This window comes from Styela clava, chromosome 8 (assembly GCF_964204865.1).
Source record: "Styela clava chromosome 8, kaStyClav1.hap1.2, whole genome shotgun sequence".
Taxonomy (NCBI): domain Eukaryota; kingdom Metazoa; phylum Chordata; class Ascidiacea; order Stolidobranchia; family Styelidae; genus Styela; species Styela clava.
In genome coordinates, this window is record NC_135257.1 from 8,957,946 (window position 1) to 9,101,598 (window position 143,653).

General features: G+C 35.7%; 13 protein-coding genes across 16 annotated transcripts in view; 10 read left to right on the top strand and 3 right to left on the bottom strand.

Moving 5' to 3' along the window:
* Positions 1–7,091: 7,091 nt before the first annotated feature.
* LOC120345799 (uncharacterized) lies at positions 7,092–12,261 on the top strand. The gene is made up of 2 exons (XM_039415349.2): positions 7,092–10,078; positions 10,403–12,261. The coding sequence occupies exons 1-2, from the start codon at positions 9,759–9,761 to the stop codon at positions 11,736–11,738; spliced, it is 1,656 nt and encodes a 551-aa protein (XP_039271283.2). The 5' UTR covers positions 7,092–9,758; the 3' UTR covers positions 11,739–12,261.
* LOC120345802 (L-dopachrome tautomerase-like) lies at positions 12,162–14,911 on the bottom strand. Its single transcript, XM_039415351.2, has 8 exons — positions 14,564–14,911; positions 14,220–14,432; positions 13,823–14,085; positions 13,429–13,568; positions 13,159–13,336; positions 12,876–13,044; positions 12,534–12,688; positions 12,162–12,392 (listed from the first exon to the last, which is right to left on the bottom strand). The coding sequence occupies exons 1-8, from the start codon at positions 14,866–14,868 to the stop codon at positions 12,208–12,210; spliced, it is 1,608 nt and encodes a 535-aa protein (XP_039271285.2). The 5' UTR covers positions 14,869–14,911; the 3' UTR covers positions 12,162–12,207.
* Positions 14,912–16,955: 2,044 nt separating this feature from the next.
* Positions 16,956–20,460, top strand: LOC120345801 (L-dopachrome tautomerase-like). The gene is made up of 9 exons (XM_039415350.2): positions 16,956–17,295; positions 17,434–17,723; positions 17,892–18,104; positions 18,365–18,627; positions 18,798–18,937; positions 19,025–19,202; positions 19,404–19,572; positions 19,655–19,809; positions 20,166–20,460. The coding sequence occupies exons 1-9, from the start codon at positions 17,272–17,274 to the stop codon at positions 20,342–20,344; spliced, it is 1,611 nt and encodes a 536-aa protein (XP_039271284.2). The 5' UTR covers positions 16,956–17,271; the 3' UTR covers positions 20,345–20,460.
* Positions 20,461–39,384: 18,924 nt separating this feature from the next.
* Positions 39,385–55,394, top strand: LOC120346398 (serine/threonine-protein kinase Sgk3-like). Its single transcript, XM_039416125.2, has 15 exons — positions 39,385–39,583; positions 40,272–40,355; positions 41,246–41,394; positions 42,139–42,226; positions 43,146–43,198; positions 44,048–44,105; positions 44,241–44,324; positions 46,387–46,562; positions 46,951–47,056; positions 48,227–48,409; positions 48,701–48,808; positions 49,525–49,575; positions 49,997–50,086; positions 50,976–51,062; positions 51,310–55,394. The coding sequence occupies exons 1-15, from the start codon at positions 39,470–39,472 to the stop codon at positions 51,388–51,390; spliced, it is 1,512 nt and encodes a 503-aa protein (XP_039272059.2). The 5' UTR covers positions 39,385–39,469; the 3' UTR covers positions 51,391–55,394.
* A 36-nt stretch (positions 55,395–55,430) lies between these two features.
* LOC120346397 (uncharacterized) lies at positions 55,431–59,841 on the top strand. The gene is made up of 2 exons (XM_039416124.2): positions 55,431–58,460; positions 59,322–59,841. The coding sequence occupies exons 1-2, from the start codon at positions 55,434–55,436 to the stop codon at positions 59,523–59,525; spliced, it is 3,231 nt and encodes a 1,076-aa protein (XP_039272058.2). The 5' UTR covers positions 55,431–55,433; the 3' UTR covers positions 59,526–59,841.
* A 2,150-nt stretch (positions 59,842–61,991) lies between these two features.
* LOC120345321 (glycylpeptide N-tetradecanoyltransferase 2-like) lies at positions 61,992–69,254 on the top strand. The gene is made up of 2 exons (XM_039414724.2): positions 61,992–62,162; positions 65,646–69,254. The coding sequence occupies exon 2, from the start codon at positions 65,782–65,784 to the stop codon at positions 67,195–67,197; it is 1,416 nt and encodes a 471-aa protein (XP_039270658.2). The 5' UTR covers positions 61,992–62,162; positions 65,646–65,781; the 3' UTR covers positions 67,198–69,254.
* On the bottom strand, positions 62,368–65,310 carry LOC144425646 (uncharacterized). Of its 2 annotated transcripts, XM_078115084.1 has the most exons (3): positions 64,752–65,310; positions 63,376–63,598; positions 62,368–63,034 (listed from the first exon to the last, which is right to left on the bottom strand). In XM_078115084.1, exons 2-3 carry the CDS (start codon positions 63,473–63,475, stop codon positions 62,790–62,792), a joined length of 345 nt encoding a protein of 114 aa, XP_077971210.1. In that variant the 5' UTR covers positions 63,476–63,598; positions 64,752–65,310; the 3' UTR covers positions 62,368–62,789. The 2 variants fall into 2 exon arrangements, with proteins under 2 accessions (XP_077971210.1, XP_077971211.1); XM_078115085.1 differs by lacking the exon at positions 64,752–65,310 and having other exon boundaries at positions 63,376–64,105.
* Positions 69,249–83,135, top strand: LOC120345320 (ribonucleases P/MRP protein subunit POP1-like). The gene is made up of 22 exons (XM_078115081.1): positions 69,249–69,388; positions 69,727–69,797; positions 70,136–70,264; positions 70,797–70,865; positions 71,639–71,736; positions 72,978–73,079; positions 73,202–73,292; positions 73,722–73,888; positions 74,167–74,380; positions 74,883–74,991; positions 75,362–75,477; positions 75,816–75,896; positions 76,635–76,793; positions 77,344–77,486; positions 77,797–77,938; positions 78,556–78,761; positions 78,926–79,026; positions 79,429–79,549; positions 79,790–79,975; positions 80,343–80,430; positions 80,817–81,036; positions 81,809–83,135. The coding sequence occupies exons 2-22, from the start codon at positions 69,752–69,754 to the stop codon at positions 82,230–82,232; spliced, it is 3,012 nt and encodes a 1,003-aa protein (XP_077971207.1). The 5' UTR covers positions 69,249–69,388; positions 69,727–69,751; the 3' UTR covers positions 82,233–83,135.
* Positions 83,136–84,083: 948 nt separating this feature from the next.
* LOC120345504 (uncharacterized) lies at positions 84,084–98,232 on the top strand. 2 transcript variants are annotated; one of them, XM_078115080.1, is made up of 28 exons: positions 84,084–84,327; positions 84,520–84,918; positions 85,167–85,237; positions 85,725–85,841; positions 86,055–86,207; positions 86,523–86,647; positions 86,884–87,061; positions 87,418–87,552; positions 87,933–88,037; positions 88,209–88,499; positions 88,726–88,816; positions 89,136–89,317; positions 90,873–91,018; positions 91,678–91,765; positions 92,022–92,124; positions 92,495–92,649; positions 92,781–92,955; positions 93,034–93,130; positions 93,524–93,740; positions 93,814–94,091; positions 94,181–94,347; positions 94,812–94,953; positions 95,089–95,187; positions 95,752–96,370; positions 96,482–96,582; positions 96,837–96,927; positions 97,117–97,290; positions 97,436–98,232. In XM_078115080.1, the coding sequence occupies exons 2-28, from the start codon at positions 84,610–84,612 to the stop codon at positions 97,761–97,763; spliced, it is 4,737 nt and encodes a 1,578-aa protein (XP_077971206.1). In that variant the 5' UTR covers positions 84,084–84,327; positions 84,520–84,609; the 3' UTR covers positions 97,764–98,232. The 2 variants fall into 2 exon arrangements, with proteins under 2 accessions (XP_077971206.1, XP_039270908.2); XM_039414974.2 differs by lacking the exon at positions 84,084–84,327 and having other exon boundaries at positions 84,354–84,918.
* Positions 98,233–99,733: 1,501 nt separating this feature from the next.
* Positions 99,734–104,142, top strand: LOC120345507 (eukaryotic translation initiation factor 3 subunit H-like). Its single transcript, XM_039414979.2, has 8 exons — positions 99,734–99,910; positions 101,088–101,241; positions 101,636–101,803; positions 101,931–102,030; positions 102,679–102,828; positions 102,898–103,012; positions 103,444–103,582; positions 103,897–104,142. The coding sequence occupies exons 1-8, from the start codon at positions 99,860–99,862 to the stop codon at positions 103,995–103,997; spliced, it is 978 nt and encodes a 325-aa protein (XP_039270913.2). The 5' UTR covers positions 99,734–99,859; the 3' UTR covers positions 103,998–104,142.
* Positions 103,835–110,986, bottom strand: LOC120345505 (uncharacterized). Its single transcript, XM_039414975.2, has 12 exons — positions 110,656–110,986; positions 109,951–110,292; positions 109,729–109,880; positions 109,390–109,502; positions 107,944–108,047; positions 107,499–107,601; positions 107,266–107,411; positions 106,932–107,051; positions 106,390–106,593; positions 105,971–106,138; positions 105,653–105,779; positions 103,835–104,993 (listed from the first exon to the last, which is right to left on the bottom strand). The coding sequence occupies exons 1-12, from the start codon at positions 110,699–110,701 to the stop codon at positions 104,804–104,806; spliced, it is 1,815 nt and encodes a 604-aa protein (XP_039270909.2). The 5' UTR covers positions 110,702–110,986; the 3' UTR covers positions 103,835–104,803.
* An 8,391-nt stretch (positions 110,987–119,377) lies between these two features.
* On the top strand, positions 119,378–122,142 carry LOC120346145 (uncharacterized). 2 transcript variants are annotated; one of them, XM_039415809.2, is made up of 4 exons: positions 119,378–119,521; positions 120,074–120,273; positions 120,977–121,114; positions 121,202–122,142. In XM_039415809.2, exons 1-4 carry the CDS (start codon positions 119,464–119,466, stop codon positions 121,241–121,243), a joined length of 438 nt encoding a protein of 145 aa, XP_039271743.2. In that variant the 5' UTR covers positions 119,378–119,463; the 3' UTR covers positions 121,244–122,142. The 2 variants fall into 2 exon arrangements, with proteins under 2 accessions (XP_039271743.2, XP_039271744.2); XM_039415810.2 differs by lacking the exon at positions 119,378–119,521 and adding an exon at positions 119,542–119,831.
* Positions 122,143–139,591: 17,449 nt separating this feature from the next.
* The window catches only part of LOC120345884 (solute carrier family 23 member 2-like), a 4,663-nt gene continuing 601 nt past the window's right edge, over positions 139,592–143,653 (top strand). Inside the window, exons 1-7 of the mRNA XM_078115083.1 lie at positions 139,592–139,777; positions 140,284–140,450; positions 140,627–140,831; positions 141,661–141,842; positions 141,916–142,036; positions 142,499–142,642; positions 143,323–143,653. The exon at positions 143,323–143,653 is cut by the window's right edge and continues 601 nt beyond it. Of these exons, the coding sequence (XP_077971209.1) occupies positions 139,619–139,777; positions 140,284–140,450; positions 140,627–140,831; positions 141,661–141,842; positions 141,916–142,036; positions 142,499–142,633 (969 nt within the window). The 5' untranslated portion in view covers positions 139,592–139,618 and the 3' untranslated portion in view covers positions 142,634–142,642; positions 143,323–143,653. The remainder of the gene's footprint in view (positions 139,778–140,283; positions 140,451–140,626; positions 140,832–141,660; positions 141,843–141,915; positions 142,037–142,498; positions 142,643–143,322) is intronic.

Sequence of the window (143,653 nt, forward strand, 5' to 3'; positions counted from 1 at the left end):
CGCTAGCCTAGGGCCCATGGTTACTCAACTATTTTTACCGAAGGTCCGCATACAAAACTTCAAAAATATTTGGGTCCGGACTTTCCAGAAATTATATTTCGGCATCTTTAAACACGCAATTCCTAGACCGACTAATGATTATTAGCTAATCAAAATTGTTTGTAATGGCGTTATAGTTCTTTTCATATATATTTTAAAATCTATAAAAAAAAATTTAAAAGTGGGGCCAATGATTCAAAATGAAGAATTATGCGCGGTCCGAATCGAATACCCGAAGTGTCCGCTTTCGGAACGCGGTCCGTCAGTTGAGTAGCCCTGGCCTAGACTATGCTAATTGTAAGGTTCCATTACATTTGAACCCACGTACATTTGAACCCATGACAATTGCACCTGTATGCTATTGTGCCTATGAATTTTTTTTTGTTTTACGGATAGTTGAACCCATACTAACCCTAACCCATGGGTTTTAGCACCCGCATAGATTGAACCCGTGGATATACACATGGGTTCAAATGTACGTGGGTTCAAATGTACGGTCACCTAATTGTAAGAGTCCTCTAATGCAAAGACGCTACAACTAATCTTTTATGACGCCATAATAAGGATTTCGAGTTTATGTATTGACATTTTTCTCATAAAATAAAGGCATTATTACGGTTAATTAATCCTGTTCGGTTAATTTATGCTTTGCATACTTTGTTCTTAAGGTTAAAGTGATAGAGTCTTCAAAGTTATACAAACTGAAATCACATTTCAATTTTCGCAAAGTAGTTTTGTCGTAGGGTCGCTCACGTAATAACTTATCGGTTACGTCTTACTGCGCCAACCACGTTTGTGGTCGCACTGAACTACAGCTTGAGAAGGTGTGTATGAGCCGTTATCGATATTTGCGGCGTTTCGAAGGATTCATTGCAAATAAGAAGCGCTTGGCAAGTTTTACATCCATTTTCTTTCAACCTCTTTAATACCAAAAAATTTAAATAGTACATTCATTTTGAACAAAACAGGCAAAAAAAACTTGATTTTAAACAATTGTTTTAAAACAATTCTCTTTGAACAAATCCCTATCCTCCACCATCAGGTCCATGGTACCGAAGACAAATAACTAACTAATCCCATACCCGACATGGAATGGTAACCGGACGAGAGGCCGTGGTTCTCCATATGATTTAAGCTTATTTTAAAATACAATGTAAATAATGACATAGTCAACATCTCGCAAGGATTCAGTGGATCGAAGTGTACACACCAACCCCATATCCATCGGAAAACTACCTTTATGACATTAGGAATACTTTGATTGATTTGAACGTGACATCGACTCTAAATAATTGTCAATGCTCAGATGTTATGAGTGCTTACGACTTCTCGGCTAAGTTTTCAAGAAATGAGGGATTTTTGAGGAACACTGAGGAAAGTGTGCGAAATGAACTAGAAAGTGTCTTACTATAAGTAAACAGCAAAGTTCTAGGTTAAATATCGGGTCCTGTAAGACATAGTTTCTCAAAGTGCTCCATACGGAGCCCCAGGGCTCCGTGAGACGAACCTAGGGGCTCCGCAAGCTACTCTATTACTTGTCAAAATACGGATTCGACTATTCTGTAACTGTTCAAAGAAGGGAATACACCATTAATAAAATTTGACACCAGCAGCGTCGTAATATGGCAACGAGGCGGTGATTTAAGTATGACATGATCTATAAGCAGAAGCGAGGTCATGATTTTTAAAAGGAAGAGGGGAGAGTACAAAATCGGAATTGGAAATTACCAGGCACTATTATTCGCGATTAGGTCACTCGTTAAAAAAAACTTTGTCAGTTGATAACGAGTTTCCATCCATGGCCGATGCGAGCATTTAAACTGTCTTGTCATAATAATTTAATTGTGTTTATCGTTACTTGTCTTTGAGTCGAGATTACGAATAATGAAATGAGGAATACTATTACTATTCTAAAATAACATAAATAAGTGCCAAACTGCCAACTATAAATAGATTGGAATCATATTTTTGCGATCTGGAGATTCATCAAATTTGAGTTGTTATCTCAGCGTTGTTTAAATATCAATGAGTACAATTTACAATTGCGCAATCCTTGACCGATGCCTGCATGTTCAAATGCCTTGTTTATTGGCTTCATTGTGTTCAATGGAACCTGCGGATGCGTTGACTTACGACAATATAATATCATTACAAACCAGAATTACCACGCCAATCCGCGGACATCAAATGAGAAACAACAAATGTATTTTGTTCGCAATAACAAATTGTTTAATAAACTTATATTGCATCGCACTATAAAAACAGTTAATTTATAAAAAAAAATTGTAAAATAATAACAAATCAGTAGAAATAAGCTCGGGTATTCAAACATGCGATGATTGAAGTGAGAAAAAATTTGAAGTCACGTTTAGGATATTACATTAAACAACAATGGAAAAGGTACATTAGAATCAGTCAAGCTTCAAATGCTAATGGCATTGATGAAAAGAATATGCAAAATGAAGACTGAAGTTTCCATCTGAGACATTGGAAGACGCTAAAACCTTTTAGACTTGATAGTGTGGAAAGCCTTCTCACAATGCAGTAATCATTGGAAATATATTTATAATATCATTATACAGGCTTTAAGTTGAACTATATGTTTAATTAAAATATCTATCTTTGCTAATAAATGCTGAAAATCATTTATTTCAATCTGCTGAGTGATTAGGGCCAGAAATTTGCTGTAGGGCTGGATTTACCAATAGGCTAGGCAGGCTGAAACCCAGAGCCTCGAAATTCGGTTTCAAAGTTTGTAATTCTTTTGAAAACTTGACAAGTTTAAACCCTACATGCTTTCATATTTTTAAATTTTAAGCAATTAAATGTGGTGTTGTTTAGAGAGAAATTCTGAGCTTTTTGGGATAGGTACCGTACATGGTAGGTTACCGTCAACATATGAACTGAGTTAGGCCATTGGATTTTGAAAGGTGTACCAGAAATGTACATGAAATTCATGAAATATATAACATCCAATTAAAACCAATATAGGTCTTTCGTTGAACGCCAGTTGTGGTCCCGGTATTCCAGTATTCTGTTGTCACAAGCAGTCGGAGCGCATATCCAGGGTTGCCAGACCCCAGCGATCAATAAAAGCCAAATCAGGACATAAAAAAAGCCAGAAAAAGCCAAAATTTTACTAAGTACAAAAGCCCCATGATTTGTCAGATTTTAAGCCCTTGGCAATGTACTGATGACAATGTAGAGCCATCAGTTCATTCAGTGAGGCACACAAATAGAAAGTAAAGTTCCTATAGAACTGTAGAAAGTAAAATAAATATCAAGCGGGCAGCATTATTTTACCATTCAATATATACAATACAGGGTGCCGCTTCAGTCTGTCAGTATGTAATATACCTCCAATATGTTTCTACTTAAACTTGTGCTACACCTTAAAAATTTCTCCCTGTATCGTACTTTACTATTGAACAATTTTTCTATTTTTAAAATTTATAAACCATCAATTTTAATAAAAAATTATCTAACCCCGTGCCGCTCACAGGTGGATCACTGATATCTAATTCAGTAATTTTAGCGTAGTTAATCACATCGTTACTGCAATTGCAATTGCAGAATTAAACTGAAGCTGAAAGCTCACATAAACCATATCGGGCATAATGAAAATTGAGTTATAGGCCTACAACTATTTTTTGGAAACAGAACGTAAACTGACAAATAACACGCAAAACTATAAAAACGAGGCAATGTTTCCAACCCTGCTTGAACATCTGTCTGAGAAGCTGCAGAAACTGCACTTATTTCTTATTGGGTATGGTTAAGAGGTAATGTAACAAACAAGAAAATCGATGCTCCAGGAAATCCTAATGTTAAGAAGCTAAGTAGGCTACAGGTAATAGGCTATTGTTAAGTTGTTACACACTAAATATTGTATTTCATATGATTTTATTAATAGACACTAGAATAGACTTGAAAAAAGCCAAAAAAACGCCAAAAAGCCAAACGGAAATTCTGACGCCAAACGCGTTTGAAAAAAGCTAAAAATGGCAAATTTGGCGTTAAAAAAGCCAATATGGCAACCCTGCGCATATCCCACAGAGCACGGCGCGTTGGCAGAATCTCATGGTCTAGTGCAGGGGTTCTCAAACTTTTGGTGTTGCGGAGCCCTTGGAAAGGTTGACTATTATTCACGGAGCCCCAAAATAAATGTTAAAGTTGTTACTTTCAGATTAATATTCCTGAGCAAGTTAAAAGTACTTTACTTTATTTAAATGCTGAACCTTAGGGTTAATACAAGTCATACATAAATCTAAATTTCAAACATAAATTATATATACACTAAAGCTGTAAATTTGACACTTGACAAACATATTAATAAATAAGGGGTCGAATCTTTTCCCTTTTGACATTTTTGGAAGACTTAAAAGGCCGCTAATAACGTGCGCAATTGCATTTTGTTACAATCGCCGATTTTTTTCGTCAGCATGGCGTGTCTTTGAACCTTTTAACATCTTTACGCCGGTGTTTATTCTCCCTAAATCAAAAATTTCCCTCGGCATATATATACATGTATAGTTACACAATGACGACGTTATTCGCTTTTTTGTTCTCGTGGGGAATTATGAGTTCAATGTGAAAAACATGTTACCATATTATAGTCATCGTTACGAAATGCTAAAAATAATAATTAATAAAGAGATAAATCCGCAACTCAAATTTCTTGATTGAAAAGCGGCATTCTAAAATAATAAAACTAAAACTTAAAATGGAAGATCACAGGTTTGGTTTCAGCAGACTCACCTCAGATTGAAAACGTATTTATAGACATTGTAAATCACAAAAATTGGTGTTATGTTAGGTTTTCATCGTAGTAACTGCGAAATAGAAACAGATTCAATTGTGCGCGCGATGTACCTTTTCCCCCATTATGAAACTACCGACGGAGCCGCACGCAATCAATTGTGCGCGCTCCGCGATGTACTTTTTTTTCATTCTGAAACTACCGACGGAGCCGAATGCAATAAAATAAATTTCAATTGTTCGTTAAATGCTCGCATCGGTCATGGATTAAATATTTTACGCAATAGAAATCTCGTTATCCGTTTTTTTTTTAATCGCGAAGAATGTTGCGCGGAAATTTCCGATTCCAATTTTGAACCACCACCCTCTTAAGAATCCTGGCTGCGCTCCTGCTTATAAATAATGTCATTTTTTAATTCCGCCTCTTTGCCATATTTCGAGGCTATTTTGTTGTCAGATTTTATCAAAGCTGTTATTGCTTCTTATTATAACAGTTACAAAACTAGTCAGTATTTTGAAAAGTAATCCAATAGCTCGCGGAGCCCCTGGGTTTCTCTCGCGGAGCCCTGGGGCTCCGTACGGAGCACTTTGAGAACCTATGGTCTAGTGAGAATGACGTCATCGGAAACACCGCGCTCATTAAAATTTCAATGAACGATTATTAAAAATCTTGACCATGTTTATCATAATAAAAATATCAAAAAGGATGTAAAAAATATTCTATCCTCAAAACTGCTCACGTATACAATGAAAGATATCTAGAAAATTACATAAAATGCAAATTTCTGCTCTGGTGATCACATTCCCCATAAGAGCTAATATTAAAAAAAAAATCACTTTTTACATCACTTTTCTCTTTGCGCGTAGGATGGGTTTTTAATGAATAAGGTCTATTGGAATTTATCCCACCGTTCTGACCCGTCTTTTGCTCAGACATATGTTCAAGCATGGTTGTAAACATTGCCTCCTTTTGGTAGTTTTGCGTGTTATTTGTCAGCTCTTTTAGTTGTGCTAATGATTTGGTTTCGGCAAGACTAACTACTTATCTTTCTTCTATGGTTTTGTGCCGGTGGAGTTGTGTTTCCAAAAAAAAATAGTTGTACAGTGTAGCGAATGTACATTGTGTAACTATGGATTCGCTACAACAGTATATATATCAAATAACTCAACTGTCATTATGTCTTCCGAGGACCTTCAATTTAGTTACAATAATCAAAAATTGATACCGCAAACGCTGCGATAGACTAGCCTAAATTATATTATTATTATCTATCTACCTATAAGCGGCACGTGATTTATTTTTTTGAATAAAAATGAGAGTTTTGAACATGTGAGCCAGTATGTAAGCGTCAACTGTGCAAAACACTCTCAAGATTAGCGCATCTCTCGGCAAGTCCGAAAAACGCCATTTTTCACGTTATTCTCCCCGCTTGACATTCTTGTTGGACGCGATGTGGACCTATGGATTGTTTTGTTATTATTGTTCTTGTTGGTATTATTCTTGTTGTTGTTACAGTATGAAAAAAATCGTCTTTCTCATTAACTACTGGATCGATTGCTCAGAGATTTTCTGTGGCCAAAGATTGTATTTATTCATTCCAAAACTATCTGTCGACTCTATGTGATTCACTTTTCACTTCGCAATTTTGAGTGATGACCTCTTTGAAAATAATACAAAATATTTGTAGCGATTTTTCGACCTCTATCGTGTCACTCTTTTAGTATGCGGAAGCCGCGAGTTGTTGACTGTATCGGTACTGTATAGGGTAGACGAAAGATCGAAATAAAATTGTATTGTATAGACCAGTGGTTCTACCCCTGGGGCTTTTTCGCTAATTTGCGCACTTTGTGGCGGTTTCGCGAACGCATATCAGCGGATCTCGTGCTCAGCAAACGTTGACGGATCTCGTGCTTAGCGATAGTGGGAAATTACCGGTCGGAAGTCGGAAATTCCCGTTACCGGTGCCCGGTGTAGTCGAGTTGTCCGGCTCCTGATACGGCTGGTAAGCTATCGCATATGATTTTCGAAAAAGAGATGATAAAATATTTAGTCCGATACTGCTACTGGTAAGTTACCGCAGAAGATTTTCGGCAAATTGATTATAAAATATTTAGTTTCGCTCTCCGTGTCTACACATTTAAGCATTGTTTTATTGTTGTTTAATTACGATAATACTCCTGTAACATTGTAAATGTACATTTTAATGCAGTGGCAATGTCGACTAAAACACATATATATACACAGGGCGTTTCGCTAACAGACAAAGACGTCAAAATTGGGTGTTATATTTGCCTTATAGCGTTATTGGTTCTTTTGCTTTCAGTGCATATGATATTTCGAATTTAATATTTTGATCGATATTGAATGAGCACAATGAGAGCCAATATCGCGTATGTTTGAACAACTTTTAGCGGGCTGTTTTGTAAAATTCATCAAAGCAGGTCTCTAATAAAGCAACGCTTCTAAGATTTCCGAACGGATAGCCTATATTGATCTGAATAATATTCAGTTATGTAGAATTGTCATTTAGTAAGTTTTGTCAGAAAAAAGAGACCGAATCTCGGACCCACTAGCAAAGATATTGTTCACTTTTTATTTTACGGTCGCTATAAGGACGATCAAAGCCGACATGAAAGATAATAATAAGATTGAAATTACTTAGGACAGCGTGGTCCAAGGTTGCTAGATTGAAGGGCCGCAAAAACTTTTGAGGAGGGCTTGCGGGCCGCTGTCGGGGAAAACCCCTAAAGTGATCAAAATACATCGAGTTTGGTTATTTCAAATATATTAAAGAATGAAAGTTCACCGTTCCAATCAGCTTATTGTTATGTTGCATGGATGGCGTTTTTTCCCTTCAAGATGTTACCCTTTAGTTCTTCAAAATTGCTTCCCAAGAAGTACCGTAGTATTTCTCAGTTAGCATTAAATTATACTCTTTTGTAACAAATATCACTTGAAAGCACACCAGACACTGTGGTTTACCATTGTTGTGGGCAAAAAAATACTTTCCCTCTCAGTTAGCATTGAACTTTTTGTTTTCCTCTGTCATCTTTCTTTTGACACTCATTTTATGATTAATTGGCATCTTGACAAGTTCCGGGAACTGCCTCTCGCCACGTCTCGCCTGATCCCCAGTTGGAATAGCTAAAAAATAACTTAAAAATGTTCTGCCAATAAATACAAATATCTGCCAATGGTTTTGTGCAGTGGTCGGCAACTTTTTTTATATGACGGACCGATGAAGCCTGACCAAAATTTTGGCGGACCACCTTATGTAATACGTTATACGTGTTAGTAAATATGTTGACAATATACTCAAAAAACGAAGGTGGTGATATTTGTATTTGTTTGTTGGCCATCAAACGTTCCTAATTTGGAGATATGGTAGACAGTGATACACTTAACGTGTTTCTTACATCCAGCCAACTTCGATATTTTGTTTCTGCATTTGTTAATATTGAAAAACCCGGCCTCACATTGATAGATTTACGATCGCGAAGGGGAACAATAAAGCTTCTGTTGCCATGTCTGGGTATTATATGATGTTTGTTTAGCAATACCTAATTTTATTACCCGATGTAATAACTTTATGATTATCATAAAGTAGAGATTTAGCACTGACTAAGTACAACACACTGAAATAGACAAATAGTTCATATCACTGCTTTGTTTACATTGGGTCAAGTTTAGTTTATTTAATTTCGTAAAATATCGCTCGGGCCACATGTGGACAGAGGGCGATGGGTGTGACGACCCTGTTATAGATGAAAAATCCAGACTTCTACGGTTAGATATACTAATAATAACAGGATATTGCTATAGGATGTATTACAGATCGTGTGATCGCTTGTCCTCAACTTGTGCTGCACGAAAATTGTGATTACACTAAGTAATAATAGGTATAATACTGAGGAACGAGTAGTACGGTAGCGTGCTAGTTTTTCCTCAAGGAGCGTACGCTGATTGTCCAACAACAATAGCTGAGTGGAATCGACTAATAAGAAACTTCTCGAAAAACAAAAACGTGATTCTGAGCTCTCATTGCCTTTGGTGGATAGTTTAAAAAGAGGAAATTGAAATCAGGGTTGTATACTATCACGTTTTGTGGCGTTCACTTATCTGTGGAATCGGTATAATTCAGTCAGACAGAATGCTTGGCGAGGGAAATGAATATTATAGATAGTGCTATATTACCTGCATTCTATAGTATTTAAGTTTAGTTTCCAACGATGTACTTCGGCTTTATAATTCTTAAACAGAATCTAACATCAGGGATAGCGGACATTCTTTACTGAATAGGCCGTGCATTATATTTTTATAATGAAACAGAAGAATATAGGTCATAGATTTAATAAATGAGATACTGGTATCAGAACTGGTATTCGACTTTAACCAATTAATTCACATTGTAGTTGAAAACCGCAAAGCCTTAACATCGGCTTAATTATATTTTATTTCAATGTGCCATATACGGAGGGGGACTTTCGAATGGCGGTTGGCACAATACACCGATATCCTTTTCCTATGTAATAAACGTTGAGACAGTGTTGTTGCTAGTAGCTTGATAACACCGGTATACCGCAACAACTACTATTATAGTATATATATATATATATAACTTAATTTTAGATTGAATTGAAGTCAGCCGTATCACAATTTTTCACTCAACGAAATGTTATCGCCTTTTTCGCAACAATTCGTGCGTAACTTGAAGGTTCGCCGAAAATATATAACCCCTCTGTCCAGGGATTTGCCTACTTTTGTGTTACATGTGCAATAATCCGCGGTTGAGAACCACCAGCATTTTAGTGTATTTTTTCTACGAGACTGCTTTTTATGATAATTGTTGAATTTGACCCGAGGCGGTTCTTAGTTACGCTTACAATTTGCCGCGTTCGGCAGTTGACAAGAACAGTCGTATTTGAACGAGTATTTGTCTATCATAGATGTGCATACAAAAATGAAAAGTAGCAAAATTTGCAACAACATTGTAGCATTGATTTGTTTAGTACTCGTTCTGTCGCGCTCAGAGAGTATGTTAGCTGGAAAGTCAGATCATGTTGAAAATTCGAAAGCACCATTCAGGTGTTTGAGAAAATGTTTATGCTCGGGGGATATGGAAACAATACTTTGTGAGTATTCCCCACCTGATATTATCAAGCATTTTCAAGCAAAATTGGGAGCTGCTAAAAGGTTATCAATCCGGAACTCCAAAATCGATCAGCTTTACAATGACACTTTCAACAATATGCTGCTGATGGCTGAGCTCACGATAACCAGGTATTCTCTGCTGCAATACGTGTTTTATGTTTGCTGTCCTTTTTTTAGTATATATATATAATAAATCATAATACCTTTTTATCCGTAGCACTCGAACGTGTCGCCACTAGTCTTAAAATTTGTTTTACGACAATTCATGGCGGATAGAAAGCAAACACAAATCATGTAGGTAGACAATATTCAAGTTTATAGCGGTACAGTTAAGCAAAGAAGCAAAGCAATTCTGTAATCACGGCACCGATTAGCTATGATTTTCTGCGAATGCTTTGTTATTTTTCATAGGTAAATAATTTTTTGATTTACTCAATCTGGATATTTCTTTAGATCTTATATGTATGGCATTGCCGAAAAGAGCTTGCAACAATTCCCACGTCTTACCCACCTCGATCTGTCTTTCAACAAGATCGAAATTGTGGGTAAACCCGTATCATTTATGGATAAGCATTTCAATTGGGCAGTCGCTCATCTTCCAAACTTCATGACGTCAAAATTACTACGGTATGTCGATTTGTCCGGAAACAGTATTCGGCATATTTCACAGGAACAGCTGTATGGAATGAAATATGTACAACACTTAAATTTATCAAGTAACAACATTCTTCGTATTGACTCAGGATATACTCTCTTAATGGGACTAAAAGAACTTGATTTGAGTTATAATCGGATCACGGAGGTCGACGTTAAGTTTGGAGCATCCCAACTGTTACTAGAAGAATTATACTTGTCGCACAATTATATACGTAAAATACCAACGTTGGAATATTTCAGCTGTGCACATCTGGAACGTATGGATGTTTCGTTTAACGACTTGCATGAAATTATGTCAGTGGGAATATCACACTGCTCAAATATCAAGTATCTTAATTTGGAAAATAACAAAATATCGTTGATTAAAGATTCCGATTTTCAATTCCTTACTGAACTCGAAATACTGAATGTTGCACGGAATCAAATAAAATCTATTCAAAACGGCAGTTTCGATTTTAACTCAAAACTTCAAGAATTATATATCAGTGACAATTCAATCACGCATATTGATGATTTCACATTTTTCGGATTAAAATCAGCAACAATTATGGACTTATCAAAAAATCGTATCACTTTTGTCGCTGAAAATACTTTCAACAAAAACGTATGGCTTTGTTATTTATATCTCCATGGTAATAAAGTACATCACATTGCCCCGAAAACATTCAAAAATTTGCCCCTTTTGCGAATAGTGAACTTGAGCGATAATTTACTTACTACGCCGTACTCATCGTGGTTTTTATCTCCCAGTGGAGAGTTCTACTTTAATGTAACAGAACTCAAAGTGGAAGAAAGAATTCGCACGACAACTGCAACTTTCCTAACGTCTGGCAATAATTGGATGTGTGATTGCAGTACAAAAGATTTCCACAGGTGGGCGTTAGGACAAACCAATTCGAGTGGACAGGCTACTGCTTCGCCGAGAATAGTCTGTTATTCTCCCAGTTTCCACAGCGGAAAGAATTTACTAAAACTTGAAGCGGCCAAACTTAGCTGCGATACCATGTTTCATGCCAAATATTTTATACTTTATCACAAAAGATATTTTTTAATGTCTACTTTGATTATTTTGACATTGGTTGCGTATTTACGAAAAGCCGCGTTGGCAAAAAGAAGGTTTCATAATTTATAGCGTATAAATTCTTGAGTTGTTATGTACAATTGCATGTCAATCGAGTGACTCTTATGTTATTAAGCATTGAGTATATATTCTAATTTCGAAATTTTACTTTTTCAATAACGTGATATTATTTGTATTGTATTTTTTACCTTGTTCAATTCAGCAGTGCAATATTCTTGTTTTATTATAATTTATTCATTTCGTATTTAAATTAATATTAAAGTATATATAGTTAATATCAATGAAGGTAAAATTCTTATCCAAACTCTTACTAAAACGCGGGAAAAGCAACAGACTTGTGTGTGAATAATTCCATTATATATAAAAGCAATCCATGTACTTTTATTTATTGAATTAATTTATTTCAAACAAAACAACAAAACAAAAATGTAGAAATAGTATTATACATGTTATTGTTAACAATAATAACTGAAAGTAGTCTTAACATTGTGTTGTAATAATCATATAAAGCGACAAGCATCTATGCAGTATAATTATATCTTCCATCTGCATTCGGTTGGATAATTTTCTGGTATCCTTTCTCTTCTTTTACTCGTCGTCGGCATTGTTTGATAGAACGTACCATAATGACGATTATTCCGATTACAATGAAGATTCCGATTACGCCAACAATGGCAAGGATGAATTGAGGCATTATTTCATTTTCTAAAGAACAATAAACCGTTAATGAGTTTGTTGACTTGATCATTTTCAATAGACAATGATAAAAACTAGTTTTGACCGCTGAAAATACATCGTGGTTTAATACACAAATACTGTAATATGTTCCGTTGTAATTATATTTACCTGGAAATTCCACTTCGTAGGTGTAGCCCAACTCGCTTGCGCGAACGAACATGTCTCTGTTCCTTACTGGAGGGAAGAATGGAACCATGTTGTAGTCCAGGTTATGTCCGATTGGGGCAAAACGTTCTGGAAAGTCTGACGTCGTTGGGTTTTCTCTAAAATGAAAAGACCGCAGAAATGTAATTTGAGAACGTCTAATTTGTAGATTTGATTTAGTTTAGTTGCTTACTTGGATTTTAAGTGTCGAACATTTCTCAAAAGAATTTGAATATTTGCCAGGCATAAAATATAGATAGGAAATTTTAATTTAGATTTTGAATTGTACTATATAGTAAAATTTACCTTATCATCCACTCCTCAAATATAGCATCAGTGAAGGCATGTAAGAGAATGAAGATCGGATCATTAGCGCTCGCGTGAGTTTGTCCTCCAGTTCCATTCAGAAATAAATGGGCCAAATTATGAAGAGTTCGGGCTCCCTCAGCAAATTGACCGTCAACCTCACCATAACCTTAATATATATGAATGAAAAATACATATTTTAAAGTAATCGAAACATATACAGCATTGGCTAGTAAACGTGCCATACACTTTATCAAATTAGAAAAAAAAATCATCAACTTACCTTCCAATGTATTTCTAAAGCTCTGGTCAGAATCAGAGAAAAATGGAAAAGTATCATACTTGGTCACACCAAGGCAAGTTGCTACATCAGAAGGCTCTGGAAGTTTTTGTACCAGGGGTCGTTCAACATTTCCTCCTGGGTTGCGAAAGATTGGTCCTTCATAAGTTCCGTTGCACAACTGAAATATTAAAACAAATTGACATTTTTGTTAGTTATGACCTTCAACAATAGGTTCGAATTTCATAATAAAATATAGTTTTAAAATCTGACCTTGATATTGTCATCAAACCAGTCGAGGCTGAGGCAGACGATTTGCCAATCAGAAAATCGCGAGTTGGGGCTAAGTCGAGAAGGATCATTAGGATGTCTTGCGCCAAGAAGTTCATCGGTGCATATGTCACATTCAGAACCTTTTAAAAATGGAAATGCAGTTAAATATATAAAAAATACGTCACCTACATTTCGCATCAGACTTGCCACAAGGATGTTCGAAGGAAGTTATACTAAGCCATTTTCGGAGATAACAAATATGTGTCTCCAGATATTTCTATGCATACCAGCGTTTTTTTAGTAATAAAGTTGGGTAACAATCCACAAATATTCAAAGGTTCACAATTCAACTTTGTAGAGTGATAATTTAATATGTGTTGATTTTAAAACTTACCACCGATAGCAAAATTCCAATAAGGAATAGCAAGATCTTCAATTCCAGTCATTCGTTGCAAGTCTTCTTCTAGGTTGAGAAGATGCATTCTGTGCCAAGTCAAGAATGCTGGACCTTCGTGAGAGAAATCAATTCCGACAAATGCCTGGCCAGGCCCAAGTAAGGTGTCTCTGACACTGTAGTAATGGACCCAAACAAACAAGTCGTAGATAGAAATGTCGACATAATTTGGCTCCGATGTTCCATTTTCACCAAGAAGATTTCTGAAATATGATATGAACATTTAGATGTCTCATAACCAGGCTCTGAAAGGGTGAACAACTTCGTAAAATAATGATCGTTTAAAAAGTTTATTCAATTATTTCGTTTTCGCAGAGCTGTCGTCTGCAGTAATTACCTGTAATGGTCTCTTGCTACAACATAATCTGGGTGAGGTGTTGTCTTTGCCTTGTCTAAAGCATCTAAAAACAAGTTGGCGTCTTCCTGTGACATTGATCTGATGTCGCGTCTGACTACAGGCGGACGACGTTGATCACATCTTGCGCCTCTCCAGCCAGGTTTACATGTTGAACAATCATATCCTCCAAAGTTTCCCAGACACTGGCAGGATCTAAAATGACGATACATTTGCGATATAAATATATTTTGGGAAATTTGTTTGCATTTTGACTTATATAATATACTTTGAAGCGCAGTTAAAGAAAATTGTTGGAAAGAATTATAAATATTACTCTTGTATACCTGTTGAAAAATCTTTCTGGCCACCTTTCTCTGTCATCGATGCCAAATAGAACGTATGGTCCTCCCCATGGTTGTTCATCAACAACAATATCAGAGCAAATACCTCTACCTTCTGTTTGTCCACAAGGACTTCCAGTGCCCGACATCAGAGGGCAGCATTCTTTAGAAAGGTACGCTTCCATAGTTGCACAAGCACGTGGAAACTGTGCATTCGTTTGCACAGTTAAATAAACGACGACCAATAACGCTGGAAGCAACATTTTGTAAACGAGGTTCATCTCCGTTACACGACGTTTTGCATCCATGATTGTGTTGGTTTCGGATTCGAAATGAATTGTGATGAATGTGTCTGGAATACGATCCTTATATACTCTATAGATAGCTAGCTCATTAATATTTTTATATGATAATTTGGTCAAAGAAATTCGATAATCCAATTAATTCAACCCGTATTTCCACATCCTAGATTACTCAAAGCAGTGCTAATTATCACTGTCTTATGCTCAAGGTAGGATCAAATAATTAATACGTAATTAGCCTGGCTGCTGGCTTGATGCGACAGTAGGCTACTAGATATTGCTACCCAAAGTTTCGGACTATGAAAGTACCTCCACTTGTCCAATATGACCAAGTTTCGAATCTAGAATTTTACACAATATGGTATTTCGTATAAATTAAAAAGCACTTTTTTGCCAGGCTTATAATTATAATACCAGAAATATTAGTTCAACTATGTATGATTCATTCTTTAGGTTCGAATCGGTGCAGAAAAAACACAACCCAGAAAATTTTTCTATGAAAAATTATGCTCGTCTTTGAAGAACATTGTATACTCACTGCCAAATACGATAAACGCTATTGATTTGATAAAATTATTTCAGAATTTGAATTCCTTGCTCGGTTGGCGTTTTATTGTGGCCTTCAAAACAGATGAAAATAACCAAATTTTCCTTCAACCTCCTCACTTGTGAGTGTCTGCAATGTGTACTATAAAATTACAATTGTCATTTCAGATCATACATATCTAAACACATTGGCAAGAAGTAAGCAATAGTTACACCAACTATTTGAGAATGGAACAAGGATTAAAACAAAATAATATAGATGTTTATACATTTTCCACAAAATTAACGACGATTTTTTCTGCTTTAAATGGAGGAACATTGAATTAATTCAAGATCATTAAACAAATAATCACAGAGTGTCCAACCTGAACACGTAAGCCTGGGTTAGGATTAGGGTTTGGAGCACATTTTGGAACCGGAACCCGAATTTCTTTAGCAAACCCTTGTTTTAGTTACAATAAAAAGTCATGCTTCTTGCTGACTTCTAAATTTCCAACAAGCGTTCAAAAAATCGTGTACGGATAGTAAATTTGAAGTTATGAAGACAGAGTTTGGCATCAAATACCAATGTGCGCTGTGGAAACTGGAGGGCGCGTTCAAACAGGATGAACATGCTTTCACGTGAAAAGTGACTAATACAAATTGATTCAGCGATGTTGCTTTATGTTTATGTGTTCATTCCAAATTCGCGGAAGCATTTTAATACAATTTGAGCAGTAAAATACGGTCCAAAATGCACCTATTGAAAGTATTCATAGATTCTCGTTATGTTTTAATATATATATATAATGAGAAACTAAACGCTTTATTTCGGAAAAAAACTCACAGTAGAAAAACAAGGCAACCCGGGTTTGAGACTATACGAAAACCCGAAATCCGCGTTTCAAAATAATATACCTAAATAGGATACCCTTATGAACACCAAGGAATTTAGTATGTACAACATATTCCCCCAATACAGAATTACAGATATCTGGTAGATTACTAAGCCTGCAATTATTTTTTTCGATATATACATGACAACCGATTTTCTAGATCTAGGCAAAATATCGTATTTAATAAAATATTTATACAAATATTACCTTTATTTTAAAGGAAATACAGAACCATCAGCACAAAATATGATTTTTGATACTATTAATCGCAATTCCAATGTGTCTATATTTGAATGTTTTTCAGTTTTCATTTTTAAATGTTATTTGCACGAAAAGTGGATAGTTTAATTAGATAAAGGAAAGTAGTTACTGGAAAGGGATTGCAGTATATATGTTGTAATTGAATGGACGGCGTCTCCACGGCGTGAATCACTGCTGAAGCAGTCATACTGTGCTATGTGTCACGCTCTAACATTAATTAGGCATTTTGCATTAATCAATAAGAGCATATCGCCTCTTTAATCCGGGGTAACAATAATAATTTACCCAATCCTGTATATTAGTAGCCTTATTATATTTATTTTAAGCTGTCAACATCTTATAAATAGGTGACAGAAACTCAAAGCATCATTCACTTTTAAGCAGCACTCGGGTCAGGTTAAATACATTCAAATGAGTGTTTCTAAGCAATGACAATTAAAAAAAAATGATGGAGTTTGTTACTGCAATATTTCGTTTGAGCAGATATGGAATTTAAAGATTTCACTTGCTTTGATATATACCATTTTATCAGTAGTGTTAACTCAAGTAGTTGAAATTAAGCTAAATGAAGAAAGGGGGTATTGCTAGTACAAATTGATTATTGCTTATCCATATTCAAAATCTGTTATTTATTAGCGGATGGTTGTGCATATATGATTGCATATGAATATTTCCTTGGGCACATGTATAAGATATATTGACCGCACCATATAAACCACACTGCAAAATGTCAACCAGCCAGTACAGAGAGGTAGGTTCGAAAGCGTTGAAAAGCTCTTGTCATTTTCGCCCCAATATAAATCGTAATTTTTCTAAAGCGTTTTTTCATGTCACCTGTTTAAGACAAAAGATTGACGAAAACGGTAAATTTAACTTGCAATTTGTTTAGACGAAATACAACAACATGAGTATAACATTAAACTTCGTGATAGGAGTTCTAATTATTGCGTGTTTATCTGTGCGGACGGATGCACAATTTCCACGTGCTTGTGCAACTATGGGAGCGTATCTTTCCAAAGAATGTTGCCCGCTGATGTCTGGCACTGGAAGTCCTTGTGGACAAACAGAAAGAAGAGGTATTTGCTCCGATATTGTTGTTGACGAACAGCCGTGGGGAGGCCCATACGTTTTATTTGGAATCGATGACAGAGAAAGATGGCCAGAACGGTTTTTCAACAGGTAAAAAAAAGGAAGCATTCATTTTTTAATATGATGAACCGGATTGAACTTAGTATACTCAGCATAGTTGAACATCTGGTTAACACGAATCAGTGCTTCCAGATTTTATTCACCTTGTATTTAAAAATAAACTCACAAAATTTTTTTTTTCACACATTGTATAAACAGATCTTGTCAATGCTTGGGAAATTTCGGTGGATTCGACTGTTCAACGTGCAAGCCGGGATGGAGAGGAGTTAATTGTGATGTTCGGCGACCTCTCGCTATAAGACGAGACATAAGAGAAATGTCTCAAGAGGAAGCAACTAGATTTTTAGATGCTTTAGATCAAGCAAAAACGACACCTCATCCAGATTATGTTATTGCAAGAGATCATTACAGGTAGCCTACATGACATAACAAATAACATCGAATATAAAGGGAACAGATATTTTATGCAATTGGATAGTAGAAGAATATATATGAATAGTTATCGTATCAAATTGTGCTGGATAAACACATAAACTGATTAATTCATGAATGTGTGAAAGTATAAGCTGTTATGTTTGAAGGTGTGTTTAACACAGCCGTTCGATTGGCCGGATTTTTGGTCGTCAAATTATAACCTGCAATCCTACATATTAATCGCATTTTATTTTTAGGAATCTTCTTGGTGAAAATGGAACATCGGAACCAAACTATGTAGACATTTCTATATACGATCTCTTTGTTTGGGTTCATTACTACAGTGTCAGAGACACCTTACTTGGGCCTGGCCAGGCATTCGTAGGAATTGATTTCTCTCACGAAGGTCCAGCATTCTTGACTTGGCACAGAATGCATCTTCTCAACTTAGAAGAAGACTTGAGAAAAATGACTGGAATCGAGGAGCTTGCTATACCTTATTGGAATTTCGCCATTGGAGGTAGGTTGATAAACAAAATCAAACACCATGTGACAATCGTCATCGAATTTGTTTATGGAAGCAATGTCCCAAATTAGATTTTACAATTATGTGTGTTTTGAATGTGATGAATCATTCAATATGGAAATAGTCTATTTATAATTCGTTTTTTTTTTGACATTACTTTCAAGGTACTGAATGTGATATTTGTACTGATGAGCTTCTTGGTGCAAGACATCCAGATGATCCATCAAGATTGAGTCCCAATTCGAGATTCGCTGACTGGCAAATCGTCTGTCTCAGCCTTGATTGGTTTGATGACAATATCAAGGTACAATGTTGTATTTTCTGAGTTTATTTAAATCCGTACCGCCCATTCAGAAATTATCCAAAATATTCTTTATTATTTATATTCCAGTTATGCAACGGAACATACGAAGGAACAATTTTTCGAAATCCCGGTGGTAACACTGAACGTCCTTTGGTTCAAAAGCTTCCAGAGCCTTCTGATGTTGCCGAATGTCTCGGAGTGACTAAATATGATACTTTTCCGTTTTTCTCCGACTCTGACCAAAGTTTCAGAAACACACTCGAAGGTAATAATTACATTTAACATGAAAGTATGAGTATTGTTCGAAAGCTTCATGCTTGAGAATGGATTATGACTCAATTTCAAGCATTGTTAGTTTAGTAAACGAAGTTTGTGACGAACTGTTCATTTTTTTTTTATTTATGTATTAGAGTTTCAAGGGAGAATCTGAAGTTTGAATATTATATTCTCAATCATTGTTTTACAGGTTATGCTGAAGTAGATGGTAAATTTACGGAAGGAGCCAGAACACTTCATAATTTAGCCCACTTGTTTTTGAACGGAACTGGAGGACAAACCCATGCAAGTGCGAATGACCCAATTTTTATTCTCTTACACGCTTTCACTGATGCTATTTTTGAAGAGTGGATGAGAAGGTAAAATTGCAAACAAAGATTACTATTATATACACATGCGTTTTAGTGAGTGTATATTCAAAGACGCTTTTCATATTTTCAGAGAAAATCCAACAACGTCAGATTTCCCAGAACGTTTTGCACCCATTGGACACAATCTTGATTATAACATGGTTCCATTTTTCCCACCAGTGAGAAATAGAGATATGTTCATTCGGGCAAGCGAGTTGGGCTACACTTATGAAGTACAATTTCCAGGTAAAATAGGTGTATATATATATATATATATGATTTAGAAATACCACTTTTTCATTCCCCACAATTTAATGAAATTCAAATTATTTAGCAATAAGTAATTCAGTGCTATAGTGTTTACTGGCATATTGTGAATCTGTGGATATTATAATTGTAAATATAATTATGAATAATGAAATTTGCCACGTGTATAGTGCGCGTCTTCAAGCGCCATGTCTGAATTACTGTCGGTATGTAATTCATGTTTAGATCGGCCATAATATTGCGTTAATCTGCTAGAACTCGGATTCACTATTTCTAAAATATTATTTTACAACATTATATATACTGGAAATTTCAATAATTCATCATATCTTTAGATTCAGTTCCAATGGCAGGATTCGGCTTGCTTTTGTTCGGTCTTGTCGGGATGCTGGCCGTCGTGGGAATACTATTTCTCATTATAGTACTTATATGTCGATGCAGACGAAGGATTTTAGAAGTTAGAGGATATCAGGAGATTGTTGAATCCGGCGATGACGTTGCTTACACTTCCTAGCTGTCCATAATTATCAGATATATATGTGTTATAAATCATGATTCATCGTTTATTGTCTTTATTCTCACTTCAACTGTTGGAAAGCATTTGTGAATAATAAACATATAATTCAAATACGATGTTGCATTAACAATAATTACTCCAGAATAGTTGCTAGATTGGATAGACTGAAACTGCGAACAAAGCATTTCTTCAGATAGGTCATTGGACACAAATATTTTAGTATCGGGACAAACGAATTATACACCCGACAAAAGCGACACTGTTGAACCCAATTTTATCCCAGTCCTGGCATGTGAGCTTACTTGGACATGGATCACACAAGGAATTCATGCACTTCAGCAATACGTTCCACCGTTGATTAGAAACACTAACAACTTATTAAAATTGCCGCTTGGCGCATCGTTTTGCCATTTTACTGCTGTTTATCGACGAGATTAATTTTGATAAGTACTAGTCGTTTTAGAATTCCTTGCCGCCAACTATTTATCTCGGGGGACTGGACGACCGTGGTTCACTGTATAATTATTTTGTCCTGTTTAACAAAATCTTTAGGCATCTTGATCACAATGCGTACCCATCACACTCTTAACTGTATGTAAGTGGCTGTTTTTAAATTGTACATCGAGTGTGATCTCTATTCAAATCTTCGCTACGAGAAGAGAAAGTTACTTGAAATCAAAAAGTCAAGATACACACGAGTGGATTCAAAGAACGGCTATCATTTGGATTCAAGCTTTTGATACCCCCTACACATGGCCGTAGTCTATTTCTTTTGTGAAGACTTCTTTAGCTAAAATATCAAAATTTGGTTTCAGTTTGGTTGTTGTAGCATCAGGCGGGCCATATTAAATTACCCAACGGGCCGGATTTGGCCTGCGTGCCGTAGTTTGCCCATGCCAGGTCTGAACAGTTCCTTGCTGATCCAGCCAGTCCTTATGATTTTTTTTTCTTTTCATTCACATTCCATTTTACTTTTTTACATTAGGGCCTTGCTTATTTCTATTTTCACTCCAAGGGTCTTTATTATAGTGCTTACTTCATTTTTATTTCCTTAACTGCTTGTGGGCTGGTCGATCTAAATCTCGCTGGTTTTCTGTTTCCATTACTAACGTTGTGCTGCTGCAGCCACATGTGCATCGCTGATTTTTTTTCTGTTCTCATCTTAATTTTCTTTGTTTCGCTGATGATTTCATTTCACAACTTGCTTGAATGTCCTTCATTTTTTTCCCTTTTTTACTCTCTGATTTCTATTTAATTTCCTTTGCCTACTACCATTAGTGAAATTACATCCCAACTTTCATTAGGCCGCGCTGATTTCTATTTTCGCTCCCAGTCCTTATTTGACTGCTTGAGGATGAGTCGCTGCTTTTCTTATTTATATCTTACTTATATCATTTTTATTCAACTCTTTCTTTTTCATTTTCACTGGACAGCTTGCAGTTTGATATATTACTTGGTTTACTTAGCAAATTGCTTGAACATCTTTTTCCTTTGATTGGTTTTGATAACTTTTTGTCTCGTTGAACATTTCCCATCTTAATTTTCCTTGAGCCTACCCAATTTCCGTTTTCACATTTTCCATCCTAATTTCTTTCTTGAACTTTCCTGATCTTTATTTTTTCATGCCTTCGCTTGTTTGTTCCCCTGATCCCTGACCCCATTGGACTGATGGAGCCCCCCTCTCCCCCCTGAACTTTCCTGATCTTTATTTTTCATCCCTTCGCTTTTTTTTTCTCCTGCCCCCTGACCCCATTGGATTGATGGAGCACCCGCACACCCCCGCCTCTTCGTATTTTTTCCTTGACGGTCGTTGTTGGACACTATATCTATATATAGCGTTTTTACAGTCAGCCTCGTTGATTTTGTATTTTCTCACTCCACACTCGTCGGTCCTTTTCGCACCGTTTTTACCCGGGTTCCCTGACAGTATTTTTCACTCCTACCCGTTTGGAATATATATAGCCAGCCATCTTTATTTTTTCTTCGGAGCCTGCGCGATTGCTTTTATCCAGTCAGCCCCTCTCATTTCTGTTATTTTCACTCGTACTTTTCGCACCGTTTCACCCGATCCTCATCGCTGACCATTATTTCTACTTCTACCCGTTTTCTTCGATGCGTTTTTAGTTTTTCCTGATCGCTCGACCTCTTTGGACTTGACTGGGCCCCGAGGCGCCTCTATTTTCCCTTGAACCGTTTTACCCGGTCCTGATCGCTAACCGTATGTATATGTATTGTTACTTCCACAGCGTCGGCCGCACTTATATTTTTTCCTTGACGGTTGGAATCTTCGTCATCATCATCGCCTTGATGCCTTTCTCCTGTCAGCCTTGCTGATTTCTGTTCTTCGCTCCCCAATTGTAGTCCTCTTCGCTCCCCAATTGTAGTCCTCTTCGCTCAGTTTTTCCCCGCGGTTCTGATCACTGGATCACTCGTAACCGTTTTTTTCGCTGCGTTTGGACTAGGACCCCCTTGGACTGACTTTTCTTGAAATAGCCTGTGCTGACTCTGATCACCTTGAACTTATTTTTTGATGCCTGGTTGCTTGCTGCTCTGTATTTGTTTCCTTGTTCTATTTACTCGGCCATGCTCCTATACCGGCTTTGCGCCTGCCATTTTTTGGCGGCTTGCGGCTGCCTGGTCTCTTCCCTATCTTACCAGCTGACACACATTTTCTTGACGGCTTGCGTCTGGCTGCCGCTGGTTCCTATTTCTTTCTGGCTCCATCTTTCAGACTTTGCTTGGCTGCTGCTCTCGCTTGTTTTCTCCCTCGGCAGCCTGCACCGTCTGCTGTCCCTCCCCTACAACTTAGTCTACCCTAAGGGGTTCGAACCCACACTCATACCTGGCCTGATGTTTAACCATGCCCCTACGCTTTCCCTGCAACACCGCTATTGACGAGGATCAGAATCTTATTTAATTAACGATGTCACACTTGGCAGCCCACGACCAGGCTAATTACCCCGAAAATTTACATTGGACATACTGCGTTGATTCGAGGCAGTTGTGTGAATATTTCGTTTTGGTTTACTTTATACAGAGATAAAAATGCATTTTTAAAACAGACGCATAAGAAAGGAGTGTATTTTCAAACCAAATTTTTGACTGTCAGTGGAGGAATACTAATACTGGAGGATTCAGCAATTTGATCCTTTCTATCCATCTTTGGTAGTCCTCCCGACTTCCAACTGACCACCAGAACCGCCAGAACCATTTACGCCAAAACGCAACGATCCGCAGCGTGGGACCGCCACAAGATGCACAACACCAAAAACACGATTCTAATAAATAAACAAAATTCTAATAATAACAACATAATACTGAAACGATCTGCCGTATTTCCCCGAAAATGAGACCATACGTGTCCTATTTCAATTTTCTTCCAAAAATTAAACCAGGGCTTATTTTGGGGGATGTCTTCTATTTTAATTCATCAAAAACAAAATTATGAAGTAGAGGGTTGCACGATTTTTAATATACAAAATATGAAAACCGATATCCGTTTACTCATAAATACTGTAACACGTTTTTGTTCATAAAACTGCTAAACACAGATTATTCAAAAATGACCATATCATCGTCCCCCCGGAATGTCTTGCAAGTCACTAGATTCAAAACTTAAAATGACGCGCTATCGACTAGGTTTCATTTTAAGATGAGGGCATATATTAAAATCACTTTCAAGAATCAGGTTAGGTCTAATGAGTAAGGCTTCAGACAAGCAGCCCGAAAACAGATAACTGGCAATATCTAATCACATACCCGACTGTCCCGACATCGACTCATTCGACTGGTACGGTAACCGGCGTACAGTAGGCTATGCATCTTTCGTGTCAACAACAGCAATTCATTCTGCTTGGTGGTCAGCAAAGTGTCTATTATAGCAACTTCGGTGTTCAGCAAGTACAATTCTAGATTAAAGTTGCGAGGTGCCAGAAAATAGGATTTTCTCCAAGTATCGGGTAGTAGGGTTATACTTATTATATTCTGATATCTGAGTTGCCGTTGATTGGTTGGCAGTATATTACAGTATTATCAGATTACACAGGCTTTTTGATAACATTGGGTTATTCATGTGCTGGCTCTAGTTCACCTTCCAACGTAGTCCGGTTTAGTTATCACACACTTTGATCGTTTAAAGCGACGTCCTCAGAGATTGGGTTCTGACGTTCATCAAGTCCCTTGGGATAGGTCCTTCGCATAGCAACACGTTTGGATTAGGTGTTTTTATTATCAGGAACCCTGCCTTTCTAAGCGCAGCTGGCTTAACTGAAATTTCCACCCGTTTTCCTCGAACCTTGTATTTCGGTTTTCTGCTGAGATGAATATACTTTCGTCCTCGCGATTCCAACCCAATTTGCCATATAGAGTTTAGGTTTTCCACGCGCGTCACATGATATAGTGTTTCATTACCAGTATATTCATTGTATTGTGGCGTCGTTCCCCGCGTGTGCCCATAAGCTGCTGCTAGCCCATCCTTAGTTACAATAGCCCTTTCGCTATCTCGCATTACCTCTTGGATGTACATTACGTCGCAGTTAATGCCACTCTGTTCCTGTAGTACTTCCTGTAAATGCTGCCAAGAATGAAAACCTTCCTTTGCGACAGGACAATCTGTATGTCTGCAATGAGCTATCAAGACGCGTTGAATTTTTTCTTTTTTCTCTCGTGCAGCGAGCTTCTCCCCTTCTTTTTTCGTTATCGTTTCAGGTATGGCCCACGCGCCAGTTTCTTTGGGCGTGAATGCCATCTCAAGCCAGAACGAACGAGACAAACCATCTGACGTAAATACCTCCCTTGTAGTTCGATGTATTACTTTAGTTATTTGGAACCCAGATATATGATTCAGCCAGCGTTGTATTAGCATGCGCGGGCTGGGGTTTTTTGCATTGTCTTTCATTCGCTTTAGCAAGCCAAAAACTCCCATGTTATCTGTTATAACTGTAAAGGGCATAGTGTGTAAGATCGATAGCCACTTATCCAAAGTTTGTTTTAGGGCCTTAAGTTCCTTCGTGCAGGGATCGTATGCCCTTGCCGCAGGCGTATTCCACTTCTGGCTGTAGTATGCTATTGGGTAGACTGAGGTAAAGGGCGGTTCTTCTTCTTTGTTTGTTTGAAATATAATTGCTCCAAACCCGTTTTCGGAGGCATCTGTTTCCACAAACAACGGGAGATCAGGATTTATGTGATACAAGACCTCCGCGCTATTCAGCTGCTCTCTAGCGACTTTATAATCTTCCAATAGTTCTTTAGTCCATAACACTGGTGTAACCCTTCCGCGCGTAGCCGGAACGTTTCCCGTTAGAGCATCAAATTTTGCCAGTTTTAAGCTAAGTTTCGGGATATGATCTGCAATGTAGCGTAGGGCTCCAATCCAACCCCTTAATTCGTATACATTACGCGGCGGAGTCAATTCTTTCAAGGCCCTCAATCGTTCTGGTTGTACTTCTATTTTCTTACCGCTCAATGTCGCACCAAGTAGATTAATTCGTCTTTTTCCGATAAAACATTTGTTTATGCTGAGCGTTAATTTCATTTTAGCTAATTGTTCAAAGGTTATTTGAAGCAGTATTAGATGATCCTCCACAGTTTTGGTACTCAGAAATATATCGTCAATGTATGCTTCTATAGGTGAGGCCTTTACCTCGTCAAGCCGCTTGCAATTATTCATGTGTTTTCGATATAGAGCTGTAATAGGTTCTACGACGCAAGCTTGCATATTAGCTGAGAAGAGGGCCACGGCGGTCTTAAGTCCCATCGGGAGTTTTCGCCAGCGTAGATGTTGACCTTTGACCGCTATGCCCAAAAAGGTCCTACTGTCTTCAACTACATCACAATGAAAGTATGCCTTTTTTAAATCAAGGAGTGACAAGACCTCTCTTCCTTGCGCCATTTGCTTAATATCGGGGATTAACGCTGGGGCGATTTCAATAGATTTGATGGCAGCATTCAATGGTTGGAGATTTTGCACCACCCTCCATGATTGTTGCCAGCCAGTTTCTTGCTTTTGTCGTTCGTTCATTTTTTGCGGTACCACAAATATTGCCAATTTCCATTCCGCAAATCCAGTCTCTATTACTCCGAGATCTAGAAAGTTTTTTACGGCTTCTTCGAGAGCTTCTGATTGTTCTTTTCCTCTCAGGTTGTATGGTCCTGAGACAAAGGGTTTTGCAGTGGGATCCTTTAGTTCGATGTGACACGGATATTTCAGTTCTTGTTTAGACGATAAATGACCCCTCAGATCTTCCAACTCTTTGGCATAAGGTTGATACACTTGCCTCCATTCTTTTTCTGTTATTACTGTGTTTTCTGGTGAATTGAGTTCAGGCGGGACGTAAGTTTCCCCAGCAAGAGCTATCGCTTCGTCGCTGAGCTTCTGCAGTTCGCTTTTTACTTTGTGCGGTGTTCCCTTTTTCAACACGTATTCGTTCACTGGTCCTTTCATGACAACTCTTTCGTTTGATATAGGTATGACGGATGATTTTCTTGCACTTCGTGCTTCACCCCGGGGGTCCGAATCTGGCTTTCTACTAGCTCGTTCGGATTTTTGACCCCTGAAACTTCGTTCTCGGTCATTAGTGTTTCGCAAGCCAATACCACTGTTAGGCCTTGCGCGCTGTTTCCCCGCCTCGGTACATTCCAGAGGATCGTCACCCTCTGGTTCACCGGCTGTCATAACTAAATTGCTCATACATGACGATGGATTGTTCATCTCCGTGACCATCGTCGTTAAGGCTTGCACCGGTCCCAACCATTTGAACCCAATTATGTTTAATGGTATGCCCTGTCCCGTTGCAAATGGAACTTTGAGCTCTCCCATGTTTATAATCATCAAGGAATTAATTTGGCAAGTTCCTCCTATTCCCCTTACATTCACTGTAAAAGGTTGACGGTTTTTCCAACTATTGGGATAAGATTTTTCGGCGGTTTGCCTTGTCATTAAGTTAGGCAAACTACCCGTGTCTGCAAGGAACATAGTTCCAGTTTTGATATCCCTTAAATACATCAATTCACCTCCAAATACATCGGTAAGGCTTATACCGTCAGTTTTTTCCGGTTTTCCCAAAAAGGTGAATAGAGGTAAGGTTTCATTGTTTATGATTTTTTCATATTTACAAGGTACCACTTTATCCGGAAGTTGCCGCACCGGATCAGACAACTTCCGTACTAGTTTAAAGATGAATTTAGTCCTTGTTGCATATCATGTTCAGTCCAACCATGTTGGACATAATAGCAAGGAGCTGTTTTAGTTTGGGTAAGTGGCAAGTTCCAATGCGTCCTATTCTGCCAATGAGTTTTATCTCGGCTTTTGGGTCTAAATCCGAAGTATAGCTCACACAGATTTGCCCTTTTTTCTAATGTTGGGGACCCTTGAGATATGAGGTATTTGTTTAGGTCATCAATGTCGCGCAATGGAAGTGCTAAAGGATTATTGCCGCCTAGGAAATCGGACCATTTTTCCTTGCATTCTCGTCGCAAATTGTCTGGCAGTTTTCTTGTTCGCGGCTTGATTACCCAACTTCCCTGTTCATCCTTTCCCAGGACCTTATCCGTGACCCACAATATAGCTTTAACCAGACACGAGCTTGAAATGTGACCAGGACTTTTACACAAGTAGCAGACTGATAAAGATTGACCATTTTCAGGTGAAATGTACAGTCCTAATGGTTCAAAGATGTTGGACTGACTCAAGAAATTGTATGGCTCACCTTGTGTTTCCGCTATTCTTGCGGCTTCGCCTATGCTACTTGGAGTTGTTTCTTGTTGGGTTAACTGCTGGCGTTGAGGAGAAATTTGTTGCTCTGATGTCTCTTCGCGAGGTGGCGTGTTTCGTGGATTCGCGTAACGCTCTTTTCGCTTCCACGGCTTGGCTTTTTCTTTCGCTTTTCTTGGTAGAGTGGCTCTCTCACGTAGATTAGGTGCTTCATTGCTCCTTGTCGTTTGGCCACCCGAAACACCTGGAGGGTTCATCATTCTATTACTTAATAATTGATTACTTTGGACATCAGTGGGGAACTCTTTAGTAGACCCAACGTATGCGTGCAAAAGCCTTTTGTTACCTTCTTCATAGGGTGTTTGGCGCAATGTTTTTTCCATCGCCGGCTGGATATTATATACGTTTACCGGAGGTGGTGTATATGTTTGTTGTAGTGCTGGCATCGAAGTTACTGGATACGAAGAGGTTCTGGAATACCGATCCATCTTATTTGTTACTCTTACGGTTTGGTCATCTAATAGTTCAGAGTTCCAGAATTTTTGTAGATCTGTCGCCACATTTCTCCAGGTGAAATGTTCTCGTCCTTGTAGCAAAATTCGCAATGTTTGGGGAAGTTTTGCTCTGAGATTTCTGAACAGGCGCATGCCATCTGGATCGGCCATAATTTGTTCATCGATATCAATATCCATTTCTCGTAATACCCCATGTATAGCGAGCATGGGCCTTTCTTTCCAACTATAATTTAAGGCAAAGTCATTTATCACCTTCTCGTTGTTAGCGATGCCTTGTGGATGAGTTACCGCCAACAATTCCATGACTGTTTTCCAATTAGGGCGAGGTACGTCAAACAAATCGGCTATTTGTTCTGCATCCTCTCGGCGGTTCGCTTCAATTAGCTTCTTTTGTATCGCGTTGGCCAGTATTCTGTCCCTTATTGTGTCGCCTGGACCATGTTCGATAAATGTCATCGCGTCTTCTAGCCACTTCAATAGATTTAATCTCCCAGGATTCTTCATGATAGCCATCATTTCGTCCACGTTCATGGGTTTGGAAGAAGTAGCCAAGGGTTGGTACGGTGGTTGTGTAATTTTGACGAAATTCGGCTGCGATGGTCTTTGAGCATACCGTTCTTCTTCTTCGGACGACGATGATGATGAAGGAGTCTCGGTATTACTTGATAAGTCCAAATTCGGGTCCGCTTGCAAGGATCGCTGAAACTCTGGGTCTTGTTGCAAGAACTGTCCATTGGCAAGGGATATCACGTCAAATTTTGGGCCTCCTTGCAGGGAGAATTCTTGAGAAACTGGTCTTGTTTCTGACGATGGCGAACGAGACAATTCAGTTCTCGTTAGCACTCCATTTTTTAGCTGCGCCCTTCTTTGCCTTCCTCGAGTTAAGCGTACGGTGGGATATTTTTTTGGACTTGGTCCCAACCTTATGGAGCTTAGTTCTTTAGCTTTTGTATTATCGGGAGCCGGTATTACCATTTGAGGCGTTGTTATTTCTGCCTCTTGATAGGGACCTTTCCCGTCACCTCTGGCTGTTCTTGAATTCAATCCCAACCGTCTTCTATTTATTATTGCTGACCTTTCGTCTGCTGGAGTGGAGAAAACAGGAGGCGGTATAAGCTGCGCCCTTTGTGAGTACAGCATTTTAACTCCGTAGGGATCCTCGCCTGGTGTAGTTAATAATCGTCCTTGACGTATCCTTTTATCGCTGACCACATCTACACCTTCGATTCCAATCGGGTAAGCGGCCATTTCATGTTGCAACCTGGGGTATATAGTTTCTATTTCTTGATGGTCTAGTCCCTTTTTCACAACCAACCTTGGGCCATTTGGGGTATCTGGGTGAATTGGCCAGGAATTCATCGTGGGTGTTCTGGAAACAAGTGTGGCGGGGTATGATGGTGGTTCTGAAGACGGTGGTGCCGACGGTTCAACAGCCACTGAATATGACTTCGTGACGTCTGCTTCACTGGTAGACATTTTGTATAACTTTCCAGCATTGTATTCGTTTTTGAGTACACCTTGAAGTTCTTCCATCGTGATTTTTGCGCTGGCTTTCTTTGCTGCTTTTTCAATGGCTGCTAAATCGTTCTGGGCCATTTTTACATCTTTCGTTGCCTGTTTAAGTTCTTTTTTGGCATGGGGAAGGTCTTTTTGTATTTGAGTAAATAGTTTTTGTTTATCAAGTATATCTTGCTTAAGCTTTTTTTCAGTGGCGCTAACCTCTTTATGTCTTTCTTGGGTATGCTTTATTAATTTCATTTTGTTATTAAGTTTAGTTTGTTCACGGGACGCCTCCCCTTTTTTTCGACTAAACCAATTGGGCATTGTTAGTCCTTAATTACTTTAAATATTTAACGTTATATTATTGTTATTGTATACATGCAGTGCCAAATCTTCTTGGCGTTACTCTTCTCGGACTGGTTCTCTGGACTGGTATTCCGCTTTTTCCGTTGTTATTGAGTGAAGTGGCTGGTTAACTATTCGTTATTAATATAAAAATTACTTGCAATTTTACGATTCCCTTTTTATCTTGCCGCTTGTTGTAAGGGTCGTTTGTTGCCTCGTTCTCTTTCGATTGGAGTCTACCTCTCTGCTTTTTCTTTTTTCGTTTTGGTTGTACGCAATTCTTTTGCCAGTCCCGACAGGATTTTGTTTTTGCTTATTTGGCTCGAAACGTTCCCTTCCTTGTTGTCTTCTTCGACTTGGGTCTCAGAACGACCCAAGTTTTCCTAAGCCTAGTACGTAGCCTAAATCTTAATACAACCAAATACTCCAATATTAGTACAGTTATATAAATAAATAAAATACAATATAACTATACTAACACACATTTAACATTTTAAATACAATAAAAATTTTTACTAATTTGTTTTTGCATCATAAAAATTGTTATAAACACAATACAAATTTCTTAAAATAGCATAACACACTTAAGATAAAATTCGGAATATGATATAAGATATCTTAACATCATTATACTGTTTTTCAAAACTATAACGTTGGGTCAAAAGCAAAGCGCCTATCAGGAATTAACCATAGACCGTCAGGCTCCCCGTAACCAATGTTAGTTTCCCACTGAACACCCTTATTACGGTGCCTTGATCCCAGATTATTAAATAACATGTAAACAAAACAATATAACGTGTCAGACATCCTATATCCGATTTCTTTTTTAAAGTGATGCACACATGTAATACGGTAACCTATTTCAAATTTATACTGAAAAACACTTGATCATATTTGCGAAGTATTCAAAAAAAAATACAACATGCACATTTGTAGATAGTTTCAGTATAGTTCCTTAATATTCTCAACACGGGGCATGGGGTGTCTTGTTGCATATAAAACAACACTCGAGTTCAGTGCAGGGCTTCTATCAGGAATTTCCTTTAGACCGTCAAGGCCCCTCCCAGCATTGGCTTCCGCTATGCCCACCTAACACGGTGCGTTTCTACCCGCAAACAAACATTCCCTCCCCCGGTTAAAAAATAGAAAGACCGAGACGAAGCCCCCAGTATGTTATAGAGATTTTTGGGGTTTAATTAAACACACCCCACAGGGGGTGGGGTACACTCAATTTGCCCTTGATTACTCTTGGGTTCATTATCGTTGTCTAGGACAAAATAATTCCAAAAAAATATATGAGATAAACATCATGCATTATTAGCAACATACAAAGACATCAATGTTCAAAAATTTCTCAACTAGTATAGTCAAATCTTATTTTAAAGTTTCGATGTCTTAACAATTTCAAAAAAACATAAGTTACACGTATCCGCCATTTTGTTTTTTCTTTGTAGCCGCCATTTTGTTTTTCCTTTGTGGCCGCCATTTTGTTTTAGATGCGACGATCAATAGTATTGGTTTGTATTAAGAATTTTTAGCTGTTTCTTTTATTATTTTTTATGGGTTTTAATGTACAAATTGAAACAGCACCATTAAATAGTCACATTAAGTATGTGGTTATAACTTCCACTATATAATTAATAAAAATAACTAAGGTTTACGACTCATCATAATATAAGTACATGAGAAGGCTTCAAGTCTTTCCTTAGGAATTTCTCTGTTACGAAGGGCACCGGCTTATCGTATGAGTAAGTCAAACGTCCGGTTAGTTCATTAATTAAAGGTTCAAACTTACAATTTACATTCATATAATAATAAACAAGTTACATAAGTATATAGGGTAATATAAAATCAAATGTTGAGTATACCAACACAATAAAAATATAAACAATAATGATAATAAACTACAATTACATTTACATTATTGTCAATGGTGAGCATAAGTCAGTACAATTATTCCTTTAAGCTTATTGTGTAATTCCACAATACATTCGTGTGGTCTATTTATTTATTATTTTATTTTTACTGACCAACCAAACTTGGGCATCCCATATTTGAATGACGTAATACCATAAATGCGTATTACTTCCGTGGTCACTATAATACACTATGTCCATACATGATCTATGTTATTTCCTATATTAAGTTCCGCCTGGCAAATATGCTCTAGCATAACTTTTAATATAAGTCCCACGATCATCCTTGATCTCATGATTACATGATAATACATTAACTATTAATCAATGAAAATATACCAATAATAATAAAACACCATACGTCAGAGCCAGTTACAAAGTTAAATGGAATAAGAAAAAATAACAAACTTCAAATATACTTGGTTATACATGAGTCATTTGCAAAGAATTTTTTAATAACTGGGAGTCATGGGAATACAAGTTACGGAAGCCATTAAACCAACGCAGCTGAATCTATTTATAAATTTCCTATCTGGGAACTTCAGCAATGCATTAGTGATTATCCATGGGAAAACATGTTTTCTTGGGCTCTTAAGGGATTATCCAGCTTTTTACGAGATAATAACTTTGCAGCGTTGATGGAAAATATTTAATTCTCTGCCAATTCTCACGACGTGCAAAATCTATTTTCCCATAAATTTAATAACCATTTGATAAGGCAATATAAGGTTTGCAAAATATAGCATAGCACCATGTACTTTACGATCAGCCAACAATTTCCTGAAACTCAATGTGGGAAAATTTTGACAATACGTCAACTGTTTGTGATTTCCTATGTCCCATAACAATATTAATTTTTATTATGTAAGGCAATTGGAGGATTGTGCATTCCCAGACTCTACCTAAAATTCTCATATAATTTCGAAAATTAAAACATATCTGAATTAGATAACTTTCCTTATTTCACATAAATTGTTTAATAAATCCCTACAATTCTTTATAGGTCTCAACAGTTCTACAGTTCTAGTAAAAAATTATACAATTAACTTCAAACATAATCTACGTTTTCAAAGTTTACCAAAGTCATTCTGAGTTTGTATCTATATAATCATTCAATAACCGTTCTTTTAATCGAAAGATTCTGATTAATGAATTAAAGTTAGGATGAAAACTTAATAAATTTGTAACATCACCAGTGAGTCCATTTAGTTGAAGGTTGTTCGTATGATATTCTTTTAATGCTTGAGTCTGGATAGAAGTTGCAGTTGAGTTCTCAACATCTTTCTGATATGTAGGCTGAGTTGTATAAGTTCCATTTGTTTCGGTTGCTTGTTGAATATTTCCAAGTCTTTTGCTGGTTGTACACAGTAGTTGATATTCGTTTGCCATGGATGCCCGATGTTGACTGACTTTCTCAGGCCAATATTGGTCACCTTATAACACATCTGATGGGTGTATTTTAAACTTCAATTCTCGAGGGATCAAGCATCGCTACCTTATATGGTCGCGTTGCGCAATTTTATAAAGGTCATGACGTATTCGATTTTCATCAAGTCCAGGAAGTTTTGGGCGTCACTGGGGGTTTGCAATTTATTCCGAGAGTCTTTGACAATTTACCTAGATTAATATTTATAATATTGCTATAGCAGCCGTTTCGGCACCGTCTTTTATCATTTTCTTTATTTCGTGGTGTTTTTGCCTGTTTTCAATATTTCGCCAACCTAATGGGCTTCCTGTCTGAAAGTAAGGCGGCAGCTGTGCTTTTACAGGGGCGCAATTTGGGTGATTCTGGATACAGCAGCACATTGTTATAAGAATCACAACCACGATTGCAATCGGTATTAATGCTTTTAGGAAAGGCGAGAATACCCCACCAAAAATTCCACCGAAGAAATTTCCTACCGCCTCCCCCCCGGTTTTGAAAACATTCCCGACTTCTCCGAGTCCTTTATTTACTAGGTTCATAGCTTCATCCACTATGTTAGTGAAATTTAAATCTAATGTCATATTAATGTGTTCGACCGATATATTTTCGAAGTCCCATTCTGACGTGTTTACTAATATTAGGGAATGGTTTAAGCCACTCACCCACAATTCATTGGCTTCGTTTAGTTCTCTGTCTGCGCCTTGCATACCACGTCTCATTTCCTCTGCTTGCCTTACATTGTTATGAATCGTTTGGTTTGCCTCCTCCTCTACTGCTGTTAGAAGTCGGGCGTATTCTTTCAAATGCAGGATACCATCTTTTACCCGTATTAAATACGCCTTGGTTTTGTCAAATAATGGTTTTGCCGTTGAATTTTTCAAAACGTGTAACACTAATTGATTCACCTCTAACTCAGCTACAGACATGGCTTCGATTGTTTGGAATTCATGCAGAAACGTATCCAACTCCCGTAGTAATAATCGCTGATTCTGGTCAATTTCTCCCTGTAAGAAATTCCATTCCTGTCTTCTTAATTCGCGCTCTTTAACCATTTGAAAGATGACCTCACTTAGCCGTTGATTCTGAATAAAAGTCGATCGGGACAATTCATTTAGTCTTGACGCAACTTGTCTTAAGGCCTCTTCATTCTGGGCAAACCTCGTGTTCACCTGTCGAGTCATTTCGTCAATTCGATCGTTAATTTCGCCAATAAGGGTTCTTGTGTTTGCATAATTTATTCCTGCAAATATTAGAGCTATTGCCTCAAATATAAAGCGTTTATTTCTCCGGGCAGGAATTCCTATTCCGGGCACACTAAGCGGATCTTGCGCGTTCCGACTTGGCCATTTGCCTCCTTTTAGCATAAGAGGTGGGGCCGGGAACTGAGTTCGGTTGCGAGCAGGGTCATACTTAGTTTCGTCCCAGAACCGCATTTTTACTTCCATACTCCCGACAGGGTATTGACATTGTTCATTTCTTTCAATTCGTCGCTTACATTCACTGTCCCAGTGCAACATGGACGGATAGGTGTCATATAACACCATAGGTCCATGTTTTTGTATCACTTCCCCATCGTGAGTCCAATTAACAATATGAGTTGGCGCGATCCACCTAATTTTCTCATTCCATTCCGGGAAATCAAAATCACTTGGCCATATGTTAGTGGATACCGGCCAGAAGGTCTCATTCAGAACCCCTACGTATTTTGTAGTGTTTCGAATTGACACGCTGTTATGTTCATCATCGACTTCTTGTATTAAAAAATCGCCTTCTAGGGGTTCAAATATTAAATCGTGCCCGGTAAACTGATACCGAATTCGGTTCATGTAAGGGGACAGTCCTTGTTTGTCTACGTAGTTAGTTAAAAATGTCTGAAGTATACCTTTGTCAAAATCCATTACTTCGACGCCACCTTCTGTCCCACGATATTGAATTGCTTTTGTGACTTGAGTTGTTACATCGACTGTTGCGTAAAATTGTAGCAATCGGATCACCATAGCTTTATACGCCGTGAAGGTCGTAAGCATTAGATTGGTCATCGTTTGGACGTGTTTATTGCGCCTTTTGCTTGGTTGCGGCGCCCATTGCCATGCAAATCGGAAATGTTGGCCTATAGGTCGCCTATACGTTTGATTTTTATAAAGAAGTGAGCGTTGTAAATCAGGCTTTATCCAGGCAATTCGCCGTTTGCACAGGCACTCCCGTTCTAGCATGATAGGACTTTCCCAATATTTTCCCTGGGGATAATTACGTTGTTGATAAGTTTTCTCTTCCGCAACCACATACCCGAAATTTGAGGAATAATAGAGAGCCGGAGTTTTATATACTTTGTCGCCGTCACTTACGTTCCAGCAGTTTTTTAAATCAATTTGTTCCCATGGAGTAGATGGATCTGTCAGTTCCCAATGCGTGGCGTTTAATTGACTCGCCTTGATCAAGGTACCCTCGTTCAACGAGGCCACGCCCAAATTTAACTCTCCCATAACACAGAAGACTTTTTCCCTCGACAACAATACCATAGCACATAAACCCAATGCGACGCCAACCCAATTATTGTTAGTACGAGAATTAAAAACGTGCACCATTCTGGATTCATCGGAGGATGGGCCGGCCATATCATTTAGTTTTTTTTTTTTTAGTTTGTAACTTTTATTTAACAATAGTCTGTAAAACAAAATTCAAAAGTTCATGGTTATGTACAACACGGCATGCCTGTTTTATTATTACTTCATTTACAGTTCCAATTAGTTCGCTGAGAAATTGCCATTTCGAGACTGTAGGTAGATCTTTTCAGCCTCCATGCAATCTACTTTCAATAATTTTTGGATAGCAAATATAACACTCTCAGGTAATAACACATCCGTTTCGAGTTCATAGTTTATTAGTGACCATATGGGGCTGCTGCAGGATTGCATTGATTTAGGTCGAAGATAACTCAACGAATAAGGGTTGAACTTACGAGATGTATGCCGTCGGGTTCTCATTGGGCGAGGTGCCTCACTGCGCGAGAGTCGGGTCCCTCCCCATCGAGTGAACATTTCAGTACATTGTTTCAGGTATCTCAGCACGTTTTCTTGTTTCTGTTCGTCTTTGAAGAACATACGAACACAGGCGGCCTCCCACACTCGCTGCATGGCTTTATTGCTAAATCCTCTGTCGAATTGAGTTAGTCTATCTGACTCCCTCTTTCCACACCAGATGTCATGTAGGTGGCTTTCGCAATTTCCTGTGATGACGTAATCATAGACTCTTTCTCTCAATTGTTTCTGACGTTCTTCCCGACTGGTCAATAATGGTAGCGATATTTCTTCTCTTGTCATAGAGTTGGGACGATTAGACGGTCCAGCACACTCTCCCTTCCAAGCCTCAACCCCCTCAGTTGAAGTTATGGTTATAAGGTTTGCCATGGATATTGCCCCCTGACACCTGAAGTCTCCTTCTACAGTCATCTCGCCTACCTCTTGTATTTCGTTGTTCGGGGTCGTAGCGTCGGCCTCACTTTCATCCGGTAACGGTAGCGGCATTTCGACAAAGGGTTTTGTCTTTTCACATGCAAAATACGCTTCCGGATAGTCCATGGGCACTCCATCAATGTCGTCGAGATCACTTTCCTCCGATAGCGGAGGGGGACAGCTAGTAATCGAGTGCTTAAGGCTTGGCGGTGAGTAGGCAGGGCTTGGTGGCGAATACGCAAGGTTCGTCATTTCTCCATCACTTTCTTCCCCATAATCTGCCTCAAACTCTGGCACTGGATTAGTAGTTGAGGTTGCTATTTCGTATGTTGTTGTGGACGGCTCTGGCTCGAGGACTTGGTCTGTGGTTGTGGTGGTTATTTCATGGGTCGTGGTAGGATCGCTATCCAACACATACCCAATAGTAAACGTTCCTTTTTCTGCCTGCTTCTTTAATTGTTTCATCTTCTGTTGTAAGGTCGTCACGATTTGAGTAGTTAAGAGCATTAGTTCAGCCACCTCCGTTATGTCGGCTATATTCGTATCCGGTCCAATTAGTGACGATACATGTTTTCTTTGTTGAGTAGTTCCCCAGTTAGCTGTAGTTGTTAACAAAAATACCGATGCAGCTTTTTTATTCGTGTTTTCCATAATAAGTCTCTTATAGGATTGTATTGTTAATTCTGTTAAAGTAATATGAACATTGTAACGTAGTTTTTTTTTTTTTCTTTCCTACTTTAGTTTTCAAGCCTGTTTACATCATACTTTGGATTATTCGCTATTGCCTCTAAAATTTTGGCAAAACGTTCGTGTGGGAGGTGTCTTCTCCTCCATTGAAATTCATCTAGGTAAGACGGGATCATTTCCCTTCTTGTCCCATGCATTTTTTTAAATTTTTCTTTCACTCCAGTCCAAAGCCCTTCTACACTATTTGTGGTTACCCCCTCATCAGTGACATACATCAAGCTATGATTCACTGTTCGATGCGTGTATCCCATTCCCAACTTTTCTATGTCTCTGTAGGACCCAAAACAATCGCTCCAAATTTCTGAATGTGGTGCAACGTTTGCCTTTATCAATTCTTCCATTGTAGCTTTAGTTCTACCAGTTTCGGGCACTAATTGCAAACATATTTCTTTGGTTTCCAAACATATAGCCCCCCACAACCAAATAGGCTTGATTTTTCGGGCCCTAAAATTTGAGCATGGCTTTCGTTTGGCTATCAGCGTTTCATCGATGCAGACTGTCATTTTTTTGCCACCGATCTTTTTAAAACTCTGAATGAGTTCTGTCGAGCATATTTCTCGTATGAAATGCAACCAATCTACAACAATACGGGGACTCACATCTATTTCATATACGATTTGTCTCTGCGGTACATCCATGGCCCAACAATATAATAATATCACCAAGTTAACCAGGTCGATTTTACTTCTCTCGAAAAACGAGTTTTTTCTTATTGTCGTTGTATTACGGCAATTAGCTTTCCTACATCTAAACCTTGCCCCATCGAGCTTGTTTGCCTTATTGATTTCTTCTACCATGGCGTTTCGACATTTGGGGCAGTTCATGCCGCGGGCGAGTACGCGATGTTCCCGCAAGAATCCTATACAGTCTCGTACATTTGACAAAACCCCAAGGGCTGCCAGACTCCGGATTTTCATATCGCTGGTTGGTCCGGTACCTATCAATAAAATTCAGAATGTCAATTTCTCGTGTGGTTAAATTCATTTTATATTCTTCTTATCTACTCATCGTTAGTTCATGACGCATGAAATTCATCGTTAATAGCATTATTTATGTATTAGATATTGTCCGTATTCCCTAGACAATTGAATGTATTGTCCGTATTCCCTAGACAATTGAAAGTGTCGGTTAAGTTATTAGCTACGTTGTTTAGTGAACATGCGCCCATGTGCTTGGTATGATAAAATTCTTCTGCCATACGGTACCGGTACCGGTACCTAGTTCCCGTATTTCAGTATTTTGAAATTGTTTGGTTATTCTCATGTATCAGTGTATGGGTCTGATAGCAGCAAAATATTAAATAAAATCAATTCAGTATTATAGGCCTAGATATTGTTATTCTTAAGCAGTTGCTCAAAAGTGATTAACTGATTAATCTAACAATATTAAATTTTATTATTATCTCACCACCTCTTGATGTTTGAATTTTTCAACTATTGTAGTAGTAGTTATCAGTATATTGAATTAATCTGGATCTAGAGTAAGGCTGTATTGTAATTTTCATTCTTCAATGGATACTATGGATAAATCACCGACAAATTCGGCGTCTTCTAGTACTGCACTTATGCAGGCGGAAATAGCTTTGTCAAAAGATGAATATTCGGAAAAGAAGAAAAGGTTTACTGTAAGTAAAGTTTGTGATTTTAGGGCAAATTTGAATGTGGTATTGGTAAAATAAAAACTTATTTGAACTTATATAATTAATTTAAAAACGTGCTTTTTCAATAGAATTTCTTGTTAATCTTGAGGAAAAAGCTCGATTAACTTTGATATCTTAATTTTTTTTGTTCCTGTGAACTGAACAAACTTGCCTCAGAGTATAGTCACACATAGGGCTGGGAGCTGGTTCAAAATCACAGTAGCCCCTTTTTCAGATGAATACAGTTCTACGGAAGCAAGACTCAAAATTATTATTCGAGGGGTTTCGAATTCTGAAATTAAACTTTCAATATATAAATTCGATTGAACTTTTAAATTGAAATTTATAAAAATTTATAAGCTGAAATGGACAGGTTGTAATATTTGTATCAAGTATCAGAAAATTATAAAAGTTGAGAAAATAATTGATGGTTGTAAGCTGGAACCATTAAAATTTCTGGTAGCCCCAGTTCTGATTCCAGCTTTATCAAATATGGTAAGCTTGGCTCCGGCTCCACCAAAATGTCACGACTCTAGGCTCCAACTCTCCATCCTCTGCCACACAGTATAGACACATTAGAAAATTTATTGTTATGTAAAAAATTGGTTTGCTAGTTACCCCATGTCTTACAGTCAGTACAGTATTTTGTACTAAAATTGTGTCTATAATACAGGTTTATAAGGTCATGGTGAGCATCGGGAAAAACTCGTGGTTTATATTCCGCAGATATGCAGAGTTTGATAAATTGTATCAGACGGTAAGAGAGCTATTTTTATTGAAAATAATCATATACTAACTTCATTTTTTGAGGATGCCATAATATACACATTATTCTGAAATCTGATCGATATGTTTATGCACCCTAATTTAATTTGCCAATTAAATATGTGTGCTGAAATATTAGGGGTCTCATGTTAAGACTTATATGGAATAAAAGTTTTTAATTATGAATGGTTTTGTACTAACTTCATTTGAATTAGCTTAATATAACTTGTTAACATATATCGACACCTCAAAACCAAACAGTGCTAAGTCCACTTTTCCAAAAAATGACATTCTTCAATTGCTGATTTTCCTGGACTTAGCTCTACATTTTGGTCTATTTGCCTTATCTCTAGGTGCTCTAGATCTCAAGACAGCTATGGACATAACCCTGCTTTTTTTAGGGCATTTGAGAACTAAACAGAGCTGTGTCTACTATAGTGGACTTAGCTCTGGATAACTGCATTGTAAGTTGGGGCTAAGTCCGTTTTTTGGACATAGCTCCTCTCAAAAAATATAATACAAAGCGCTAAGTCCATACCAATCTCTATAATAACATAATAAAGGGGCCCTAAGTCCAATAAAATTGTTTTTGGTCCAGAAAATTGAGAGCCAAAAAGGGTTAAGTCCAAAAAAAAAACCCCAAAAAAAAATTGGGGCGGAGCACAAATTTTTTTATACCATCTAAATATGGCCTTCATTGTAACTCTGGTGGACCATAAAAACTAGACATCCTCGATGTAAGGTATTAGAGAAATTGAAAAAAGAAACAAAAAAAAAACGTTTTTTGCGTTTTTCTCAAAACTAGAAAAATGGACTTAGCCCAATTTGGATTTCATGCGTCGATATATTGTTATGTTATGGGGGTAAATATTTCTTTTCCAGGTGAAAAGGCAAGCGCCGCAACTGAATTGGCGTCTTCCCCCAAAACGAATATTTGGAAATAATTTTGATCCAGAATTCATAAGACAGAGAAGAGATGGGCTGAATGATTTCATTACAATGCTTGTATCTCACCTTGATGTTTTGCAACAGTAAGTTTTTTGATTATTATTCGAAGTATCAGATTCCAAATTCAGTAATGTTCAGTCAAAATTGATTTTTGAATAGTATAAGGTAGGTTTTGGATCTTAGTAAATTTGGAATATCTAATTCTAATGTGTGCAGTGGCTATTATATGTTACTTTTCATACTCAGTAAAGAGTTGAAAAATGCTTAGAGCTTGATGGCCTTTTTTATTCATTTCTTCGTTACTTGGTAGTGCTATTAGAGTTTGAAACTTAGAACTTAATATGGCTTCATTATTGGCTTGTCAAAAATTCAGTTGGAGACATGATTCATTGTAGCATACTGCATATGATTCTTATATTCCTATATTCTAAACCAGGGGTTCTCAAACATTTGGTGTTATGGAGCCAGTGAAGAGGTTGACTATTATTTAAAGGGCCCCACAGTAAATTTGTAAAAATGAAAACAAAGAAAACACATTGTTCATCACCGATTTTTGTTCCTGAATAACTTAAAATTTGTTTTATTTAATGACTCGGATGTATTTGCTGCTTTGTATTTAGAAAATATTCAGTATTTCAATATAAGTAAACGAATACCTCGCGGAGCTTCTAGGCTTCTCTCACTGGGCCTCTGTATGGAGCACTTTGAGAGCCTATGTTCTAAACTGCAAATGTTTGCAACCATCTTAGAATATTTTTTTCTCAGCATTTTATTGTAAGCTATGAGCAAACGGCTGAGTGTGTAATGTTTATTTCTGCATTTTCCAGTCCTGATGTACGAACGTTTCTTGCACTCGACAGTCCACGTAGTAGAATGTATGACAGTGATGATAGTGACTCACCTACTAGCAGTTTGGTGAGTTAATTCATATTGTTCATTGATCACACAAGTTTATGTTGTCAGTTTTCGACTTGAAACAATTTACCATAGTCTCGACTTTGCCAATGACTAGTGAATAGTGATCGTCCTGAAACATCTTGATTTTTTTTTGTGTTTTAGATAATTGAAACTTAATTTGATTTTAGAGCATTGATATTGTGATGATAGTTAGTATAAATATAAACAACAGTTTTATATTTTCTATGTTTAATAATACCTTTTAGATAGGTAATAATCCCTATTTGTTCATTAGTCTTTTAACAATGATTTACCCACTATCATAAAAGAAAGTACACCATAGCCATATATATATAAAGAACTAAAAAATTCTATTGATAATCCACTTAACTTTGGCTACACACAGCGGTAACGAAAAGAATCAGTGCTATCAGTCCTGATTGATTTTTTCAAGATATTATGCTCTAAAAACATATAGAACAGAGTTGCCACAAAAAATTTGCTAACACACAATTAAAAAACAAATACTTTTTTATGTTAATTGAAAAAGCCAATCCATATATTCTAACACTATATTACTCCAAAAAACATAATCAGCATAGATTTTATCAGCAAAGATTTTAACCCAAACAGAATTTTAAATTAATATTATTAGATTAAGATACCTTGAAAAAAATTCAGATAATCAAAAATTTTGTTTTCCCTAAATTTTCCATTTTTTGAATTCCGATTTTTTTTTTATGAGCAAAATTATTTATGTTGAATTTTTTAGATAGAAGTTTAACATTTCATGATTTTTTTACAAAAAAATTCATTCAGATTATCTAAGAACAAAATTTATCATCAGTCTGAATTGTAGAATATCAAACAATTTATAATATTGATATTGCTCTATGATGACTCGATTTTGAATTTTCAGCATATCTTTTCTATTTAGTCTGGTTCAGCAGAGGAAACAAATGTTGAGCTCGGACCTTCTAATGATCCACAGTGAGTAATGAATTGTTTATATACATAATTTTTAATATTCAGTGGTAAGAAGTACTGATTCAATTGATTCAGATATTTGAGACCAAATCAAATTATTTTTCGACTGAATTTTGAAATATTCAATCTGGTTTAGTGGTAGACTGGTAGTAATATAACAGCTATGGATAAAGGGTTTATATTCTAGAAATATGTGTCCTAAATCTTCCTTCAGAAACTCTGAAAATTACTCAACTTGAAAGTCATTATGTGTTCACTTATAATGTGCGAGATTGGTTGGAGTATTTCAAATCTCTGTTACCCAAACAAAATTTTGTATTATGCTACCTCACTTCCTTGAAGACGCTCACCAGACTGGAAAATTTGGTTTGATTCGAGAATTTTCATTTTTGAATCAACCTATATTAAACCTTAGCCAGCGTAGTTTTTGGTTCAACGTGTTGTCATTGACATTACAAAATACCATAGAACCTATTTGTAGTTTCATTTCCTCCATTTTTCTGTTGATTATGTTAATGTCACACACCTCTATTTCCATGAATTGTTGTTCATATATTCCATATGGAATGAGTTGATCACAATTAATGACGTCATGTAACGGTATTTAGTATTTATATGTTACATTGTGAGTCATTTTGACTGATGCATAAATGAATAGTTAGAAAATATAATAATTATTAAATGATCTACTGGAGTGGAAAAATTGATTCGCGTATCTATAATCTAAAGTATATCATAATATATCATAATATATTATTGATATAGTGGGTATATGTATATTTTAATATTGTTTAGAGCTATAACCTATATAGCAATGCAGTGAGTCCTAACTTTCTTGTATTTCCTTTTCAGTGCCAAACCAAGTGACTTCGATTTCCTCAAAGTCATAGGAAAAGGAAGCTTTGGAAAAGTATGGTATTGTTTTTATTATTCAAATCCTGTGTGCATTTTTATATGTCAATTGGTTTGTTTTACAGTCTGACTGAACAATGTATATTATATGTATTATATAGCTTATTTAGAAGATTGAAATGATTATTTTCAGGTATTGCTTGCAAAACACAGAAAAGATGAATACTTTTATGCTGTGAAAGTTTTACAGAAGAAAGCAATAATGAAGCGAAACGAGGTAATATTAACCATCAAAAAATTACTCTATTAGTTTATGTTAGTTCATAAAATTGAAATTCATTTGAAATCACTTCTCTACTGAATATTCATTTTGGTAGTCATTAATATGAAGCAAACATTGAATATTTCCTATTTGAATGGGTTTTGATCAAGATCCATATGAAATAGAGTTGTTGATGTACATATAGATATTTATGCAGAGCGTCAACCGGAATAATAAGTAATGCTAAAAATTGTGAAATTGAAAATTTTGCGTCAATATCAAAATTCAATTGTTTCCAACCTCATAATTACCGATATTGAGATATTATGCATTTTTATATTTTAAATGTTACGATTTGTAAAAATTTGAATTCATTGATGATACCTTATCACAGACTTTTATAATTTCATTTACAATGAAATACAGGATATAGTTTCATTGTAAAATTACCTGTAACTATTGTTGTCTTTAGTAGACAACATTTCACTATTCTATCAATGCAAGTTGAATTATCAACTGGTATAGTATGAGTCTGACTCACTTCCTCATACCGCTGTGTCATGGGATCTAAAAATAAACAAGAAATTGTGATCCAGGCTTTTTTAAATGAATACGTATGCAATCATTGAGTATTGAATACCTTATTATAAGAAATAAAAAAAATATGAGAATTGAAAATTTTCTGCACTTTTTCAATTTGTGGATTTATGAATAATAATTTTATTTTTTATTAAATTCATGGAATATGTTTGGAAGTTTCATGATAACATAGTTACCTATAGATTTGTACTGTGTTTATGATAAACATAGTGAAGGCTATAGAAATATAATACTACATTCTGGAATAAGCATTGAACAACTGAATTCCAATTTTACTGGTCTGTTTTTGCTAAAATGTAGTACGCTTATTATTACTCATTGTTCAGTGTGTGATATGATGTACATTCCAGTATATGATTCTATAACCCTTTTGGACTGGAAGCATGCATAAATTGCATAAGTGGCAAAACACTTACCGGTACTCTTATATGCAAATTGATATTTATTCTTCGATAAAAGTTATTTTATGTCACTGATAATATTTTAGTTTATATTTATACATGTTTTGTCATGATTATGCCGTTGTGTGCACAGTTCACACATGATTGTTTAAAAATGATAATAGTTTAAAATAGAGGTGTAAATACAAGTTGATCAATAGGTATCAATAAATCAATTAACATAATGTGAAATTCCATTAAATGTTTGTCTTCCAATAGCAAAATGAAATCAAAAAATATTTTGTAATCAAAATTGTTTGATGATGATTTTGATTTGATTCGAAAAGCCAATCAACCTAGATTGGACCATGGTGTAATAACATTATATATAATATTTTATATTTCTGTGAGCTATTGATAAAAAATTTATAAAAAGTATATTGAATTTATCGATTGCAACACATTTTCAAAGGTTTTGCTCTTCAAAATAGATTTAGTCAATCTATTTAGCATATATCTATTACCTTGGTTTTCCAAGTGCTGACAGATTGTATTCACTGTATTTGATTAGCAGCAAAGCTGATTACCGACTTTGCTTGAATGTATTTGTGATATATATTGAAACAAAACTGGATAGGATTCACATATTTATTCTGGGGGAGAGGAAACCGATAAGACAGCTTAACCATATGGCGAACCACGGCCCCTCGTTCGGTTACCATTCCATGCCAGGTATGGGATTAGTTATTTGTTTTTGGAAGCATGGACTTGATGGTGGAGGAAGCCGTAACCGACCAACGGTTACGTGAACCACCCTACGGCGACGAGGAGTCTAGCAATCCTGTCGCACATAACCATCCCTGCATGGGATTTGAACCTGCGAACCCACGCAGAGTAATTAGAGGTGCGGTGGCGAGCGTATTTCTAACGCTCAGCACGTTGAGCCACACGGCGTTATATGTATTGACAATGATAACATATGAACAGTGATTATGATTAATAAATGCAAACAGACAGTAGGGCAAGCAACTGATTGAGATATGCCCGAGTTCCATTTTGTGTTTTAGTTCTTTTCATTTTGTTCTTTTTACTTTCAGCAAAAACACATCATGGCGGAGAGAAATGTTCTTCTTCAAAATCTAAAACATCCATTCCTTGTTGGTTTGCACTACAGTTTCCAGACATTAGATAAATTATATTTTGTACTTGATTATGTCAATGGCGGAGAATTATTTTTTCATTTACAAAGAGAAAGAACATTTGCTGAATCGAGGTAAGAATTTGTTAAAAAAGTAATAAATCTAAGTCATAGAAAAGTATCGGTACTGTAATGATTTATAATAAAATTACTCAGGCTTTGGCATCGGCTCTCAACCCAAGGTAATTTAAATTCCAACTCTATTTCTGGACTCCGAGCAAATACCTTTGGTTTTGCTAGACATCTGTAACCCGTCTATTAAAAATGCTTCATGGTTTTTGAGCTGAGGGCATAAATTTTTAATTTGGACTTTCAATTTCGAAAGTTTACATTCCCACTTCTCACTCCCAAGAATTCAAAATTAGGATTTTGAATAAGACAGTTCGGATTGATTTCTTTCATCTGCCATACTTGTGTAGGTATTTCATCATAAGTTAACAACCAAATCTCTAACTTTCTCCAGGGCAAGGTTTTATGCAGCGGAAATCGCAAGTGCAGTTGGTTATATGCATTCATTAAAAATAATATATCGAGATTTAAAACCAGAGAATATACTTCTTGATTCAAAGGTAAATATTGTTTTTATCATCGATATCAATAAAACCAGAATGACTGAATCTGAAACTTGCTCTAAAATTATATTCTTTGGAATGCGATCATAATATGTGATACCACATTTTCATATTACTTTACAATTGCCTATTTTATATAGTTCTTTTATATGTTAGATATCATGAAATATAGCAAAGATTGAAATAAAAAAAAATTTTGTACATTTTAAGTGTATGCATAGTTAGTAGTTTGTTTGAGATAGATAAGTAGAAATTTATATGCCTTTGGGCCATTCCAAGCAAAAGTTGAATTCCATCAATTTTTTAAAAAGTGTAGTGAAAGTAATTTTTTTTTATTTTTGATATCAAAAGACATTGGAATTTTATTGGACTGCATTCATTTCATCGAACAATTTAAAATTTCACCCAGGTTTTTGATGGTTTATAAAAAATGGCCTGAAATGTAGAAATTTTGGTATAATTGACATATTTTGTGATGATTCCTGACACAAAGTGTTTGATTGTGTGGTACAGTTATTTCATATGGAATTGACGCACTGGATTTAAGTTAATAAAGTTTGAATGTTTGCAGTGCTGTAGAACATTTCTTCACCCATTTAACGATTTATTACCAGAATTTTAAGAGATGATAGAGGCCGCTATTCCGAAGTCGAAAAATGTCCTGTAGTGTCACATACAATATGCACATTATTGGCATGGATTTACATTAAGTAACTTGAGCAACACATAGAGGGGTAGTTCAGCTACTGCACCAGAAAATATTATGGGCTCCTACTGTACCATCGCAAAAATTTACATCACAACACAATGTTCTGTTAATGCATGGTGGATTTGCCGCCCCGTGGCCGTAGTGTCATGCTATATTTTTTTTATCTACTAAGTAAGGTTGGGTGTAACTTTTGTGCAATTTTTTACATATTCAATAAGGCAACTGATTGGACAATGAAACAAAACATGTAGCTGAAAATGTGAAAATATATTGAATTTAACAACATGCAAAATTTCTGGAATTGTCCTGTAGTGTCACTTGGAATAGCCCTTTATGTATTTGCCTTTAAATATTTTATCAGATGTTACTGGTTAGAAATTACTATGCTACTAAAGTTTTTCCAATTTTAGAATATTCAGTTTTCTTCTTTTTGGCCTCTAATGCTCTTTTATTACTAGGGTCATATTGTGCTCACCGATTTTGGTCTCTGTAAAGAAGGAATTGAAAGCAATCAAACAACATCAACATTTTGTGGAACACCTGAATATCTTGCACCTGAGGTTTTGAAAAAGAAACCGTACACAAGATCAGTGGATTGGTGGTGTTTAGGGGCAGTATTATATGAAATGTTATATGGCTTGGTATGTATTGTAATACTGTTTTTTTTTTACTTGTACGCTTTACTCTGAAATTTAAGCTTCGAGAAGTTGAATGTACTGATGCACTATAGCTGCAATTCAATGTTGTAATAGAAAGTAACATCAATGGCATAGGCAAAAATTTAAAAGCGTTATCATATCGAGTAAACTATTCCATTCTTAAAGAAAAATTATGCATCTGAAATTTGTTATGACACTATTTTTCGTTAATGACTAAATTTTGTATAATATGCACTTCTTTCTTTTTTTAAATTTTACTTATTTATTTTTTAGCCCCCGTTTTACAGTCGAGACACACATGAAATGTATCAAAATATTTTATACAAACCACTGAAATTGAGAACTAATGTATCTGCCTCAGCAAGAATGATACTTGAACAGGTTAGCTTGCTTTTATTATATGTATAAAATCAGTTTTTTTATGAGATGAACTCGTTATTAAGTGTCACGACTGAAAAGTATAGACACTCAAGATTGAAGTATTGTCTCTGCTTTTGTTCGTTGGAATGTCATTAAATAATTTGTTTTTCGTGCTTTTCATTTTGTTCAATGCTCAGCCGTAGTGTGTTAGGGTTAGGCTATAATTTTATTCCAATTTTCCCTATTTTAATTTTATTACGTCTGTGTTAGTCAAGTGAGTATACAGTCCCTTTACACAACTTGATGTAAAGTAAGCAAACAAAATTAATTACCTCCATATTGGTACACACACTTCTGGCGCTCCCTAGATTGAATGTGAGCTCTTATTTGATCGCTGTAAGAGTTTTGTCTTCCCAATTTTCATAAATTTTGCAATATCGTTTTGAATTAACATAACAAATCAAATATTGAATCAAGGACCTCAAGGAGTCTCTCATATCATATCAATAATCTTTTATGTAGGTGTTCTCACATCAAGCATTACTCACTGTTCAATTTTTAGTGGGCGACTGTAAGTCCTACACAAACAACTATAAAAATAGAAAATCAAAGCCTTCACTAAGGAACAATATTTTTCAGAATTTTAAGATTGATTGTGTACTTGTTCCATATGAATACAATACCAATTTATTTCAAGGCACCATTCCAATAAATTTTTTGTTTTTTTGCTTTTTTAGCTTCTTCAAAAGAATCCAGAATTTCGATTGGGATCTGGAGATCGAGATGTGGTGAGCAATTATTAATTAATTAGTGATGGGACACACGGTGTCGCTATTGAGTCCAAGAGAAGGAATCGAAACCGCAGTTTCTGTTTTGGGGGATCGCCAAACTTTCGTCGCTGCGAACGATCGATAAGTCGGCGGTCTATCTAGTTATTGATTCTTGCTAATAGTCAAGTATTTAGTGTTTATTTTTCTTCCAGCTTATTTTGCTTTCAATTTAACAGAAATTGAATCTACCCTCTTTCAAACATCACGTATAGGCAATAGACTGTGGGTATAATTTTGTCCACATTTGAGATATCCATAATTCAAGAAGGTTGAGCATTCAATTGACACTCAACTTGTTACAAATACTATGTATTAAATATTGCTAAGTATATTTTGTAAAAGTTTGTTTATAGCACTGACATAAGTCTATGATTTTCAGGTTGATATAAAAGAACATACCTTCTTTTCTCTTATAAACTGGGAAGATCTTGAAGCCAGGAAATTACAGACACCTTATAATCCTAATGTTGTGAGTTGCATATTTTGTTAACCAACACTTCCATCTAAAAGTGGGAAAATAACTTATTTAACAGTTGCGAGCCATCAGTGATTTGCTCAGGGCTACATACAACTTTGTTGCTATGCATGATGTAGGAAGCTTAGGAGCACTTAAAGAGTCAATAATATAGCACAAACAGCTAGATCCGTGGTTGCCAAAGTGGGGTCCGTGGAGCACTTTTGGAGGGGCCACGAAAAAAATCTGTTATAGGGCTCATAGCTTGATAATACAAAAATTAAGTGCCTAAATTTGCAATACATAATTGTCGCCTTTTGCTGCTTCGCAATCACTGCTGGAGACACTGGTTCTTCACTTATTGTTTCGACCATGCTGCTCTATTGGGATGTCACAGAGCTGTGGACCTGTGATATCACAGAGTTAGTTTAATTGCTGCCAAGCCAATACAAGTCAAATAACTGCAGAGATGTAGCTGACGCTGCCTTTTTGTATGTTTGTTGGTATAGGAGGGAGTTACAGTAGGCACTAGGCAGTTTATGAAGTTATGCCAGTTCGCTTTAAAGTGCATTGAACATCGTCATAGACTTTTGTTCATTTTAATGTTCATTAACGGAGCATTGATTTTTTGTTGTGATCTTTTAATGTTTTGTTCTAGTGCTCAAGGCCAGGAATAATTGAAAAAAATTGCAAAGGTTCTGTCATGGAATTATTTTTAAAAAGTATGGGAACCACTGAGCTAGTAGAATAAGGAATTTACCAATATGAATTTTCATGAACAAATTTTGTCTTCAATTATATTGGCGAGCTGGAACATCTTTTGTACTTTGTTTTATCTGATAGATTTGTTTTGCGGTTTTAAGATATTCTCAGTTTAAATTTTATGATATATTTTTCATACAAGGCTGGGCCTGAAGACTTAAAGCATGTTGATCCAGAATTTGTTCAAGAACCTGTTCCAGAATCTCTTGGGGAAAATGACGACCATACTGTAAGTTTGTGTGTATTGATGCAATTTTTTTCATTCAATGGATCAGCTTGCCACTTTGTGGCTACAAAAGACTGATATATCAATATTTGCTGTTAATTAAGTCTATCTTGTAACTGATTGTTAGTACATTTTCTGGCCTGTGGCTGTGTCTCACACAACAATGTGATTGATTTATTCCAATATCTGTATGTATATCCTTTCTCCATATTATATTAAAATAACATGCAATGTTTACATTAAATTATAGGTAAATGCAAGTGTTCAAGAAGTTGATGATGCCTTTGTTGGATTCTCATATGCACCACCTTCTATCCTTTCAAACTCATAACCTGGCATTTATGGCAATCTTGAGCTTGGACAATGCTAGTGAAACAATGCAGGATCTGAAGGCTTCTATGACACATTGGGTGGAAAAAATAACAGCATAGTTTGAATTAAACAATTTGCTTCATGATTTTTTGTCAAACTATGAACTGTGGAGTGAGTATGGGGCATTCTGGCCACAGACTTCGTATCGGGAAAACAAAACATGAAGCAGGTTGAAGAGAATTCTTATCGGTTTGATGTCTTCAAAATATCCACTAGATTTAAATTTAACTAATGTGAAATATGCTAAATTTAACCATTTGATCATGGTTTATGCCATTTTTTTTTCGCGAAATTTGAGTTATCAGACATTGGTAAGACAAATTATGATTACCGTATTTGCTCGTTTTGTAGCCCGGGCCCATATTTTTTTCAACCAACTCACTAACCGGGCCTTAATGCAAACCATCCCTTATTCAAGCACGGACGCTTGTTATTTTCGATCGTTACAATAAATAATATATTGTTATTTCCAGTTCTCAAGTATGGTTTAAACGAGAATAACGAAAATTTTGACATTTTCTACGCACCGCAGGTACAAATCCGCAAAAGAAGAAAAGATTTGCGACGCCCCATCAATATTGAAACGATGCTCTTGGGCATCGGGACGCCCAGTTTGAAAACCATGGTGTTACATAATCAATGCTATCTGTTTTGACTTGGACGCCTGAGGCGTGAGTGTTATCTACCGGCGCTCAAAATTCAACAGCGTTGTGACAAAAGCGCTTCTTATTTCCTATTGTTCTCTACCACTGAAAAAGTCAGCTTTTACATCTGGCGGGTATTCAAGCACGGGCCCTTATTTATTTTTATGTTTTGTTCACACGGGCGGCTATTCAAACAGGCCCTTAATCAAGATCGGGCGGTAAAACGAGCATATACGGTATACTGTAACAGTATTGAAATCTCTCAAACAATTTGAACTTTATTAAATAACAAATTAAGTATGTTCATTTGAAGTAAATTTTTGTTCTCCCTTCTTGAATTCCAGATATGTGATTGTAAATTGAACATTGCCTACTACCTCTTAGTAAAAAGAAAAATGATAACTGTATTTCATGGATGTGACATGGTTTAAGGTCTATACTCGCTCATTCAACACTCATTCTGTTGCCTTTTTTCATGCAAATTGAGAGCTTTTATTTTTTCTTCCAAAGCCTGAATTGGTTGTTTTTCATCATTTTGAAATCAGATTCTTACTTTTTTAAAATCTCGCTCACCTTATATTATTGCATAAAATGTTGATATCATTTTGATCAATAGTTTTTGCTACCCATCATGAAGTTAACTAATTTTGAAATTGAATTATGCCCGTTCTTATACACTTTAATATGAAATATTAAAATTCATGCAGTTTTCTATTAGACTTTCCATAACAAGTCCTATGCAATGTTATCTTAACATACTTGTATGCATATTTCCATAACATTTTCACAAAGATTGAAATTTCACTGAATTGTATTGCCAACAGATTTGTTCAAACCAAAATTGTGTTCAAACCAGTGCGTTCTTCCATTTAAACGGCCTTTATCAAAAAATAACGTTAAAATATATATATATTTTATCAGTGTTGCTATTTCATAATATTTTCTGCGTTTTCAGTGGAGCAACAGATTTGTATACATAATCTGCTAGGCTGAAATATGACATTAATTATATGGGGTAAAGTAATCTGTGTAACAATTTATCACATGAACCCAGAAAATTTTGGCTATAGTTTTGGCTTGATGGCAGAACTATAAATTTTTTAAAAAACAAGCCTATTTTACATAACATTTTATGTAAATAGCATTAAAATGTATAGGCAATTGCTTGATTTAACTGATTTTCTGCCTATCTCTGATTTTTTCTTTAATTGAGCCAACATTTCTGGCAGTGCTTTTGAATTCAAATGTTTATGACTGTTTGTCTTTTGATTCTCAATGTTAACTGTTTTTATATATAAGATGAATGTACAGTGATACCTCGGTAGTCGAACAACTCGATACTCTTAATAATTTGGTAGTAGGCTAAAAAATTCTAGTCAAAAATGCTGAGGTACTCGAACGTAAATTCGGTGCTCGAACACCTGAGCATGTGGCCGAGTGAGATGATCAGATGACGTCTCCCAATCCGCGCATCTCGTCCGCGTCTTGACCATTCAAGAGAGATGCCCAAATATATGGATGCGAAGGCCAAAACGTAGTAGGATGTGTATGTAGTCTGTCACGGTAGTCAAACACCAGTCCTGAACGAATTATGTTCGACGGCCGAGGTATCACTGTGTTTTGATTTGAAAAGCTGATATTTTCATATATTAGAGTGCATATACTATTGACATGAGATGTGATTATTTTGTTGTATTCTTGCAACTATAATGTGCTTGTAATGTTTCTTTACATTATGTTCAGCTTACTGTTTTAAAGCTTATGCTGTTATTCAACATAATAGCTCTATAGGTATGAATAAATGCCTGTCAAGATCACTTTTCAGAGCAAACACACCTTATAAAAAGGTGTACAATGTTATAAGTAATAGAATCAGTAGTTTATTTTCCCCCATAATGGAAATGCATGCTGCATATACAGAATGTAAAATTGGAATTGAAAAAAATAATACTGATTATCGTGCAGTGACACTCTTAATGAAGACCAACAATACTTAACACAATGGTAATAGAAAAAAGTTGAACATTGACATTGAAAACAAGTAATTTTGTAATGTCAATTGTAATTTACCAATGAATATTGCCATTATTTACTAATAGGAAATGCTTGTTTATTGCCATTTACTGTTAAACATGCAGTTTTGCATTTCTTGAACACCAGTTGATCATCATTGATAAATTCTAATGCTCATTTTATATGCAAAACCTGATTATATGAAGTAATATAGGTATTTATAATGTGTTCATCCTCTGGCTATATTACTTTTTATACTCCAAATATTTCTTGATTGGAATAATTTTATTCATGTCCAGTTATGTCTGTTTTACCATAAACATGATTTTTGTTGTTGTGATATAATGGTAAATTTGCCTTGAATGTGGACGAATATTGCATTTCGTAATATACCATCTTGCATACTTAATGGTAAACTAGTTAATATTGTTATAAAATGATCATTCTTAATATATTGTGCAATATTGTTGAAATCTTTCAGAAGTGAATTTTTAAACTTTTTGTTTGTATCTCCCTGAGTTGATGGAAAATACCATTTGTTCAAAAATTGACAAAGAGAAACGTTTTAAAATATCCTCCATTGTCTGTTTTTTTGTAACTTTGAGCATAGGATTTAGTTATAAGTTCAATGCTCATCAGTTTTTGCAACCTCCAGAAATATATAGAAAATTGTGGAAACTTTTTATCAGTGTCTCTTTAAAAAATCGATTATGCAATCAAGTATGCATTGTACTGGAATGTTAGGTGATCGATTGGAAACAATCTAAAGTAAAAATGTGTCAAAGATTCAAATCAAAATTGGCTATTATTTTTCAAAGTCTTTAATATTATATTATGGGTCAGGTTGAAATTTTTCACAAACCTTCCAATGAAAAGTTTCTTTGTCAGCATTCATCACAATCAATTTTGATGTTATTGCAGTAATGTTTCCGTCATCAGGATAATTGTCCCAAATACTATTATTGTGAGTGGTGTCAGAATTATTATCGACATATTGATCATTCCATATCATCTTACTTTGTATACAATAATGACTATGCCATTTTCGTTAATAAATAAAATTCATTGAATCCAGCCATTTTATTTGTGCAATTCGTGCCTTGTGTAATATAACTGTTGTCGTTCTGGAAACAAAAAGATTGACTTCATCCTATTTGTCATTTTTTTCAAATGTTTCTGTATGAGAATTATTTTTGAAAATTTTTTTTTGTGTTGTTTTCATTTTTGAAATCATGATTTTTCATTGTATACATTTGAATATTGATTATTGCTATTTAAAATATTTTACTTGTATTTCTATACCCAGGTATATTTCATAAAGTCCGTATTTAAGTAAGGTTTTGTCATGGCGGAGAAATACAGCAGAAGTGTGCTGAGAGTTGTTATAGCTCAGCTTAGTCAAGCTGTTGGATTTGATTCAATTCAATCATCTTCTCTTGACATTCTCACCAATGTGTTGGAACAATATTTACTTGTTTTATCAAAGTCTGTTCATGATTTTAGTGAACAATGTTGTCAGACAAAACCGAACCTATTGGATGTAGAATTTGCATTAAAAAGAATGCATGTTGCTATCCCTGATTTAGTCGAGTACATGCAACAAATGGAGCCGGTTGCTTTCCCACATAAGGTGCCAATGTTCCCTGCACCAAAGGATTCGAATTTACAATTTCCTTCTGGTAATAATCCTGAAGATTTTGACAGAGCGGAACATATTCCTCTTTACATGCCTTCAATGATTGTTGCACCACCAAAACCAATTGTTGAAACTGAAGAAAATGATTTACCTGAAAGCCAAAAAAGTAAGAAAGCAACATTTGTCATTGCTGGCAAAGCACAAGGCTCTTCCTCTGATGAAGATGATTATTCTGCAGGTGAGGCATCGAATGAAGAATACATGTCCGATGATTCCCTATCACATAACCCAGTGAAGTCTCGTCATTTGACAAAACCAGAAGACATTCCAACAATTGAAGGTACTGCACCAAGTAGTATGATGTCTGAATGGGATGAGCTGCGTGGTAGCATGTCACCAACAAGACGAAGTAGTTTTGAAACGGCAAGTGAATTACATGAACGACCTGTAGTAAAAGGGAAAAAGAGTTTCGATGAGCCACATAATTACACACCATCTCATAAAACGACTAAACCTTTTCAAGACTTGCCATGGTTGAGCCCTGATAAACCCACTCCAGAAAAGCGTCATGTGCCATCCACGAGCTCAAGTGTGCGTAAGGATTCTTGGGCGTCCAAAACTACAAAATCTGAAGACCCAAAATGGCTGTCTGGAAAGAAAAAAACTGCTGATGTGTATGATGCTGACTGGTTGCAAGGTGAAACTGCATCTCCTGTCCATTTATCTAAACAACACACACCAGATTTATCACTTGGAAGCTCCACGGTGGAAAAGAAACCATGGCTAAGTAAGGATAAAGATTATTCTTCTACACCTAGTAACAAGGGCACACCTAGCTCAAAAAAGCTCATGACTCCTCAAAGTGGAAAGCAAAGATTGACTTCGACTCCAAGCAGTTCTTCAAGCCACAAACATTTTTCGAAACAAGGTATTGACCGAAAATCATCTCATCACAAACCATATAAATCATTCAAACATTCATCATCTAGCAAGAAAGCTGACCTAGGGGACGAGCCTATAAAAGCTAAGATTGAGGCGGCAGAAAGACTTATCCAGGGTCCTCCTGTACCTGCTTACAAACCTCAAACTCCAAAATCAGTAAAACGTGAGCCTGGTCTGCAATCACCTCCTAAGTCTCCAGTGCGATCTAGCATTGAACGAGCTGAAAAACTACTCAAGCATCCTGTTGAGAATTTAAATTTTCCTCCTTCAAGAGAAACCTCTCCTGTAATCAAACAAGAGAAGCTTTTTCCTGGCAAAAGTCTCGAAGATAAAGATCGCTCCAACTTTGCATCTTATAAATCTATGGATGATGCAATTGATGCTGTTATCAATAGAGCTTCAGAAGAAACTGTAAAGAAAGATGAGCAGGCTAAAAAAGATGCGGAGGAAGCAGATTTGATGAGATTCTCTCATCTTGTAGAGGATTCTAGTTCATCAGATTCTGATGCGGATGTTTCTCATAAAGTGGAACAAATGTTGCAACTGGAAGAAAGAGGACTAAGAGATGCACATCCTCCTACTCCAGGATCATCTCCCATTCCTACTCCGTCATCCGCAGAAACTCCACAATCTCTTGACATAGATGATGAAGATGAAGATGTTATCGTTGATTCTGATTCAGGTGAATCAATACCATTACCGCCAAAAATTTCACCTGTCAGTGAGAAGTCAAAATCCAAACATGAAAAACATAGTAAAAAAGAGAAGCACAAAAAGAAAATGAAACGAACAGATGATGGAAGCAGCAAATCCTCACACAAATCGCATTCAAAATCGAAAAAGGATAAACACATTCATAAACCAGCATCTTTCGTTACCACAGAAACAATATCTGAAAAATCAGTTAAAATGAAAGTTAAACTAAAACATTTGAAACACCCTGAACCTAAACTTTTTGACGTCGATCAAGATTTGTTTAAAGCTGACATGAAACAAACACCAAAACCATTTAAAGAAGAGAAACATAAATTTAAAGAAGGCAAGCATCATAAGACAAAAGAACATAAAAAGCATTCGACACCGAAATTATCGGAAGTTAAACAATCTTCTGGTGAACACGATATGTCAGTGGAAAAAATAATTCTGAAGAAGTCAAAGAGCGGAGATGCAAAAGTAGTCAAACCCAAAGTGAAAGAACACGCAAGGTCACCTTCACCACCATCTCCGGTGATTAGTCGAAATTTACCATTGCCAAAACTTTCTGCTGCAGTTCCCGTCATGAATGTTACAGCAACAATCAAAGAAAAGGAAAAGAAGAAATCTAAGAAAGAGAAAAAGAAGAAGAAAGATAGAGATAAGGACAAAGATATTGATATTGGATGGTCACATGATAAAGAAATAAGAAGGGAAAGCAAAGAAAGAAGTCATCATAGAGAAAAATTTAAAGATCCTGAGAAAGACGTCGCTATATCGTTAAGACGTGATTCTTTTGATTCTGATGCTCCTTCCCCAATGGTACCAAAACTAACATTAAAAATGGGAGCAAGTGAGAAAAAATTTGTTATTAAGCAAGGTGGCAATTCTAGTGTCAAATCTAGTACCAAAAAACGGTCACATTCTTCTATTGGCGACAGCCCAATACCTGCCAAAGAACGAAAGGTGTCTGTAGAAAGTGTAAAAACTGTTTCAGAGAGTTTTGCAGCTGCTGTTGAAAGAAAAGTTATCACTCAAACGATAAGTGCTGGCCCAGCTCCGGCTCCACTCGGTGTATATGAAGACGAAGATGGGAATAAGGTTTGCATTTTTTCTGTACTTTTCCCGCTGTTTAGCATTTGATGCAACTTGCAAGTGGAACTGTTAATACGATTTTACTTCCAAATATAGAATCATTTTAGACTGCTGTGTAGGATTTAGCATGATAATCTTTCCTGATATTAGTATATTATTTTCCTTATAAATCTTGTACTGGTTTTGTTCAGAGTGATAAGTGTGGAAAAGTCGCATAGAAAAAATCACTTTAATCATAAAATTCTATTCATACGGCAGTTGAGTGGTTTCAAAAAATTCGCATTTCTTTAATTTAAAAAAAAATATATAACCTTCCTATTATATAGAATATTTTCTTGTCATTTATCGAATGCCCTAGCTTATGAGTGTATAATAAGCTGAGATTTTTAACCGATTCCACGCAATTGATGCTCCATTTACTCAAAAATACATATCCATGTCAAATTCAGCCAATACCACACCTGATCAAGTGTGTAATTTGTCTGGCATTTTATTTAGCTTGTATGTGATTGCCCATTGCGTATATGTAACTATTTTTTTGTTTTTTCACTCCATGGAAATTTAATGTTGTTTTTTGACACACCTGAAATATGTTAAACCATATCTGAAGCGCTTTTTTATTCATGTTTATTGATAATAATATTGGGTGGTAACTGTCTCCGATGACCGCATGGTTGTATCGTTGCCACCTAGTCTGAACCGAGAACTATTTTGCATTTGATTAATTATGTTTTGTTGTGTATATGTTTTCTAGGGGACAAAACAAATAAACTCTCTCTCAGTATTCTCTGTCATAATAATCTTGGCCTTATTCGATGCCAAAGAAACAAAACTACAGTGTGTATCAACTATCTTATTCTGTTGCAGGTATGGATTTGCCCAGGATGTAATAAGCCTGATGATGGTAGCCCAATGATTGGATGTGATACATGTGACGATTGGTATCATTGGCCTTGTGTTAACATCAAAAAAGAACCTCCTGATGATGTGGATTGGTATTGTCCAAGATGTATCAAACGACAACAGCTAAGTAAACTGAAAGGATCTGCTAAAAAACGTAAAAAGAAATGAAATTGAATAATATTGGGCGATGGGATCTGATTGATGTGGCACTGCAAGGCTGTTTTTGCGGATATTTGAACAAGGAATAAGTTTGGCTCCATGAGACCTGTAATATACCAACAAATCGACATGTGAATAACTTATATGACGAGTGATGACCATGCATTGTCCCGTTTTTTCCGAATTATGAAATGATTTTGAAGGTTAAGACTGGCAATAGCACCATCTGTTAGCCCCGTGCTTTGCTTAATTAAATGACTGTCATTCTATCTTTGTTATGCTTGTGAAAGATATTTTGCTAAGAAAGCTTCGATCATATATTGCATTTTTGCATGGTTATTTCATTGCCCAGATTTGAAGAAAAGTGACAGAAATGGCAGAAAAGAATTTTCGTAACTGGGTTTTATTTGTCAGCCTTTTAATAGCTTTGCCGACAAAGGCTGCGTGTGTTTTGACTGTGACTAAGAAAGGTGTTCAATCATGTCCAACGAGTAAGTTTAAATAGTAATTTATGGTTTGAATCTTTAATAATATGGATGAATATTATGGATACGAAATGCTGGCGGGTTTTATCACATTGACAAGTAAAGCGGTCAGAGGCAGTCCGAGATGTGGGGAGATTTCACACAGCCATTGAGAGAACGGATAGATATGAGTCTATATTCCTTATCCTAAGCAAAACATGGGTATAAATAAAGATAACATGATTTGAGGCTGAAACACAACAATAGTAATTTGTCCTTGGAGAAATTCAGCCAACATAATAGTAGCGTGGTGCGATCGACGAGTGTTTTTCTCCCCATAGCTGGTTCATATATGTTGACAACTGACCGTGGTTCTCCATATAATTGAGCCATGTTATTTGGATTCCTGCCAGGAGATGAATATGAAAATTATACAATATTACTAGGGCTGAGAATTTCAGGGAAAACACTTTAACCGTTAACCGGGTAAAATTAACCGGTTAACCGCCGCGTGACGTTTGACGTAATAATTATAATTTCAGCTTGTTACGTCACAATGGTTATAAGGCAATTTCGCGTGTTCTTATCCCGGTATCGCTCAAAATTATTCACGAATCGAGATAGTTTCATGATTCCTCTGCTGCAAAAGATAGGCAGCGGGGTTCGGGCATGTGGAAATATTTTAGAAATCCCGATTCCGTTGTTAAACGTCATTTATGTGACAAATTCTTAGTGTTCGATGTGCAAATTCTACTTCGAGATATATATCATACAGAAAAACGGCATCAACTGCACACTTGTTGTATGACATTGAATATCCGATTTTGCAATGAAATCGTGAACAATATATTTCGAAATCGACCGAAAACTGATTCTGAATTTATCATTGTAAATTTTCATTATCAGCAACCTTGGAACTTCCATTATTTTTCACATTTATTGATTCCTTACCCACACAGTTAGTAATATTTTTTTTAATTAAACGCCGCAAGAGATAAATTTGCGATGACGTAATCATATTTGACGATGTTGTACGGTATGAAGATGATTTGTACCTGAGATGTCAGTTAACGGTTAAAATAAATCATAACCGTTAACCATCTGAAATCGGTTAACCGGTTAACCATTCCCAGCCCTAATTATTACGCAACTAACGACCAAATAGGCTTGTGGTTAATTTGCCGCTGTCAGGTCTGATACCGATTTATCTGAAAACGAATATTTAATGCCACACCCAGCTGGTACCGTACCGGTAACCTAGTGAGAGACCGTGGTACGTCATATGACTAAGCCGTGCAATCGGCTTTCGTATCCCCCGGGATAAATATGTAGCCCACGGTAGGTTCAATCCAACGACTAACGTAGCCTACACAAAGCTTTGGGCCTGAGTATGGTTGACGTTCAATTGCGTGGTTACAATATTTCATGCACGACGAAATAAATATCTGAATCAAAATCAGACCGTGAATTTAGCGAACTTGATCAGACGTTTCGTGAATCTTTATTGCCGTCTGTTTGTGTTTTCATATGGTAAAATAGTCGATTTGTGTCCCCGTGTAATTGTTTATTATACCTTATTATACGTAATTTTATACCGTACCGTAAATAAATACATTATTTTCTCCAAGTAACCATATTTCCATCCTAATTATGTACCACATGATATTTCTCATGTTTTAAACTTTTTTAAAGGTTTTGCTCGCTCTCCAGAATCCTCCTTTTATATTTTGTGTGTATGTTACAGCAGCATTTAGCGCTGGCATTTCAAATATGTATTCTAAGATAGCATTATTGTGCGGGCTGCCTCAAGATGCCAGCATCTGTGTGTGTTCCAGCAAATGGAACATGATAAAACTTTGGTGATCGTGCACACGCTGTGGAAGAAAAGAGATGACGATGAATGAATCATAAAAAAATAAGAATCACAATGATTGAGGGCTATAGCGACACCTCACGGAGCAGAAGCCCGAGGGAACATGTACGGTCGCCCACAAGCATGTCGCGCTGTTCTGCTGTTGGTCGCAATTTGTATGCGCTGCTGGAGAATGCAATTTTATTCAGATATTTGGCTATAGACTGGAAGATATGAGAGAGATCGCTGACGTTAGTGAGTTCTTTATCGTCGGCGCAGATGTGCATCGACATGTGCAAAAATCGTTTTGCTACCGTACACCCACTAAAAGTAAGTGAGGGTTAGGAATAACATATGCAAAAATCGTGTGCTACCGGTACCGTACCGTACGCCCACTAGAAGTACTTGTGGCACTAAACTATACTAGACCCCACAAAACAATAATCAATCACTGTTAATATTGCTGAAATATTTTTTTTATTGTAATATGTTTATATTAGTGTTGATTTTGTTTTTGTGGCAATAAACCCTTGTCGCGCCGTAAAAAAAGAATAAAGCTAAAGCCATGGATTACGAAAGGAATACTCAATAGTATTCGCATAAGAAATAAGATGTTCAAGTCACATTATCTAAATGGCAATAGTTCCCAATGCTCTTATTTTAAAAAGTATCGCAACGTACTGAAACACACTATTGATAATGCTAAACAAATCTATTATCAAAACCGTATTGCTTTCTATAAAGGAAACCCGAAATCAACATGGCGAATTGTTAATGAAATTGCATCCACAAAAAATAAATCTAGGCAAAATATTGATGTAATTCATCTGGAAAATGGCATTACTGCATTACTATAAATGATAATCATTTGATCGCGCAAGAATTTAATAAGTATTTTTCTACTGTTGGTTCCGCTCTTTCTGAAAAGTTCGGTAATGACATGGATGGCTTCAAAATTTACCTTGGCAAACGAGTAAACCAATCCATATTCTTGAGTCCAGCAACGATGAACGAACTAACTATAGAATTAGCTACCCTGCGGGTCGGGAAGGCAATTGGGGCAGACGGCATTCCCAGTCGCTTTCTCAGATATGTTGCAGATATATTATCACCATGTCTGACAGAGTTCTTTAACAGCTCGCTTCGATTAGGCATTTTCCCATCTTCATTGAAAATCGCCAGAGTCATTCCGATCTTTAAATCTGGTAATACAAAACATGTATCAAATTATAGACCCATATCTATTCTATCTGCTATTAACAAGGTATTCGAACGCTTAATTAATAGGAGGCTAATGGATTTTTTCACAAAACATAGTGTACTTAATAAATCACAGTTTGGTTTTCAAGCCAAACATTCCACTTCGCATGCAATTCTAGACACTATATCCCATATATACGATAAATTAGAGAAAAAAGAATATATTAGTGCAACTTTCTTAGATCTTAAGAAAGCTTTTGACACTGTTAATCACCAAATCTTAGTCTATAAGCTGTGGCATTATGGAATTAGAGGAGTAGCGAGCCAACTCCTGGCAAATTACCTGACAAATAGAACACAATTTGTTCAAATGGGTTCATACTGTTCCCCCACCTTACATGTGACTCATGGAGTCCCACAAGGATCATGCTTGGCCCCGACATTATTCCTTATTTTCATCAACGATCTTGCACACAGCTCCTCATTATTTACAAAATTATTTGCTGATGATTCCAATCTTCTAGATAGCGACAAGTCTCCGGATGTGCTTCAGTCCAGAGTGAACACTGAAATAAGAAAAGTAGCAAATTGGATGAAACAAAACAAATTAACATTAAATGTAAATAAATCAAAAACTATGTTGTTTGCTCCAAGTAAATCCAAATCACAGACATCTGTGAAAATTGAGATTGAAGGAACTATTCTTGACAACGTTAGCTCATTCAAATATCTTGGCATCCACATTGATAACAAACTGCAATGGGACATTCAAATAACCAACACTGCTGTTAAATTAGCCAAGGCGGTAGGAATGCTTTATCGGCTTAGGCGTTATACTTCTTTGTCTACGTTACGCATGATATACTTCGCTCTGTTTCAATCTCATTTGCAATATGGTATTATAGCTTGGGGATCAGCTAATAAAACTTTGTTACACCGGATTGAAGTATTACAGAACAGGGCTATCCGTGCTTTGACCCATGCTGGACCAATGTCAAGATTAGATCCTCTTTACCATAAGAATCAAATAATCAAAATGTCAGACATTTATAAAATCGAGATACTGAAACTCATGCACCAACACCTAACCAATAAACTGCCTATGGCTTTTAAATACTATTTTGTCAAACAGATGAGTGTTCACTCTCATTCAACTCGTTCCGCTGCCAATAGTTCATACCATGTGCCTCGCTTTTCTACCAATCGTTCACAAAGCTCTATTAAATTCATCGGTGTGAAACTCTGGAATACGCTCCAAGACACACTTCGCTCTAAGACTTATAATTCATTCAAAAAAGCACTAAAATTTCTTTACTTAGATTCTTATATCTGTCAGTAGGCTGGCAGAGTTGAAATGTATCTCAGACTGTTTGAAACTCACTTTTTTCAAATTATGGGTGTTACCTTCATCTTGTCATTATTCTCATGATATGCTATCACTATCCTTGTATTATTATTATTTTATTTGCTCTTCAATACTGTGGTATACTCCAATAGTATGTGCTGCTCACAGAGCATGACTTTCTCTCACAAAGCACTTGTGTTTCTTACCTTTATTTGCTCAAGATTCTATAATAAGCTAGGTATCCTTTCACCTTATTGATTTCCATTACTGCTATTTTATTATTTAATAGCATGTGCTCCTTATGAAAGTCACTTCACAAAATAACTGTATTATGAACTCTTATAACAAAGACAAAATTCAAAAACTTTAGTTACCTCTAATAGTCATTGCTTCTTTAATATGCTTTCATCCATTGTAGTTCACTTATGTCGTTTAATATTTTCCAATATATATGTGCTCTTTGCAATCCAAAATAAATTGAATATGTCTTTTTCTTAATCATAATTCATTGGTTATATTAGTAGTTCCACTGCTGCTGCTGCAGGGAATTCCCCAAGTAGTCAACAACATTATGCTGCGTCACGCACGTCAGCAATTTCTTTGTTGTTGGCGTGCTCGGTGGAGCATGGCGTTGAGTTGTTTAAATTCGTCAATGCTTTTTTCTATTTAATCGAATCTTCTGTTCTCACGTACATTTTAGTTCCCAAATTGTTTCATTTATTTTTGCTGATTTATTTCTGTATTGTTTGACTTAATCTGCTTCTATAATGGTGTCGCTGACATGATGACTTTTGATAGTCTTTTCGCGATCCCTCGTCTATTGCAGTCCAAATATTGTACCTCTTTCTTTCAATGTATTTATTTAATTTTTACCATTTGTTTAAATGTACAATGTTTTTGCACGACGAAAAATAAATATCTGAATCTGAATCTGAATCTCTCTCTACTGCTCTAGGATGCCGTATCTCCCCTGATCCAACAAGTCCCATCAATTTTGAAATTATTTGATACCGGTACAGGTAATACAGTAGACACTGATGATAGTCTACACTGAATATTGTAATAAAAAATGACCTATGCCCGTACTGCCGTATAGGTATTAGCGTGTCTGTAAGTACTCTCGTAGTGTGTGCTTATGAAACTTTCAACCTTTTTTTAAATCCTACCATACTACTGCAATATATATACGGTACCAGTACTACTCATATATCAGTATATGTATGAAAATTTATGTTTTATTTGTGTCTCTGTGTGCATTTATATTACAGTATTATATATAGGCTATCTTCTAAATACTGAAATATATTAAAACTTGTTGAATTTTGTATACACACACGTCTGCACGTTGGGTGATAAAGCACATTTGTCTGACTGCTCGATCTTTTCAACAAGTTGAAAAAGAAGATGGCTGCAAAATATTCAGACTGTGACGAAATTACAGAAAAACTAGCTGATATTTCATTAAAGCCATCAGAAAATGCAGCAGAGGAGATTTCTCAGTCACCACCTTCCCAACCTGAACAAACAGGAACAAAAAAAAAGAAAAAGAAGAATAGGAAAAAATCTGCCAAAGTGGCAGCTGCAACAAACGATGAAGGTCAGAATAATTTGAAAGTTAAATCTGTGGATATCAAAGAAATTATTAAAGCCCAACAGGAAGAATCTGCTAGGCAGAAATGGAAATTTTGGAACACACAGCCAGTGCCAAAGCTAGATGAAAAAGTAGAAGAGGTTGGAAAGATAGAGGCTGATAAGGATAAGATCAAAGAAGATAGTTACACGCTTCCTGCAGGATTTGAATGGGACACTCTGGATCTTAAAAATAGCGCCCAGTTGAAAGAAGTCTATGAGTTATTGACAGAGAATTATGTAGAAGATGAAGACAATATGTTTCGTTTTGATTACTCTGCTGGATTTTTGCAATGGGCACTGCAACCTCCGGGACATTTCAAAGAATGGCACTGTGGAGTTCGAGTGGTAAAAAATAAGAAGCTTGTTGGTTTTATCAGTGGTGTTCCATCGAAAATTAAAGTCTACGAACAAGTGGAAAATATGGTTGAAATAAATTTTTTATGTGTCCACAAAAAACTTCGAGCGAAACGAGTTGCTCCTGTACTTATTAAAGAAATCACAAGGAGGGTCAATCTGAGAGGAGTTTTTCAGGCAGTGTATACAGCAGGAATTGTCCTTCCTAAACCTATCGCAACATGTCGGTATTATCATCGTTCTCTTAATCCTAAGAAGCTCGTCGATGTTCAGTTTTCACACATTGGAAGGAATCAAACTATGCAACGCTTGATCAAATTGATGAGATTACCTACTGATACGCAGACGAAAGGATTGAGAGAAATGAGAAAGAAAGATGTAGCACAATGTCATACCCTCTATCTGGATTTTGTTAAAAAATTTAATTTGACCCAACTTTTTACTTTGGAAGAATTTGAGCATTTTTTCTTGCCACGACCTGGTATTGTGCAGAGTTACGTTGTTGAAAATGCAGAAGGTAAACTGACTGATATGTCAAGTTTTTTTTCTCTCCCATCTTCAATTATGAGCCATCCTGATCATTCAACTTTAAATGCTGCTTACTCATTCTACACAGTTCATACAGAAACAAATATCACACAACTCATGAAAGATATGCTTATTATAGCTAAACAGCAAGGCTATGATGTGTTCAACGCTTTAGATTTGATGGATAATCGACAATTTTTGAAGGAACTCAAATTCGGTATGGGTGATGGGAATCTCAATTATTACCTTTTCAATTATAAATGCCCTGTGATAGAATCTGAAAAAGTTGGACTTGTGTTACAGTGATGAGCAATATCTGATCTTGTAGTTTTTCTGACATAATTATAATGCATGTAGATGATTTTTGTAACGTGTAGATTTTACACAAATATGTGTTTAGAAATATTGAAATGGGAATCAATATCATAGATTGAATTTGTTCGAAGTAGGCCATGAGACAAGTTCTATTTCATTATAATTAAACTAAATTTTGTTCTGGACTCTGGTGCAGAAAATATTTGAAACAGAATCAAATTTAATCTAGGCTATTCTATACGTTCACTCACACTGCAATGAGTGTTAAGGGTTATAGGCGGCCATATTATAATCGTTGTTGAATTATTGAAGGCGTGTTGATGAAGCTAGTTGAGAATATGAAGTATTCAATATTTGACTGGTGAACAATTTGTTTTGAATGCCAATTACCTATGGACATTTCCATTTCCAGATTAATTGTGTGATGTATATTGTCTTCCGCCAAGTAATATATACATTTGCCCCCTTACCTGTCTCTTGCTGCTTGAAAAAGACAATATATAGCCAATCACTTTGTCACAGGCTTTTTATCACTCTGGTGTGTGAAATACTGTAATTGGAGACTGAAGTTTATGGTTTTGAATTGGTTGTCATAAATTATTCAACCATGGTCAGTGAGAGTTGTGCAAACCAGTAATCTTAATCCTGTGAAGCTAATATACTTAATACCTATTTAACTATTAGGTATTACTTAATGTTAATATCCATTAATTTGACTAGTATGCAAAATAGTTTATAACAGGGTTGTACTTTCAAGATGCAGACGGATTGCTACATACTTTTATATATGCATTCCAAAATAACTTGTCTGGATAATAATAACATATTAAATTGCCTAATATACATATTTATGTATAGGTAATTGACGAGGTTTGACGTTACCCAATTGATATTGTTGAATTTTAATTGTTTGAGTTTGTAATGAACAAGTATCCGTAATGTTTAACTGATGTATCTCTATCAAGCAGGCACAGTAAAAACATAGACTGTTTCTTCTATATTCTTCCCATAGGTACTATCCTTCAAGCAGCTCCTATAAATTATTATTTTGTTAAAATTGAAGTACTATTTTTACTTAAATTTGGATGCCTCCTATTAACAAATAAATTTTTTGCCGAGTTTTTGAGAAATGAGTTCCATGGTGAATGTTGGAAAATTCTTAGTTGCTCCATTTCTATTTATGCTGTTTATATAACTGATATTACTTTACACTTTGTAATAAAATGTTGCTACAAACTTCAATCATTTTTGTTGCCACAGCAAAGCATGGATGATTATGAATATTGAAGTGAAATTACAATTTCCAGCTATTTGATATAATCTTGTTATTTGATTTGAAAACATTATCAAGTACCGGTAGTTATGTTTGCAATAATAAAAAAAAAAATATAATTGATCTGAAATTCAACCTGTATTATGAAGTCTATGATCATGCTCCATTTGTAAAAACTAGACTTTCAAATGTGAACACATATTCTGTACCTGGATTTCTCAAAGGGATATTTTTATGACGTGTTGTCTAGCAAGGCATGGTCTAGCCATCTCTAAGATATTTAGAACCAGCCATTCTTTAGTCAGCTATTTTTCAGTAACATATTGGCACAATAGAACCTAATTAGCTTATGGGTTGTTAATGAAACCCCATTTTTGTAATTTGCATATCTGTACAGCCAAACCTTATAAAGGACATAAGGCACTACCTAAAATCAAAACTAAATCGGGTTCAGTTTTGAAACCTAGACCAGAAGATGGTCACTGGTCCAAGATGACGGAAATTCAAAAAAAGTACACTTCTGAAAAATGACTTTGGTTTTACTATGATGGTATGATTATTAATTAGGTTATTAATGATGTAATATGAGTGAAACAGATTTAGATTGCTCGTGAACTTTTATTTCGTATCAAATTGAACAAAATGCGTAGTGAAACGGGTATCATAGATAGTTCTTAGTCCTATCATTTTGCTCGATCCTTATTTCGAATTTCACAGTAGCTAATTTTTTTGTGCTTGAATGTATTATGTATGATTCTTTCTTGTTTTTATAAAGGTTAGAGCACTATACTAAAATTGATAATTAGGTTTTCGGAAACTCCTTTTTTGATCATGTTTTACATACCGGTACTTGCTATTTTATTCAAGACTCATCGATAATTCAAAGGAAAAATTTTACATGGTGAAACGGTAAGTAATATTTTCAAATTTACATGACATTTCTGAATAATAGCTGCAAAAAACATCCAAATGTTTAAATTTACTGAAGTATGAAACACTTTTCATGTTCTAAATTGACGATTTGGTGCTGTGGCTTAGTCGTTATAAACACACCATATGTTATAAACACTTCTCTATACCCATTTCCTGACTATAAAATTTTTGATAATAGCCTCAATAATGTCTTGGATCAAGAACGGTTCTTTTTCTTCGGATCCGTAGCTACATTTCTGTATTTTGAACTTTCTTTTCTGGTAGAATATCTTTGCTTAATAATTGATATTTAAACCAGTCATCTTTTCTTTCAGTTCATTAAACTCGTAGGATTGAAAAATGGAGGCAAAACAGAGTAATAGCAAAGCTGCTAGTATATCTCAAAGTAAGAAGCTAGTTAACATGATTCTATGGTAGTGTGAGATTATCTACCTAACTACGATGTTCTTGAACTTTATAATTAGAATTAATATGAGAGGTTACATCAGGATATCATTTTCAATGAGTTATTCTAATTCTTTTAAATACCTCATCAGTCATCTGCTGCAATGGTTTAATATAAAATTTCAACCTTAATTAATATCATAAAACTCACAGCTAAAAGGTAATTCAACTCAGCTTGACTTGACGATGAGCAGCATGATCGACAAACTGCCAAACATTTTCAATTTCATTGGTTGTTTCGTACTTGCTTTTGAATATTTTGACCAAATTTTTCAACAGATGCATCTGCCAAAGTCGGTAAAGCTGGTTCTGAGCAGCAACAAGATTCTGTTACTAATCGTATCGTTCGCTGGAAGAAACGAATGAGATATCAGCCACAGAATGTGGTAGTCAACAAGAAGAAAGATTGTATGTTGTCTAGAAATTAAATATAACTTGAGATACTGATAAGTTGTTAAATTTGTTAAATCAATTTGTTTTTCGAATTCTCAATTTTTTTCTGGACAACCTTTATCAGATATCAACAAATTTGCCGGTTTTCATTATTTTTGCTAAATCCTGTAAAATTTCTCCAAACCTAGATGAGAGAAAGCACTTCATAGTTCATAGAATTTAATATGTCATATTTGGCAAAAATTATGCAGAGACTTTTGTTGATTATATGCAGTCAAAAACAACTGAACAACCAGGGTTATGGAGTCTTCTTTAGGTTACCAAAACTTTCCAGCTCCTGACTCCTGATAACAAAATTTGAAATAAAAAACTTTAGCGTATGCAATCATTTAAGTTCGATTTGAATTTTTTTTTTTTATTTCCGACCACAGTACTTGTACCAAATACTAAATCTGACTATACATGTCATGGGTATAAAATTTTGTATACTAATAAAATTACATAAATCATCAAAGCATAATTTCATTTTTTACCAATCATTTTTCAGCTTCTCGTCATGAATATTACAAAGATATGGTTGATTCGGAATCACAAAGCCAAGTTGAAATTCCTAGAGGTAATATTCAATATTCATGTACAATGTATAGAAGCAGTTCATGTCTTTTTAGGTATTTGCACAGCAGCATCTCACTAGTGTTTATGTCCACTAGGTACAAAATTTCACAAAAAAAGAAGAATTTGATCGGAACCTTGGTTCTTTGCTCCGCAAATAGTTTAGTTTCTTCAGTCATCCTCATCCATTCACACATGCAATATTCGTTTGAAAGTTTCGTTCTTCAACTTACCGAATTTATTGATTCGGCCAATTTTAGTTGGGTGATTAAATTAAAACAAAATCTAGCCATGGATGAGATTACTACTGAATTTTCTGAAATTTTGTTTTAAAATCCATTTCAATATTGGATATTTGAACCTCCATATGTAGCAGCAATGGTAATGTTTTTTTTAATTTCATTTTGTAAAATGGGAAAAAATGACATAAAAATAATTTATAATAATAATTGAGATTATATACCAATTTTAGTTATCCTCATTATTTTAAACTGAAAAATTTTGATCTTACTGTATTTGGTATCGTTTGCTTTTATGGCCATCAACTGGATTTGACTTCTGGTTGAATGACTTGACAATTCTTATGGTAGTTACTAATTTTTTTAACTGGTTCGCCACATCAAAATTTTATATTCAACATCAAATTGCAATATTGATAATCAAGAATCAAGATGATTTAGGCTTTACAATTTTCTCATGAATCCCCCTTTTTTTTTAAATACCTATCACACTTCTACAGGTGATAAGTGTCAATTCTTATTTCTTGATATATTTTAGCCATCTGTGTGGCTGACAAAGTAGAATCATCTGCCAAAGAAATGAAAGCGATGCTACAGGCGGTATCACAGCACACAAGTGATAGAGCTGTCCTACAGGTAAATAACAGGATAATCATTTCCCTTAATTGTTTATTAATACTGAATGAAATCAAAGTATAGAGCAGGGGTCGGGAACCCATGGCTCGCGAGCCATATATGGCTCTTTTGGTGACGGCATATGGCTCCCAGAAAAATCTATTATTCTAAGATTAAGCTTACTATTGTTACTAGACTTCAAACTATTTTATGGCCAAATTTGGCAAAAAATTCCCAATACGTTTGACAACGCGGGCCCAGCGCATGTCTATGTTATGTAAGAAAATTACCAGACAGACATTGTGACAAAACATGGGGATTCTGGAACATATATTGTGACATCACAAAGCGATAGAGTTTTAAAATACTACGGAGATGCCTAAACGAAAAAGGGTGATGAGTATCGTAGATTTCAACTTGGGCTGCATGTGAGCAACCGTTCAAGGCCCGCAGCGACAACATGCAGCATCAGAAGTCACATTAAATGTATATTGACATGGAATGTGTTGACTTTTGAGTAAACGTTTCAGGCCTGATTAAGTGAAGAAATGTTATATGGCTCGCACGGAAATGCAATTGGAAATATGTATATTTTAAGGCTCTCTTGACCAAAAAGGTTCCCGACCCCTGGCATAGAGGATCATTAGGATGTATCAGTGCTTCAGAGGTCTAAAAGGAATGAAAGAGGAATAAAAAATATAGAAAATTGGAGAATAGTAAAACTGTTGTTGTAATTCTGATAACTATAACTGTTGATCGAAGCAAGGATTGATGTCCAGATTCCCCACCTTATGCCTAATAAGATAATCATTTTTTTACTGCTTAATGCTTATTAAATACTTCTCGACACCTCTTTTGTTTTGCAACACTTTTTAAATGACTTCAAAAATAATTTGAAGTTAGTGAAGAAATTTAAGTCTTCTTAAAACTTCATGATAAATATAATAACGAGAATATCGGTCAGAGATTGAAGACTTATCGATCGAAAGTTAGGGGATCCCCCAAAACAGCGCTCTTACTCCATAGTGACACCTTGTGTCCCGTCACTAATTAATTAACAACTCCTTAATTATACGACATAATTCATCCAAAATCAATAGGCTTCTGATCCGAGATATGATGAATGCATATGCAATTTGGAGCGGATTCATCCTCGCTTTCGTGAGATATCGCATGTATCTAACAGACAGACAAACAGACAAATACCTATCAACATACTTACAGTTATTACATTAATTACAGTTTGTTTTACTCACTTGTAGAAAATTCCTCGTCACATGAGACGACGTGCTGCATCTCATAACAGGAAAAGACTCCCACGTCGTTTGCATCAACTAGCTGCTGAAATGTCTGCACAATCAGAGGTTTGACTGGAATATGTTCTAAATCAAATAGTTTGAAAGTAGAGTAGATGGTCAAATTGAAATGATGATGTAATAATAAATATAGAAATAAAACATCTAACCTGATCATGTGTTTCTTTTAGATTCATTCGACAGATATATCCACAAAAGTGCCAAATCGTAAAAAACGCAGAAGAAAGAGAGATCTTCAAAATGAATTTGCCAAAAGAGCAGGTGTGGTATTAATTCAACAAAAGCATTCAGAGAAATGAATAAAATAGGAATTTATTTAAAACAAAATTGAAAATAAGAAAGCTTTTTTTAAAGACATATTATTTTGCAAAAAATTTAAATATCAGTTCTACCTAACAGTGGTTCCCGACATTCCTTTCCAGATGACACAATTTTCAAAAAAATAATTTTGATATACTCAAATACTAAATGGCATGTAGGACTTTTATGATCGGCTTGGCTGCAACATTAAATGACTAACAATCATTTTCACATATTTGTTTTCCTAGAAAATACCTTTAAGTCACTTTGATAATTGATAAGTCTATGCAATTACTTGAGCTGCCCCAAGACTGGTTCAAACACAACAAACCAGTATACATATGTTAACATTTTGAAAAGACCAAAACAATATTCATTATTTTATTACAGGAAAGCATGGCTGGTTGGAAACTCACATGTGGCATGCTAAAAGATTTCATATGTCCGAATCAACTGATCCTATGTTTAAACATTGGGGGAACCGAGTTGCATTGTTTCCAAATGATAAAAGCTTTCGTGCATGTTACAGAGCTGTTGCTAAGCATTGTTTAATTCAGGTAAGAGAGAATACTATTTCTCAGTGACCCCAGGTTCGGCTGTGTGGCGCATCGTACTAAGCGTTAGAAATATGATTGCCTCAGCACTTCTGATTACCCTGCGTGGGTTCGAATCCTGTGGGGGATGTGTGAGAGGATTGCTGAAATATAGTTAGACCATCAATTTAGATTTTATTATAGTGTGATCAAATATTTTGTATACAGTATACATGTTTGTTTTAAATCTTATTCTTGGGTATTTCTGATATATATCTCAGCTTTTCATCTGTTATTTTCAGGATTTGTCGTATTTAAGATGTCTTCATTTATCTGGAACACATGATCATTTACTCAAATTGTTGACTGGTGTTACTTTACAAGATACAAAATTTGATGACATTGTGTTGCATGGTGAAAGGGAGAAAGAAATAGTGCTGTACCAAACAACAACAAGTACTGGTTCATCAGTATGCCTTGGTCCTGCATATATTTATTGGCGTCCCTCAACTGAAGGTATATCAGAACTCGGAAAGTATATTTGTAACATATCAGTCTGTCTGGCCTTATTGTTTATGATTTATGAGCATTTCAGTGTCATCTCTTTGTTATTTGACATAGGTGGAGGTTGTCACCAGTTGCATAAAATGCATTTTGGAAATATTTCAGACCTGCATCCTGTGTAATTTACATTCTTTATTATTATGCATGATTAGACTTGTGAAAATTGAAAAAAAATAGCCTTAAAACATGTTTATACATAATTATACACAGAAAAGTACACAAACAAAAGAGTAAGATGTATTTTCATTTGAGACAAATTGAAATTGAAAAGTCAACTTTTTGAATAAAAAAATAGAGAATAAAAAAAATTGGGAGTATTCAACAAAAGTTTGATTCTTTCAATACTATCATCTTACTATTACATGATGATGAAGGACCAGACAGGAAAATAAAATACTTTGCTCCATAATAGCATAACACGTTTTGATGTTTGAATGTACGATTTGTTTTGCAGCACAAAACAGCAGGGAAGCTCATTTGTGGATTCATCCTACTATTCTATCAGCCACATTGAGTTTGCTGTCTACATACTGCCAAGAAAACAGTCTCGATGTGAGAATTAGGTAAGAATAAAACTATCAGTTGTTTGTGCTACATTACAGGTTGCAAGTATATGTAGCTTCATCTCTTTTCATTGAAACTTTGAAAAGATTTATATGATGCAGTCTATCATTGGATTTATTGATCTAGTGAATTTTGTGGAGGTGATTGTTGCTGGAAACTGAATTGTCCACAAACAGTTTAGTTTAGATTTTAAATGCTGAATGTGGAATAATTAGTTACCTCGTCAGAGTAATGACATATCTTGTTTCTCTAATATTTTGCACAAAAACTAGAAAACCTCCAGAAATATTTCAATGCCACATTTTCCATCCAGGTTCAATAAGATAAAATAACATATTTATAACAGTAATTTTTTCTCAAATTTCACAGTGACATTTCTGACAATTTACAACGATTTCGATTAACGGGACCCAAGTCTTCTGTATCTCTCCTTTCAATCTTACGACCTTTGAACTATCATGCACTCTCAGACGAGAAAACTGAAAGTATGGTAACAATTATGCAATTTTTTTATTTTTGTAATTTTACAAAAAAAAAATTCATGATTGGGTAGCTCAACAGGTAGAGCACTGAGAATTATTTGTTCTCAGAGGTGTGGGTTCAAATCCCATCCCAATCTTCAACAGTTTTGCTTCTACATTTTGAAAGAACATGAGAGTAAAGTCTTTATATACAAAATCAAAATTATATGTTATATTTCAGTTCGATTGAATAATATGCTGTGAAGATTTTTACATATTTCTATCAGATTTTTAGTCATTGCAATAGGGCAACTCCAAGAGCTTTTGATGTTGTTACAATTTTAATTTCTCAATTTTCAAAGTTACATTGATGGAGAAATGGATGTCCGACAATACAGAACTTATTCGACAACTGCACAGTGATTTTATCTCGGTTATGACAGGTATATTTTCCAGGTTCTACTTCTAAGCCATTTCTACGTAAATCTCCAAATTAGACTTATCTTTAGCAATGTCTGATGATGATAAAAGCTGTATATCTTCCGTTTAATTTTTGTATTATTTCTATATTGTATAGGATAAAGCAGAAATGTTTGGGCACAAAAAAAGACTATTTTGCCAGAAAAACTTTTTCTTTTGTCTCTCGCTCTTGCCGTGTGCGGCCATGCCGAGCCTCAAATTTCAATTTAGTGCCGAATAAGATTGGGTAAACGTCCCCATAATGCAATCTTCACGTTTTTTTTTGTTCACAACTTACACATTCTTGCCATGTAATTTAGTCTATAGTTTTTCTGATGGTTTCTAATAATCTGTTGCTGCATCCCTTTACTGCACCCTATTTCGTGAAGATTGATGGCCAAATTATTACGTCACACTTGCATAGCCCGCCAGTCTAGGTGGGTAACATTTTGGCCCTTGGTTCAAGAACCTTGTTCACCCGTGTACTAGATGCTACTTATAATTTTTTTTAAACTTCCTCTCGAGTCCTATGGGATCCGATATGTCACCCAAAATTTGACGGCTCAAATTTAAGTCAAGTGAACACTTTTTATGACTCGTCATTAAGCTTGCTCACGTATCTTTTCAGCAAACTACATTCTCACCTAAGGCGATCACGTACTGGTACTAATTCCCAACTTTGTGTTCATATATTTGAGCATTACTCTTTTGTTTATTTCCAGATTGTCACAGACAAGTGTTTGCAAGACCTGATAAAAAGGTTTTATTGGAAAATAATACACCGGAATATAATGATGGTTGTATATTTCCTGTTATAACAAATGATCCAAGACTCATACTTCCCCTTGATAAAACAACTCCGACATTGACTGAAGCTAAAAGTAAGTTTTGTAGTTGAATGTTAGGAATCTTGAAATTGAAATTTCATATTATTGTGGGTGGTGTGAAGTTATGTAAATGTACATGCAATAATTTTGATATAATTCCTCGCAATCTCTCTTTGTAGATTGATTGCTCATTCCTTAACACTCAAACAGCCTACTTTTTGATGCCCCACAATAATATGAAAAACATAGTCTTCAAATGGCATGTGAGATTTGAGAATATTTTTCTCGTCATTTTTACGATAAATAGTCAGGTCAACAAATATTTTTGAGATGGGCAATATAACATGATGCTAAAGTGCTAGTTTTATAATAGTTTTCAAATAAAGGGACATGTTTGTTCGGTTTAATTGAAAAATGATCATAGCACTCACCATTAAGCGACTTAATCTTTCGAATGAATTCAATTTCAATACAAGTAATTTGTTTTTCAATAACATAACTGAGGAATATATGTGAATGTGAAGGAGTCATAATATATAAGTTTTTATCGATGGATTATTTTTATATAAAAAAGTGAAGACATGCCTATTTCCTCTGTATTTAGAGAGATTGAAAGAGTCCATGGAAGAACAATCCTGCCATGTAGATGAGGTACCCAGTGAAGAGTTTTTAACAGATGCTCATTCTCATGATTTTGAAACTACTTTGTGTAGAAGTCCATTGTGGGATCATGATATCAGAAATCAGGTGATAGTGAATACCTATTTTTTATGGATGTACTGAGTCTGTGTAACAATTCAACTGAAATCAGATGGTTGGTTTTGGGTTATTATGGCTTTTAAACATTGTTGTTTATTTTGCTGCTATTCACTCATTTATATTTATCCTAAATCTGATAGGTCAAGGTGAGACAATTGAATTACTGAATGAAGCAACAACAACAGCTCTAAAGTAGTACCGGTATATAAAAATTGAAATCTAGGGGAATAGCTGCTTTTTATTATAAATTGTGTTAATACCAAATTTCTCTTGTACGTAAAATTATTTTGCTTTACAGGTATCACAGAATAGAATTCCAGATCATATCGTAAGCACAAGAAAACGCCAACAGAAATTTGAAAGAAATGAAAAAGTAGTATCAGAAAGCACTTTAAATACGACAATACCAGTTATTATTATTCGTAAATCACCAAATGAAGGTTAGACTTTTATTTTCTTTGCTTTCTATGTCTAATGTGCATTAACCGGCCCGATGGTTTGATCATAGGTTTGGCTATAACGTCGCTGAATCTTAAATATCTTGCATTCAAACCCCATTTCCACCACCCAACTGGAAAATTCTGATCCTTTTAAAAATAGAACTCATTAGGGAAACAATAGAGCTTGCAGAGTACATTGTCACAGCGAAAATACAAAAAAATATGCTATTTGTCCGTCCTATTTAATATGTTTGCTAGTTACCAAATTATGTTTTGCAATCTTGCTATTTGTTACTCTAAAGCAGTCTCTTCCAACCTTTTTTGCTGAATTTCTCCCTTCCCCTATTTGGAACTCTTTATTCTTCCCTCACTATGCATATAACTAATTAATTTGCTCGACCTTTAATGAATCCTTGGCTAGTGTTATGCGCAAATCAACCGCCTTTGTACTGTTCAAGTAGTTAATGTGTGCATAAATAATTATTATTCAGTAATAATAAAGAACCAAAGAATACTGATAATACTACGGCAAATACAAATCAAAATTTCTCTCCAAGAATGATAAAATTCCTCCAAAGAGAGGAAAGGTTGCTCTAAAGTTTAAAACTACTTTCTAGGTAGGAACTTGACTACAATCAAAACTGGAACAAATGAAGATGCAACATGCCAGCCTAAGAACAGTGTGCATTCTGGTCCAACTGGAGATTTTGCATCAGGTTGGGATATTACTTTACCAAGTGGTTGGGGAACTGCCTTCTGGATTCCAATTATTTATCATCGTGTTAGAGCAGGTGCTTTGAGAGAAAATCAAACTATCAGCTTGGTGAGTGTATTTAATACTTTTAAATTGCTTTATTCTATATTTAAAAAGTATATAAATTTTGAAATGTTTCCGATAGTGATTGCCAGGTAGTTTTTTGGGCTAAGTCTATTTTTGGTTAACATCTCAACTTTCTTTGATCATAACTTGTGTTTTTACATCACCAGGAATGTTTGTCACCTCATTTCCCCAAAGATTTTCCTGATACAGACAGTGGAAGATATTTTTGGAATTCTGAAGCAGATAAACTAGCTAATAAATATTACAGGTAAGCTCTTTTCATTTTTTTTACACTTGTCTACTTCATGTTTTATCATAGGTGTTGTCTTGATTGAATCTATGAATTTATCATGCTTTTTTGAAGTGTTTCTTATGGACACCAAGTGTACATATGGATCATTTTGTTATTATGTTGTTATTCTTGTTAGTCATTCTTTTCGTCTTCTTGTGGGAAAATCGCTTTTCCCATTAACTACCGGACCAATTGCTTTAAAATTTTCAGGGGTTTTGGATTGTATTTGTCGCTGGAAGGCCATTTTTTATGTTTATTTTAAAAATTTTGGTGGGCTCCAATGGATTCAGTTTTGATGTGCGATGAGCCGATGATGTCATCAAAATTTGTGGATCGCTTCTTTTGTTATTTTTTTATATATTTTGTTGTCGTGTACAGAAAACCACCAGCCAAGCGACCAAACTACAGTGTTCTTGCTGTACCTAGTCCATTTCAACCAGATTGGAATGGATTGTTAAAAAAAGAGCCATTGCAAGTTACTGAAGATGCTGCTACAAAGGTTTTATTGAGATATTTACAAATTATATTGCAAAACTTGTCAATACTGCACTGATTTTGCAGTCAGTCAGCACTTTCATTGTTTCTACTATACGCTTTGTTCGAAGTTCATCAATTTTTTATCTGTTTCTAGTTGACATCAATGTAAGAAAAAGGTAATTTTACATCATTTTGTGATGTAAAGCAAACTTGCACATTTTTTGCATCGATCTGTGATTCTCATATGCTTTATCATTTATAGGGATTGAAGCGATCAGCCAGTGATGAAGACAATATTGTCTCTGAGAAAAAGTTAAAATTAGAAATTGACATTGATGATGAAAAAGAACAAACATCACTTAGTTGCGAGGAACAGAAAAGTGTTGCTCTTGATGATGGTGTGTATCAAAAGCAACAAGAAAATGCGAAGATGCAAATGGCTCCTCAAGTTAGTTTTTATTCAGCATTTACACTTTATTCCTATTGGAAGTTCATGGAAATTTAGAGATTCTGTGCATCTGTTCCAGATGCATGGACTTGATGGTGGAGGAAGCCATAACCGGCCATTAGTACGGGAGGAGTCCAGCAATTCTCTCACACATAATTATCTTTTTCAAGATTTGAACCCATGCAGGGTAAACAGAGGTGCAGTGGCAAGCATATTCCAAACACTTAACACGATCACTTTTTCTGGTTGAAAATTCAGTGATTTGTTTTATCCTATTTTTACTGCAAAATTTCTCATGATGCCATTTTTACAGTGCCATTCTTCAGTACATAATGTTTTTTTGTACATTTCCACATGTATTTTTCAGATTTATGTGATCAGAGACATGAAGGAAATTATTTCTATCAATAATTGGATTACTGAAAAAATTGAATACAAACAATCTCCATCAAACGGTAATAATTTAAATAAATAATATAATTTAAAATATGATTACCGTAAGCTGTATTATCAGCCTTTTTTCCCCCTGGATAAATATGTAAATCCTATCCTATCCTAAATATTTGAATAACTTAGTTCAGTCTTATTTTATTCTTGTTATGCTACTCTAGTAGTGCCTGAATGTGTCTTTGTTCATAAAGACACGGAAGAAGTTTTCCTGAATGACAATCAGTAATATTAGTGATAGTCTTCAATTTACTGTTATGGGCAATAATATTATGCATTGTAGGTATAATGATTTGTGAGTGAGACTTCTGTTATGTGTAGAATTTTTGTTCATCGAAGATGCTTTATAATATGAGAAATTTGAGAATACGAAAAGTACTTCATATTTTAATAGTTCAAATGGATCATCTTCAATCATTATCCAAACATCTTATATGTGTTAGTGTGAAAACACTTAACAAAGGAATTCCATTTGCTCGATCAATGTTGTGCCAGCCATCATCTGATGATATTGATAATTTATGCAATGATCTAACTGATCTATATAAATATGGATTACAATCAGTTGCAGGACCATGTGAAAAGAGTCATTGGGATCCTTATAGGAAACAAAGGTAACTTTAGACTGATTTGATGTTGAATGTTAGTCATATCTACTGTTTTTTGGAGGCTATTATTACTCCTAATTTGGTCTGGAACAGTTAATACGGTTTACACGTCGTACTAAGCATTTGAAATACGTTTGCCATCTCTGATTACCCTCCACCTGTTTAAATTTTGTGGGGTGAATATGTGCAAGAGGATTGTTGAAATCCGCGCCCTCTCAGGGTGATTTAGTTAATCGCTGGTTAGTTGCGGCTTCCCGATCAAATCCATGCATCTGAAACGAAGAACTGACTGACTATTCCCATACACGACATGGACTGGTAACCGGGTGCGAGGTCGTGGTTCGCCATATGATTAAGATGTCTTATCGGTTTTGCGCTCTCCCGGGATAATTATGAAATTTCTATCCTAAACTAAACTGTTTGATGAATAAGATCAAAATTTTCAATATGTAATGACAGCTTTACCCCTGACACAATTTAGCCACTGTAATTGAAAAAGTCAAATAATAGTAATAAGGGCTAGTCTTATATTTTGTTAAGACGTTGTGCATAAAAAATGGAACTTTTGTATCTATCATGGTCATGGGCGGGAAAAAAATATAATGAGGTGCTTGCTGATTTGGCGAATCAATCAGTCACTCTAGTTTACAGTCCATGCCAGATATGGGGATAGCTAATCAATCATTCGTTTCAGATGCGTGGAGCTGATTGGGGTGGAAGCCATGAAATTTGAGTATTGTTATGTTTTATGGAAATTTTAATATTGTGCTTTTTGTAGACAAGAAGCTGCAAAAAGAAAAAAGGACAGAAAATCTGAGAATAAGGTATTGCTTTCAAAAGACATTACTCAACCAGTGGCTGAAACATCCAGTACATCTCACACTTCAGTATCAGTATCAAAAGGACAACCTCAAACATTCCCAGTTCAACCATCGAGGGAGATAATTGGTTACGTAACTAGCGGAGATTTTCTATTTTCACATGCATGCGGTGCAGGTGTCGGCTTCATATCAGCACAAAAATTACAAACTCTTGTTCTGAGACAAATGAAACATGTAAAGCTGCAAAAGATTTTGAGTGAAGAAGATTCCAAGAAATTATTACTTAATAATGACTCGCATATTCCGTTGTTAGCTTTAATGAGAAACACTGATTCTTTACAATATAGATTTGTTAAGATTGAAATGATCAAACCGTCATAGTAATCACAGAAAGAAGACCTACATAAAGGTTTAATGTATCATGGAGACTGTGAAAAAGAGGTAAAGTTTAGTTTGACCCCATTCTTATACCATTCAAGGCTTTGGAATTACTTCCCCCTAAATCAGGAATATGACATTGACCTCGGGATAGCATCGTTTTGACTATAATAATTTTGGTGTTTTGAACCTCTTAATTTTAATATCGACCAGACTTCCAGATATCTGAAATTCCCTACAGGGAGTTTAAAATCTACAAATTTGAAAAAAGGACCGGGCTTGTTAACTCCCAGGCTTAACATCTCCATCCTCACTCAGCGATTTGAGGGGTTTAGATCAAGTCGTTGATTACGGATCCTCAAGTTTCTATTACGTGAGTCATTTCACTCAACTTGGGTCAGTCCGATGGTGCACTTTCTATTGTTTCAACTGAAGGATACTATGATCAACGGTAAGACCTTGCCACTTGCTTGATCCACAGAAAATGCTTTATGTAGGTGAACAGTACACAAATTTTTCATTCACTTGCATTAGGTTACCACATGTTTCCTACTACTGTTTTCAAGATTGTACAATTGATATTTGTTATGAGAAGTCAAGTGTATCTTTTATGCATTTTTCGTCCACTGCTTCTTGTTGGTCTTCAGTTTCTGTTACTTCAGTGCAGATCAGTCAATAGAAATACTGGTTTGATATTATGTACATATGAAGTTGTTTTTGAGGAATTGAAAAATTGTTAAGTTGGTTTTTATAGTCGTTGGTACGGAAAATGACTTACGGTATGTATTTGAGATTTGAGCACCATACTTTCTGTCCTGTTTATTTCTTCATCTACTTCGTCATCAAGTTGTTCCGCACTTGCGTTTAAATACTGTATTATTTGGATATTTTTAATATCTATTTTAATGCAGTTGATTTTGTGGGTGGCAGGGTTGTGGTATGATATAAGTATAAGTTTATTTCGACTCCATTGTCAGCATACAGGCAATAAAATGATTGATAAAAACAAATAAATGAAAACTGATAATGAAATCAGGAGAGCAAGCAAAATCTTAGACAAGGTTTAAAACGTACAGATTATATATATATATAATTCACAATAAACACACGAGTAATAATAAGAAACCGGGAGGTTTAATGCTTGTGCTCAATGCTAATATGTACTTGTTTCGAGCTTTTTAGGGGATAGAAGATATTTGGATAATTTGTCTTCTTTATCCCGAGGTAGAGGAAAGCCTATAAAACAACTTGATCCTATGGCGAACCACTATCTCTTGTCCATTTGCTAGCCCATTTCGGATATGGAATTGGTCAGCCACCATACGGAGGTGAGGAGTCCAGGAATCCCCTCTGGCACTACGCGCCATTGGGAAGCTTTAGTTCACGACACAAAAGTGAAGTCGCTATAGAGCAAATTCAGGGGTAGACTTACAGAAACATGTTGGATTAGATACACTATAGTCAAAGCTTTCATTGAATGATTCCATCTACCACATTCACATATGAACAGTTATTTATGGACTTGAACATTTTGAAAACTGGTATGACAGCTTCCGAATGTAAAACTGTTTTATCGTTCTAATATGGATTTTAAAGACCCTGTCTCCTTGAATTTTGTTTTGTTTAAAGCTTTCCGAGAAAGCTTCAAAATCCTGTCTGATTGCTACATTTGAGTACGAGTATAACAAAAGAATTTTTTTTGTTGAATGGGCCTTCAGTTTTCTATTTATTTCTCGGAAAACAGTCGGTTTGTTTGGCAAGTTTTCAATTACACAAGTCAATTTGAAGAGTCGTTAACTAGTTAGTCAAGTATCCAAAAATTCACAAGCTCATTGTTTCTAAGATCTCGACAATTGCCAACTGCTCCCACACAAGAAATAAGTTTTAGCTTTGCTTATCGGAAGTCTAATCGCGGAGTGGCAGAGTCGTTTAAAAGACTAATTCGCCAACGAGAATATTGTTAAACATGTTTCAAAAGCAGAAATTTTAAGTAAAGTTAAAATCGGAATATATGGTCGTGAGGTTATCCAAGAGTACTTGATCTAAAAACGAAAGTTTGTGTCGGCGATGGTTTGGCAAACACGTAGGCTTCAATTGAGTGAGTGTAGTTGTATTGTCTTGAAACTTCCGCCAGGAAAATATTTTGCTTGTTGCTATCACTGATACCCATGTATCTATGCATGTGTGTTTGTTCATTTTATAATATTAATATGGAAGGGCTTAAAAAAGAAGAATTATAGATACTAAACTTTTGAAAAATTGTATAGGCCTACACCATTCTTTTTTTCAGATGTCCATCCGAATTTGTAAAGCTTCTCTAATAGACAGACGAGATCTGAACTAGACGAAAGGCGTTATAGTGGTTGACCTAGTTCAAGTTATGCTACATTCTACAATGACTCGATCATTGAAGTATATTTGCGCGGCGATCACAATAACCATTCTGGTGTGGATCGTACTGCAACGAGGAAATTACTCAACCATCGACAAAAAAACAAACTTATTATTCTCAAGTCGTCAATCTCAATATCGAACTCGAAGCATTCAAGAAAATACTGATTTCTGGTTCACTTTTGAGGGAATTTTATTAAAATGGATGAATGGTTTATTACACTGGATTGAAGACAGTATAAATGAATATTTAATTGTGGACGAGGTACACAGACGAAAAAGAAGTTCAGATAGTTCGGTAAATAGGATTTTTATGGGTATATATTATTTTATATTTCTATTTGGTGCAGCATTGATCTCTTTTAGTCGAGAATTCGTAACTCAACTTCTAGTCATCTTATGCTTCGAAATAAATACTTAAATATACTTTTCGCGTCCCAATTTAACATTAAAGTTGACCTCCCTAACACTAAACTTGAAACGAAATTCGTAGACGAGCTTTTTACACCTACAAATTCTCATCCAACTGCATTATGTAATTTCTAGGGGGACGGAGAGACAATATCTTGCGCTGATTCTCCGTGTGTACATGGGAAATGCATTGATATTGATAGCGGGTGAGTTTTTTGATGTTGGTTGTCACCTAATAAAGACAGATATACTATATAGTAATAAACTATATATATATATATATATATATAATAAATATATAGTCTATCTATAGCGTAAACATTTGTTGATATGTGTCAGAAATATCGTCAAACTTTATAAATTTCCAATTTGTGGCGAGGAATGAATTTGGCATTCGATTGTATTGTATATTGCAACGTGATGTTATGCCATTTCCAAGCGCGTAATATGTGATAGAAGCCATCATGGAAATGAATCAAAACATTTAAACATCAATATCCTCACTCTATAAGTCTAACTAATTTCAAATTAAAAATTCTATACATAGGTGTGATCTTTATTCAATGATTTGGTTTTTGTCTGAGGATCATTACTATGATCTCAACATCATCCAATAGGTGACGTTGTCTTTCTAATTATGACGTAACAATATTTTTGTTGTTGACGAATCTTAATTCTCTATATATCACTTAGCTATCAATGCAACTGCAGTCCGGGATGGGTTGGAAGAAATTGTGACGAAGAAGATTTCTGCAGCAGCCAACCTTGTCTTCATAATGGCGATTGTGTATCACAGGATGGCAGACAAAGGTTAGTATACTTGCTCGCTGCAGCTAAAGAGTAACTTGTGTCGTCCATAAATGGGTTAGTTATCAAAGCAAAAAATGCCATATTGTTAAATAGAAAGCTTCAAGCTTTTTAGTGTCAATTAGTCGTTAAAGGTTCGAATTCATATCAATTGGTGAACAGTTGCGCCGTATTTGACATATATAACGTCGTACTACTTTCTCCTTGAATTTTCAGATGCGTCTGCGCCGATGGGTTTGTTGGAGATATTTGTCAATATAATAAAAATGAATGCATATCAAATCCTTGCCAGAACAATGGAATTTGCATTGATGGTGTTAACAGGTTTTATTGTGACTGCCCGGATGGCTGGACTGGTGATGTTTGCAGGTAATAATTTCATGCAATAGAAAACATCTTGTATTGATTTACTGTAAAATGCTATTAAAATTTGTATTTTCGTTCCATAGTAATTCAGTGCAGATCCTTTTCGGTAAATTCATCTTGAACAGAATATTCTAGAATGTTTTTTTATAAGTGCAAAATAGTATCAATCATTTTGCTCTGTTAATTAAAGGCGATTCGTGCAAACTACTAGAAGAGGCTTGTTTCAAGGTCAGAATACAGGAGATCATTAAAGCTTGTCGTTGGATTCATAGAATTTTGATTTCTGTAAAGTTAAAACTCTGATATTCATTTTCCCAGCGAAGATATAAACGAGTGTGAAAGTTCTCCTTGTATTCCGAACAGAGGAACATGCGAGACACCGAGAATAGGAATGTATCGATGTAGATGCGTACAAGGATTTTACGGACAACGTTGTGAAAAAGGTTACTCACCCCCACCAGTTTATTCTATCAATTTCTTTATTTTATCTATTATATTTATAATTTAATATCACAATGTCGAAAATTATACCCAAGGGAACCACCGACGTTTTCTGAGCACGTGATCCGATGGCCTTCTTCTTTTATTTCACTTGCTTTACTTTCGTTCAAAACAAAGGCTTTCAATGCAATGCAAAGTGAATGTTGGAATCTATTGATTATCTAGTATACATTTTTAGATATTGAAGAATGTATTTCATTTCCGTGCTTAAATGGAGGAAATTGCATTGATTGGAGAAATAAATATTATTGTAAATGTGCAATCGGCTTCTCTGGCACTAATTGTGAAATAGAAACAGACGAATGTGAATCACAACCTTGTCAAAACGGTGCTCTATGTCGGGATGAAGTCAATAGGTAAGATATAAGATGTAGTTACATTGCAGTATTCGTATTTTCTGTCGATTATGAAGTGATTTTGGTACTGCCGTAATGTGTGTATCAAGTTAGGGTTAGGCCATAATTTTATTCCGATTTTCCTTGTTTTCTATTGCGAGTTCGGGAACTGTCTGTGTTAGCCAAGTGAATATACCCCCTCTCCATAGGTTTCAGTCCCTTTATACAACTTGATGTAAAATGGACGAACAAAATTAGTTATCTCCATATTGGTACACACACTTATGGAGTGCCGTGATTTTCATATTACAAGCGATTCATTTTGTTCTTTTTTTTTTATATATTTTTGGTCATTTAATTTATGTAACCTTGTACAGATTTTCTTGTGAATGCACCAAAGGATTCCGTGGAATTTTATGCGAGGAAAATATAAATGAATGTAACGGCACAAATCCTTGTCAAAACGAAGGAAAATGTATCGATGAATCTCCGTTATTCAAATGCGAATGCGGGTTCGTACCCATTTTCTTCAATTTCATCTAATGTATAAGATTTAGGATCTCATACTTTTCATTTCATTCAAAATTTCGTTGTAATATTTATATATTTCATGATATTCAAACTACTGTTAATACTGGAATTATCATTTTTTTATTTGACGGAATTAAGTATTATTTATTTCGATTTCCACAATTCGTAGGAATAACAAAATTTTATTGATAAACTGACTTCAAACATATGAACCTGGGTTTAAAAATCTTGATATTATATAATTCTAATAATTATATAATTTTACAACCCCATCATTATTTTCAACATTCGATTTCCTGGTGCGTTTGGGCCATTGAGAGCAATTTAAAATATATTATTGAAAATAATACTTTGTTTTCAGTCAAGGATTTAATGGAAAGTTATGTGAAGTTGATGTGAATGAATGCATAAGCGGACCTTGCGTTAATGGAGGTTCGTGTTCTCAACCCAAACCAGGTGAATACAGGTATGTAGTGAGATTTATTATTCCGGAAATGATTCTGACATAACAGGTTTACCCTTTCATCCCCCGCGTTTAACCCGTCTCACTGTCTTTTTCTAAGTCGAAATTAAAAAATCCGTTTTTTTATTATCGGTTATTAAAGGGCATAAAAATCAGAGTTTTCCATTCTCTCAGATGTCACTGCACGAAAGGTTATACTGGTACAAACTGCGAAACGGATATAAACGAGTGTGCTAATAACCCTTGCAAGAACAAAGGGACTTGTAAAAATGAAATCGGTCGTGCAACCTGCGAGTGTCCACCGAGATTCGGTGGCGATTTCTGCCAATCCAACCTAGATGAATGTGCATCTAAGCCTTGTCAGAACGATGGAACTTGTGTTGATATGGAGGCAGAATTTACTTGTTTTTGCAAAGATGGATATTCCGGAGATTTCTGTCAGCTAGATATAAACGAATGTAACAGGTGAACTATTTTTTTTTCAATTACCTCAGGGAATAATTCGACTGGGATGTATATACAGAACAAAGATGAAGCATTCGTTTAAGTTTGGTTTAATAGAAAATCTTAAGTCTCCATACCTCTTCCACGTTGCCTCTATAGTTTTAAAGATTGTGACTCATTGTTCGGAATTGTGGAAAGCATTATTAAGTCTTTTCATCTAGTAAAATCTGGTCTATATGAATTTTAGTTATCCTTGTAAGAACGGAGGGAATTGTGTCAACAAAGTGAACGAATATTCCTGCGTTTGTCCATCGGGGTACATTGGAGATACTTGTGAAGTATGAAGTTTTTTTTATACAACCTTTGTTACGCGTAATTAAGTAGAAAGGTGAATAAAGCGTATTGCACACTACAGATCGAATGAACATAGATTCACTTTCTCGCCTGAGCTCCATTTCAAAGTCTTTTGTTCATCAAACTACCGTTAGATTGAATTTTAAGTCGTTTTTGCACCAACCTATGACAGACAATGGGAAGAACATGTATATGCAAGGGTTTTGGCAAAATAAATTTGTTTTATTTTGTTTGGACTATAAATATCACTTTTCCTAATAAGCCGGAATACATGTGTTGGAAAAGTGCTCTGATAATTTATAGGTAAACGTTAATGAATGCACGAGTCAGCCTTGCAAGAATGCAGGAACATGTGTTGACGGAATCGCTTCGTTTTCTTGTGTATGTGCTGCTGGTTTTGTAGGAAATACTTGTGAAATTGAAGTCAACGAATGCCAGAGTTCACCCTGTATGAATGATGGTACATGTCAAGATCATTCACAAAGGTAACACGAATATTTTTATATAGTGCAGCATTTATTGAAATCAACTTGTAGACTAAATTCCAACGGTGGACAAACCGCGGCTAGCTCGCTGGAGTTTTTATGCGGTTTTTCTCGCTAGCATTAATTACCATCCGAATTTAAGTTAGAGGAACTGTAGTGTACTTTTTTCCAATTTATTAAGCGGTGGAAGAAATTTCCATCAATGATTAAGACATTTTATGTTTTAGTATAAAAACCGTTGTTGCGTAGAATTTTAAATCAGTCAAGCGACAAATCTTACGTCACAATGGTCAAATGTATTTTGCTGTGTTGGCGGCATTGCAATTTGATTGCGGTTAGTCTCACTTGAGATATGTCAAGTAAGAAGCAAAAATACGAAGATGAAAACATAGGTGTCAATAAGTCTGAATGGGAAGAAGAATACGCATTCACTAGTCAAGAAAATAAACCTTCATGCTCAATCTTTCATAAGCTACACAGAATAAAGTCAGTAATGTCGAACGTCACTATGAAACAAATCACAAAAACCTATAGGAAACACAGATTAAATGACTTCAAATTATTACCAAAAAGACATCAGAAATTTATGATATCATTTGGCGAGGAATCCGATGCATCAACTGAAGCTATTTTTTTTTATATCATGGGATTTTGCTCTTGCTAAACACCCATAATCTGACTGTATTTTGTGAAAAAAACAATATTGCTGATGTTGTTGCAGTCAATAGCCTAAACGCCTATTTCGCGTCTCCCAAATTAGTATCAATGTAACAATGTGTTACATTGAACAATAGTTACAATGTGAAATGATTTACAATGAGCTCTAATATTAATAATTCCAAAAATAATGCGGCTCTCACATATTTCTGATTTCTGTCAGCTAGATATAAACGAATGTAACAGGTGAACTATTTTTCAATTAGCTCAGGGAATAATTCGACTGGGATGTATATACAAAACAAAGATAAGGCGTTCGTTTAAGTTTGGTTTAATAGAAAATCTTAAGTCTCCATACCTCTTTCACGTTGCCTCTATAGTTTTAAAGATTTTGACTCATTTTTCGGAATGGTGGAAAGCATTATCAAGTCTTTTCATCTAGTAAAATCTGGTCTATATAATTTATGTTGTGTAATTATGTTTAATTTTTTTTATTGTTTTCTCTCATATTTTAGTTATCCTTGTAAAAACGAAGAAAATTGTGTCAACAAAGTGAACGAATATTTTCACATATTACTGACTTGCTACATGCGGCTCTTATACCAAAAAATCCTGCCCACCCCTGAATTATTCCCTATAGTTTCGACACATAATATGGAGAAATATTTTTTTCCTAATGATCCATCGAGTTTGATCCTTTCAATATTATCTATGGGTATGCTATGTACAGTAGTTCAATGTTATGGAAAGAACATTATGTTGATTGAAAATACCCAGATAAATTACCCTTCACGTAAAGCCTAATTCTGTTTACACAATCATGGGAAAGTAGCTTAGTATCTGTATTATTTGAAATATTTTATGTGTTCGCGCTAATTACCTAATTCCTTCTTAATAGATATTCATGCTCATGTCTTTCTGGATATGAAGGAACAAGATGCGAACAGAATGTAAACGAATGTGGAAGTATACCTTGTCAAAATGGAGGAAGATGTGTTGATTTGATTAATAAATATATTTGTGAATGCATAGCTGGATTTCAAGGTTAAGATGCTTTTTTAGGTTATTTCTTCGAAATTTAAGTACAAGCTTTATTAACTCTTATATATGACATTGTGATATAATTGTCAAAAGAGCATTGATACCATGTCTTTGTTGATGACTACATGCTCGAAAGCTAGAAGAAATAGAATTCAAATCAAAATAAACCCAAGCGATTCTTAAATCGTTACTCCCGTAGTGTATGTAACAGGTTAGGGTTAGGCCATAACTTTATTCCGATTTTCCTCATTTTAGTTTTCTTACGAGTTCGGATACTGTCTGTGTTAGCCAAGTGAATATCCCCCCTGCCCATAGGTTTCAATCCCTTAATACAACTTGATGTAAAGTGGGCGAACAAAATTAGTTACCTCCATATCGGTACACTTCTGGAGCGCCAAATATTTCACTTATATATCATATCAAAAGTGATAATTTCATCAAAAGCTACTTTCTATTCCTAATCCAACCTAGGCATGTATAGAAAAGCTTGTCTAATTTCAAAGTACACGGTTATATCACGAACGCAAACTTCCAACTTAGTGCATGCCTCTTTTCGTACAATTTTTTTAGTCATAAAGCTACATAAAACTACAAGTTCTAAACTATTGTTTCAATGTTGAATATATTATAATGATCCGAAAATCATCTTTAATATCTTGCAGGACTCAATTGTGAAGTCGATGTGAACGAATGCGATTCTAATCCATGCTTAAATAAAGGAACATGTGAAAGTGGTGTTAATTCATATAGGTGACAAATTGCCTGATATTGAAATATTTATATTTCGAATCAAGTTATATAAAGTGTTCCAAACTCAGCTGTATTTTTATTTTTCCCACTACGTATAAAAACTGAAGCTAATATTTAATGGCTGCACAAAAGTAACAACAACAATGTGCTGTTACTGAACGTGTCGCCAGTAGCATTTTTGACGCATTTGCCGTCGGCGTAACATTTCATCTCAATTTTTATTAAATTAACCAAGCTAATGAAAATCAACGCCTAGGTGCCATTGCCCGCCATCACATACTGGAAATTTATGTCAGAATCAAGTACAACTTTGTTCAATCGATGTTTGTAAGAATGGTGGGAAATGCAGTGAAGACGGGGTATGGTGTTTCATTATTCTTCCATTTATTCGGTTCCTCTTTTATTGAAATTGTTAACAACATTCCCGTTTGAATAATGTTACGCTGTTATCTCATTCGGCATAAAGATCTCCTCTCTGCGAAAGAAATTTTAGATAAGCAGCCAGTAGACGTTAAAAATACTAAGTTCTAGGAGCCAAAGTGAAATATAAATTCAACCATTAACAAATTTTGTGGTCGTATCAAATAATTGTATCAACAGCACGTGAAGACATCGTTCACGAATTCATGAGAATGAAATGATAAAAAGTCTGATACGACACAGGTCTTGGTTATACAAAATGTTAGCAACAACACTTTGCAAATGGTAAAATATCTTTTACAAACACAGAATAAAATTGAATGTGAATGCGCTGTGGGTTTCTCTGGAGAAAGGTGTCAAATCAATATAGACGACTGCGCAGTTTCAGTTTGTGAGAACGGCGGTATTTGCATGGATGGACTTAATACTTTTACTTGTATATGTCGACAAGGCTATTTAGGAAAGTGAGTATTGTTATAGTCTTTAATTTCAAAGTAATGCCCTGTCTGTAAAAGTTTCATCTATAATGTTACAGATGATTCAAATAAGCAAAGTCTTTTGTATACAAGATCAAAAAATTGTAGTTTTCTTTCAGAACTTGTAATGACACATCCGAGGCAGAAGCAAATGCGTTGAAACAAATGCTGTTCTCCATAACTCCTGCAGCAGGAATATTAATACTGTGTATCATCGTCATTGTTATTGTGTTTTCCTGCTTGAGGAGGTCAGGTGTCAGTACGAAGGAGGCCCAAGATGTCAACAATTTGGCGGTAAGTAGGTATCGAACACAAACTGTCGAACATCATACTAAACATGCTGGTTTATTTGTGGTTGTTTGGAATCTTCAGGACATTTCGTTGGAGAACACTCAAAGAATGGATGATAAATCTACGCAAGATGATAGTATCACCAAAGAGGGTGAAAAGAAAAAGAAGAAGAGCAAAGGTGTTTTTACTTTGTTATTTGAAATTCATCAGTTGTGAATTGGTGCACACAGCGAACATGTGGTCCCGCTGTTTTTAGAATCGCCTATGGCCAAGTAATAGTAAATAGTAAGATAGGAATAGTAAATATACCGATAATATCAATTTATGCTGACGACCTCAACCAGAATATAAAAAAATTGTGTAGACCATGTGGAACAGTCGCATATTTATACATTTATTTACGTGTCTGGGTTTCTTGTCTATAGCATTGCCTGTGTTAGACACTAACTTTTTACCTATACCTTTTTCATGCTTTGATCTAATGGCGGTCTATTCGACCGAAATCACATCACTCCTACCTCTGGCCTATTATAATCGTATTATTATGATTATTATAATTTTATTGTAATAGAGAATGGAAAAGGTCAGCACACAAAATCTGACAAGACGCCAAGTAAGGCAAACAAAAAATCAAAAGCAGGAAAATTGGAAAATGGGGAAGTTGTATCCAAGGGCAAACCGAAAAAGAAGCGCAAAGATCTTCTAGCTGGTGAAGATGATTCAAAACCCAGTGACGTCGAACAAGACAATTTGATGTCGAAAGAAGATGACAAGATTGCTGAAAATAAGTAATGAAATTTTTTTACCTATGGCGTTTTTTATATTTGTAGATCAGCCAATCTAATGTATTTAATATTTCAGTGACAAAACAGACAAGAAGGAGAGAAAGCACAAAGAGAAAAAGAAAACAGAGATGGACGATGAGAAAAAGAACAAGGAAAGGAAGCACAAATCAGAGAGAGGTAAGAAAGATAACAATGAGAAAGAGAAAAGACGACCAAGAAAAGGAGAAGGAGATATTGAGAAAAAGCACAAAAGGAGAGGCAAATCAAAAGCCAATGAACCCGGAAGTAAAGAACTTCATGGAGAAAAGAAGCATCGCAAACACCGGGAGAAGGGCAAAAAATCGAAGACAACTGGTGAGTCCTACAAGTGTAATCTTTCGTGTAATGTAAATACTCAAGAGATATAAATCTTCAACCGAGTGCTATGTTAATATTTTACCTAGAACAATCGCCAAAAACCGAAATTAAGGATCCCGTTGATAGTGATGAGGAAGATAATTCAGCAAATATTCCTAATGAAATTGGTGACGATAACTTTCCGGTAAACGAACAAATGAATACCCCAGAAGCAAATCAATCATCATCAGTATTGAATAGTCCAATATTAAAGGTTACCAAGATTTTTATACTTTCGTCAAAGCGTATTTTTATTAATTCAAAAACGATTTTATAGATAGCAATGTTCAACATATCTGACTGACAAGAAGCATGTACATAAATTAAAACAATCCAATTTAGAGTCATTTCAGCATTGGTTAGTTGAAATAATCGAAATTCCTTCATTCCAATGACAATTTTTACTGTTTTGTGGAATTACGTTATAATCAGCTTTATATCTCCAAAAAGTGTTATTGAAAACACATTAAGTTTATGCCGACCTATTACAATACAATTCATATGTAATTCCTTGTTTCTAACTGAATTTACTCGTGAATATTGGTAAATCTCCAGTCCTTCAACTTTATTGTACGTACTTGAATTCAACTTCAATTGTGTTGAGATGCCACCCCATTAAATAAAACGCATAGTATGTTCACATTCAATTTAAATTAAGTAAATTTCTGGTATATACAGGACAGAACTTCTTCACCTAATTTCGATTTAAAAGAAGAAAGTTCTGGAAACGAGGAACATGCTGCTGAAAATACGAATTACCAAGAAACTCATTCTCCGCGAGAACAAATAACTGAATTATCGGAACGAAATAACATTCCAAGTAATCTATTACAGATCTTTAGTTTAGTATGACCTTTGCTAAATCTTTAACTTTGCATAAATTATATTTGAAATCACCGACGTAATTGCATTTCGATTTTAACTATTCTGTTTTCATTGTTTATTTTACCTCCAGATTATCATCAAGATCTACCCATCAAAACAATATCTCCAAGAGAAAGAATCGGACGAGAACAAAGACGTCATCATTCCCAGCAACCGCAAAAGGGACCAGGTGAAATATTTAACTAAAAAAATATTCAACTTAGACATTGTGAATTAGCTTAGAGTTACATAAAAGTAGCAAAGGCAAATAATTTCGTGTAAAATAGTTAAAAAAATTTTAATTCGTTTGTGGTAAATGTTTGATTTGAGTGAAAATAACCTTGTGTCGAAAGAAACGCAAAACGTGTTACGTCCTTTGCGCAATAATTGAATTTTCAAACAATAAATGCGACCGCCTAATAAACGACACAATAACGTTTTTACAATAAGGCAGGGCAGCATGTTATGTATTCAAAGACCTAATACGAAAAAGCAGTTTAGGTTGCTCATTTCTGTTATAAGTGCCATTCAAGGTTACAGTTTTCAATTTACCATTAGATCTTTAAATTACTTACTACAAATTCGTTTATAAAAATTCAGCTCCCTAGCCCTACCCTTCGTCACCTACCGTATGTTTTTATCCAAATTGTATCCTATTCTCAGAAACAGAATTCCGAAATGCTATGATTCAGTTTACTACCTAATTCGACATTCAACACGAACAACGGAAAACATTTTTTCACATTTATTTTAGATGATCCAAATTATCATCAGCATCACGGGAGGTTTCCTTTTAATCATGATTACGTCAAAGGCCTTCAATTCGAAGATCAGCATTTGTCTCAAGGTGGCGCCCCGGAACACATCGCAAGTAGTCAACGATTACCTGTAAATGATTCCTATCCTGCGTGTTATCCCTACTATTTTGCCGAAAATATGTATGCAGATGAATACATGGATTCAGAATGCAGCCCAAACTTGAACACTGGAAATAAAATGCCACCCTATGCGCACGAGGACGCCAAGAAACCCGACTATGGTGCAAGCCCCTCAAACAAGAAGCATACAAAACGCTCAGATGAAGTTGCAGATTTGGAACCTAAATTCCGATCACCCTGGGAACTTGTGCAGAACAAAAAGACAATGCCTGAAATGAAGTCTATCGTCGCTAAAGATATGTCACTGCATCAACCGTCTGATGAAAAGAAACCGTCACCTGCCGGAAATAAAGACTTGAAATCCCCTTGGCAACCCGTGTGGAAATACAATTTTCCACATCTTCTGATGGAAGATACGCAACTAGATCGCATCATAGAGCTACCGAAGACAAAGCATGGAGGAAAAACATTCCAAGTCATTCCAAGGCGACGAAGGTAAAAAGTCCATAGGTCATGGAAGCATTGCAAGATAAACGGAATTTCTAACTTGTTTGGATTACATAGCCAACTTCATGTTTATGCATATATTATTACGGAATTTTTCAGGTCAGAATCACCTTCGCCAGGAGGCAAGAGATCTGTCGGAAACAATCGGCTAGGAACTCCATTTGTTGACAAACCGGTAACTCGGTCTGAACCTGATGGAAGTGAGTTTATATATTGCTTCACGAGGAGATTGACGATTTAGGCAAAATTTAAATGATATTTTTGCAAAACCATGCCGATTCATAACTTCAAATTTTCATAGTTACGACAGAATGTAAGCTTTGCCTAAAAATCCTATTGCTAAATCTAATAAACTGGACAACTATTCTCTTGCAACTTGTACAGGCATGGTGTAGTATTGGCCAGTACATCATTAAAATGATATTAGTGAAAATATCACCTACAACTTTTCCAGATTCTTCTCCAAAATGTGAATCAATATGGAACAAAAGTCGACAAAGCAAAACTTTTTTGAAGGATAATGTTACGAAGCAGATTGCTAGAAGGTACATACACAATTGTGTCTCATTTCGCCTAGTTTATTAAGTAACTTTTTGTCTTCACTACCAATTCATTATTATTTTAACACTTTTCGAATAGAGACAATCTCATAGCTGTTTTTATATTAGGTACTAAACCACAAATCATTGGTTGGAAACGTTTTTTATATATCCGAAACGTTTATACATTGACAGGCAAGAAAACGGACACACGTTTTTGCAATTAGATAACAATGGTTCATTAGAATCTCCTTCTCCAAAGGTACTTTCTTATAGCCGACATTTCACGCCGTCCCCAGTACACCAACACTCGCAAAATGAAAGTGACACAAAGAAGGAAGAATCGGATTTTTATGCGAACCAATACAGGTATTTTGTAATAAATTTTACCAAGCAAATCAAGCCCTAGCCCCTCTTATGAAATTATGTCCGACTTGGACCATAAAATTGAATAAGGCATAAGCTAGAAAGATGCAATAGAATTGCAGTGTTTTTTATAAATCATTTTATGCAGGCCTTATCATGAAAGACCCATTTCCACTGCCTCAGACAAATCACGTGATCAAGAGGAAATATCTGAGAGGACAACAAGGCCTAATCATAGTTTGAAATCAGAGAATTCATACAGAAAACTGAGCAAAGCGGTCAATTTTGCTCCGAGCACCTTTCCTCGAATGCCCCCACCATCTTATAGAGAATCTGAAATGACGGACGGAGTTGAAGATTTTGTCGAGAACAATGGTAGATACTTTGACAATGGAGGATGTTTTTATCCGAACGAATTTGGCATTCGGAACCCACTGGGTATGAGCAGAGAAAACGCGTTTGTAAAGCGACAATAATAGAGCCGATCTAGATGGCCTGAATTAAGTAAAACGAAGCTTGTAGACATGTGGCTGATTTCTTTTATTTGTTATAAATTTGACAATATTGTTATTTTATAAACACTATAAATTGTATATATTACTAGCTTTTTTACATGTCATTTCTGCAGTTCCGGCAAAATTTCACTTTTCAACCATGCCGTTTCGATCATAATGTATGAATTAAATTGTCTCTGCTCTTTAGAATGAACGATATGGTATATACAGTAATGGGTGTCTCCAAAATGTCGTGCCCCAATGTACCACGTGTCCAGGAGAAGTGGGACACGTGGTACCCGACATTTTGGAGTCACCGTACAGGTATGATATACCGGGACGTAATAATGTTTTTCGCAGCGAACTATTGTCTTGTGGTTTGTTGGTACCGAACGTGGTTTATCATCATTTAAACTGGATAACTTGCTTTTCATATATCTCCTTGTAAAATTATTGTGCGTAATGGCGTCTTCAATAAAACATCTATATTTTCATTCGATGTGGATTTTGGCATTAATATTTTACAGCAACAGCAAATGCTATGTTCAGATAAAAATATTTAATTCACAATTGAACTCCAGGCACCGGCTGTGTTTCAGCTATTAGATTAAACTACCAACTTTCGTGATATAAACCAAACTGCTCTCTGTCCAAATGACTCTTCTGAGAATGCAAAATACTAGATAAGGGTTGTTAGATTCAGTTAGAACAGGGTCGTCCAACCCGTGGCCCGCGGAAGTATTTCGAGTGCCCCGCGCTGTATTCTTTAGAATTCATTAAAAAAAAAGTTGAGTATATTTATCATTCGAGTGATGTAATGTGCAAAGATATGATACAAACGATATGCTTATTTTCCTGAAATGCGCTCTGCCACCCCTTTCAAGATGCAATAGTCGCTACGTATATACATAAAAGCCATAGCACATACATAAAAGCGAGCTAGCCCCAGATTGAAAATTCGTTAAGAAATGTATTTTTCGGGTTGTCAATGTTTCATGTCCGGAAATAAAAAAAAGGCGTTTGCAAAAATAGGCTTGTCAAGACAGACGGTTCTCGTCTTGTTGAAAAGCTTGGGAATTCTATAGCAGAAACTTTAATTGCAGTGGCCCGCGCACTTAATAGTAAACTAAATGTGGCCCTTCAGTCAAAAAGGTTGGACGACCCTAAGTTAGAATATGGGATTTGTCATTTTCTGGCAGTATTTCACTGTACTGTAAGTTCATCATCTGGCAATGATTTTAAAGTCATATTGTCTCCACGCACTCCACGACTCCACGCACAATGAAATGATTCGACAGTGATCCTCCCATCATATTTGTTGTCCACTGTAGGATAAATTTGTATAAAAACAACAAAATTACGATTAGCACAGTTTCACAGCCATAGCACAAAGATATATATTTTCATTGCATAGCACAAGGAGCTAGCCTAGGAAAACGGCCTATCCAACAAATCGCTGTAAATAGATGAGTTTTGTATAACTTAGCTTAGAAGGCTATAATATCAAAAAGTCAAGAGTTTAGTCGTACCTAAACTATCTATATCTACCTTTAGCATTTCTCCTGGATTATACAGACGCCCCCTCAACAATATGCAACCAGTGAGCGCTGGCTCCTAGAAACGATTGGTCGGTTAAATGTTTCGTGTCGAAAATACGCTACCGGACGCGGCACATGGAACAACAATAAAAAACAGTACTCGTGAGACGCCAGCGGAATACTGTTTACATTTCCCACCGGGGAATAACGAGTTCATAAATTCAGATGTGTGAATAGGTTTGCTAATCGTCAAAATTTCATTTTACAAAATACTAAACTATAAAGGGTAATTAAACTTTTTAGAGTGTTTTAATCACAATATACTTGCACAACAATCGTATTCAACTTTTATTGAAGCTGAAATTTTATCCGCATGGGATACAGTTTGATTTCGCCATTTCACCAAACAGTGATACTACAGACACATGTCACGGTCGCATACGCCACTTTGGCATACACTACAGCTGCTTAATTTTGCGCGTTGCAGGCTTTTGTAGTTTTAATCGCAGGTCTCCCTTGTTTTTTCATTGATTCTTTGCGATGGATTTGGGAATTGGAGCAACGGTTAAAAATGTTCAGATAGATGGTTTGGTAAGTTGTTGCTTTTTTTAGATAAAAAAATCGTTACAGTTAATGCCTTTCAATTTTATATTTGAAAACTCAGAAGGTTGACACTCAATAATACCGGTATCGGTACCCTGCAAAAACTCCACCAGTCCACGGTACCGTACCATATGTCCGTAGTCTATGTATGCCTGACCTCTATTGTATATTTAAAGAGGTGTAGGAAATGGAACATTGTAACTACCGGTATGTCTGCATGTAAAATAATAATTCTACTGTTATAATGTCTTTAGTGTATAGTCTACCCTCTGACCAGTGATAAGCTGGAAAAATCATAACAACCGGAACGCACCTAATTGCAAAAATGTAATAGGCCTATATATATTTGCAACACAACGCGAACATTTACAGAAAGTTTTGTCTGTCCTAAGATAGAGCCGAAGGACTGCAAGGAAATATGAAGAAATTATCTGAAATATGTCGGTGTAAAATTACAAGAATATTAATAGCAATTCAACACAAACATTATTATTAGAAAGGTATAAAATGAATTTCTATGGGGTCAATGGTCCGGAAAACATCTATGACGCGCTACTGCTGTACTAATTATTTGCGTGATGTGATGTAAAAAGAATTATGAATTATGATGTAACAAAACATGAATTAATTAACTAAGATTACCAGAGGAATCGACTTTTTGTACCATAATTTTAAATCAACAACAGGAACGCAAATGCAATAAAATGTCCAACAACTGGAATGCCTTTCCGGTGCGTTCCGGCTACAGCTCACCACTGCCTCTGACCCTAGTAGACATCACAATTGCATAAAATGACTTATTAGGATTTACATATATTTATCTCGGGGAGAGGAAATCTGGTGAGACGGCTTAATCATATAACATACCTCAGCCTCTCGTCCAGTTACCAGTCCATGTTGTATGGGATTGTTAGCCTGTTATTTGTTTCAAATACATTGACTTGCAGATTTGGTGGTGGAGGAAGCTGTAAATGTGAAGCGGTTATGTTAACCACCCTAGGCCCCCAGGATTCCAGCAATCCTTTTAATTATCTCCAACAGGATTTGAACCTGAGAACCCACGCAGGGTAATCAGAGGTGCGGTGGTGAGCGTATTCCTATTGCTGTAACGCTTAGCACGATACGCCATACCACCAAGATTTATGTACTTCATTTTATAACACAGGTTGTCATGAAAATAATCAAACACTGTGAGGAGGACAACACCGGACCAGAACTTGTGCAGGGAGTATTACTTGGACTTGTTGTTGGGGAGACTTTAGAAGTCACCAACTGTTTTCCGTTTCCTCGTGTCCCTGAAGATTCAGAGTTCGATGAAGGTTGGTTACAGTACTAAATAATTTGTTTTCTTAATTTGGTTTTTATTATTTTTTTGAGATATTAAGTTTCATAGGGCTTGGGATGTTCGTTTGTGCATACTCTCATTGATATTAATTTTTTTATCTTTTTATATATTTACTATTTCTTTTAATATACTAGGGATTACAGTCCAAGTCGCAATCTTTTCTTGTTATTTTCGCTATTTATTTTTATTTTGCTATTCAACTTATGAATCCCATGAATATAAAACTAGTAGGCCTATCAAACTAAACATTTTTAATTACTCAAATTCAGAAAAAAAAACTAGCAATATAATGAAGCCCTTGAATTACATGTTGTAGTATCACGATGAAAGTTTTGCAGAGCTTATGATACTTATTATACCCTTTACAGTTCAATATCAGATGGATATGATGAGATGTTTACGTCATGTTAATATAGATCATTTACATGTTGGATGGTATCAATCATCATTTCATGGAAATTTTATCAACAGACCTTTCCTAGAATCCCAGTTTTCATATCAGAATGCCATTGAAGAATCTGTTGTCCTAATATATGGTAAGATTTCTTATATAGCTTTTAATGTTCGGATTTCTATGTATTGAATGTATGATGTATCAAAAATTAATGTTCTTTTTTTGTGTATGAAATAATGTATTTACTCTGACATAAAAATCCTATTTAGATCCACTGAAAACAGGACAAGGAAATCTTTCACTAAAAGCTTTCCGTCTTACTCCAAAAATGATGAAATTGTATGAAGCTGGTGAATTTACAGTAGAAAGGTAAATATATGTTACACTCATAAGGAGATAATAACTATTGCTGTGATGATAACAGTAGTGTGGAGGTTGCTATATGCCCATACACTGTAATATGTATGATAGGATTGGTTTTAAATATTAGCCATTTACTTCATGCACTATTTTCTATTTTGTTTTCTGTTGTTGTCATTTGTTAGAAAATTACTTCGATTGTTTTCAAAGAATCACCTCATAATTTTTGTTATTTCTAATTCAAACTTCCTTTCTCCATTACATGGATAATCTCAAATAATCTATACTCTCGAAGTATGTGAACCAAGATGGCGGACACCGGAACGTAGTTTGTGTTCCAAGGGAGGGTTAGGCCATAATTTTATTCCAATTTTACTCATTTAGTTATATCGGCTCGAGGACTAGCCAAGTGACTCCCGTAGTATTTGTAGTTGAAATTAACTGGTAAACATACTATGTACCGGTGTCCGCCATCTTGGTTCACATACTTCAGGAGTACAAAAAAAACTAGTGTCCTGTGTCCATATCTTATTTGTCTGTCAAGTATACTCTCAGCTGTTCGTTTAGTTTGGATTTGGATAAAACCTCTCTCATAGTTGCCGGTATTTTATTGTACTATTCTCAGCTAAGGTAATGTGATTTCTACTTTATTTTAAGCCTTAAAGCTCAGAAGTTGGGCTTCACAGATGTATATGAGGAAGTTCCTATAAAAATCAAAAATTCACCTCTTACTGGACTCATGTTGTTTAAAGTAAAAGATGAAGATCCAGTACCGGAAAAAGTTAATTATTTGAATCTTGCTCACAAGTAAGTATAAACCTGATGAGTAATATTTTGTATTTTGACTTCGTTACCATATTTTGTTCTCGATTTTAGTACAAGTTTGGAGAGACAACTTAAACTGACAATGCAAGCAGTTGATGAGTTAACTCAAGAAAGTGTAAAATTTGTACAATATCAAAGAGCAGTTGGGAAACAACAATATAACAAAGTTAGTATTAATAACATCATTGCACTTATTAACATATGGTGAATTCTCATTTAGGAATACCATGAAAGCATATGCTTTGACTGACATATTATTCTCTTTATGTTATGCCTTCAAAGTAGGTTAGTTTTTGAATCCCTCTTTAACACTTCGCAAAGTCATTTTGTGAAGACTTCTTTTGTGAACACTAAATAAGGATTCAAAATGCTTCATGGGTGCTTAACGTTTAGAGCTCTGGACCTAAAGCGGCCTCGGGTTGATTATAAATCATGTAGGTGATGTCGAACAGTTCTTCCCAAAAACAATAGTCACTTTGCCAGAAATAAACCATTGTTTCCAAATTGTGGTGTGAGAATACCTCGTAAGTTTAAACTGTGTTTTCTTTTCTATTCATAAATTTGTTCAGTCTAGTTCATTAAAAATTTGTGTTTCAGAATACTCATATCCAGCGTAGAAATGCAGAGAATATTCAGAGGAAGAAAAACGATCAAGATCCACTTCCTGAAGAAGATTTGTCTAAATTATTCAAACCAGTTGCCCAACCACCAAGAATTGATGCCACTTTAGCTGCAGGTATTTTGTTCAGAGACCTATGACTATTTCAATTCCTCAATGAATTAGTTATGCCCCAGTTTGTAGTTTTGAAACAAATTCATAAGCTGGGATTACACTCATATTGATATTACAAAATGTTAATACAAACTGGATCCGACTTGCACTATTTTTTTTACAAATAAATACCTCAGCAACACGGGATTCTGCTTCATAATCTCATTATATGTATATTGAGCATTCAAGATTCTCTCTGAATAAGACCAGAACGAATTGGTTATTTTTATCTATTTCATTCAACTATATATATATATTTATATATCATATTTCAACAGGACAAGTAAAAGCGTTTTGCGGAAATGTCAATACATTTACAACTCAAAGTTTGGGAAGAATATTCATGGCTCAAGCTTTTGATAGTGCAGAGAAGTCTTGAGAAATTTTTAATTGTTTGTGTAAATAACTACCCAGGAGGATGAAGGAACTATATATCAAGGATATCTGTTGGAGGTTTTCAATAGCTATGTGCCTTGTTTGAATTGCTGATCAGAACTTGAATAAAGAATATGTGGGACGTTGTACTTTGTTGAGTTTTATTGTATTACTATGAATTTGGGGAATGATTTTGTGATTCAAGCATTAGAAATACTCTTGCCTTTGCAGCCCTACATCGGATCTTGACTTCTATGTGAATTATAACCTGCGAAACGGTTTCAGGACTTGTCCCGGAATCGTGTAACGAGTCATTTAAGGCTTTCTCAAACAAGTTTATGCATCTGAAACGATAAGATCACCTGGTTTACTACACCTAGTCCACACCGGATCCTTATCCCCGCGAAGACCATAGTTTGCCATATAATTAGGAAGACAGGGCGAAGTATTTGCTAGTTCCTGTGATTCCTGTTTTGCTGATATATCAAGATGGGATTGCGTCCCATAGTATAGGTGTTGGTATTTAAGATCTCACTTGGGATTCACTGGCATGGGCTTCTGTGCCGTTAAAAGATAAGTCCGGTGTATGACAAATTGAAGTAAAATCAGCCTAGGAAGATTCATTTGATAAGACTATCCCATGAGCTCTGTATGATCATTGGATTCTTTCCATTAGACTTGTGGAAGCGATGTTCGATGCGAAACCTGATGGGGTTAATAGAATGTCAGAACCAGTTGTCTGCCTATTTAAGTCGGGAGCAATGGCCCAGGTGAACTGCTGTAAAGCATGAACATTCGGATTTTGTTTTGTTACTGACTGTCTCCATCTGATGAGCCCGATTCAGAGCAAGACTGCGAAGCTGCAGATGTCGTATCATCTGATTCATCATCATCGTCACTTTCGTCCTCATCAGAATATTGAGATTCTTGATCAACTTCATCCAGTGATTTCAAACTTGCTTGAGAAATATTAATTATTCTTCCAGCTTTTTTCCATGGACTGTAAAAAATATTTTGTCTGAATCACATAAAGCAAATCTTGGTACAGTGTTTGATAAACTCGTGAAATGAGGAGGCTTATTTATTTTTTAACAAACACAATACCGCCACTGCTATACCGGGTGGTAATTATTGATTACCAGAATCTCCCAATAGTTGAGCGTCCTTTCGCACTATTACACATCTGAATATCGCGCAGTAAAACCGAAGTAGCATGTGTCTCATTTTTCAGAAATGCACTTTTTCAATGTTCTGTCATTTTAAACCAGAGGCCATCTTGTGGTCTAGATTTTACTTTCGATTTTAGGGAGTGACTTATGTCCATTCGTGTGTGACAAACCTGTTAAAAATGTCCTCGTCAGCCACTTTTGTGCATCGGAAATAATACAAAGACATAACCGACCGAGGATAACGTATAGAAACTGGATAGAATTCTGAGAATCTTCCGTCGGGGAATTTTTATTTGTCTCATTCCAATTATTAATTGGGTTTGTGCCAAGTCTGTTTTCACATTTTTCTATTTAAGAGTGAGTTTGGAAAATGTCTCAATGCAGGTAATATTCTACGCACTGTACGCTTTTTATGACTACCAGCTTTTCTCATATTTCATATATATATATACGTATAAGTTGGATAAAACTATAACATTGAAACACATACGCTTTTATTGCCATCCAAGAAGCAAATGCTATTGCATTTGCGATGAACGCTGCTCCCAACGCCATCATCGCACCTGACCATGGTGTCACAGGTCCTTTCTGCTTACTTGCCGCCATTTCTGGGTTTTCTAAAATGCATTTCACTTCATTAATGAGACGATGTATATTACGGCATATTTTAAGGGATATTCCTGAAGCTTGAACTAGGTGTGTATAATTTACTACATCTGGAAAGTATGATTAGGTCGTTTCACTTACACCAGTTTCAATATTACCTCCGGAGTTTACGAAAGTTCACCATCACGGAAATAAAACTTACCAACACAGTCTGGCATAAGAGAAGACCACGTTCCATCGGCATGACATGTACTATTCGCTTTCCCCACCAGATCGTACCCTTCAACACAAGAAAATTCTACAGTAGAATTCGGATCAAACCAATACCCGTCTTCCAGGCCTGGAATTCCTGGATTTCCACATCCAGAATCTGAAATATTCAAATATTTGAACTTTTTTGAATTTGATTTTATTATGATAATAATCAAACAGAACTCATCAATCGGTTGAAGCTCACCCTAGGCCTATATCACCGTCGTATCTCGCTTAGCGACTGGTTATTCCGTAAGATGTATCTTTTTTATATCGCCCAAGGACAAGTACCATCAATTGTACCAGCAAATGTTTCAGGGTATTGAAACTATTGTTGTCCCCGTAAAACATAAAAACTTCATTACTCACTTATTTCACAATGTTTTCCCCGGTGTTTCCAATCACAAGTGCAGTTAAATCCAAAATATTCAGCAGGCGCTTTTTTTTGTAGGGATTCGCCCGGACTTGAAGATCCCTCATAATTTGGAATGGATATATATTTTGTTTCTTCTTTGAAATCCAAGCACACTCCTCCGTTTTTACAAGGTGAAGAATGACAAGGTGGAAAGTTTTCTGAGATTGATTTTGGTATTTGGTATGAATTTCATAACACACATATATATATATATATATACATATATTTACTAATTCTAAATCAGAGTTAAACAAAAAAAAATTATGCTACCAGAACGAAAGACTGTATATGAAATTATTAAAACTTCCAGAAAATGAAAATAGCTACAATTTATCGACCTTAATATGAACTTCGTCTAGACTAGGCGAAGGAATTTAGTGCTCGTCAAATTTCCGCGCCAGCCTGCTCTGAGTGTTCTCTGGTATAACATGTTTAATATTATTTTTCACTGATGGCGAGTTCCAAAGCAGCCATGCTTTTCGAAATTTAGAGTTACCTATTTCACACGCATCTCCTTTATAAAGATCTGTACAATCACATGAATATGTCGTATTCGAGTGTTTTCTGCAAATGCCTTCATTTTTACACGGATTCGGAAGACACGGGTCTTGAATTTCTGTTGGAAAAAATATTATAAAAATCTGTTACAATAGAGAAAGAAACTGAATCATTCCACAACAAATTCGCATCCCAGCTACTAAGTCGCACAGACGCATTCGTATAATTCTTACCACAATATTATAAACTATATAATAATATTAAATGAATAAGATAATAATAAAATATATGATAGAATAATAAAGCTACAATAACACCTGTGCTTAACTTACTTGTTTCGCAATTGATTCCTTTATATCCGACGGCACAGTTGCATTCGTAATGATTTATTTTTATTTTATCATTACAAGTTCCACCGTTCTGGCATGGACTAGAATTACATTCTTGTACATCAGTATCGCATTTTTGTCCCGTAAACCTGCGTTAAATATTACCTCTCCGTTTAAATACATTCGGAAAAGTTAGCTTTTTGCTATTGTAAATTTGAATCATTCAAATGACTTACCCATCCTCGCAATTACACTTGACTCTCACAAGGTCTGGCAGAATCTCACATTCACCGTATTGAGAACATGGAGACGGATCACATGGAGTATGATTTTCAGTGACTAAAATTTCAGAATAGGTTAAAAGTATGAAATTGTATTAAAATTTGAATAGATGGGGAAATTAATGTTATAGTTTCAAATTTAATCGGGGTCAAGTATATATATATAATGCGATTAAAGACATCTTTCCGAGCCCGTATTAACAAAATGTGAATAACGCCTCCAAATTTTCCTAATTGTAAAAATAGTATAGAGGCGATTCCCAAATACTTTGCAATGCTTTGCTTTGACTAATCCGTCTTGGAATACTTTGGTAGGAGATTATTGCTAATTATAATATGGCCCAAACTTTTCATGATACACATAATAACAGAGGTGAAGTGGATTACACATAATACAGACTTTGATATGTCCCCTGCATTCCTCTGAAATTGGTTGTAGCATCCGATACGAATATCATAGTAAATGAGCCCATTCCTCTGTATTCTTCTTCTGGTGTTTCATATCTAAAAATGAAGAAAATTCACAGTTATCAGCAGTAAATGAAAAGATAGTACATTTCATAAACAATCTCATATTTCATTCTTTTAGCTTGCACATTAGTCATTAGTGTGTTTGTCATATTTAGAACAAACTTCAAAAGCAAATATTTTGATTAGCAGTGTCTCCTGTTTTATGGGTGACCAGGTTCACACATACAGCCAAGACATACATATACATATGCAGCCAATCATATTATATACAGTCAATCACGCATGCAACAAATGTCATATACGTATTCGGTGTATTTTTTGACTGTATAATGCAGGAGTCATCAACCCGTTGCCCGCGGGCACCAAGTCGCCCGTGAAGACCACCACATGAGTCGCCCGCAGGTCTGTTCCAAGATAAGCTTAATAACGGCGCTTGTAAGTAAGCTATATCAATTAATTTTTGTCCTGTTAGTCTTGTATAAATCACACTTATGTCTTATTTGGGAACTGGTAATAACACTATATTAATTATTATGGTAACAATCATCCTTAGTTTTATTTCACCTCAGTAATGTGACGGATCATTTATTACTCTCCCAATTATGACATCACACAGATGTCACCTTCCACGAACCCGCGTTTTTTCGTGTCGTTGATTTGTGGAGAAGCAATGCAAATAATACAATTATTGATTTCAAAGAAAAACGAACGAAAACATATCATTTTCACGATGAATGGGAGGTGGATTTCCTTTTATCACCGTGAAGTACGGGCAGAAATAGCCCAAACATCAATCTTATGTTACGAGATTAGTGTTTGGTTCAAGCTATCTTTGTGAATTAACATTTTTAGACATGAACTTCACAATGAACTAAGCACGGAATACGCCTTACTGATTAAAATCTGCAAGACCCGCTCAAAGTTACAGTGTCAAGTTACACGCCGGATTACTGATGGAGTGCATTAAACCAGATTTGTTCGATTTTGGTTTTCTCCTTGTTGAAAACAAGATATTCATAATTAGTTAAATGTGTTTGTAAATGTAACATTCGGCAATACAAGTGTTAAGTTCATTTCATCTTAGGGTTATACAGGGTGTTAGTAAAAAAGTAGGTACATTGTGGACCTGTGGTTTCCGAAGATATTATTGTGGTGATCACTTAATTATCAATAATTGAATGTTAATCGAGAAAATATGCTTTTTTTAAAGTGGGCATTGAACTGGTAGCCCTCGGCTTAATCGGTATCCAGAAAGTAGCCCTCGGCTTCGAAAAGGTTGGTGACCCCTGGTATATTGTATATCACGTTACCAACCCCATTGTATCAAGGCGTATTTGATGGAAGTGAATGAAATATGACTAATGTTGATATTCACCCGCAGAATCGCTTGGATCCGATACTTGTGATAGTAATATTAATGTAATCGAAATCACACGTGATATTCGAATCGTTCTCGCCAATTTCGATGACGAGATCCCACATTTTGAACTGAAAAATTGTATAAAAACATCAAATATTATTACTGTAACCTCACTGCACTGCGTATATAAAGTAAATAAAGTTAAAGAAATACACTTTGCAAATAGGATGAGGCACAGAATAATGCATGTCACAATTGTGATGATGAATGCATTGTTTGGTATCACTCAGTTTTTAAGCCCTGATGGAAAAATTCTATTCTTTATCTTATAATACTAATTCAAAATTGTCATACCCGAACCAAAGATGTTTCGTTTCCAGTATACCACCATTTACAATATGCACTATTCGGATAAACGCTCTGTGTATTCTCTTCTGTTGGATAGTGAGGAGTTTTTAAAAGAGCAGTTGATTCTGTTAACTGGCCTCCGCATTCGGTAAACTTGGCTGAATATGGAATACAATATTATTATGACTTAACATAACAACATTACTCTTCTAAATAGACAGCCCCTACCGTTTGCGGGACTTGCTTCCTGACTTGGTTGTTCGACATTTGGGTCACCGTAGTTGCCATAATCGTAACTGCCGTTCCCTCCATAGTTGTAGTTACCATAATCCTGACTTCCATTCCCATAGTTATAATGACCATAATCATAACTTCCGTTTCCGTTACCATAATTGTAATTTCCGTTACCATAATCGTAACTTCCGTTACCATAATCGTAATTTCCTTTACCATAATCGTAACCACCATTGTTGTTTGCATAATTCTGATTTTCACCTTGCTGACTATTTCCATAGTCGTAACCACCATAATCATACCCACCTTGATTCGCATTTTCTTCTTGACAGTTTCCTAAAACAGAAATGCATATGGACGTATTTTTCCAGGTGGGCTATACATGTGCATGGCTAGCTATCTATTGCCCCCTAACTTTTGTGCTTCAATTCTTGATATACTCATTCCAAAATGAGTAAAGCAACTGTATCAATAAATCAAGGAGATGCTTTCGTTCGAGCGAAACTCTTTGCAAAATGCGATGCAGATATCATTCGAGACGTTTGATTTTCGGTGTTGATCCCGTTTATGTTTATTCGGCTAAAATTACTGATTCTTTTATCTCCCCAGCTTGCTTCGTTTATATGCAATTGTCTGCATGGGAGGGTAAATGTTGTATAGTTCAATTACTGGAAGCAGGTTAAAACAGACTTGTCTTACCTTGTGTGATTGTAGACATCGTGCATACAATTATAAGAATAAGCATCCTGTCTTGATTTTTTCGTATACCAACGTTGCTATTGTAGTTTACGAATACAAATTTCCTAATTGTAATAAGAAAGTACGATTACGCGCGCTATCAATTTTCAATATGGCGAGGCAAATTGCGTTTTACAGACGTTCAGGTAAATTCTACTGTGGCACTAGGTTGCAACTTTTATGCGCCATTATCGACAAATTATAACTATATCAAACGTGCTTCTGAAGTTGATGTAATTTACCCTGTAACTAATTTTTCCTCTCCTTCGTTAAGTTTTTAACATATTTGCTGATTACGAGTGTTTTTGCAAATGTGAAGCGTTCAGAATTGCCCCAACAAGACTAAATACGAAATTTTGAGTTTATTTCACGAATTTCACGACTCAATTGACGACACAATCGAACCAGGGATTTAGTCAAAGCCATCCACTATGGATTCACGATTCACATAAAGTACACTGCCACTTTTCGAATCTGTTTTTAGGGTTTCCCGTAGATACAATCTAATATTATTTTTTGTAACTGTATTTGTTCAACCTTTCCGGAAACAATAAAGACTCGAGGTTAAAATGGCCGCCAAGATTTTAAGTACATAATTGAAAAAATCTTCCATTTTTTTTGCCAAATTCAATTATTTTGGGATACTCCACTTCTACTCGTACTTGTTGAGCTACTCTGCTACTTTGTCTTATAAATTGCTTTCTGTTGAGAATTCCTTGACCTGTTAAGATGGTGTTGTTAGTATGCAGAAGTACGTGGTTGAATAGTACTTGAAACAAAAGCCATTTGTCGAAACGTTGTTTCCAACTCTGAAATCGTGACCACAAAACATTTTTTTTCGTTTTGCTGTACATTCGATTACTATTAAAAATAAACTTTGTATGTGACTATGTACCGACTGGGATCAACTCCCTTTACAAGGCAACAACGTTTCAGCTCTTCAATTAACAAATAAAATAGTTGAGAAGTAAAAAAATAGTTCAATTGCTAAAATGTTAAGTGGCTTTAGCGTCACAGAGTATTGTTTTAAACTTGTGTTTTTGTTTGCTCAGTGACGCACAAAAGTTATTGCGTTTTGTCTAAATAACTTATTATGTTCTGTTATGTTACACAATCAAGAAATGTAAATAGTACACCATCAATGTATCCGGTATTAATTATTGAAATAGATGTTGTTTCCGTTTTGAATTATCGAAATATCAACGAAAAGCATTTTGTTGTACATATTGGATAATTCTATCGCTTTAGCTTGGTCTGTAGAACTGCGAATCAATCACTTGACTTGGGCATTAGATAAGACTTGGGCAGCGAATTAAAAAATGCCCCAGATACGGTTACTTGCTTTGAAAAAGCATTATTTTACTGAACACTTTTGGTCAATTTCTACATATCTGTATAAAAACTGGAGAGTGGCTTGTGAAATTTTCCATATCCCCGGACTTTATTGAATAGAATGTCAAGACGCGTAGTCACCATTATAACGATGATTCACGTTTACTATTTTTAATATTTTTTATTAACAATAAGTTATCATATATAGGGCGATGTTGTTCCAACCATTGCTGCTCTGAGATGACACTAAGGGGACATGATGAACTCAATTCATATTGCTTCATTACTCACAAGAAAAATATTGTAACCGCCTCATTTCCTCCCATATGCTGGCTACTTGCGTCAAACCGAGCGTGTGGTAAAATTAGATCAATGAATCATTTCCGAAATCACGATTGGAACGCAAAAACGTTGCATCTAGAATCTTCACAATAAATGTAATTTTGATTGCACATATGAGTATGACACAAATTTTTGGAAATATCAATATTTAACGTTGTTTTTGCCCGGGCAACGCAATCAATATTTATTATTTCTCTCAAGCTAATTGTTTGCTGATGTCTTCCTCGTGTATTCTCAACGAGATTAAAAAAACATAAGTTAAAAAATCCGATGGATTTCTACACTGATTATTATTTCCCTATTTATTCCTGTGGCTGACCGTACATTTGAACCCACGTACATTTCAACCCATGTGTATATCCGCGGGTTCGATCTATATGCAGGTGCTAAAACCCATGGGTTACGGTTAGTATGGGCTCAAATATCCGTAAAACAAAAATAATTTTCATAGGTGCAATAGTATGCAGGTGCAATTGTCGTGTGTTCAAATGTACGTGGGTTCAAATGTAATGGAACCATTCCTGTGTACAGGGCGGCCGATTAAACGGACGACTCAATCATATGACAAAGCGCGGCTTCTTTTCGCTTACCGATCAAGTTTGGCTATGTCGATAGTTGAACAGTTAGTTGATCGAGGTACTAAGAAGGCGGATAGGGATGTATGATGAAGAAAGTTGTGAGAGACCAGCGGGTGCAACCACCTCGCGAGAGTGATGAAATCAGATATCCTCATGTACATATTTGTCCCACGGGGGATCAACTTGCTAACCAACGAAAGGTTATCAGGAGTGCGATGGCAAGCATGTTCATAAGGCTAAGCACTATGCGTTAACTGATAGATTACTGTAGCCCAATATTATACCGTCAATTCGGTATTCACAAATCGTTTGTCGCCACATAGTGATGCCCAGTGGTCTAGCAAATGCTTAGTAAGCTTAGGTGGCAGAGGGCGAATGACTATAGCTTGAATTTCCCCTTCAATTTCGTTTTATTTATAAAACGTCACAAAACGATTCCGTGTTATATTTGTAGCTTTGTGTGGAGCGAGGTAAAATAATCCCACAAAAACGAAAATTCGTTGACAATTTTCAACGAAAGCTAACTTTTTTCATTCATGCATGAATCTAATCCAAAATTAGCCTTCTATTCAAAAAATGACTGGAAAAAAGTTGACAAATCTTACGGTTGCAAAACATGCTGTCTAATCTTGACTTTAAAAATCGGGCGTATTCGTTGATATTGGACTTGTCATATTTGATACTTTATCTCAATTGATAATGACATCCATGCCCACTGAAACTAATTGAATGTCGTGACCAATAGTCTCAGTAGTAAACGGGACTTGGGTAGAGATTGTTATGAGATATGAACAGTATACTCATTCATATGAAAGAGATATTCAATCATATTGTAGTTACACGAGTGAGTGCATGGTTAAAAATATCTCTAATATAATGTACAATCCAAAGCTTTCCAGATATATTGAAGCACGAACCATAAGCGTCTGTATAGCATCAGTTTGAGGCATTTCATTCATGATTCACTGCATTGATAATTTCTATTTCTCGGTATACCGACTGAGTGCTGCAACGAAGAAATTGTAATTTCTTTTTGCTTCTTTACTTAATCTTACTTACTTTTCAAATATTAAATTCCATAATTCAATCGGTGTGAAAAGATTCCTAACACATGCACTGACGTTTCCAACATTCTTTGAATTAGCGTGCAACAAGCGTTTTTGTCATACGTTCAGTTTGCAGTGCGGTTGTATTCTCTTCTTAATTAAACCGGATGCATTTATTTCCGATAAAAGTCCTTATTTCCGAGTTCATTGATTATACATTACGTCAATCGTTAATAATATGGGACATCAAAATAGTATTTAAGATCATAATATGAAGCCTAACGGAAATACATTATAGGTAGAAACAGAAACGGTTCGCGCCCAGGTCATTTCCCTTTTTGATACACTAATTGCTGTTGGCGTTTGTCCTATTTTCTATTTATATGAAAATAGTTTCTGGGCCGTTTTTGGATGAATTGTGAACGACAAATTTGTTTGAAGCTTGTGAATAAAAAGTCTTCAATCTTAATGTGTCTTTCCATAGCAGTGGTATTCAAATTCCATAGCAGTATATTCAAATTATCTTTGGAATATACTGCCTATGACATCGCATTTCAATTTACGTTTTGTACATGCAACATTTCTTCATTTTCTATAAACTGGGCGCTAATGCCAAAATATATATATACTTATATATCATTTCCTTTTTGTCTTTCAATTGTAGACAGAATACCAAAACAAAGATTTTCTACTTGGAATGGATGCAAACTTCGTTGGTAAGGTCGTGATGTAATAACACGTAGAGTTCATAAAATAGAAACTGAATTTCCATGCACAAATATGGAGGTGCCGTTTCTATCGTGTTTACATTCTGCTGGATTGCTATAAAAAGATTAGCTCACGGTCAACAACGATGAAATTGATTTTGCAGACAACATGATGAAATTCATTTATAGCATCATAAGAGATACGATGAACTACAGAAAATGATGAAAATATTCACAATGTTTATTTCTAGCTAAAATATTTGGTATTGGTGGTCGAAATCTCGAATAACTTATAATTCCAGGCTAACAGCAAAATAAAAAATGCCTACCGCACTGAAGTAGACTTAAACCAGTTATGCCATGGGCCTTTGGGTACGTGAGATGTTTTCAAATGAATTAAAATCCAATGCTATTTTATCAAATTATCATATTTGAGAATTTTACTTTCAAAAACGGATAAAAAAAAGGATTATTAATCGTGCTGTCATATTTCAATGTGATGTTGCCTGTACGTTTTGAACCATTCATACATGGTTTATGTAACAGCGTCATGATTGCTGGCAATCAACAAAGTAAAAAGCCAAAATGAGTTGAAAACATTGATTTTATATATTCATGAAAAAATCCAAAAATCGTGATGCGTTTATTGGATGTTTGCTATAGATCCATTACCATATTAGATTATTATAAATTAATTATTAGATTATAAAATTAATATTAGGATATTATATTTTACATTACTTTTTCTGCATACTAATTTTTTGTTTTCCTGTGGGATGTTTATAAATCGTGTTGGTTTTTCACATCTCAAATATTTGATGTCCGAAGCACATTATTGTAATCAGGCGCTGCACGTGCGAGAAGGATGTCATGTAATCCCATGCAAATTGCCTGTGTTTGAATTATGATAATGAGCACGATGTCACGTTTTACAAACTATTTTTGTTAAAAATGTTTTAATTGCAATAACAAACCGTGGTTAATTTGTTCTTTTTTTAAAAATGTTATACTTAAGTATTTACGAACTAGGAATAAAAAGCTCTGTTTGCTGTTTATATTATGTGACTCTTTACATCAGATTTGTTTGTTATTGAAGTTCATAAGATGTAAATTTACAAAAATAAAACGTGTCCTGGTATGAACTTTATAAACAATTTTCTGCCCCAGAAACACTGCACAATTCAGATTTGAACAACTGAATATATTTTTCACCGAACCCAGATCGTGATAATTGATCTCATAACAAATACAATATAAATGCAAAACCTATGTTTTGGAACAATCTCAAAATTATCGTATCGCCTTCAAATTGCCCAAGTTGCTGAACAATACTTCTCACGAAGCGCCAAGTTTTATAGAAAAACTGCTTTCTTTGATATATTCTCAGAACGCCAAAAGGTCAAGACGTCAATCATGAGAAAATTATCCTAATTTAGGTTCTATTTAGTACCATAACATGAATTACTGCTTATGTCGCACTTCTAGTTTTCTTTTCATAGGTGCATGTTATCAGTCGCTGGCATAAAATTGGAATTCGTGGTCGGAATCAGAAATTGAATCCGAATACCATACATACTACATACAGTATAAAAATACCGTAAAACAGACTTTGATCTTCGACGAAATGAACATGATATATATATCTATATATTATTAAATTGGGCGAGATGTGGACTTTTCAGCACCCTTGTAAAATACTTCAAAGAGATCTCACGGACGGGGCACACCTTTTCTGGAAGTCGACAACATTAGCGCTATTCACGAGAAGGCGTAAACGCACGTACTTTGTTTGTTTATTAATGTGAATTACGCATGTTTTGAAACACGTAAATAACGTCGATTTTCTACAAAAAACCATTTGGCATTCGGTTTGTGCGTATGCAAAAAAGCATCAAATATTCAGAATCTTTTAATGGTAAGTATCTTATTTCCATTTGATGTTAAGTCAATTCATATTTATAGACTATACTGAACAGGATATTCCGCCCATGTCCTTCAATGCAGCGCTAGCTGCCACAAAAACCAGAGGCCGGCCAACATTGTAGTACCCGCTAGTTCTATTTCAATGCATTTATTAACTGGTCCGTAAGAATTTATATGCAGTGTTATTGGTAAACAAGTAGGAGTCCTCTGTACCCTAGTTCCAACAATCCGAGCATATTTTAAATTTGGCGGCACGTTTATTTGTAATACCTTGCACATACTGGTAGCGCTTAATTTGCAATCACTATATATACTAAGTATACTTTGTTATAATATGAACGCTTTTAATTTGCGGCCCAGATTGTGGAATCAATAAAAGGAATGCTTTTATGTTTTACTACACAGTGACTAAACGTGAATTTTGAAGTTACTGATTTTATGAATAGCGTGTCTTTGCCACATATAGCAATATTAAACTGTTGAATATAAATATTACGACGAGGAAATAGGAGCTATAACATTCATTACCATCCTCCAGTGATCTCATATATTTCCTTTCAAATTGGTATATTGTGATCGCGGAATGACTATATAATAGACGAGACAATTTATAAAAATTATGTTCTAACTTGATAGGCAGATATAATTGTTGCAGAAAAATACAAGATTTGACTGGCAATTGCTAAAAATGGTTGTCCGTAATTTCATTGCTTATTTTTAGGTAATCCTACTCAACTTTGGCGACAGGGCGCTCTTTTTGTTTTAGATCTAATATGATTGATGACATTTTACTGTTGATAAATGGCAAACCGAACCCATTTCTCGTGAAAACGGAAGCGGGTGTGTGATCACGAGTAACACGATTCTTGCAGCAACAAAAACATAATTTGAGTAAATAAACAAAGATAATTCTCAACAAGTTTTATATTTATATCTTCCAGGAACACACCCTTGCAAACGCGTACAAAGAGGTTAATTCGGTACAACAAATTTATTATATGAAATGTGGTGCTGTTTTTTCTTTTGTGGCTACTCAGCGATTTAGCTTGGTCGTAAAATCGCTGCCGAATTATTTCAAGGTCCTGGGATTGAGACCAACCATCATTTACCCCATCAGATACACAGTATGTATAAAAATGGTGGGCTACGCTAAATTGAAAATTAACGATTTCACCTATGGTCCTTTCAAATGACTAATGATAAAATTCGATTGAGGTATTTTAACACGAAGGGCTCACTCACGTGCAACATTATATAAGACGGAAGTTTGTCATAAGGGGAAAAGGTGAATAAACTTTATAATGTTTCGATATAATTTGCGTATTTTGAACATTTATAGTGACAAATTTTGTAAGGAATGATGCCATCATGATGCGTTATTCTCACCGCATACTATTTTCGCTTGGTAGGAAAAGGGGTTTCCGGTTTACCGAGAGTTGAAAACGCATACCGCATACATGTTCAATATAATATATGCGATGTATATTCGTGGTAAAGGCCGTCAAAACAATGAATTACCCAACTACGTCTCAGAAATTATTGTTTTGTAGGGATTGAATTTCTGAACTTCCGATATCTATTGTGTTCATAACTTTCGGTATTAACTCATTTTACTGCAGTCGTCGAAGTGTTTGTCAAACCGAGTCGCGGAATTTTGCGTACTTTCCAGTGAATATGAAAATTAACACCGGCATTGTTGTTCATAACTCTTTCAAGAAAATGCAATGTGCCATAAAAATCCCAACATTGCAAATAAGTTTCGATGTTTAGCTTAGTATATACATGTATTACATAAAAAGTTCAGCCATCGGTGTTTTCTTCCCACATTGTAAGTGTTAAAAAACATATTATGTCAATGACAAATTGAACACGCAAGACTTTTTCGGAAGAAATATACCTGAACTCGACGACTAAACTTGTTTTTGGTACTTATATGGCGATCGGAACAATGGCGATAATTCTTATTACTGAAACTCCATTCTCGGTTTTCTTCGGGGCATATCGTGGGTTATTTCCAGCAATTAGCACGGACGTGGTCTAATACCTAATACTAATTACCGCTCGGTTTGACAACAATGAACTAATCTAACCTAATTTCGCTTCATGAGTTCAATTTCTTCAGCAAACATTGAGATATAATTATCTCAAATGGAAAAGTCGAACAACGAAAAATACTTTAGTATAATGAAAACTAAATCTAATGTCATGAAAATTACAACCAGCAGATAAATCGTACATGTTCACAAGTTTGTCATTTTTGTCAAATTCACAGCATCATTACACAGTGTTGTGACATAAACATTTTTTGAACTCACTTGCCAAAAATAAAGTTTTTTTTCTATTCAAGCAAAATTGAAATTCTGCGGAACCTTGGTTGATAACCACTGCTCTGGAGAGTTTAGAATCTCACACATATGCTGTGACGATTTGTGGGTTGCTTGATAGTGAGTATTGGTAGATCGGATCAAAATCACGAGTCTGCAAACCCATGATAATGAATGTTAAGCAAACAATTATTTTGCAAATTTCCTATTAACTACTAAGACTTCTAGCTTCTTTTTAATATTTGGGTCATAATTTAATATAAATATCTTTGCGACGGCCATTTTGCATAGTTACCGGAATGACGCTCATACAACTTACTCATTACCGTGATTTATCCGCACAAATTTAACTTTAATCGAACAATTGCCAACAAATGACGTCACCGGCCTGAATGATAAAAAGCTATGAAATGATCATTTTCTCTCAGATATGAATCGCGTAACCGTGTGTTTGCGTACAAAGGTTTATTTTAGGATATCTTCATCTTTAAGTGAAGACTGGAATAAAGAGATCATAATGCGCCATCAACAAATCATACTTATATTTTTATTGCTGATTGCATCAGTGAGCCAAGGTAGTCATTTAATTCATTTTTGTTCAAGTAAAAGTCTTAGAATATCATCATCTCAGTTTTCAGCGACGTTTTCGTTGAAATGACGGTAAACGAATGATTAACACATACGGATGGTTAGTTTTTTCAAGAGATATTCAAACTGTTTGTTGAAATGCATTAGTGAGGTAGTCAAGGGATTTAATTGGCTTCGAAATTTATCCAAGATTTACGTTATTGAAATTACTATTAGAATGTAGCGATTGCTTCATAAGAAAAATTTGTTTGGAGATGATATATCACACCGTGCTGGAACGATCGACTGTTTTGCAAAGTACGGATTGTTCGTTTTGGAGTTCCAATTTGTTACAATTAATTTGAATTTCAATGAAATAGAATACGTGATTTTGTCAATATGTATTCAAATCCAGCAATATATATTCTAACCAGATTTGCTTAGACGCGGGAATATTCACATTAGTTCGTGTGATTATCGACAAAAAGTTACCAATATCATAGCTGCAAATGACGCAATATAATTATGTATGGCAATTAACGTATGTATATGTATTTCAGCATGTCATTTGAAATCAAGATGCAGAAAGAAACGATCATTCGGAAGACGGGGTTGGAATATACATGGGGGTTGTTTGGCTTCTAAATTCGGTCGAATGAATGTGTTGGGACTGGGAATGGAATTAAAAGACGTTTTTGAGAAATACAAACTGACAGACACTGTCATAAACACCCAGCTTGAATTATGTGTCTCTAAAAAGGTGAGAAATCACTCTTCAATAATCAACATTTAAATATATTTTACATAATTTTTAGATGCTAAATGAATTTTTGGAAAAATTTAATGAAAACCCTTTTCTGTATTGTATCTGATAAAATAATAGCTAACATCAGCACATAGAATGTTAACATTGGGGCACAACTTATTGGGATTATAAAACATTATATATTGATCTCATTTTTATATGTAAATTAATGAGTTACGTAGAAATACACATAAAAAGTTACGTATAAAGATCAGCATAATATCTAAGGTCGCAAGCATTTCAGGATCGCGTTGTTTATGTTGAATCGACATAAAAATTCCTAATTTGGGACAAGTAAATTTTCTAAAGTACGTATATAAATAATATGAAACGCAATAATTGTTTTTATATTATTAAACTAGTACACTGTAATAAATACACTGAAATAAAACCGAAATTAATATATCATATTATAATCTAAATATATTAGTTGATTAAACGTCAAAAATATGCAATTTATCTGATCTTTACACTTGGTAAGATAAGCTTTAAAATGCTGCTGTACTGTACATTATTTTTCCTAAATAAGGGAATGTATCTTTCACATCCATTCATTGTTTAGAAGTATTCGTATTTCTATACAATTTATGCGTAATGTACGTATTACAATCCAAAACTTTATTAATAAAATTAAAAAATGCTAACGCTTCATTTTTAGATAAATCCAATCAGTACTGGAAAAGTTTCGTTTGAAGGATTGAGCGGTCAGCATATGTTCCGATATTATTTTGTATATCTCTGGGCAAAAGACAGTCCAGAATGTCGGGATCATAGAGCTAGTTGCAATTTGATAAGAGTAAGTTGTGGATAATATATGAGTATTTACTTCAGCATAAATTTTGTGACAACATACATATTATGATATATATTTATTTTTCTTCAGGACTGTGTTATTCATCTTTTACGTGCAGTATTATATTCGTAACATATTCACCAGTCATGTGGACTCATACATTGGAGTATCTCTTTCGTACACGTTGTACATTGGTTATTCAGTTGTTCAAGGCTGTTCAGCCGTTTTTGCAAGTGAAGGTAAGACCAGCACACTGCAATCAAAAATAAATTCTGGAATTTAGTGACAAGCTAACAAAGAAAATACGATTGGTGTTCACCGGACAAAATAAAATATTGACAATTTAAAAATGGATTTATTGATTGGAAACATTCAATTATTAAACAATGTTTTGCAAAGGAAATCACACGAGATTGTCGTAGATATTTCTAATATTCGTTTATTCCGGACATATTGTTCACCAACGGGTAATTTAGCCAGACGATTGACTACCTACCTGTCTGTGTTTCTTATCTTCCTTGTAATTTTCAATGAATCGTATTCTTTTACTGAAAGCACTATGAATATTTATAAATTATTGCTATTTCCAAATTAGACGAAATCTGTGATATAGCAAAGTATATATATTACAGGAATTTGCCAAAACATAACCCTATATATTCACCGCTTATCGTGACACAATTTTCATTTGTATTCAAATAATTCTAAAAGTTATCGATCGATTTATCCAACATTATACACGGAATATGAAACCGATTCAAAGTAATATAATTATATGTTTACGATTAGGTTGTGTAAATACTGCCGTTTTGATTTTAGTATTGGTAAATCTACGTTGAAAACATGTTATTGATAAAAATCTTTTCAGGTTGTTCTGGAAATTAATATGTACCTTGTATTACGTAACAAGGAAACTTTTGAAATGCAAAATAAGTTAGTGAATCTTAAAGTAGATTATAAATCAACATGTCCACTGTTGCAAGACAATGAAATTTATTTCTATTTTGTTTTAATAGTTTTATTGAAATGCATATTTATTATTTTAATAACAAATAAATTGGCAAAAAATATATAAAAATTCGCATTTGAGATGTATAATATAAAAAACAGCTAATAGTAACAAGAATGTCGTAGAAAACGCCTGATATTGACTTGGCTTAAGTTTTAACATAAGTAATAACTGATGTATTGTGTTATTGCGGATCATGATCGAAAGATTATTTTTGGTGATACATTAGTTTGTATTCTGGCGAGGATTTGGTGATCAGATGGGTTCATTCTCAGACTTAATGATTCATTTGTAGAAATGAATTACAACAAATAACGAGTTTTGACGAATACGCTAATTTGTTTCTAATAACCAAATTAAGTACAATTACTACCCATTGGCGGTTCATGGCGGAAAATCTATTACGCAACCGTTTTCCTTTTGAATAATCGATGAATAATATCAAAGTCACACACTTCCATTATTTTACTTATTCTGGTTCCAAATTAACGCAAACAGGAGGCGCCCAAATTATATTTACTCCACTAGGTTGAGTTTTATTATCATAGAATTATCATATTATAATTTTAAAAGCTATGGCTGCCAATGTCAAATTTATATCATCAGAGAACAGCTGATTTCGACATTGTCGTAATTGGTTTTCTGTTTCCTTTAAAACATTTTCGATACTTAATCGATTGGAACAATTTATATCATAAAATCGTCAGTTCATTGTCACGTTTCAAGAAGACGGACGCAATCCCGAAGGATTGACGCATGTTAAATCGCCAGCCCTGCGTAATGAGGAAAATTAACGTGACAGTATCATCATAATCGTATCGATTCCAAATTCATTGCCATAAAATGTTCAAGTATATTATGCAAATGATTCTTAAGTAGTGGGCGTTAGTCTAGCACAGGGCTTCCCAACTTTTTTAAGTTGGCGACCTATTTTTATTGCCATTTTTTGTTCGACCAAGGCTTGATTAGAAACAAGCTCACACGCAGCGTAGTATCAACATTGTGCTTTTGGCCCAAAGTCATTACTTATCGATCTCGATCGGTAAATATGTTGATAGGTAATTGTCTGTTTGATTGCACTTTCGTATGTTACGCGATATCTCTCGAAAGCGAGGTTGAATCTGCTCCATTTTGCATGTGCATTCATCATATCTCGGACCAGAAGATTGACTTTGGATAAATTTTGTCGTATAATTAGCGAGTTATTGGTTAATTAGTGATGGGACACGCTGTGTCGCTATTGAGTCAGAGCGAAGGAATCGAAACCGCATATCGATAAGTCGTCAGTCTCCGATCGCTATCTAGTTTCCTGCTTTAATAAAAAAAATCAGAGTCATGTTTTCTCACTACAACTTTTCGAGCTTTCCCTTTTTTTCTTTCACTTTGTTACCTTTTCTTTTTAAAAAATTATTCATTTTGTGGCTTACAAACAATCAAACAAAGTTGGGGGATTAAAATGTATATTGACCCTGTTTAGCCAGTATTTAAAATGCAACTCATTGGACATACCAATTTACATAAAGCGGCGTCTTTGTTACCGTCCACACGAATTTAACAAATTAATAATCTGCCTAGTAGGTACATTTTCCAACATAGGGGCGTACTGGAATTATTAACGAGACACAACGCATAATTCTAATTGTTACGTAATGATAATGCCCCAATTTCCCGATCTAATCGAAAACTGTATGTAACATTTGGAAACACTGGTCTAGCATGTATACCATCCCAGCAGGGTTTTCGAATGTAATTTTATCTAATAATACGGGCAACATATGGCTCCAGTAAATCTTTTCAAATAGAGACGAGGTTTACTGATAAAGTCACGGCTAGCGTAATCACATAGCATTTCAATACTATTTTTAAGATTGTCACGAAGGTTGAGAAAATATTTTGATAATGCGGGTACTTATTATTAGTAATGCCATGTACGTACATATGATTCGTTCATCAGACGTGCCAAATTACCGCCCAAGTCACGCCATCTTATCCAGAGTTAGATCATTCACAAATCAAATAATTTCAATTTGTGAATGAAACGCACGTGTTCATATCAGATGAAATATTCGATTTATACTGATATAATATATAGTTAAACATTCATTTGGGAGTCGTTTATCTGCAAATTGCTCTAGATTTGGTTTCCCACCTTGTGACGGTGCGTTGCAATGCGGAATAATTCAAATGAATTCGAATTTAGGAATATATTGCTCTCAAAATCACTAAGGGTCAGTGGTTCTCAACCGCCGGTCCGCGTCAACCTTCCTGCCGGTCCGCCAAATATATTCCGATATACATTAGATCTCAATTGCAAAATGCAAGGCACTGATGGCCTGCTCATTTATTTTGTAATTTTAACTCCAATTGGTGCGTAAACCGAACTTGGCCAGAGATACTGCGCCTATCCCAAGCCCTGAATGGCTGGATGTTTCTTTGAGTCTAATACTAAAGAGAACATCAGTCCAGTTGAGTATTCCTGCGATACCACGTTGATGTCGAAGTATGAAGACTTGCTATTGTCACAGTTTTGGATATCGCTTAAAAAGAATATCATGAGTTCAGTGACAAAGCTATTAAAATGACTGCTGATTTTTCGTACAATTTACTTTTACTAGAAAACTTTGAAGATTCACCGGTCCGCAAAATTTGTTTTAAAATTTTACCGGTCCGCATGCCAAGCAAAAAAGATTGAGACCACTAAATGAGGTGAAGTTAGTAGTCCTTGAAAGATGGGTATGCATGCCAATTGCTTGCTAATGCCAGAACGTTTCCGGCAATAAGACGTTGTAAATATCGCAGCATACATTTCGAAATGGCAAAATTTGAATCGATACAGACACAAATATTAAGGTGCTCCCGAAGTATTCGTACCAGGATGGCGCACAACCTGAACATAGTATGTGTACCAGGTTGGGGTTGTTCAGGTTGTGCATCATCTTGGTGCGAATACTTCTGGAGCGAACTCGAACATCTATCAAGAACATTGGCTCATATTACCAATCTAAGAAAATATGTTTCAATATTATTTCCTAAAATCACAGAGTCTGATTCGAAGCTAATGAGGTCGTCTAGTAAAAATGTAAGAGAGGACACGCATGATGAAGCCACACATTTAAAAAATGAATTATTCTGCTTAAAACACATAGGTGTGAAAGTTTTAACTTGTATTTCCGCATTTGACAATAATTACCCACGATAAGAATATTTAAAGCATTGTCAAGTATTTGAACACAGTACAATACATGCCCAAATGTATTGTTGCAAAATGTTTACTATTGCAATCACGAATTTCCCATATCACAGAGCCTATCTGATACAAATACTTGAGAACTTCTACCTTCGTGCAATAAAATATCACGGAATTTATGTTCATGTTGATATATCATGACAATGATGAAAAGACAAAATATATACAAAATCTTTGAGCAGATATCACCTCATTTAGTCTGGCAATTCTCCTACGCACAAAACAAGGGCCTGAGTTCGATATCGTAACTTGAATAGAGCATCACAAGACAGTACAATGTATTGGGCTTTTACTTCTATTTATGTTGAAACATTATTAAGGTTAGAATAGTCCATCATATAATAGAAAGGCTATAATGTGTTTCTTACATCAATGTAGATCAGGAATAGTGAATATAATTTAAAAGCCAATGATAGTATTAAAAAATTCTCTTCCAGTTTAAAAACAAAAAGACGAAGACGAGCCAAAGTACAAGAAGAAATCGACTGTCAGTTTTGGATCAAGCCTCATTTGCATATATACAATGTATTGTTTAAAATATTAACTGAATGCGATTTAGCTATTCAGACATTAAAAAAGAATGGAAAGTTCCTTATTATGTCACACAAAAATGTAATAACATAATATTCGGCCTCTGGTTAAATATGTGTTAGAATCTTCAAATATTTTTTAACAAATCACAGAAAACTGAGAGTTTCTGTAAGCTGTTAGAATTTCAATCATGTAATTAAACCCCATTTCATGCTTCCAAATACACCTCTGCTATGCTTTTTGTACAATGCCAAAAATGTAATATATTAAACTTCAGATGGTATTTAAGTGGCAATATATATTAGTCATTCAATTTCATATATTTTATATATCTTAGAATCATGAAACTCTAGCAATTATCAAAAAGGTGTAATATTGGAAATGACTGTAGAAAATGAAAGCAATAGAACATCGACTTTACAAGTCGTGCAAAGCACTGAAAGTCAAGAAAGGACCGAAAATGAAGACATTTTATACACACCGCCAATCGGAGTAACAGCCCTTGTCAGCCCAAGGTAATTCATTACAAATATCATTTGTCTATATCGAAAATATTGGCATGATGTAAACTAGTCATAAACACATTTTTCGTGTTATTTCATCATTGAACAATATTCGGGCGGTGTAAAAATAACAAAAGAGGCATGTGTCAAGGTGTAAAAGCAAGTAAAAACACAAAAACAGATATTCTCGTAATTTAAATCAAAAATCTATCATCTTAGCACAGTAGAGATCGGCCGAAGTATTGAAAATTTGCTTAATTCTATTTGTCTTTCTTCCTATTACTGATCTCCAACACCTTTGTTGCTTGTACGACAATGACTTTTTGTTACATCAGGAGCTAAATTGTTAAATAATATTATGTTCATTTGTGAAGCGCATAAGGGTCAATCAATGGATCTCAGTACAAACAATATCTAGTTAAACCAATGTGATCGTCAAATTTGACGACGGTTTCTGGCTGCTAACGGTTGCGTAACGGCAAAACTACAGCGGCGTCTGTATAGTCACTCAAAGTAGTGGAAAGAAACAAGCTATCAATCATGGTGTACATCGCCTGCAACTCGTTTCCGTATTGTGGCCAAAAACAAGAGAAAAATATCAAAAAGCATGAGCCAAAATAGTTCAACCGCTACCTATGGCATCGTATGACAAGGAGATGAGCTCGCATTGATGCAACACAATTCGTGTCCATTACACGGGTTTGTCGAATCCCTGACTCGACCCATCTTTAAATAGCTATGGTGCTCATTTAACAATTTGAATATCTTCAAGCATTTTCTACGGACTATCGGAGCATTGATTACATTTCTTTTGATGCTGTTTGAATTATTATGCATTGATGATAGTCTAGAGTAGACAAGGGGTGGGCAACCTTTTAAGGCTCGCGTGCCGAAATCGGCTAAATTTAAAAACAAAATTTTTCCGCGTGCCAACCAAAATTAAAACAATGCTTTGCTACTTTCAAAGCAAAAATACACAGTAATAAACCTTTTAAACATGTATAAACAGATGCACTATTCGAGAAAATATCAATCCGACAACTGGATTTGATTACTTTTCTTATTCTATATCAGTGAGACTTTTGCTGCTGCATTACCGATGATAGAGATTTTACATTGAGTTTATATTTTGTAACGATACACGAAATACACGAACTACTGGTTTCATCTTTGAGGCTACTCCTGTTATGAGACTTAATAAAGTTCATAACTGAGAACAGAGATTCACAAGCATATGTAGATGAAACGTGGGGAGTAATGCGGTTGCAAACTTTTTTTACGAACTATATTACGTAACAATATAGCCAAATGAATGTGTGTTTTTCTCGACAAAATTCGTTGAGAGCTCACCCAGTTGTTACGCCATAATAAATTTCTTTGTAGCCATATGTCATGAAAAGACAAAAAGAGAAGAAATAAAGAATTGTTGACAAACAATAATGAATAAACGAACACTCAGTTTACACCAAGTTTGGCACGCGTGCCAGGGGTTGCCCACCCCTGGTCTAGACTCTAGACTGGGTCTAGAGAACGAGATTTGTCGAAAAAAAAAAAAAAAATTGTTAGCGGGAGTAGTCACAATACACAGTCGGGGTGAGGATAGTGATCATCTAATATAAATGTTATCAGGAAATCTTAATTTTGAGAGGGGATTTTCTGACATTTGTGATATCCAATATTATCACCAATAGCAATAGCAGGCAAGTTGCTGTGTCATATCTTGACTATAACTGACGTAATACCAAGCGGTATAAATGTCAGGCACACGCAGCAAAAATGAATTTGATGTCTGGATAAAGTACTCATACTTGCAACATATATTATACAGCGATTGATATAGACTCAAAACAATTCAAATCCACGCTGACAGAAAAACAGCCAGACAGACAGAAAAATTTTGGCACCGCAAATTTTGCAATGGTAAAGTTTAGGAAGAATTTTACAAGGGTCAAAGGTCGGGGAAAAGTCCATAAATCGCCTTATTCGGTCACAATCACGTCGCTTCTACTCGACGGCATCCGGAATCATGAGGGTTTTGTGCGTTTGTTCGGAGCGTGTCAAGTCGCGCCTACTAGTCCAAAAAAGGGGGGGGGAGACTGGTTCGACCAGCTTTTGTAATTTTGCGCGTTATTTGTCAGTTTTCAGTTGTGTTTCAAAAAAAATAATTGTGAATCAAATATCTTAATTGTCAATATGTCTCCAAAGGAGCATTCATTTAGTTGCTGTGATCAAAAATGAGTCTCGCAAAAACAAAATGAATTTATTCACCTCAAAAACAATGCTTTGCTACTTTTGAAGCAAAAAATACACAATACACGTACATACAGTTATACTATTCGGGAAAATATCAGTCGGACAAATAGATTTGGTTTCTTCCTCTTTTCATATCAGTCAGACTTCTTCTGCTGCATCACCGATGATAGAAGTTTTACATCGGATTTAGACTTTGTAACTTTCAGAGAAATACACGAACTACTGGTTTCATCTTTCAGGTTATCCCGATTACGAGACTTAATAAAGTTCATAACTGAGAACAGAGTTTCACAAGCATAATATGTAGATGAGAACATGGAAAGTAGTGCAGTTGCTTTTCGGGAATGGCAACCCAAGCACGCAATAGTTCGTCTTCTGCAACTCTCTCTTGTATTCCCTTCTCTCATCGCATTTTTTCAATATTTTCCGACTCAACTTTAAGGTCAATGAATTTTTGCTGCCAAATTGATCTACTCTGAAATTCAATCAACTGCATTTAAAATTATTCCAGGTATATTCATAAAAAGATTTGTAGGTTTAATTTTTCCATTTTTATATTGTCCTGGAACCACATGAGCTTTGCGGTCCCTTCAAGTTTCTGAATTTTGAAAAGCTTGTGAGGAACTGCTCAACAACTAACTTGATAATCTTTATGAATAACACTTGACAGCTTCGAAGATCTGTCCTGTCATCATTTTGGAGATCATTAATATACCTCTTGAGGTTTAAAAAGTATTTGAGATTTTTATTTATCCGCAATATCTTTCTTAAAAACTGATAGTTTATTTTCAAAAGCCTTTATGTATCCAAACGTAGCATCAAGTGCCCATTTCCTGTAGTTTAATATTCAGTTCATTCAGATGTTCACAAAAATTTGCAAAGAACATCACTTTTAAAACCCACTGTAATCATACAAATCTTGGTAAAAAATGTGGTGGTCATTTATAGGAAAAATTTTAATTCGGAAAAGTATTCAACAAATCGTTTTAAAACCGAACTCCGGCTAAGCCATCGAACTTTGTTGTACATTTTCAATTCTATATACACAAATTCTACCTATTTCAGTAAAATCTCAAATTGTCTTTTATATATATAATGCCCGAGCAGAAATGTAGTTCACTACTTCTGTAACTGTTTGCATCACTTCCTGAAGTTCTTTCATGTCGGCTTTTGCACATAATGCCTATTCATGTATGATACAATGAAAACCCATAACTGGATGACCAACTTCTTTTGTGAACAAACTTACAAAACCCGCATGCTCACCAATCATTCTGGGGGCGATAACATGTCAATTTGACAAGAAGAAAATTCATTTATAGCAAGCAGCCTTACATATTTCGCCTCCAGTAGAACGCTCAGGTAGTGTCAGAAGAGCAATCAGCTCTTCACGTATTTCAACTCCTCTTACGAAATTGGGTTTACGATTAAATTTTCTGCTTCCGCAATTCGTTCGTAGACGGTTTACGGCATGTGTGGATTCACGGGTGACTTGTAGTAAGTGTGGTTACGCAAACAATACTCTTCCTCATGTGCTGAATCATTGTTGCCCAGTCATGAATATCATCAAGGAGCGTGCAGGAAGAAATCTTGGCTCACCTACCTCCAGCCAGGTTTTCTAGATGCGATGTCGACGTAGTTTGTCGGGAGCACACCGCTAGAACAGCTGAGATGCTGCGGCCCGATTTGATTTACGAGGAAATCGGATCGTGGTACTTGATATGGTGTGCCCATTCAAAAACGGTGAGGCCGCTATAGATGACGCGGCCCGTCGGAAGCATACAAAGTACGAGGAGTTATGTCGCTCCATTGCTCTTGCATCTGGCAAATCGGTGGAGTTCAACGCATTTGTGGTTGGTTCTCTCGGCAGTTATGCCGTTGGAAATCAGACTGCTCTTCGTGCTTTGGGTGTGACCGGGGGTGCGGCTACGGCAGTCTTCCCTAACTGCGTTAGGAACTCCATCCGAGGTTCCTATCGCGTCTGGAAGGCTTGGTGCGGACTTTCTGACAATGTCGGCTAATCTGACTTCACCCTCTTTTCCGACACTGCATTTTTCTCTGTTTTATCATCTTTCTTTTGTATTGGTGTGTTTGCGAGCTTGCGTGTGTTTTGTAGTTAAATTAGCCATATTCGCCCAGTTGATTCCCATTAGTGGTTTCTTTAGGTAGTTTGAGCTGTTTGCTCATTTAATTAAGTTTAATGATATCGCCGCCCGGATTAGTTTATTGTATTTCACTCTTTCCCAACCACTTGCCTCCACAAATTCACGCTCGGCGATGGGCTTGGGTCCACTTAGATGCCATATATATATACCGTATATATATTGGTGTATACTGCTTGCCTATGGTATCCCACATTTAATCTGCAGTTATTACAACACCTTTTCACGGGGTTTTATTAGTTTGATCGTCTTCATTTGAAACTGATATTTCATTAAATTTTTCCACTTTTATTGATTCCGAATTTCACCCAGGTTGATAGGAAAGGCGAGCGATAATTATAATTCAGTTATATTTTTCCATGTTTAGAACCCATCGCCGAGTTTGCCAGCCCCTCACTACAATTTTATATTTGGTATTTCTGCATATGATTTTCTTTTCTATATTTCTTTGAGGGGCTGGCTCAGTTAGATAAACCGTATATACTCTTTCTTTATATTGACTTGTTTTTCTTTACATGTTCAGTTTAATTTTTTGTTCAGGTTAAATTCTTATTTGTATTTATTTTAAAAATACCGTTTTTTGCCCCCCCTGCGCGGGGGAGGCCAGGGTTACTGGCAAATGTACCACTGTTAATTTAAATAGAAGTGCATAAAATTCAAAGAACCCAATAAATGTGGGAACTAATTGAAATACCAAGATTGCTGATTATGAAAATTTGCCAATGATAAATTCGGAATCAGTTTCCGGTTAAAATATATTGTTCACGATTTAATTGTAAAATCGTATATTCGATGTCATCGAACAAGTGCACGCTGTTTTTCTTTATGATATCTCAAAGTAGTATTTGCACATCGAGCACAGGAAATTTGTCACATAAATGACATTTGATGACGGAATCGGGTTGTACTGATATTTTTCCATATGTTCGAAGCACGCTCCATATCTCTTGTAGCAGAGCGATCACGAAACTTTATCGATTCGTGAATAATTTTGACCGATACCGGTATATATTCACGCGAAATTGCGACGTAACAAGCTAAAATTATAAATTGTTACGTCAAACGTCACACTGCGGTTAACCGGTTAATTATACCCGGTTGACAGTTAAAGTATTTTTCCTGAAATTCCCAGCCCTAGGATATATATATTAGGCTTGCACGTAATTTACGGATTTACGGAATTACGTAATTATTTTGAGTTACGGAAGGGAAGTTACGAATTCCGTAAAGTCGTAATTATTGCATTGAAACGAGCTTTCTTCAAAGCAGTCAATTTCGTCGATTGCGAAAAATGAAGCTCAACAAGTAGAAGTTAGAGTTCCGGTATTCGCAGCCGTTTTTCTCTCTCTTGTTACGTAGGTGAAGGAGGGCATGACGCGTTGCCATTCACTAACCTATTATCAACTTCTCTGGCATGGCCAATGTAAATTATTAACGTAGTTAAGGGGGAAGAACTGAGTAGGGCCGTTTGACGCCAACACACCTGGTTTTAACTTCTCCCGTAACTTAACCGTAGATAAGGGATAGAATTGCGTTGAGACCGATTGACGCCAACACACCTGGTTTAAACTTCTCCCGTAACTTAACCGTAGATAAGGGATAGAATTGCGTTGAGACCGTTTGACGCCAACACACCTGGTTTTAACTTCTCCCGTAACTTAACTGTAGATAAGGGATAGAATTGCGTTGAGATCGCTTGACGCCAACACACCTGGTTTTAACTTCTCCCGTAACTTAACCGTAGATAAGGGATAGAATTGCGTTAAGACCGATTGACGCCAACACACCTGGTTTCAACTTCTCTCGCATCTTATCTAGCATGGCCATGGCCAATGTACATAATAACCGTAGATAGGGGGAAGAATTGTGTTAAGACCGATGGACGCTAACACGCCCGGTTTCAACTTCTTCGGGTGAAATGACTAATGAACGCAGGAGATCAATCTTTCAAACATGGTCTATCAAACATTTGTATCCATTTTACTTTTATTTATTATTTACTTGTTCCAGTTTTCCGTTACTTATGGTATATATGTTCCGTTTCTATTTCATTTTATAGTCACGCGTTTAAATAGTGGGAATTCCCCACCAAGTGTGGATTAGCAATGCTTAACCATTCTTTAATGTTAATATCAACACTTGATATATGTACATGGAATATCATACTGTTTTTGGCTGTTTTATTTCAGACTTGGGGTATAAACAAGAAAATATCCATAACCGTTCAACACGACGATTTTGTGAGATTTAACGAAGAGCTTTCGCGACGAATTGGAACCAAATAAGCCAAAAGAGCGATTGATCACTCGCGCCAATACCTCGCCGTGATAATTAATGTCGCGCTTATCAAATAGCAATATGACGACAAAAGAGAGATTGCGTAATGAACTAACGCAACTTCGTCTTCTCGGCATCGGTAAAGCGATTGAGACGGCAGAGAAACAGCAAAACGACGGATTCCTCGCGGACCGCAAAAAAATTTAACTGCTATCATATATAATCAAATATGAGCCAGTGTGTTTATTCTGTGCGAGATCCATTTTCTATTACAAAATCTTGATGTTCTGTTAACGGTTTTATCGTTATATATCAGTCCGGACTTGGCCTTGCGCATGATGTTTTTCACAATTCCTCTCAATATTTCGGCCATATATGATTAACTGTCTTACCAAATGCGGCAACTTATTTTGATTTATCGTCTACTTGAATACCACCGGCACTCGACCAAACTTGTGTCAATCTTGGCCGATAGGATCGCCGACTTGAGTTAGCAAATAAATGTCGTGAGTGTAAAATAAATGTCACAAAATGCATTGTTTTGCGATATAACTTTTGTATTTTCGGAGAAGGCATATCATATAAGTTCGATATTTAAATTATACTCAAATAAATAATATTTAATCTAAATTTATCGCAAATAATGTTTTAAACATTCAGTCCGCGAAATGATTAAATGTAAAATGAAGCATGGTAATCGGAATATCGTCAATAAGTCGACATCAATAATTATTATTATAAAATGCTAACAAGGCAGTAATGTCGGATAATGCAGAAGAAGATGCAAAAACAAGTCTTCGTCGCGAGGAAATCGCAAGTATAATCAAATGAGTGAATACGCTCGTCGTTGGTTAATAAATTAGAAACCCTTAATTTTTATTCAGTACTAAGGTGGTTTTAAAAAACTATCGTTTCCATAAATAACCGTATACCAGTGTCGGTAATGATAAAATAAAATTGATCGCATAAAAATGGGACGGTTAATTTGCGAAGGTGATAAAGGAAAACCAAAGCTAACACAAAAGATAAAAATCAGAATAAAATTAATTTGAATTCACTCCTTGATATTTGTCTTTAACATCTGCCGATGGCGTGTAGTACTGCCAAGAATATGAAAACCCAACTTCAATGTCCCATTCGGAAAAGAAGTGGATTTAATTGGTTGTTATGATAGGTTTAAATGCGTGGAAAAATATCGCAATTACGGGGTCATTACGTAATTGATTTTGACGTAATTACGGAATTGATTTTTGTCAATTACGTGCAAGCCTAATATATATATATATATATATATGTCATGGAAGGATGAAAATTTGTCAGAAATAAAACAGGCTGTGTGGAAGTCATCACTGTAGGTGTAATTGACATCGTATCTGTTACCTTCTCCAGATGAACTATTGGAAATAGTGAATTAGTAACACGGGAGGAATTTTAATATATACCTGTTTTTTTTTCTTTTTTTGTTTTCTGATATTTTGGGTTACAAACACAAGGTTGGGTTATGTACAAAATTATTGCAAACGCGATTTTATTTATCTTAAACTAACATGATGTGATTAGAAATGTGTATAGACGCATAGGACGAGACCGAAGTTTGATTGCTATAAATAATTTTTAAAATTACTTAGCGTTGACTTATAATTTACGGCTAGAATAATGAGATGGCGCAGTAGGAAGAATATAGCAATAACTCATATTCATCTTCGAGCACAATTGCTTTATTTGGGCTTTGTATCTTGTATTTACACCTCTGATCTTGTGGGAAAAGTTTACTTGCACTACGCCAGTTTATTTGTATTTCCCTTAAATTATTACATGTAACACTCTAATCAACTCGCTCATGCGTGTAACCTTTTTTTCCGTCGCGCTCTTCGAGCGCGTTATGCTACTCCTAATCACTCCTTGTTAAGTTGTTGTAAGAGTCTGTTGTTGCTGTTTGGTTAAAGTAAGACCTGTTTCGGCGCGCACTCACCTCCAACAGCAGACAACTGGTATCAAAACCCCGCTCCAGGAGGTCTAGTTTGGGGAGGCCCTCCCGCCGCGTTATCGCATAGGGCCTCTTCATCAGCCTTATAGCAGATTATTTGAGAGTTTGGAAATATAAGGAAAAGGTTAAAAATGTCTAAAGCAAAGTTTGGATTATCAAGGAAGCATGGCATACTCTGCTGCTGCCTCCTCAACCACTCGGACTACCACAAGACCAACGACCTTATACCTGAGGACTGAACAGGACATGGACTTTTCAAAGATGATGGGATCGGGTTGTACTGATATTTTTCAGCAATGGAAGATCCGGAGTCAAGCGTGAGAGATGACTTCTTGCGTGAAACGGATGGAAACATCCGAGTGCACAACACCAACATAAAAGTGTCTTTGCCCACCAAGGCGCCAATCCGGATATCCGTCCGAAGCAGTGGCGCAACCAGGCCGTTTTCAACGGGGGGGTCCGACCGGAATTTACACAGTGCAACCACGACGTAAGTCGCAACGCCACTAGGTGTCGCCCCGCTGACCACGATAAATTGCTCATGGTTAAAAGGGAAACGCCATCGATTAAATCCCAGCCTTTCGCTTACCTTGCACTCGTTCATTAACGGCGCTTCGCTATGTCTTGCACCTCGTGGGTAGCAAAACGCCGTTCATTACATTCCAGCGAATTGCTAACGAAAAGCTGTTAATTATTTTCAACGTTTTTCTCGCTTTGCGCCTCGTGGATAGTGAAACACGGCTTGAATAAATTCCAGTGCTTCCCTCGTGCCGCGCTTTGCTCGTTGGGTGAATTCGTCAAGACTAAAAACAAAATGCACTTCTTGCGAATGGACCTTTTCCCGACCCTAAGCCCGGAAAAATTCTAAACTAAACTGAAGCTCACCGGAAGACATAATGACAATTAAAATAATTGATTTACAACAAATTTTTGGAAACACAACTAAAAACTGACTAATTTAATGCAAGGATGTCCAAATCGAATTTAAATTCAAATATCGCAAACTTCAAATACTGTTTTTTCGTGTTTATAATAATCCCAAATATGGCGCACATATCCTAGGCGTCGTCGTCCATGTGTGGTTCGGCAATATATTACAGCTGACATGAAAGAATTTCAATAAACGCCGACTTGAAGAACTTATAAGACTTCGAGGACGTTTTTGATTGAAAATATTTTCTTATCGGGTATTTTAACTTAGTCGAGATGGTTTAGGCGTCCTCGGCAAATTGTGTCTTAATTAGTTGTTTTCATCCTCAGTTTCGATAGTGACCGAACATAACAGGAAATTTTTTCATTTCTTCCAATTTAGCGCGTATAAAATAGCTCTTAAATAGTATTTAATATCTATCGCGGATTTCGTCGGCATCCGGCATTGATAACAACATCAGTTCAGTTAAAGTTAACGGTATTCATTTACAAACAAAAATACATAACAGCCGACATAAATATTCAAATCAGCGCAGAATTCAATAATAAAACACGTTTTATGGTCTTAATATGCACATAGAAAGAAGAAAGGACAGAGAAATAACGACTAAAAACTAAGAACGGTATGGTATGTTTGTGTACTTTTGTTTACCATCGTCTTCATAATCAAATTAGTTAAACCCGATTCCCAAATTTCCGTCCGCCAATAATGGAGAATGAAGATGGAAAAACGTGTTTTACTTTTTGAGTCAGCGTTGATTTAAATTTTTCATGTTATGTGGTATAATTTTTTGATTATAAACCAATACCTCCAACTTAAAATGAACGATATTGTTATCAACGACGTCAGGACTCGGGATAACGATAAAATCTCCGATAAAAACCAAATAATATTTAGAAGCTATTTTATAGATTGCAAGAAATTAAAAAATTTCCCGTTAAGTTCGATAACTATCGAAACTGAGGATGAAAACAATTAATTAGGACAATTTTAAGTTTATTGCCGAGACGCACAATATATCTTGACTAAATTGAAATATACGATAACAAATGTAAAAAATTTTCAACCAAAAACGTCCTCGACGTCTTATAAGCACTTCAAGTCAGAGTTTATTGAAAACCTTTCACGACGACTGTTAGTTATTGCCGTGCCACACATGGCTGCTTTCGATTGCGATAAAAAATGAAATAATTGTGGAATGTTTTTAAATCAGAACGTGGACGGGGGCGGTAGGATGTTTTCGGCCTTTCATATGTAGAAAATCTTAGGTTATTCGAAGCAATTACGTTACATTGCTTCAAGATGATGAAGCACGAGAGTATTCGTCACAAGAGAGAGAGAGAGATAGCATTATGCTATTGTCGCTTTCAATTCGCATCGACAGCGCGCGATTACTACTTTTTTGAGATAACATATCTCATTTTCGAATACAAACATATACGCGGGGTTGGCGATTATTACGTAACTATCAGCAAAAAGGTATGATTGAAGTCGGGCGGTGTTAAATTACGTCGAGGTGATAAAGCACTGGAAAAAAGTAGTTTTCACCGGATTGTTATGACCGTGGAACGACGTTGTTTTAACGTAGAACAATAATAAAAAAAAAAACGAAATTCAAACGGGAGACACGACCCCCGTAACCCCCCCGCTGGTTGCGCCACTGGTCCGAAGTATACCGCCCGGAACAACATTTGCCACAGCCTCCGCCATAGTGAACCATCTTGGCTGCGGAAAAATCAGAAGTGCAGTCAGGAACTACCAAAGGGCCCTGATGTGTATAGGCCCTAGAGGCTACCCCTCTTTCCTAATGGAAGATTTCGACAAGGATCGGCTGCCAGACTATGTCACTATAGAGGCCGTACGTTGCAAGACCTTCCTGCCAAAGGAATTGTATGTCCCCACATTGGCAGGTGCCTACAGACCGGCTATGGCTTTGCTAAGTAAATTGAATTTGGACATAACCGACACGGACCTGGGAAACATGGATTACACAAACAAACAAAAAACGCGAATCCACTTTATCATCTGGATCATCACTTTTCACAATTCACACCCTAGAGGAGAAATCCGCTGGGGATTGGGGAAGGGGAAAGAGGGAGTAAAACAATGAAAGCAACAACATTCCAGAGCAATCTTTGAAGAAGAAAGAAATCTCCAAAGAAATCACTGGGTAAAAGAAAAAAGGATGAGTTAAACTTTACTTTGTCTTTTACGATATAACTGTAATCCAACAATATTTTGACCTATCATACCCAACTGCCACAAACGGTAGCCCAAAATTTTACACCCATTATTGGAACCATGGATGCCATCAAATTTATTTCTTTGAATGAAAATGGCGTTCAAGCACATTTGAATGAACTGAAAAGTTTCATTCAATCTGAAGATCCTAATTTACTCTGTGTGCAGCAAGCACACAAGGTAGACAAACAATATCTGTCACACTGGGCCAATATTTTGGGCTACAACATATTTTTCAATACGCTAGATAAAACAGATAAGTACCACGCCCATTTTTGGCAGGGTACTATAATCCTGGTGAAAATGGAAAATATGATAGTTCCGAGTACATACACTGTCCATATGGAAAACAGATGCGATAGTGGGGAAATTCGAATAGTCGGTCAAATTCGAAATCAATTCGTATGGGGAATTGCGGCAGGATCCATTAATATACGTTTATACTGGCGTTCTTTGTTCCCTCATCCCGAATACAACACACAAGTCCTTAGTGACAATTAATATTAAATGTAAACAACAACAGTCTCTTAAAACATCTTTATAAGGAATGCAGGCCCGCGGTGTATAGTAATTCGGGCAGCGCCGCTTCACTGAAGTATAGCGTCAAAACGATGATTTTGACGATGGATTGAGTTTATAATCCACGCTCGAGGAGTTGATTAAATTTATTCATAACAGAATTTATTGTGAGACCTGTGTAGATTAGAGATTATATATACTATTACAATTTAGTGAACAGCTACTCGTTTAACGAGCCTGCAATTTAATTATAATTAGACAAATGTCAACACGCAGAAAAGTTGATGTTCAGTGCAGAGGGTTCAATGTCGCAGAAAGTATTCGAATAGAGCTTCTTGAAATGCAATGCAATGAGGACATAACATCCATGTTCGTTTCGAGAGATGTATCAATGCTTGATTTTTATAAATAGTATCTTCTTGAAAGAAATCTATGTCCAAATTTGACAAACCATGCGAAAAAATTCACATCGATGTTTGGAAGTAGGCCTACATATGCGTGCGAACAATTATTTTCGACAACGAACTTTGCAAAGAATAATTTGAGAATTCGGATGAGTGGTGCCCATTTATAAAATGTTCTAATCTTGGATTCATCCAGTGTGACGCCACGTTGAAGCACAATGTCCAAATGCTCGTTGGCTAATTCCAGGTAGAAAAAATGTAGTTTTAAGTGCCGGTTAATCGAGATTTATGCTAAATACTTCATCCGAGCCCGACTAACAGACAGACAAGCGAGGAGATAAAAAAAATAATATTATGATACGATTGCTGCATGTAAGGCGACGCTGAAGGACTAAACAATAATAGTAAAATATTTATGTTCTAGCTTATAGATAAAGTATAAAATGGTGAACGAAATATGCATATCTAGTATTGAGGTTACTTCTAACGGCGATAATATCGATACGAACAGAAGAAGAAAAGATAAAAAAGCCGAGGATGATGTCTTATACGGAGTTAACGAAAACCCACCCATTGGGTTGACCTTTCTTATGGGAATTCAGGTGAGAAAGGTTGTTTATTGGACTTAATACGAGCACACGAGTGCCCAGATAATAATTCAGTGTCAATGTTACATATCTGAAGTAATATCATTATTATTGAAAACAAAAACGAGCCTGCTTGGTAAATTGACGATGCGACTGAAAACGGGAACGACTCCGTAAAATCTGTTACTTTCAAGTTTTTTTTTTCCATCTATTATAATAATTATTGTTGGAAATTCAGGGGGCCCATTTTCACTCAAGTTTTGCCGATTCAAAATGGCGCTGCTAAGACAATTCCCAGCTGATCGATTGCTTCCATCTTGTTTTGAGCGAATTTTATTTTATCATTTTTAAACATTTATTTCGGATGGTCCCCATTTTTTTCAAATCAATCGTATTGGCTGAACCATTCAATTCGGGGACAACTCTGCTTCAATGTAAATGCCATTTTAACTTTTTTTTTGGCCCAAAAAGTTAGTAACAAATCAGGAATACATAATATGCAGTATTGTTTTACATTTCAGCACTTTCTTCTCTCCATAGATGGTGCCGTTGGTATTCCGTTGATGTTATTTGGAGTTTTGTGTTTTGATGACAGTCCACAAACCGAAATATCAAAAACAAAAATTATAGGAGCATTCTTTTTCTTGGCGGGAGTCGTGTCGTTTGTCCAGACGACATTTGGTGTAAGGTGTGTATTTTATTATTCTTTATAGTGGGTGGATATTTTAAAATACATCCAACTCCCACCAGTAGCGATAAAAATGTACAAGCATTTGTTAACGTATAAAACAGCATTGCATTGCATTCAACTAATTAATAATTGAAAATATTCCATAATTTATTTCACACATTCATCTATTTCAGATTGCCCATAGGTCAGATTGCCTCGTTATCTCATTTTGTTTCTCTCACTGCGTTAATGAGAGGTGAGAAATGGAAATGTCCTTTGCGTATTAAAAACCTTACTGATGTCAATTTTACTTGGTCTTCGAACGTCTCTTACCTGTATCAAGATAATGACGGTAGATTTCTTGGAAGCGATGAAGTTTGGCAGACAAGAATAAGAGAGGTAAACGATAGTCTACATGCATCGAAACTACTTATTTTTATATATCAAAACACGAATCGCTAACACTCATATTAAGAGCACGGGTCGCATTCTCGGTTGCGGTCGGGTAATTGATTTAAAATGTCCATTTTTTTTTTCAATCCAGCGATGAATTTGGAAAATCATTAAACCGAAATTCCGCTCATCGACCTATGCCCTATACAAACGAAAGCTTGTAACGGATACATACTACCATCATTTTCGTACTTCAGGGCACGCAAATCATGCACTTAGGGATCTCCTGCTCTCCTCCCTGGTCTAATGCTTTGAAGGAACAATTGATTCATTCTTTTGAAATCAGTGTGCTTCATTTAGCGAACGTGATAGGGTGATGAATTGATTCTTGCGGATTGCATAAGTACGATCAAATCTCTTTCAGAAAAAATGACGCCTACCACCTTTCGTTCAATGACGCTGTGCATCGAGTCACATCCCAATTGTGTGTGTCCGGCCACCAAAAATTTTTGCTCTATATTTATGTTATGAGTTTTTGCCAGACTAGAGTAAGCGTCCAGATGTTAAAATATATATTTCAGTACACCCCACTTGAACCAGAAAGCCTCGCTCGTCGAAGAGTGTCGTAACGACACCATTTCTTGAGACAGGCAGATTCGTTTTGCCCTCAAGCGACTGATTTATACCAGATATGAATGTAAGTAACACAGAAAGATAGATCTTTCCTCAACGAATCCGGCGATACCAAAATCGACAAAAAGTGAATTAGGCAAATTTTTATTAATATGACGAAATTCATCATCGTTTTAAATGCAAACTGTATTTAAAAATATAGGCACAAGGAGCGATTATCATTGTCGCCATTGCTCAAATTTCGATCGGGGCTTCGGGAGCGATTGGAATTGCCATTCGATTTATTGGACCATTGACCATTGGGTCGTACCTTTTTCTTGTGTCGTTTTCCCTGGCTGATGTGGCTGTCAAATTCTGTAGCATTTATTGGGGAATTCCAATGTGGTGAGTGTTTTGTTTAATAATTATTCGAAAATTATTTAAAAATTTGCAATAAAACTGGTACATATATTTTCAGCTATATATTGATCGTTATCGTATTCCAATACTTGTCCAAAGTAAATGTGCCGTTGCCTATCTGCAGCACGAGAAAGAAGAAATTTTCATCAACAAAGAAACCTTTGTTTGCGATGTTTCCGGTAATATTGTATAAATACGTATATTTCGTATTCACTCCAAAAAGTCATGTTGAACACTCTCTGTATTTATTGCATTGTGCGCCTTAATCAGTGAAGTATTTCCAAGGAAGTAGTTTAATTAAGATTTGCTATTGGATAGGATAGAGTTTACATATTTATCCCGGGAAGAAAGAAGACGATTAAACCATATGGCGAACCACGGCCTCTCGTCCGGTTACCAATCTATGTCGGGGTATGAGACTAGTTAGTTATTAGTTTTCGGAGGCACGGGCTTGATGGTGGAGGAAGCCGTAACCGAACAGCGTTTACGTGAACCACCCTACTACAAATATTTAGAAATGTTGCGAACTCTGATAGGTTGAAACCCAATCACTTCGAAGAATTATATTGCCTATTACACAAATATATATATATATATATATAAAATTTTACCTAGTTTGTAAATGATTCGTTTTTTTACAGTTTCTGATTGCTCTACTTTCCGGATGGCTTTTGAGTTACATTCTGACAATAACCAATGTGTTACCGCAAGATAAATCAATGAAAGCCTTCAGAGCGAGAACAGATATATCTCCCAAGTCCCAATGTTATTTCTAACAGCCCATGGTGAGATGAAAATAAATTTAACGATATAAGTAAAGTTAATGGCCTATAGCCTTATTTCATAATATTTAAAACGTGAATTGTTGAACATGCTATATTACCTGGAACATGCTTGTCGGTCGGATTGACTACTTAATCTATCTAACTCGAACATTTATTTACGCTGTTGTCCCTACAAGAATTGTTCAATTCCTTTCTTTCTATTACGCAATCATCCGTTTTCATTTGGTTTCCACAAAAATCGGAAATGATGAAACGATCTACGACGGGTAGGGAAATAACTTTCGATTTAACCTTCTTCTATCGTCGCCTGTTTTTTGGATAACACAATGCCTGGTGGGTGTTTTGTAAAGTATTCACCGAAGAAATTTTTTTTAGATCCATTTTTGGAACTAGAATAATTTGATAATATTTTCTCAAGTGTTGAGCGAGAATACTTAACATCGTTGGCACAATCTGGTTCACGAAATTGCTGGTCGCTTACAGCGTCTATCATCGAACTCATATTGGTCTCAGATGTAAAAAAAAGTGGGTAACTGACTTCCATAACTTAAAATGGTAAGAAAAAAATCAATGAGGGTTTGCTATTTAGTTTTGCCGTCGTATAGCCTGCGATAAATATAAAATCCTGAAATCTCTACCCGTTCAAAGTAATACGAGTTAACTTTTTTATTCACTAATAGGATCAAAAGAGAGTCGTGGACTCCTGAGATGGCAACACGGTGATGTGACGGAAAACGGAAAAGAAGGAGACGAATCTATATATGATCTTCCGTTTAAAACTGACTGTGGTTGGACAAGATTCATTCCATTTTGTCCCAACTTTGGTAAAAAACGATCAGAAAAAGAGGATGAAGACAATTCCAAAATTTAAACCGATTAAGAGAAATACCGGAGATAGAGTTCTGCTAAATTGCATACTCACCAAATTGCGACAAGTTTTTCAGACACGATACGAACAGTAAAATAGTTATAATGTTTGGATTCCCAACTGTAGATAATTAATTAATCATG

Excerpts from the sequence above, each read along its gene's own strand:
- LOC120345321 (XM_039414724.2), top strand. The coding sequence starts at position 65,782 with ATGGCTGCAAAATATTCAGACTGTGACGAAATTACAGAAAAACTAGCT.
- LOC144425646 (XM_078115084.1), bottom strand. The coding sequence starts at position 63,475 with ATGTCGGGGCCAAGCATGATCCTTGTGGGACTCCATGAGTCACATGTA. Across the intron at positions 63,035-63,375 it reads AATTGTGTTCTATTTGTCAG|ATTTAAAGATCGGAATGACT; the intron begins GTAATTTGCCAG and ends TTGTATTACCAG.
- LOC120346145 (XM_039415809.2), top strand. The coding sequence starts at position 119,464 with ATGCGCCATCAACAAATCATACTTATATTTTTATTGCTGATTGCATCA. Across the intron at positions 120,274-120,976 it reads AATTATGTGTCTCTAAAAAG|ATAAATCCAATCAGTACTGG; the intron begins GTGAGAAATCAC and ends CTTCATTTTTAG. Across the intron at positions 121,115-121,201 it reads CTAGTTGCAATTTGATAAGA|GACTGTGTTATTCATCTTTT; the intron begins GTAAGTTGTGGA and ends ATTTTTCTTCAG.
- LOC120346398 (XM_039416125.2), top strand. The coding sequence starts at position 39,470 with ATGGATACTATGGATAAATCACCGACAAATTCGGCGTCTTCTAGTACT. Across the intron at positions 42,227-43,145 it reads ACTCACCTACTAGCAGTTTG|TCTGGTTCAGCAGAGGAAAC; the intron begins GTGAGTTAATTC and ends TTTTCTATTTAG. Across the intron at positions 51,063-51,309 it reads GGGAAAATGACGACCATACT|GTAAATGCAAGTGTTCAAGA; the intron begins GTAAGTTTGTGT and ends ATTAAATTATAG.
- LOC120345799 (XM_039415349.2), top strand. The coding sequence starts at position 9,759 with ATGAAAAGTAGCAAAATTTGCAACAACATTGTAGCATTGATTTGTTTA. Across the intron at positions 10,079-10,402 it reads GCTGAGCTCACGATAACCAG|ATCTTATATGTATGGCATTG; the intron begins GTATTCTCTGCT and ends ATATTTCTTTAG.
- LOC120345504 (XM_078115080.1), top strand. The coding sequence starts at position 84,610 with ATGCTACATTCTACAATGACTCGATCATTGAAGTATATTTGCGCGGCG. Across the intron at positions 87,062-87,417 it reads TGTCGGGATGAAGTCAATAG|ATTTTCTTGTGAATGCACCA; the intron begins GTAAGATATAAG and ends AACCTTGTACAG. Across the intron at positions 92,956-93,033 it reads AAGATGTCAACAATTTGGCG|GACATTTCGTTGGAGAACAC; the intron begins GTAAGTAGGTAT and ends TGGAATCTTCAG.
- LOC120345801 (XM_039415350.2), top strand. The coding sequence starts at position 17,272 with ATGTCAACCAGCCAGTACAGAGAG. Across the intron at positions 19,203-19,403 it reads TTTCAGAAACACACTCGAAG|GTTATGCTGAAGTAGATGGT; the intron begins GTAATAATTACA and ends ATTGTTTTACAG. Across the intron at positions 19,810-20,165 it reads TTATGAAGTACAATTTCCAG|ATTCAGTTCCAATGGCAGGA; the intron begins GTAAAATAGGTG and ends TCATATCTTTAG.
- LOC120345802 (XM_039415351.2), bottom strand. The coding sequence starts at position 14,868 with ATGGATGCAAAACGTCGTGTAACGGAGATGAACCTCGTTTACAAAATG. Across the intron at positions 13,569-13,822 it reads TTGGAATTTTGCTATCGGTG|GTTCTGAATGTGACATATGC; the intron begins GTAAGTTTTAAA and ends CATTTTTAAAAG. Across the intron at positions 13,045-13,158 it reads CTTTAGAAATACATTGGAAG|GTTATGGTGAGGTTGACGGT; the intron begins GTAAGTTGATGA and ends ATATATATTAAG.
- LOC120345505 (XM_039414975.2), bottom strand. The coding sequence starts at position 110,701 with ATGCTTATTCTTATAATTGTATGCACGATGTCTACAATCACACAAG. Across the intron at positions 107,602-107,943 it reads AATGCAGGGGACATATCAAA|TCACTGAAAATCATACTCCA; the intron begins GTCTGTATTATG and ends CTGAAATTTTAG. Across the intron at positions 106,139-106,389 it reads GGGAAAACATTGTGAAATAA|ATTCTGGATGTGGAAATCCA; the intron begins GTGAGTAATGAA and ends TGAATATTTCAG.
- LOC120346397 (XM_039416124.2), top strand. The coding sequence starts at position 55,434 with ATGGCGGAGAAATACAGCAGAAGTGTGCTGAGAGTTGTTATAGCTCAG. Across the intron at positions 58,461-59,321 it reads AAGACGAAGATGGGAATAAG|GTATGGATTTGCCCAGGATG; the intron begins GTTTGCATTTTT and ends ATTCTGTTGCAG.
- LOC120345507 (XM_039414979.2), top strand. The coding sequence starts at position 99,860 with ATGGATTTGGGAATTGGAGCAACGGTTAAAAATGTTCAGATAGATGGT. Across the intron at positions 99,911-101,087 it reads ATGTTCAGATAGATGGTTTG|GTTGTCATGAAAATAATCAA; the intron begins GTAAGTTGTTGC and ends TTTATAACACAG. Across the intron at positions 102,031-102,678 it reads GGTGAATTTACAGTAGAAAG|CCTTAAAGCTCAGAAGTTGG; the intron begins GTAAATATATGT and ends CTTTATTTTAAG.
- LOC120345320 (XM_078115081.1), top strand. The coding sequence starts at position 69,752 with ATGGAGGCAAAACAGAGTAATAGCAAAGCTGCTAGTATATCTCAAA. Across the intron at positions 71,737-72,977 it reads GTGATAGAGCTGTCCTACAG|AAAATTCCTCGTCACATGAG; the intron begins GTAAATAACAGG and ends ACTCACTTGTAG. Across the intron at positions 77,487-77,796 it reads ATCATGATATCAGAAATCAG|GTATCACAGAATAGAATTCC; the intron begins GTGATAGTGAAT and ends TTTGCTTTACAG.